The 144,179-nt window shown below is 45.0% G+C and overlaps 2 protein-coding genes across 2 annotated transcripts; both read right to left on the reverse strand.

Moving 5' to 3' along the window:
- Positions 1-1,070: 1,070 nt before the first annotated feature.
- Positions 1,071-21,152, reverse strand: LAMP5 (lysosomal associated membrane protein family member 5). The gene is made up of 6 exons (XM_078784266.1): positions 21,014-21,152; positions 18,296-18,468; positions 15,787-15,930; positions 13,243-13,354; positions 6,349-6,540; positions 1,071-2,149 (listed from the first exon to the last, which is right to left on the reverse strand). Exons 1-6 carry the CDS (start codon positions 21,084-21,086, stop codon positions 1,977-1,979), a joined length of 867 nt encoding a protein of 288 aa, XP_078640392.1. The 5' UTR covers positions 21,087-21,152; the 3' UTR covers positions 1,071-1,976.
- A 7,922-nt stretch (positions 21,153-29,074) lies between these two features.
- Positions 29,075-79,217, reverse strand: LOC137435781 (cyclic nucleotide-gated channel cone photoreceptor subunit alpha-like). The gene is made up of 11 exons (XM_078785090.1): positions 79,161-79,217; positions 78,733-78,827; positions 46,182-46,288; positions 42,862-42,983; positions 42,173-42,355; positions 40,183-40,446; positions 39,570-39,764; positions 36,800-36,932; positions 32,170-32,268; positions 29,683-29,801; positions 29,075-29,502 (listed from the first exon to the last, which is right to left on the reverse strand). Exons 1-11 carry the CDS (start codon positions 79,215-79,217, stop codon positions 29,269-29,271), a joined length of 1,608 nt encoding a protein of 535 aa, XP_078641216.1. The 3' UTR covers positions 29,075-29,268.
- Positions 79,218-144,179: the final 64,962 nt, after the last annotated feature.

Raw genomic sequence — 144,179 nt, forward strand, 5'->3', positions numbered from 1 at the left:
TTTCGTTCTCTTCTGGGCAATATCTCGGGCACCTTTTGAGCTAGGAAGCTGATGTTTGGACACGGCAGTGACCAAGTGATTTGGTTGTAAAGGGTATTTTTTAATTTATTGATTAATCAACCACTCAATTAATTATTTAATTATTCGATTAATTACCTGATTCATTATTTTTCAAAAAGTAATGGATTCCGACGAAACGGTGGTGGTTTACATATGCTATTAGCCAATTGATTCATAATTTAATTATTTTACAATTATTCTTTATTTATTTTATTTATCAATTATTTATTTTCTTTCTCATCTGGTCAATAGCTCAGGCACCTTTCGAGCTAGGAAGCTGATATTTTGACACGACGATGATCAAGTGATTTGGCTATAAAGGATATTTTTGATTTATTGATTAATTCATTATTCAATTAATTATTTATTGATTAATCAATTGCTCAATTAATTTATTTTGATTAATTAATTCAATTCATTTTCAAAAAGTTACAGCTTAGGATGAAACTGGTGGTTTAGGTATGCTATTAGCCAATTTATTAAGAAATTAATTATTTTATGATTATTATTTATTTATTTTAATTACGCAATTAAGCAACCAATTATTGTATACCTCTCCCTCCCAATTCTGTATGTGGGTGCTGCACGGCACCTGGCGATGTGCACTGGATGATATGTTATTTATTTATTTATTTGGCATGGGGGTGGTGTACTTTGAATGTATCTGTACTTGTTCCCCATTTTTCTGAGATGGTTACAAGAAGGTTTGCACAGATGGCCGAATCAAGGTGATGCTTCTTTTGCTGGTACTTAACACTACGTTTTTAATTCAGAAGGTAATGTTAGATCTAGCCAGCTTAATGCCCCTTCTGGAGGGTGGTGTACTCATCAATGCATCACCCCCTTGCAAATTGCTATGTCATACTTGAATTTGGATTCATCAGATGAGGTGGGTTCTGAACTCTGAGGTGAAGGGGGGAGGTGAGACCCTTGGGACACCATCTTGTCCCTTAGGACAGGATTAAACATGTTGAACATTGCTCATGGAGCCAGCACGAGACATGAACATTGTACATTAAGAAACGTTTATTGATATGATTTTCAACAGACATGAAAAAGTATTAAAACGAGAACGATTGGCAAGTCCGTATGCAAAATGAACATGAATTTTCTCAACTACATTTTTATTTTTAGTGAATTGCAGTCAATGCTTGACAAGTATAACCATCAATACAAGTCAGCACGTTGGTTGGAATCTCAACTTGTTTTGGCACAAAGCTTCGGATTCTAACAATTGATCTCAATTGTAATACAATATGGTTCTTTTCTTTTTTTTGTTAATGCTAAGCATGAAACGATCTAAACATTGTGAACTATATGTGGAGAATGAAGGAGAAGAGGAATGTTATCATCCATGGTGGGGATATGTAATACAAGCTCTTTAAGGGCCCCAATTTGTCCCACCTTCTTCTTCTTCTGCAGTCAAATAATGATTTTGGCCCGTACGTTTCATGAGTCATCTGGTCAGGCCTGACATTTCACGGAAGGTGATTTTGGTAAAACATTGTAATTTGTTCAGGGTTCTGGTGATAACAAACCTCTTTACGAAAGACAGAGTGGGACGTTTCACGCCTAACAACTAGCGCTAACAGGTGTGACACCCAGTGTGACGTCTGTCCATGTGCTGACTGTTTATATGGACCCAGGTGAGACGGGTCACAGGTAAGTGCTCTACCTGATGTGCACCATCTTGTCGGACACTGTGCTCTATTTTACAAGAACAGATTTTCTATCAGCTTGGTTGAGCAATGTTTTTTTCCATTTGGGTTGTTTCTCCTAGAATCTACCACTTTGTTGGCACAGTTGCAATCTATTGTTTTTTCAGGAACCTTGAATACATAACGAGTTTGTGGCATTACAATGAAACATCAAAGCATGCAGGGCCATGTCAGGCTCCACACAAACGAGCAAGATTGTTACATTTCTTTATAAGCTGCTCTTTCCTCCTGGGGGATGCTGGTGACTGCATTTCGACGGCGGATGTGGTACGCTCCGATCATCACAACGATCAAGAGGCCTAGCAACAGGCCGAGCACGAGTGGGAGAGCTTCCTCCAAATTTTCTTGTTGATCCATGGCGCACTTCCACTCTACAGGGGCAGGTAGAGAGTTGGTCACACAACCGAAAAATGAAATTGACAGCAAGCAGAGGAAATATATTTTGAAGTGAAACGATGCTGAAGTTTCAAAAGATCTGTTCTTTCTCAAATTGTGCACTTTTGCAACTTTGTGTGCAGAACCATTGAATTAAACAGCAGAATACTACTACCAGTAATTTGCATGCCCAGATAAGGAGTGACCCAATGACCCAAGCACAGTGACCCAATACTCCTTTGGGGGTTGACCCTTTAGCACTTTGTTCCCTTGGGACAGAGGGAGCGTGAGGTTAAGGTAAGTTTTTTTTTTTTTTTTTTTTTTTTTTTTTTTTTTTTTTTTTTGTTGTTGAGGGGTGCTGGAAATTCACTGGCCTACTTTTTGTGAAGGACACCATGGGATCTTTAACATCCACCAACTAATGCCGGCAAAGGGTTAAAAAAAACCCAATGAACTGACATTGAGGCAACAATTGGACACGGACAAGAGATTGAAGGAATAGGAGAAGAGGAGGGGAAGCACAGTAACCTGCAACTAAGGGGGTTGGGATAGGTAGGGGCGTAAAAATGAGTCAAGGTCAGGATGGGGGATGATTGGAGATGTTAGTACACGGTCTGCTTGAAATCTTGGAGGGAAGAGTGGGATAGAACAGACACTGAAAGGTAGTTCCACACATGGGAGAAGCGAGGATTAGAATACAGTTGAGGTGTGCAGTCATCCTGGATTTTGGAAGTTTAACCAGGAGGGTGTTACTGAAAGAACACTGCAAGAACAAATTTGAATATACAATACAGAATTTTTTTTTGGTATATCGTCAAAAGTATCGGCATATCGCCAACCTTTGGCAGCGTACAAGTGATTGCATTTTCCTGTGTCCTCGTACCTGTTTTTAAAGCAATTGTTTATTTTATATGAAATGGGTGTGATTTCGACAGCCTGTGCCGATCACCTATACTGATATGACCCTGTCCCGATTACCGATACGGCAATACCAATTACCGATGCTGTGCATGTCGTCATCTTGTGTGCCAATATTGGGCACCGAGCTAGCTTTTTGTTAAGCTATAATATTGTTACGTTTGTGGGGGGTAGGCAATGGATTACCTTAGTCCAGGTAGAATTGGATAGGGTACCATGCTCCGAATGTTGTGTATCCATCCTGATGTACATGAGTTAGACCGGATGTCGTGTAAGTGTATCTTTGTCCCCATGACAAGGCGTGGGGTTATGTTAATTAGTTAGGGATTAATGGTAAATCCCCTGTATGTAAATCGCCTCTGTACTTTTCCTTTGTGCCTTATAACAATGCACTACACACACATAGCCAAGCCAAGCAATCGGCATGAATTATAACATTAAATAAAAACAACCGGAACAGGACATTGAATGATACTGCTGGTGCCGCCAGCCGCCACATCGCAACATCAAGCAGGCAGGTCCGTGAGGCCACGCCCTGAAGAGCAGTGATTGGTCCGGTACGATAGAGCGATTAGATGGGACTCGCTGATAGTAGCATGGTGCGATGCCGTCGGATGATGTAAGAGCCCTGGGTACAAAAGACTTGGGTCCCGACATTTTCCCTCTCTCCGGGCTGGCCTCCATTTCAAGCAGTTGTATATCCCCCTCGCTTCCTGGTGGGACGCAGTCGCGCATTTTGTCTTCGTGGTCCCTGGCTTTCATCAGTTTGAGTGACCGCATTGTCCTTTCCTTGGCTCGTCGGTGCTGGCTGTGCGTCATCTGGGTGCGCTGAGAGACATTGGTGCTGTGTGAAGCGGACGACAAGGACGAGCGTGGCTGGAGTGAGTGAACGGCACGCTAAGGCCTGGTTCCCATGCACGAACTGCGCACCAAGGCGTGTTTTCCCCGCACAAAGATGGGTTTTCGCAACAGGGTTCAAGAGCCGCTCAAAGCTGAGTGCAAAAACAAACGCATTATTTTCCAGTTATTTTCCCCCTTGTATTGTATATGAGTCGCTGTGGAGTGTACCTCAATTAAGAATTTTAGTTTACCGTGCATTCTTTTGTTACCGGCATTTCTTTCAATGAAGCCGGTATTTTTGCATTATAATTCCGTGTCAGTTTGAATTGATTACCAGGGTCGAGGACGTCCGGTGGGATCCGTGCAGGTAAGAGATTCGCAGCCATCATCCCCCCGCACGTATTCACACCACCATTGGATTGAACGCCTTGGAGTGTAAAGCTCGATCGGCTATCCGTCCTCAGGGGTGTTCACTCCGGGAACGCGACAATATTTACTGAGCTAGCTAGCCGAGTACTCGCCTGCTACCTAAAATTAATGGGCGTCGACTATATTGTCTTTATCAATTATCCTGCAAGAATAAAGTAAGTGAAGGACAAAACTGAACCCCTTTTTACTTTCTTCTATCACCCAAATTCTGTCGTACAAATAAATTTGCCTTCATTTGGAAAAATTGAGTGCATGATGTATACTGTGAATTACCATGTGTCAATGATGTGTACGTCATATATGAATATCTAATGGACCATTACGTATTTTTGGAACCTGCGTAAAAAAAAAAAAAAAAAAATTTGGTGCACCGCTCCTTTCCTATTCCATCTTCAGGCGCTGCATGACATCATCATCGCGCGCTGAAAGGGAGTACAGTACTTAGTTTTCACTCTGGTTTCTTGTTTTCTTTCACAATAATTTGGGCACAATAGTGAGCAAGTACTCTGGCAAAAACTATATATTTTTTGTTTTTTGATTAATCAATTAATTGTTTAATTACTTAATTATTATTGATAATAACTACTTATTTCTTTTCTTTCGAATCTGGGCAATATTTCTTTCTCATCTGGCCAATATCTCAGGCACCTTTTGAGCTAGGAAAACTGATATTTGGACAAGACAATGACCAAATGATTTGGCTGTAAAGTGTATTTTTGATTTATTGATTAATCAATCAATCGATTAATTATTTAAATATTCGATTAATGACCATTGATTAATTTTTCAAAGTTACAGATTTGGTGAAACGGTGGTGGTTTAGGTATTCTATTAGCCAATTGATTAATAATTTAATTATTTTACGATTATTATTTATTTATTTTCATTATTAATCACGTATTTATTTCCTTTCTCATCTGGGCAATATCTCGGGCACCTTTTGAGCTCGGAAGCTGACATTCTGACATGACAGTGACCAAGTGATGTGGCTATAAAGGTTATTTTGATTTATTGATTAATCAATTAATTGATAAATTATTTATTGATTAATCAATTAATAATTAATTTTTTCGATTAATGACTAATTTTCAAAAAGTTACAGCTGTGGATGAAACTGGTGGTTGAGGTATGCTTTTAGCCAATTGATTAAGAAATTATTTTATGATTTTTTTTCGATTAATTTCAATTATGCAATTAATCAATCAATTATTGTATAGCTCTCCCTCCAAATACTGTCTATGTGCTGAACGGTGGTATCACCGGGCACTTCAGGCGCCCCGGCAATGCCGCTCTGGAGGATATTATTTATTTATTTGGCATGGGGGCAGTGTACTTTGAATGTATTTGTACTTGTGTACAATTTTTTTTTAAATACCAACATACCGGTCGGTATGAGCCATCCGCTATATGGAAAAATCGATACCGATGAAGCTTACAAGTTTGTTTTGAGATCACACCTCAGGGTGAGTGGCTTGGTGGTGGAATACACAAAGCTTTATCTCATTGTCTATATTGTTGTGAGTTTCGATTCCCATGCCTGCTTCGATGTAATTTTCTGCATCCTGTGAGTAAGTGGTGACTTGTCCTACACCCTGATACTGTCACGAGTGAGGGGGTCTCCATACCACGGTCACACTTCGAGGTGAGATTGCTGTTCTTGTATATCAAAAGGTCAAAGAGCAGTCTTATTTGGCTAATACTGAAATTTAAAAGGATGGGATTTTGATGAAAGCAACTTACTATCGAGAATGTTCTCAATCGTGCTGATGATTTAATAAACCTGTTTCTAAAATAATTTTACTCGAGTCATCCTGATGCATCTTGATTTATAGAAGCATGCATGGCCCAGCTGAACTCCAGGACAATTGTGCCTATTTTTCCAGAGTATCGTAATCATACAATTAGTTCCTGATTTTTGCTTTTTGACCATCCACTGATTATTGTTGTTAAACTAAATAAAAACATGCTTACAGAGAAAACGTATTGATAAAGAGACGTCAGTGCTTACTTGGACCAAAATTGGAGTCCTGGTCCGTGGTGTAAGGCTGCAACATGCTCTCCGACATCTTGAGTTTAACCAGCTTGTGGTCGTCATTCGAGGCAAGGGAGAAGACTTCCTGAGACGTGCAACTGTAGGAATATCCCAAAGGAGCATGAAACAGAACCGCCTGTGCTCCGGTGGAGGCTGTGAACGTCCCAGCTGGAAAAGGAGAAAAGTATATGTAAGACTAGAACGACACTCGGTAGAGAACATACCTCTCCCAGGCTGAACAGTTTATGTTTTGTATCTCACTGATAGGCCGGATCTGGATTCGGACCTGAACAAAAATCTAATCGGCTGGTTCTTGCCACCTATCCAACTCACCCACCAAGTTTTGCCATAATCTGTCCACAACCTTTTGAAATACACATCGTGCTATATATCGTTTTTGCCCCTATCTCTCAATGGTGAAGAATCACTGGAAATTAAAAAAACATTCTCATATCCAGATCTTCACCAAAATTGAATCGATTCGTCCTTGTTACACACCCAACCTGTCCACCAGGTTTCGTCCGAATTCATCCATAACCTTTTTGAGATATCCTGCTCACAGACAGACTAACAGACAGATAGGAGTGAAAACGTATAACCTGCGCCACCAAAATGATGATCTGAACTGATCATTTTAAAGATTCATTGCAATCCAGTCATTTTATCCCCGGGATTATCAGAGTTCAATTAAAAATCTACAATTCTTCCCGAGACACAGTTTCATTGGTTCCCCACAGAATATTTAAACTGCTCTCGACATTTAACTACAGTGCCATTTTGTGTGGCTTCCCTCGATGAGTTTGTGCTTCTGAATGGCATCTTCTCATTGGTGGAGTCCAAGACTCTTGCACTCACAAGTACCCCTCAGGTGGAGGCTTCTTCTCACATTGAGGTGTTGTCCTCTCTGCCCTTTGCCATCCTGATCCAAATGACCCATCTTCTGGTACCTCTCTGCAGTGCATACTTTCTGCTCACCTCCACTCCTCTGTCCCTTTTTTCTCAGCTATGGCATCGCTTCACCAAATTTGTCATATCGTACTCTCCAGTCCTTCAAGATGTCCATGTCCATCCATGGAAGGGATTTCATCATTCTCCATTTCCATTTTTTTTAAAGGATGTAGGTACAAGGAAGAAGTGAAACAAAAAAAACGAATTGTTTGTGAATCTGATATTACTTGAAGCCTCATGTGAAAATGCTCAAGTGATGTCAACTCAATGTCAGGAAGGTCTCTCACCAATGATGACAACGATAGCCAATAGCTCTCACTATCGATTGCAGTTGTTTTAAACTGAGAATGCAAATATAAAAGATCCCCCGCTTTGGAGCAGACCTTGGGCCGATAGCATTTTGGCCTCCAGTGACATCTGAGATCTGTACTATGCGGACGTCTCCAACGCATCTCAATTTTGAATACTCTATGGCATTGGGACAGGTGTCTGACCTCCCAGATCGACACTCATCCTGACGAAGCCCCCAACAAGTGTGAAGCTGGTAAGTCAGCTTGTGCGGGATATTAGTTGCTTTTAGTCCCAGAGCTCAGGGGGTTTTATTTCCCAAAAGGTCTGAGAGTTGTTTCTGGGGTAGAAATATCTGTAGAATTCAAAAATCCATTTCTGACAAAAATCTACTTGGACGTTTTTCCACAATTTGCTCTTGAAGTGGGGGGTACCCCCTAACTGCAATATTGCGATTTTGCGTCACGTCGTATTTCGGCTTTGTACAGTTTTATCTCGGGAAGCTAAAAATGTACTGATACATAGAAACAAGGTATCATATGAACGAGTGTCATCTCCTGGTTCATTTTCTATGCTGAACTGCCTGCTATTCACAATATAATAGGATTCGATAAGGTTATTTGTGACTATACCCAAATGTTGTTGGTGACGCTCTTGAAAAATGTGTGTTAGCTACTTTTCTATTTGTCTAGATGCATATACTCAACTTAAACGAGGATTATGGTATATTATAATGAACTAGAATCTTTTAGCTATAAACATTTGACACCATCCAAATGTTGTTGTTTTCGTATGCAGCCTGTGGCTGCTGGTTGCATCATTTCTCTGGAAGTGCGTTTGTGCCGCTGATGCAGTGCCCCAATTACCAGTGAGCTGGTACTCAATGAAGGATGACAGGCTGAGTCAATCCCCCTGGTCGTTAATTCATCGATCGACCGGGATTCAAACTCAGGATCGTAGGATCCCAAGCCGGCACCCTAACCGCTAAGCCAACACCAGGCTACCTATATGTTTGTAGCACGACATAGTACTCTGCAATAGCGAGGAAGCATGGTATGTTAGTATGACCACCACCAACCGTCACCAACAACATTCTACTTTCAGCCTTAATTATCTGGTATACTGGAAAGAAAATTTAATATGAAATATGTTAGAAGATCGATACCATCACCTAAGCATTAGTAAGACACACGATTGTAATTATTATGGCGGCACTGTCTGTTATTATCATACAAACAATAAATCTGAAAATTCGGAGGTGAATCTGGTCAAATTTGGTGTCGATGCAGACACCTCCCATCAGTAGAAAGTTCACGATCTTGCTCCCCAAATGTCATACAAACACGTGGATGGTGTCAAATGTTTATAGCTGAAAGATTCTAGTTCATTATAATATACCATAATCATTTAAGTTGAGTATATGCATCTAGACAAATAGAAAAGTAGCTAACACACATTTTTCAAGAGCGTCCCCAACAACATTTGGGTATAGTCACAAATAACCTTATCGAATCCTATTATATTGTGAATAGCAGGCAGTCCAGCATAGAAAATGAACCAGGAGATGACACTCGTTCATATGATACCTTGTTTCTATGTATCAGTACATTTTTAGCTTCCCGAGATAAAACTGTACAAAGCCGAAATACGACGTGACGCAAAATCGCAATATTGCAGTTAGGGGGTACCCCCCCCCACTTCAAGAGCAAATTGTGGAAAAACGTCCAAGTAGATTTTTGTCAGAAATGGATTTTTGAATTCTACAGATATTTCTACCCCAGAAACAACTCTCAGACCTTTTGGTAAATAAAAGTTAAATAAAACCCCCAAGCTCTGGGACTATTTGCTTTTTGTACTGATGCCTTGTGAAATGTATCTTTGGTTGTTTACACTTCCTATGGTAGTGAAGTTTGGACGCTACTCTGCCGTTTAAAATGCTCGGCCTGCTCTAAACTGACTCGGTCACACACACACACACACACACACACACACACACACACACACACACACACACACACACACACACACACACACACACACTGAAAATAGCACTTGATGAACCGCTGTGTTCAAAGGGAATTCGTCTCTTCTTTTGTCTTCTTCTTTGTCTTCTTCTTTGTCTTCTTCTTTGTCTTCTTCTTTCTCTTCTTCTTTGTCTTCTTCTTTGACTTCTTCTTTGTCTTCTTCTTTGTCATTAATTTTCATCTGCGAAGTCGAGTTTGGCACAACATGAAAACAAGAAATACGTCCTGCATAGCACGATATTTGCAAGATCCCTAAAATAAGTTGTTGACCTCTGGCCTATGTTGACCTTTTGGCCTATGTTAACCTAAAAAAATTATCGGTGGTTGAATTTAATGATAAAGTCTTTAAATCTTCAAATTTCAAGTCAATCAGATGAAAATTGACGATGTTAGGAAAAATTGACAGTCATTGACCTTTGTTTGGCCTATATTGACCTTTTGACCTCAATCAATAGGCTTCTTCTTCATGACCAACTCTACCATTTGGTGACGTTTCGTAGAGATCAGTTGAAAATTGTGACCTGTAGGTGATTGACAGACAAACACACAATAACGCACAAGACCAACCAACATACTGTACTTGAAAAACCTTTGATTTTCGCAAGTAATAAATACAATATATATATAATTTATATATTGTGTACCTGAAATATCTACTGGATTTGAATATTGAATGCAGAACCAGATGATTCATAGGTGTACACATTACCAAACAGGCTACCTTCCCATTATGAAGCATATTATGGTAACCATATTTAGCTTGTGATTATGGAGATTATCCCACCATTTATGGCTTCCTTGAAATGGGTAACCATATTATGGTAACCATATTTAGCTAGTGATTATGGAGATTATCCCACCATTTATGGCTTCCTTGAAATGGGTAACCATATTATGGTAACCATATTTAGCTAGTGATTATGGAGATTATCCCACCATTTATGGCTTCCTTGAAATGGGTAACCATATTATGGTAACCATATTTAGCTAGTGATTATGGAAATTATCCCACCATTTATGGCTTCCTTGAAATGGGTAACCATATTATGGTAACCATATTTAGCTAGTGATTATGGAGATTATCCCACCATTTATGGCTTCCTTGAAATGGGTAACCATATTATGGTAACCATATTTAGCTAGTGATTATGGAGATTATCCCACCATTTATGGCTTCCTTGAAATGGGTAACCATATTATGGTAGACATATTTAGCGAGTGATTATGGAGATTATCCCACCATTTATGGCTTCCTTGAAATGGGTAACCATATTATGGTAACCATATTTAGCTAGTGATTATGGAGATTATCCCACCATTTATGGCTTCCTTGAAATGGGTAACCATATTATGGTAACCATATTTAGCTTGTGATTATGGAGATTATCCCACCATTTATGGCTTCCTTGAAATGGGTAACCATATTATGGTAACCATATTTAGCTAGTGATTATGGAGATTATCCCACCATTTATGGCTTCCTTGAAATGGGTAACCATATTATGGTAACCATATTTAGCTAGTGATTATGGAGATTATCCCACCATTTATGGCTTCCTTGAAATGGGTAACCATATTATGGTAACCATATTTAGCTAGTGATTATGGAAATTATCCCACCATTTATGGCTTCCTTGAAATGGGTAACCATATTATGGTAACCATATTTAGCTAGTGATTATGGAGATTATCCCACCATTTATGGCTTCCTTGAAATGGGTAACCATATTATGGTAACCATATTTAGCTAGTGATTATGGAGATTATCCCACCATTTATGGCTTCCTTGAAATGGGTAACCATATTATGGTAGACATATTTAGCGAGTGATTATGGAGATTATCCCACCATTTATGGCTTCCTTGAAATGGGTAACCATATTATGGTAACCATATTTAGCTAGTGATTATGGAGATTATCCCACCATTTATGGCTTCCTTGAAATGGGTAACCATATTATGGTAACCATATTTAGCTAGTGATTATGGAAATTATCCCACCATTTATGGCTTCCTTGAAATGGGTAACCATATTATGGTAACCATATTTAGCTAGTGATTATGGAGATTATCCCACCATTTATGGCTTCCTTGAAATGGGTAACCATATTATGGTAACCATATTTAGCTAGTGATTATGGAGATTATCCCACCATTTATGGCTTCCTTGAAATGGGTAACCATATTATGGTAGACATATTTAGCTAGTGATTATGGAGATTATCCCACCATTTATGGCTTCCTTGAAATGGGTAACCATATTATGGTAACCATATTTAGCTAGTGATTATGGAGATTATCCCACCATTTATGGCTTCCTTGAAATGGGTAACCATATTATGGTAACCATATTTAGCTAGTGATTATGGAGATTATCCCACCATTTATGGCTTCCTTGAAATGGGTAACCATATTATGGTAACCATATTTAGCTAGTGATTATGGAGATTATCCCACCATTTATGGCTTCCTTGAAATGGGTAACCATATTATGGTAACCATATTATGGTAACCATATTTAGCTAGTGATTATGGAGATTATCCCACCATTTATGGCTTCCTTGAAATGGGTAACCATATTATGGTAACCATATTTAGCTAGTGATTATGGAGATTATCCCACCATTTATGGCTTCCTTGAAATGGGTAACCATATTATGGTAACCATATTTAGCTAGTGATTATGGAGATTATCCCACCATTTATGGCTTCCTTGAAATGGGTAACCATATTATGGTAACCATATTTAGCTAGTGATTATGGAGATTATCCCACCATTTATGGCTACCTTGAAATGGGTAACCATATTATGGTAACCATATTTAGCTAGTGATTATGGAGATTATCCCACCATTTATGGCTTCCTTGAAATGGGTAACCATATTATGGTAACCATATTTAGCTAGTGATTATGGAGATTATCCCACCATTTATGGCTTCCTTGAAATGGGTAACCATATTATGGTAACCATATTTAGCTAGTGATTATGGAGATTATCCCACCATTTATGGCTTCCTTGAAATGGGTAACCATATTATGGTAACCATATTTAGCTAGTGATTATGGAGATTATCCCACCATTTATGGCTTCCTTGAAATGGGTAACCATATTATGGTAACCATATTTAGCTAGTGATTATGGAGATTATCCCACCATTTATGGCTTCCTTGAAATGGGTAACCATATTATGGTAACCATATTTAGCTAGTGATTATGGAGATTATCCCACCATTTATGGCTTCCTTGAAATGGGTAACCATATTATGGTAACCATATTTAGCTAGTGATTATGGAGATTATCCCACCATTTATGGCTTCCTTGAAATGGGTAACTATATTATGGTAACCATATTTAGCTAGTGATTATGGAGATTATCCCACCATTTATGGCTTCCTTGAAATGGGTAACCATATTATGGTAACCATATTTAGCTAGTGATTATGGAGATTATCCCACCATTTATGGCTTCCTTGAAATGGGTAACCATATTATGGTAACCATATTTAGCTAGTGATTATGGAGATTATCCCACCATTTATGGCTTCCTTGAAATGGGTAACCATATTATGGTAACCATATTTAGCTAGTGATTATGGAGATTATCCCACCATTTATGGCTTCCTTGAAATGGGTAGTGTCCGACGTGTCATAAGTGAAGGAGATTTTGGTGATTTTCCAGAACTTTTGTTGCTTCTTCTTCTTCTTGTATTGTGAGATTTCCTACGGAAAAAGGTGATAAATGAGAACTGTTTGCATTGGATACCTTTTAATTATGTTTATAATCAGTGGCATTATTAGATCATCACCTCGCCCGTGGCTCCCAGGACGGCAATATACAGTCGTGGCCAAAAATATTGGCAACCTTGCACTTTTTTCAAATAACAATTTTCTCTAAAAACAAGTTGAAATTGACAAAAGTATTTGGTCTCCACAATTCTTTATTTCACTGTTAATATTACGGAACCTTTTTGTTTATTATTCAGAACTTAATATATCATTTTAAATCAGAAAATAAAAAGAAATGGCATTGAAAAAATTATTGACACCCGAGACTAATATTTGGTAGCACGGCCTTTGGACAAAATAACTGCAGTCAAGCACTTCCCATAGCCATTAATGAGCTCCCTACACCTCTCTACTGGCAGTTTGGCCCACTCTACTTGTGCAAACTGCTCCAGTTCTTCCAGATTTGAAGGGTGCCTTCTCCCACCTGCTGTTTTCAGATCTCCCCACAGGTGTTCAATTGGATTTAGATCTGGACTCATTGCTGGCCACTTCAGAACAGTCCAGAGTTTTGTCTTGAACCATTCCTGGGTGCCTTTCGAAGTGTGTTTGGGGCCATTGTCCTGCTGCAAGACCCATGACCTTTGATGGAGACCCAGATTTCTGACACTGGGTTGGACATTGTGCTCCAAAATGCCTTGGTAATCTCCTGATTTCATGACGCCGTGCACACATTCAAGGCACCCAGTGCCAGAGGCAGCACAGCAACCCCAAAACATCACTGAACCTTCTCCATGTTTGACTGTAGGGAAGGTGTTCTTTTCTTTGAAGGCTTCATTTTGTTTTCTGTAATCACAGAGATGATGTGGTTTACCAAAACACTAATTTGGTCTCATCTGTGAACAGGGAATTATCCCAGAAAGATTTTGGCTTGTTCATGTGTGTTTTGGGAAACTCCAGTCGGGCTTTCTTATGTCTCTCTCTCAGCAGTGGGGTCCTCCTGGTTCTACAATAGAACCCCCTTTCATTGAATTGGCGACGGATGGTGCGAGTTGAAACTGTCGTACCTTGTGTCTGAAGGTCAGCTTGAATCTGTTTGGCAGTTGATCGAGGTGCTTTCTCCACCCTTCGAACAATCCTTCGCTGCAATCTTCAATCAGGTTTTTTCTTATGGCCACGTCCAGGGAGGTTGGCTACAGTGCCATGGGCCTTAAACTTCCTGATAACATTGCGTACGGTGGACACAGGAACATCAAGGTCTCTGGAGATGGACTTTTAGCCTTGAGATGGTCCATTCTTGGCTACAATCTTGTGTCTGACCTCCTCAGACAATTCTCTGGTTTTCCTTTCTCCATGCTCATTGCGGGACACGCAGTGACACAAAACAGCAGAATGGCTCCTTTTCTCTATTCAAACTGATTGACTGAGTGATTTTTATATTGCAGGCACCTGCAACTCATCACAGGTGAGTTCAATTCCAAAGTAAAGGAGAATCACCTGCTTAAAATCTAATTATTTCTAACAACTTCTAAAAGGTGCCAATGATATTGTCCAGGCCATTTTAGGTTTTCTTTGTGGAATAAGCTAAGATTTAGTATTTTTTCAGCTTTTTTTGTTTTGTTCCACTGCAAACCAAAAAATACATTTGTGGACACCAAAATATTTTTTAATTTTAACAATTTTTGGGGAAAAATGGTGTATTATTTGAAAAAGGTTTAAGGGTGCCAATATTTTTGGCCATGACTGTACCTCCACTAAATACCAGGTGGGATGCAGCCATATTGAGAGAGTACTCTACATTGAGGAAGCCTTTCTGGATATACGGAGAAAGACTCCTGCTCTTTGTTAAGGACATAAACACTCAGTGGCATGATGTGTGGCTAGCTTGAGGTTCCCAACAAGGAACTTGTTGACGAACCCACGACTGAACTACCTGGCTCCCAGCTACCAAGAAGACTTTTGACTGCATTGAACTGAATCTTCTTCTTCTTCATTTGTTATGCAGTGAAAGGCTGTGGTGTAGCATCATTGGCTGAGGGCATGGCTGTGCCACTCATGCAATGCCCTCTGCCGGTTAGGGCAGGAATTTACAATTTGTTGAGGGTGTGGGTGATAGCTCACCAACTCTGTGAAGGACACCGTGGGATCTTTAACGTCCACCAACAAATGCTAGCAGACGTGACGCCCCTTTAACGCCCATCCGAGGGACGGCACACACATTGATGAATCACTCCGCCAGTGAAACACCAGGATGACAGTTTGTAGGTCGGGATTTGAACCTAGGCTAGACAGCTTATAGGTGAGTGTGCGTTCCTCTAACTCAAGACAGGTGATGGATACATGATAAAAATTGGGAGCATTCTGCTCTCCACATTTCTCCCTGTAATGATGTCTGGGAACATGGGAATGGTGTGGAGGGTTGTACTAACCGTGTCAAACTGAAAGTTGAGGATGTAAGATTCCTTGTGCCAGGATAGTATGAGCTCTGGCTTTTGGGAAGTATTAGATTCTGCACAGTTCCCTCTGATATTCACGTTTTTAGGCATGGTTATGGTTGCTTCCTCTGTCACCAGCTGAAAGAGCATAAAAGGTGAGAGTAATGAGTTGATGCATCGTGGAGTACATACACAAACTCGATGGTATTCATAGAATACTTACCCTGCACAGTCAACTTGGTGTGAGCCAACTCTTCTATTTTTGAACGTTTCTTTTTTTTTGGATCCAATATGGCTGCCAGACCACGTGAGTGATGACATCATACATTTATATTCTCTAATATAATTGTTGCATAGATCATGCTCAATAAATTTCAAACTGATCAGACTAAGCGTTGTCCCTGTCGAATTATGACGTCGTAATTATGGCACCAATGATGTCATCTTTAACAACACCTATTCCCCATATGGAGTTATTTACAATGAGCCACGTTTCAATTTTTAAAATGCTGACACGGCACACTTTACTTTACTGAAATGCATACACAAATGTTATATTTTCGTCAAAAATCGTCGGAATTTCGCCAAATCTGTGTTGGTCGTGTGTTAATATACCTCAGCGATTGACAAATCTGAAATCAGAATTTTATTTGAGGTCAAAATGACCCCGTGAGGTCGCTCCGTACTTTGCCTGCTCGTCATTTGCAGTGAATGATCGTTTTAAGGCCATTTTCCCCGCTAGAGCAGGGGTTAGCCTTGTGGGCCCCATGACAATCATGGTTCCCTGTTTGAGGCAATGTTTTTATGGCCCGATGCCCTTCCTGACACCAACCCTTGGTCACCTCTTACGATGCGCAGGGATACAGTGTACCTATTCTAAGCCGGGGTACACACCGTGATCATTCATCCCAGCAAGCTGGTACTCAATTTGCCGACCTCGGAAGGATGACAGGCTGAGTCAACCCCCCTCGTGTTAATTCAGCGATCGATCAGGATTCGAACCCAGGATCCTAGGATCCCAAGCCAGCACCATAACCGCTAAGCCAACACCAGGCTTGTGTCACACTTTGCAGTGTGATAATTAATTCCATGCCCACTCGGGAAGACTCTTCTTCTTCACGCAATAACAACTTCTAGCTTCCAGACCGTGCATCCAATCATCTTGAAATTTTGCAAACATGTTACACTTCATTACCGCTACTACAATATAAAGTTTCACGTCGATCAATGAAGCAGTTCAAGAGTTAAATTTTTTTTAATTATTTTCGTTTAATTATTTATATCTGTCAAACCACGTGACCTATCGCAAATTCCAAAAGGTGATTTTAGTAGACTGATATGCTGAACACATCTGTGAAGATTCCCCTCGATAGGATCACAAATGAGGGAGGAGCTTGGTTTTAAAAGTTTATGCTTAAAAATGTCATAACTCCGAAACCGTGTGATGCATGATGTCATTCTCGCTGTCTTATTTTGTTCGTCATGGGTATGCGATTCTGCCTGCAAAGTTTGGCCTTGATCTGTTCAGTCGTTTAGGAGAAAATTGGATTTTAGTGGTTTTTCACTCAAAACAATATAGCGTCCGAACCACGTGACCAACGACGTCATTATAATTTTATTTATGCATCAATTTATACTGAGAAGATGCTCAAGAAATTTCATCCTAATCGAATAAAGTTTTTTACTTGTCGAATTATGACATAACGGCGGCACCTATGAGGTCATCATTCACATATGTTATTGCGCATGGAGAGTTCTTTGCATTGAGACCTGTGTCAATTATTCATGCGCAGCGGTTTTTGAGATATAGAGGTGTAAAGTTTTTTGGTTTTTAAAAGATGGCGCCCGTACCACGTGACTTGTGACGTCATAGTATTCACTAACATATTCTACAGGAGGAGTCCCTCCTATGGTGAAAATTTCATGTCAATCGGACCAACCGTTGCCGAGAAAATGAATTTTTAAAATGCAGACACGCACGTACGTACGACGTACGGACGGACGGACCCGAATGCTTAACCCTGCCTTTCGCTTCGCGAGCGCAGGGTAACAAATGCATATTGGCAGAAACATTGTCGATTTTGTAGTGGATATAAAGATATGGGGTATAGACCAGAGATTTTGGTGCTGAGGAAGCAGTTCTGGTTGAAGTTAGGATTACTCAAGATATTTGGATGCCTCGCACACACATTGATGCCTCGCCATTTTGTTTTGGAAGGAAACTACGAGGCCACAACGCATGCTGTCATGTGGTCTTACGAAAGGTCTACTCGACCACTTGACTGACCGAACTGCAAGAATACTTGCCCACATTATTGGTCATCACTACTTGTTGCCTAGGGTGCACAAAATGTCCAACTCCACCTTGGCTCATAAAGCAATTTGTACACGCTGTTGTACTACTTGTGTATATATATATATATATATATATGTCAGCAGCAAGCACGACAGCACAGGTTTTTGGTGTAGTTTTCACCGCCATGTAACACACGTGTACACTCACGTCCACGAAGTTGCTGGCCCACACATCATACGGAACGAGGAATTTAATGGCGAATTTGGCTGTCAGACACGTGGTTCCGTTGTCTTCGAGAGAGATCCCAGCATCCTCGCGAGTGCTTGGACCACTTTCATCAGCAACCGTTGGCGCAAGCACAGCACAGTACGTGCGTGCACCTGAAATACACACAGAAAATGCACACGGCACACACAGAGTCCAACAGGTGTCGCAACACACAATTTGTGTGCACACTCGACTCCCGGCCATATTGGAAAACAAAGGAACGTCCATTCTCGTGTAAGTGTCTCGTGCTTATCTGACCCACCAGTTGGCGGGACAAGAAGTCAATCTGGAGCAGGTCTCCATGCTAGACTTCATCTCCATCACCAAGGAGATGTATGCCCAGCTGCAGGAACAGACCCAGCTAAAGTTGTGACACCTGTTGGACATGATCCACATGGGATGGCCCAGCTCTCGGAGTGAAATGCCCATTGCACTGGGACTCAGAGTAAGTGAGGTGTCTCCGATGGAATTATCTATAAAGGTATGCAGATGGTAGTGCCACCTAGTATACGTCAGCACACTGCTCCTGCTCCATGTGTGTGTTTGGTTCGGTGTTTTGTGAAATACCATTTGCCTTTGTGACGACGAGATCGTGTGAGATCTCGCGAGAGCACGCCACAAACCTCCGTCCTGACGAATGAAGCATTTATCTCACACATAATACGCACGCAAAAGATAGGCCCAGCAGATACACAATAAACATACACAGAAAGCACATTAGCACATGGGGCGTCGGTTGCCTGCTCCAGACACGAGAAACACCTCAGTCAGTATGGACAGTGTACCTTGTGTACGACTCGATGAGGTATGTCGATCGATCCTGCCCAGAGCACACGAACCAATCAATCGATGAACGCCTCTGTGCAGGAATACCACATTGCAGGTCCACCACAGTGTAGGTCTACCACATTGCAGGTCTAACAATGTGCAGGTCTACCATGGTTCAGATCTACCATGGTTCAGATCTGCCAAGGTGCAGATCTTCCATGGTTCAGATCAGCCACGGTTCAGATCTTCCACGGTTCAGATCTACCAAGGTGCAGATCTTCCATTGTTCAGATCTACCATGGTTCAGATCTGCCAAGGTGCAGATCTTCCACGATTCAGATAAGCCAAGGGGCAGATCTTCCACGGTTCAGATAAGCCAAGGTGCAGATCTTCCACGGTTCAGATCAGCCGCAGTTCAGATCTTCCATGGTTCAGATCTTCCACGGTTCAGATCTACCAAGGTGCAGATCTTCCACGGTTCAGATCTACCAAGGTGCAGATCTTCCATGGTTCAGATCTATCATGGTTCAGATCTACCACGTTTGAGATTTACCACGGTGCAGATGTACCCTGTACAGATCTTCCAGGGTTCAGATCTACCATGGTTCAGATCTACCATGGTGCAGATCTTCCACGGTTCAAATCAGCCAAGGTTCAGATCTACCACGTTTGAGATCTACCACGGTGCAGATGTACCCTGTGCAGATCTTCCAGGGTTCAGATCTACCACGGTTCAGATCTACCATGGCGCAGATCTTCCACTGTTCAGATCTACCAAGGTGCAGATATTCCACGGTTCAGATCTACCATGGTGCAGATCTTCCACGGTTTAAATCAGCCAAGGTTCAGATCTTCCACGGTTCAGATCTTCCACGGTTCAGATCTACCAAGGTGCAGATCTTCCATGGTTCAGATCAGCCACAGTTCAGATCAGTCACGGTTCAGATCAGCCAAGGTTCAGATCTTCCACGGTTCAGTTCAGCCAAGGTGCAGATCTTCCATGGTTCAGATCAGCCACAGTTCAGATCAGCTACGGTTCAGATCAGCAACGGTGGAGTTCAACCACGGTTCAAATCTACCACGGTTCAGATCAGCCAAGGTTCAGATCTTCCACGGTTCAGATCTTCCACGGTTCAGATCTACCAAGGTGCAGATCTTCCATGGTTCAGATCAGCCACAGTTCAGATCAGCCACGGTTCAGATCAGCCAAGGTTAAGATCTTCCACGGTTCAGTTCAGCCAAGGTGCAGATCTTCCATGGTTCAGATCAGCCACAGTTCAGATCAGCCACGGTTCAGATCAGCAACCGTGGAGTTCAACCACGGTTCAAATCTACCACGGTTCAGATCAGCCAAGGTTCAGATCTTCCACGGTTCAGATCAGCCAAGGTTCAGATCTTCCACGGTTCAGATCAGCCAAGGTTCAGATCTTCCACGGTTCAGATCAGCCAAGGTTCAGATCTTCCACGGTTCAGATCTTCCACGGTTCAGATCTACCAAGGCGCAGATCTTCCACGGTTCAGATCTTCCACGGTTCAGATGAGATGGAGACCCAAGGACGTCCTTCACATCTTTTGACAGGCTCTTACCACGTGTCCATTCGTGCCTCATAGTTCACCCGTTGGTTCGCGGCGTGCCGTGTACGAATAAAGCAAATAAAAGCATAGAGCATGATTCATGTACGAATGGATGTACATGGTGGGTGCCTTGATCTGCATGCGGAAGCGACCCTCACGTGACCTCGCCATGCGATCGCCTTCCAAAGGCACTGATGCTGATAAATGAACAGGTACGCCTCGTACGTACGAATAAATGAGGGATGCAACGTACGTGATGACGCGGGTTATAATGATCATATGGGGCTATATGGGAATAAAAATCAAATTTCTTACCATATGCCAATAGGATGCAGCAAATGAGGTCCTTGGGCGACCAAAGACCTCCGAGGGCGCTGCGAGCCGCCATTGTGCAGGTAATGAATGTCGCGCTGTTTGTGACCAATCCGTGCTGGTCTCCCTCTCACCCTGTAGTGCCGCAGTGTGTCTGGTCCCTGTTTGGCGACGGACGGTAATTAACCCTTTCCTGTCCTGCGACGTGCTTTGGAATCCCAGGCATTAGCTGTGTTCGGGCAGCCATCAGTGACGTCACACGTGGGATGACAAGCGCAGGTAGAATCAATCAATCGGTGCTCATCGCTGCCAGCAGGCCAGGTATCTAATCTGGAGAATATAATGTATAAACTATCTAAGCACAGTGATTTAATTGTTCAACAGACAAACTTGATACCGAATTGACAGATAGAGGGCAGGAGAGCAATCTGTCGGAGAAGGGCCACAGGTACAAGTTGGGTCAAGGTGAGATGCCAGCTCTGAATCCAACGAATGTGTGACCCCAAAGGAACTATTGGAGCATCCTGCACCACTCCCATCAATGTTGGGAAGTTCAACAGTTTCTCACTTCAAGGGAATGGTCTTCCACGACAGGTATTTACTGCGATGACATCTTCACATTTGACTCCCCGGATAGCCTGGCATTCTGATATTTACCTGTGCCACCGAAGGTGGACGGCGGGTTATGATTTTATCCATGTTTGTTTATCGGTCTGTGAGCAGGATATCTCAAAAGGTTGTGGACGGATTTAGTTGAAACTTGGTTATGTTTGGTGACAAGGAAGACTTGAGATTTTGGTGAAGATTCGAATCCAGGTGAATATTTTTTCACCATTGAGAGATGGGGCCACAAACTATATGTACAGCATCATATTTCAAAAAGTTATGGACGAGTTATGGCAAAACTTGGTGGAGGAGTTGGTTAAGTGACAAGAACAAGCCGATTAGGTTTTGGTTCAGGTCCGAATCCAGATCCGGCCTATCAGTGAGATACAAAATGTAAACTGTTCACCAGGTGGAGGTATGCTCTCTACCGAGTACCGTACTCCATACTAGGGGTTTTGTAAATCACTTTTGTGTGTCTGTCTGTATGTGTGTCTGTATATGTGTCTGTGTGTGTGTTTGTATGTGTGTCTGTGTGTCTGTGTGTCAAATTAAGGCAAATTAATAATTTCATCAAAAGGTCAAAGGTCAGCGTCACTTAAAATCATCAATTTTAGGCTAATTGACCTGAAATTTTAATCATTTGCAAATTGGGTCACATAATTGTTTCACCGATCAAAAGCTAGAAGCTGATTATTTTTTTTTAGATCTAAAGGGCAAAGGTCAAAGATGCAAAAATCATAAATTTTCATTTTGTTTATTTTTAACCGTTTTCGTTGTCTCAACATATGGAAGAAGAAGAAGAAGACGTCTGAATACAAACAAAAGCAAACGGGCTTTCCATTTTCAGATGCTTTCTAGTTTTTATTTCATACATTAACAGGATGCACTCTGGACTGTAGACCCCTCACACTAGGCAGATGTTGCTGTTAGAAAATGCACATTTGATTGGGATTCAATTCTGCAGTCAACCCGCTTGCTTACGTCATCGCCAAATCACGGCTGCGCCGCCGATGCAGGTATTTGTAATAGGTTCAGGGTGCCGGTGATAAGTCGCCTACACTACACTCAGCAAACCGTGGGATATTTAGCGTCCACTTACTAATGCATATCGAGTTGGGATTCGATTCCAAATTCAGTCAGTTGGTTGCATCATCACTGAGGTTTGGCTTTGCCACTGATTTACTGCCCCCTGTAAATTTTGACAGGAGCTTGTAATTTATTCAAGGGTCTGCAGATAACTCGCGTCCTCTTGGTGCTAAGACATCGTGGGATCTTTAGCATCTACCAATCTACCAGCATCTACCGTTAGCATCTACCAAGTAGTGCTAGACCAGGCTGCAGTTACATACGATGACGTAATCAATGAGCTTGCCTCCATGTCTGCGATAAAATTTTGGAAATTTTAACCTCTTCCTGAGTTGGACCTAATGTAAGTAATATTTTGTTCGCCAGCAAAAGCACTTGCAATATCAGTTGCTGTTTGAGTTGCTTCCTCTACCCCTTTTTTGCATAACACACAATGATGTTTCAAGCTTATGGTTGACACACAATGATGTTCCAAGTTGGTAGATGACACACTATGATGTTCCAAGTTGGTAGATGACACACTATGATGTTCCAAGTTGGTAGATGACATACTATGATATTCCAAGTTGGTAGATGACACACTGTGATGTTCCAAGTTGCTAGATGACACACTATGATGTTCCAAGTTGGTATATGACACACTATGATGTTCCAAGTAGGTAGATGACATACTATGATATTCCAAGTTGGTAGATGACACACTATGATGTTCCAAGTTGGTAGATGACACACTATGATGTTCCAAGTTGGTACATGACACACCATGATGTTCCAAGTTGGTAGATGACACACCATAATGTTCCAAGTTGGTAGATGACACACCATGATGTTCCAAGTTTGTCGATGACACACTATGATGTTCCAAGTTGGTAGATGACATACTATGATATTCCAAGTTGGTAGATGACACACTATGATGTTCCAAGTTGGTAGATGACATACTATGATATGTGTGTAGATGACACACTGTGATGTTCCATGTTGCTAGATGACACACTATGATGTTCCAAGTTGGTATATGACACACTATGATGTTCCAAGTAGGTAGATGACATACTATGATATTCCAAGTTGGTAGATGACACACTATGATGTTCCAAGTTGGTAGATGACACACTATGATGTTCCAAGTTGGTACATGACACACCATGATGTTCCAAGTTGGTAGATGACACACCATAATGTTCCAAGTTGGTAGATGACACACCATGATGTTCCAAGTTTGTCGATGACACACTATGATGTTCCAAGTTGGTAGATGACACTGTGATGTTCCAAGTTGGTAGATGACACACTATGATGTTCCAAGTTGGTAGATGACACACTATGATGTTCCAAGTTGGTAGATGACAAACTATGATGTTCCAAGTTGGTAGATGACACAATATGATGTTCCAAGTTGGTAGATGACACACTATGATGTGCCATGTTGGTAGATGACACACTTTGATGTGCCATGTTGGTAGATGACACACTATGATGTGCCATGTTGGTAGATGCCAAACTATGATGTGCCATGTTGGTAGATGACACACTATGATGTTCCAAGTTGGTAGATGACACACTATGATGTTCCAAGTTGGTAGATGACACACTATGATGCGCCAAGTTGGTAGATGACACACTATGATGCACCAAGTTGGTAGATGACACATTATGATGTTCCAAGTTGGTAGATGATACACTGTGATGTTCCAAGTTGGTAGATGACACTCTATGATGTTCCAAGTTGGTAGATGACACACTATGATCTGCCAAGATGGTAGATGACACACTATGATGTTCCAAGTTGGTAGATGACACACTATGATGTTCCAAGTTGGTAGATGACACACTATGATGTTCCAAGTTGGTAGATGACACACTGTGATGTTCCATGTTGGTAGATGACACACTATGATGTTCCGAGTTGGTAGATGACACACTATGATGTTCCGAGTTGGTAGATGACACAATATGATGTGCCAAGTTGGTAGATGACACACTATGATCTGCCAAGTTGGTAGATGACACACTATGATGTTCCAAGTTGGTAGATGACACACTGTGATGTTCCATGTTGGTAGATGACACACTATGATGTTCCAAGTTGGTAGATGACACACAATGATGTTCCAAATTGTTCCATGTTTGTAGATGACACACTGTGATGTTCCAAGTTGGTAGCTAACACACTATGATGTTCCAAGTTGGTAGATGACACACTATGATGTTCCAGGTTGGTAGATGACACACTATGATGTTCCAAGTTGGTAGATGACACACTATGATGTGCCAAGTTGGTAGACGAAACACTATGATGTTCCAAGTTGGTAGATGACACTATGATGTTCCAAGTTGGTAGATGACACACTATGATGTGCCAAGTTGGTAGATGACACATTATGATGTTCCAAGTTGGTAGATGACACACTATGATGTGCCAAGTTGGTAGATGACACATTATGATGTTCCAAGTTGGTATATGACACATTATGATGTGCCAAGTTGGTAGATGACACACTATGATGTTCCAAGTTGGTAGACGAAACACTATGATGTTCCAAGTTGGTAGATGACACATTATGATGTTCCAAGTTGGTAGATGACACATTATGATGTTCCAAGTTGGTAGATGACACACTATGATGTGCCAAGTTGGTAGATGACACAGTGACACACTATGATGTTCCAAGTTGGTAGATGACACACTATGATGTTCCAAGTTGGTAGATGACACACTATGATGTGTCCAAGTTGGTAGATGACACACTATGATGTTCCAAGTTGGTAGATGACACTATGATGTTCCAAGTTGGTAGATGACACACTATGATGTGCCAAGTTGGTAGATGACACAGTGACACACTATGATGTCCCAAGTTGGTAGACGAAACACTATGATGTTCCAAGTTGGTAGATGACACTATGATGTTCCAAGTTGGTAGATGACACACTATGATGTGCCAAGTTGGTAGATGACACACTATGATGTGCCAAGTTGGTAGATGACACACTTGTATACGTTTAGGTTTATTCGGAATAAGATGTAACTTTCACTGGAAATATGACACATATGACACATAATACGTACGTACCACACATAATACGTACCACACATAATAAGTGTGGTACCGGTCCAGGCAGGCAGCAGCGAGGGTGCGGGCACACAACTGCGGGCACCTGCGCACTCCCCCCGGGCCCAAAGGAAACAAATCCATGAGTGGGGGAAGGAGGACAAGCAAGCAGCGGGGAAAGGTCGCAAGGGCACACATTAATACAAGGCAATGCAAGGTGAGGTGCGCATGGGAGCAAGCCGAGAAAGCTCGTCCCTACCGTACGCCCCTCTTCTTCCGAGGTCGGCAAATTGAGTACCAGTTCACTGGTAATTCCCTGCTTGTCGTTAAAGGCGGCAAAAAGGGTTGGCGTCAGGAAGGGCATCCGGCCATAAAACATTGCTTCAAAAAGGGGACCGAAAAACAACAACAACCACGGTTCCCGAAAAAGGTCAACCCCCGCTTGCGGGGAAAAATGGCCTCTAAAGGTGGGTTTTTTTTCACTGGAAATACCCTCTGTGTGTTTTCACACCATTTTGATCCACTCACAAAAAAGTTGTTGGAATTGACACTTTTTGGAGAACCGTTTGTTGAAATAGTCGGTATCAAATCGCAGAAAAAGTAATATAGTGACATTGTAATTGTAATAGCATTGTGATTGATAATATGAAAACATACATTGTGCATGTCCATATTTTTGAGGAATGAAATAAATGTTGGTACAAATACAGCTCATAGTAAGGGAAACATATGAAAATCTGTTAACTAAATTGTTACCAAAAAATTTCTTCACCAATATGTTTTGTAAAGGTGTGTAATAACATGTGTTAAAATGTTGAAGGTCAACTCCCGTGGGAAACCCAGAAAAAAAGCTGTTGAATTCGGGTACCGAAAAATTATTTTCGAGAATTTTTATTTTTTTTAAATCGGCCCTTAAGTAACTTATGAGGGGTCAAATAAGGGTTTTTCATGATTCTGAGTTGATTGTTAACATTTATATTTCACCACAGACACTCCTTTGTGGAAAAGTAATTTCTAAATATATCTCATTTTCTACTTTGCAGGACATGGAGTCTAGCAATATGGATGAAGACGTTACTCCACCTGTGCTCAATTGCTTCATCTGTGCACGCTCGGATACACCAGCTGAAAGGCTCATACAGGCAACTCCAAAGGGATACTCAACTTTATTGAAACAAGCAGAAACTGTCGAAAATGTTACTGTTGTGGAACGTATGAAGGAGGCTCAAAAGGAAGGAAAACTGAGGTACCACCAGAAGTGTAAAAATGATCTGTACAACAACTTTGTTGCAACCACCAAGAAGTCAGCTCAAGCATCAAAGGCAGAGAAAGAGTCATCAAAGTTGAAGAGAAGACGCACTACTTGTGAGTTCAGTTCATCAACTGGCTGCAGTTCTAGAAGATCACAGTCAGTTGACCTCCTGTATAAGGATGTATGCATTCTTTGCAACCAACCAGCCCAGCTCTACAAAAATAATCCAGCACAAGCTAGAAAGAAATACAGAGTGCCAGATAATTTGACTGCAGATACACTGAAGGCAAGCTTGCTGAAGACAGCACGGAGTCGCGGGGATGACTGGGGCACTGAAGTCACTGGACGCCTGGAAGGGATCAACGACTTGGTAGCAGAAGAAACACTGTACCATTTGCGATGCAAACTTATGTTTGCGAGAGGTGACAGTTTGTCCAAGACTGATGAGGAAGGAAAAAGGAAGAGAGGACAGAGGAGTATTGATGAGGAGCGAGAGGCAGTTTTTATTGAATTCTGCGAATGGTTAGACTCAGAATTAGAGCATGGGGTAATGAACATGGACCAAGTCCATGAAAAGCTGCAGGAGTTTGATCAGTCACCAGAGAAGAGCCTTTCTTATTCAAAGCATTGGCTAAAGATAAAACTTCTAGAGAAATACGAAGACACCTTGTATTTCACAACACAGGAAAGAAGGGCAGATGTACTCTGTCTCAAAGATGGCACCGACAATATTCTGCGAGCGCATCATGCTAATCTTGACCATGGAGATGAGAAGACTCAGATCATAAAGACGGCACTCAAGTTCATATCCAATGATATTGCCTTGATTGATTTAGGTCCAAAGTCATACCCCACCACACACAGTATGACTGACATCGATAGTCAGCTGACACTTGTTCCTGCAAGCCTTCAGATGTTCTTGAGACCGATTGTCAAGACAGACGAAAGAGTTGCCGTTTGGGGGCAGAATTTTATTAAGGCCTGTCGACCTCGGTCTGGAGTATTGCCACACCAAATGGGGCTTGCCATACAACTTGATCATAGATTTGGGTCAAAATGGATGCTCAACAAGTTCCACCGGCTGGGATACACTGAGTCTTACACGGAGACACAAAACTACAAATACTGCTTCCTTAATAGTAGGAGTGGAGATGATGTTCCAGATACTTCTGGCACTCTTGACACCATTGTGGAGGAAACCGATGAACAGATCAATGATGAGGTTGCGGTTGATGCTGCGCTTGAGGATCAATCAGTGATGACAGCCAAAGTGCCAGCCAGTGAAAGTGAATTGTCAAGTAATGATCAGGTGGTCTTTATGGAGGTTGGGGAAACAAACAATGCAGTCACTCAGTTTGTTGGAGACAATATAGATTTAAACATTGTCTCTATTCACGGAAACACTCCCTTTCACTCAATGGGTTGGATCGAAGTCACCTCTCCGGCACCACCTTTGCCAGATCCACAGACAACAGCAGCTTTCCCCCGGGTGAAGTTGAAGGCACTCGACAAAGCTAAGATCCTGAGAGGAACTGAAGTAAAGATTATTCCATTTCTACAGAGCATGTCTCTGAACCCCAGTGACTATGGATGGACAATAGGTGTGCATGGGTATGAGCCAGTTCCAACACTGGACCCCACGGCTCCTGAGGAGCTATGCAGTTCACGAGCTGTAATTGTCATGGAGATTGCAGCAACCGGCGATGCAGCTGCAAGAAGAATGGGGTCACGTGCATCTCGGCCTGTGGAGTCTGTAATGGCATTACATGCAGAAACTGCAGTCATGATGTTGTTGAGTCTGAAGAAGACATAGACAATGACTGTTGAAACTTCTGACATTGTGAATGAGAAATAATTCTTGAGTATTATATATGTATGTGAAATAAAAGCTACTTTGTGTGTAAATGTAAAAGTGAAAATATAAATGTTAACAATCAACTCAGAATCATGAAAAACCCTTATTTGACCCCTCATAAGTTACTTAAGGGCCGATTAAAAAAAATAAAAATTCTCGAAAATAATTTTTCGGTACCCGAATTCAACAGCTTTTTTTCTGGGTTTCCCACGGGAGTTGAACTTCAACATTTTAACACATGTTATTACACGCCTTTACAAACATATTGGTGAAGAAATTTTTTGGTAACAATTTAGTTAACAGATTTGTGAAATATCTCATAAAATGCCCTTACTATCATTATAAAGAGATCTAATCTCAAACTTCTTCCACTCTCCATAATCCCAATGCTTCCACACTTCATTCACTCCTCCACCGATTTCATCAGGATCTCAAGTCGTGTGATCCGCTGTTTCAGCACGGAATGTGCGGCAAACGTTTCGGCCAAAAATCTGGCAAGATGGGTCTTCGTGGCCTCCAGATCCGTCGCGAGGTTGTCAAGTCGCTCGGTTGTGTTCTTCGGCTCCTCTACGTCTGCAGCCTCCTCATCTATGAGACCATCCTTCACGAGGATCTGCCTCCCCTTTTCCTCCAGCACCTTATGGTGGTTAGGTTGGAAGGGAATGGTGTGCGGTTGGAAGGATGGGATGGAAAACATTGAAAATATGTCAAACCGTACGGAGGGTTGATCAAATCTATTTGTTTTATTCAGATGGAAAATCTTCCTTACATTTTGAAAGATTCAGCTGAATTTTGGGCTTTTTGACTTTTGATTCACCTTCTTTGCATCTGGATATTCTATTAAAGCTTCCATGAGATCGTCCTTGGAGAGGCAGTAGAGGTCAGAGTATCCGATAGACCGGATGTTCGCTGTTCTTCTGTTTCCGCTCTTGCTGCCTTAAAAGAAACACATAGTTGCACACTTGAGTGGTTAGTGACCCCCCCCCCCCCCCCCGTTAAACCTCCAAGCACACATTTTTCCAACATCCAGGTTCTCCTTCCTGAGTGTTTGCTTCTGTATCCATCTTGTCCAACCGGAGCATATTCCTCGACCCCTCATTCTTCCCCACATCCTGTTTGTCTGTCTCCCTCTATTTTGTCCCTTGGCCCTGTTATTGGTGTTTTCCCTCTCTACTGTTCCCTTTTTCTGTTGTGTCCTGATCTGTTCTGTGTTCCAGCTCTTCCATGAGCCTTGACTTTGTATACAAAATAAATAAATATGTGAGGCTATCGTTATTGCACAATTCATGAGAAGCAGGATAATGTCTCTCATTTATCACATTTGCATGGGGAATGTTGGTCGACTCGCCTATTTCCATCCACTGCAGGATTAAGGCCTCTCTCGATGTAGTCCAGTCTTTTTCTGTATGGTCCAGGGTGGGGCGGGCGCATTTACATCTCAACAGTGGATTTTTTATATATTTTTTATTGTCCTATTTCTGAGGCTTCTTGGAGCTTCTTTCTGTATGTTGCCAGTTTTTGTTAATTCTGTATGTTGCCAGTTTTTTTTTTAGTTGTTCGTTCTTCTTCCTATTTGTCCAGCCCAGTTCAATTTCACTTTTTGTTTGTGACCGATATGTCATATAATTTCATTATTTGTCTGATCTGTGGATTTGTCTTGTTGTTAACTCATGCGAACGAAGCAAAAAGCGTGGTCGAGTAATTGGTTCACTTTGTCTGTCTGTCTGTCTGTCTGTCTACAAAAGTTTCAATTTCAATTGAAAGTTGTATTTTCAACTTGAATCGGAAAACAAACCTGTGGTTTTACCATACTTTGACTGAATTTGTCTCGATCGTGCACACGCAGAGAATGGCGAGATCATATTATTACTCATTCTGCCAGTCTGGCAGTCAAACAAAATAGAAAATAATTTCAAACTGGAAACTTAGTTTTTAAGGATGTCATAAAGGACATAAACAACAGACACGAAAAACGAATGTAACGTATTAAATAATGTGGTGTAAAAGATGCTGCATCAACGGCGGTTAACTTCCCAAAAAATTTTCTCCAACCTTTAAAATCTTTATTTTATTTAAATTGAATTATATACTTGAACACTGTAGAACACAAATCAACTTTTTGGCACTTTCAAAACCCTTCCGTTTAGCAGCGCAGTATGTACTTTGGCAAAATATTACAGAATTTGCCGCCCGTAGACCCGTACGGATTTGCCTGTAGACCGTTTGCCCGTAGACCCGTAGAATTTTCCGCCCATAGCCCCGTACGGATTTGCCCGTAGACCGTATGCCCGTAGACCCGTAGAATTTTCCGCCCGTAGCCCCGTACGGATTTGCCCGTAGACCGTTTGCCCATAGACCCGTAGAATTTGCCACCCGTAGACCCGTACGGATTTGCCCGTAGACTGTTTGCCCGTAGACCCATTTAATTTGCCGCCCGTAGACCCGTACGGATTTGCCCGTAGACCTCGCTGACGTCATTGTTTCTGAAGTCTACGTGCGGTAAGGTGTTCTATGAACTCTCTAGTTTGTTTTTATTTGTCTTACCATGCCTCTTTGCATGGTGTTCAATTTTTGCTGCACATTTGTGTTAAGTTTGAGATTTGTGGAATAACACCTGGAGGCTAGGTCCGCTGTTGTTCTTCTTTGTCTTTGATCTGTTTCTTTCTCTTCTACATTTTTCATTATCCTTTTTTGTAATCGATATTAATTAAACCTGAAGTGTGTCATTAATCTTTACAGGAATGTGACTTTCATTACAAATAGAGGGCTTGTGTATTGATTTGTGTTTTTGGTTAGGTGTGAGTGCATGATTTATTTATTTATTTGTCCTCCATCTCTACTTTCTTCTCGTTTTTTGTCTATAGAGGGGTGAATGTTGCAAATAGTTTTTGTAGGGTTCACCTGACTGCGCCTGGATGGGTTTGAGGATAGAGGAGTAGCAGATGAAAGTCAAATCCTATCCATGTTACTCCCGATGACTCCATCTTTGTCTTTTAGCATACTTCCTGATACTCCAGTGCTGTATTTGGTCCATTAATTGATCCTATATGTCATTGTTGGCATTATTAATTCATGATTCAAGTGTTAACTTTCAGACAAGATGGCAGCTTACTTTTCATGAAGTTTTCTTATAATTTGCAATGTGGAAGACGTGGGTCCAGCAATTGTCCGATAAAGACAAATTTTGAATGTTTTACACTCGTAGGTGAATCTGATTAGAATCATCGTACTGCACAGACCTGAGCGGTTTGGCAATTTGCAAGCAGGACATATTATTGCCATCACAATGTGGTGCAAATCCTACCCTTGATGTTCAGGATGCTGATTTCTCCAAAGTAGTTCCCGTCACCGAGAACCACAAACTGCGTCACCCCATCGTCCGCCACCACTGCCAGACGACCCTCTGGGAAAAAAAACACGAGCAGCGGTACCTGTGCTGACTAGAGTTTGAAATATTTCCCATAATACAACAGGCATTTTAAGGCTATTTTCCCTGCTGGAGCGGGGGTTAGCCTTGCGGTCCTCATGACAATCTTCTCCATTTTGCCCTATTTTCTGCATCTCCCCTTGTTAACCCCCTTGCCCGCATTTCTTCGTCCATCACCTTTAGCCAAGTCTTTCTCGGTCTTCCCCGTCCTCTACTTCCTTATACATTCATTTCCATCACTCTTCTCAACCAGTCACTTTCATCCCTCCTCAACACATGACCAAACCATCTCAACCTGTTCCTCTTCACAGCCTCAATCACAGGCAATATTACCATCATCTTTCGCAATTCATCATTTGTCTTCCTCTCTCCCAACGACACTCCGCACATCCACCGAACCATTCGCATTTCAACCCTTTCCAGCCTTCGTTGCTGCTCTACGTTCATTACCCATGTCTCGCTCCCATAAATCATACCACTTCTCACACATGCAGCATACACCTTTCCCTTCAGCTTCAACGACACTCCCCTCATCATCAGCACACCACTCAGTTCCCGAAACTTCTTCCATGCACATCTCACTCCAGCAACCGTTGCCGAGTCGAATACACATTCTCCATTCAGCATGTCTCCTAGGTAACAAAATGTTTTCACACCTTCCAGCTTCACGCCGTCTCCAAGATCCAACTTAACATTTCCTCCATCTGCAGCTCCCTCTGTGCACACCTTACACTTGAATGTAGCTGCCACACTGGTTAATGACCCTCTCAAACCACTACATTTTTGATGAACCCACTCAGCGCACATTGTGCATTGAATGGAGTTCACTCCGACACCCTTCCTGTACACAGCACATGGCCACTTCCCAGTTCTTTCCACCTCACCACATGCTTTACCACTTGCCATCACCTTCGTTTTTCCGATATTCACCTTCAGACCTTTTGTCTCCATACATTCCTTCCACTTGTTCATCTTCTCCTTCAGTCCATCCATACTTTCTGCAATCAACACCAGATCATCTGCATACAACAACTCCCACGGTAAACCCTCCTTTACGTTCTGAGCCAGCACCTCCATCACAGCTACAAATAGTGGTGAACTTAGTACCGACCCCTTATGCACTCCCACCTTCACCTCAAACTCACCACTGTTCCCGTCCTTCGTCCTTACAGCTGTGCGCGCTCTTTTGTACATTGCCATCACTACTCTGATCAACCATTCCTCCACTCCTAACTTCCTCATTGCCCATGTCAATACTTTGCGTGGAACCCTATCGAATGCTTTGTCCAGATCAACAAACCCAAGAAACAACTTCTTCCTCTTGTCCATGTACTTCTCCTGCAACTGCCTCACAATAAAAAGCGCGTCTGTCGTTCCTCTTCCTGGCATAAATTCCAAACTGCATTTGGTCAATCTTCACTTTCTTCCTTATCCCCCTCTCCAACACCCTTTCGAATACCTTCATTCCTTGCTCCAATAACTTTATCGCTCGATACGAGCCACAGTCCAGAGGGTCACCTTTCCCCTTGTATAGAGGGACGAGGGTACTCAGTTCCCAATCCACTGGAAGTTCCCAATTCCCATAATATGATCAGAAATATAGCCAGGATGGATTGCTCAACACGGTAGACTCCTTAGGGTAACCATACATTCCACAGATCACGGTGGTTCCTCTTCACATTACTGATAACGTTTTCAAGTTGTGTTGTTATTTTGTGTTGTGATGTGGGGATGGAAGTCGTTTGTATCCTTTTTTGATTTGCTCTCCGAGAAACCTCGGCTCTTATATCCACAAAATGGACTCGCATTCCATGATGTGAGCTTGCACACTATGAGATTGTCGGAGAGTACAAACTGTCTTTCCTGAAAACATACATATTGAAAATCGTCAAGCAGTCGGTTTAAGTGTATTGTGACTGTTACCCAGGTGGGCATTACCTTAGATTGACAGAACTGTGGATCTGGTGAGCCAGGTGTGACCACCCCAAAGTAGCAGCACGAAATTCAATTCAGGAATGGATTCTTAACCGATGTCTCAAAACTTCAATAACAACACAAACCTATTAATGTAATTCCACCACCCCGTAGGAAAAATCCCACATCAAAAATAATAGCCTTCGTGCCCGAGTAAGGTAGAAACTGCACAAGATCGGTACACGCATATGTACCACAATGGCAGATGAGTCAGAAAAGATGCAAATGCATTGGCAGTTATAACTCCATTGGTCATGCATTCAGCAGGGATTGGTTGTAATTCAAACAGCATAACACTTAACGAGAAACTATTGTTATTATGTATAAAGGGTGTTTTGTATTTCACACCATATATTCCTTCAGATGATGATGTAAAGACTGTTGTGAATGTTAAAGCTTATGACCAATGACATATGGCAATGTAGAGTGCGTACATTATGGCAATGTAGAGTGCGTACATTATGGCAATGTGGAGCGTGCACATTGTGGCAATGTAGAGAGTGTACATTATGGCAATTAGCAACAGTACCCACCCTATGGTTGGGGCTTCAATTGAGAATCCCAAATGAAAAGGCAAAATATCAGAAATTGAAGGCTTTTTAAATTTTAAACGATTCATATAAACATCCGTTGAATCATATCACACGCAAATCATCAAAATCTAAACAGTACATGGCGCCCATTTTGAAAAAAGATTGAATTCTGCAAAACAGAAGCGGCCGCCATACGTCTTTTGCAGTCGCACGTTTATGTGTGAAGGGGGCGCGCCGAATCTGTAACACGGAAGTGGCCGCTACACCTGTTTCTCAGTCGCTTTGCACACGCTGCAATGTTACTTCGGAGCCGCACGTTTATATAGGAAGAGTTCGTCAGGAGTCGATCTACTCTCTCCTGGTACGTAGAATAAACAGTATTTGTAGAATTTCAACAAAAGCCACATCACTGTTCATATCGGTAAATATTATTCCATCGTGTTTGGAAAAACTGGAAAACTGGAAAATTGGAAAATTGGAAAACTTGGAAAACTTGGAAAAACAATATAGCCTATTTTACTCCCAGGGGTCCCAGGAATACCCACCCAAAATATAGTTGCGATCGGTTGAGTCGTTTTTGCGGTACCTTCGAACGGGCGGACAGACATTTGGTGAATTATAGTAAGATGTAGAGAGTGTACAACATGGGTGGCAATGTAGAGAATGTAGATTATGGCATTGTAGAGAGTGTACATTATGGCATTGTAGAGAGTGTACATTATGGCAATGTGTAGTGTGTGCATTATGGCATTGTAGAGTGTGTACATTGTGGCAATGTGGAGGATGTACATTATGGCAATGTGTAGTGTGTGCATTATGGCAATGTGGCATGTGTGCATTATGGCATTGAAGAGAGTGTTCATTATGGCATTGTAGAGAGTGTACATTATGGCAATGTCGAGTGTGTGCATTATGGCATTGTAGAGAGTGTGCATTATGGCATTGTAGAGAGTGTACATTATGGCAATGTCGAGTGTGTGCATTATGGCATTGTAGAGAGTGTGCATTATGGCATTGTAGAGAGTGTACATTATTGCATTGTAGAGAGTGTACATTATGGCATTGTAGAGAGTGTACATTATGGCATTGTAGAGAGTGTACATTATGGCATTGTAGAGAGTGTACATTAATGCATTGTAGAGAGTGTACATTATGGCATTGTAGAGAGTGTACATTATGGCAATGTGGAGTGTGTACATTATGGCAATGTAGTGAGTGTACATTATAGCATTGTAGAGAGTGTACATTATGGCATTGTAGAGAGTGTACATTATGGCAATGTGGAGTGTGTGCATTATGGCATTGTAGAGAGTGTACATTATGGCATTGTAGACTGTACATTATGGCAATGTAGAGTGTGTACAATATGGCAATGTGGAGTGTGTACAGTGGTTTAGTGTATTACAAGTCCCAGTGGATTACAGTATTATGTAATGGTATCTCTGTCTGAAAACCTTATAGAATTGAAATCTACCTCGCCAATTTACATATGTGCTCTGTATATTAATACTATATTATGTACCCCAAAACCGCTCCACAAAACGATTTGAAAAGTGGTGTTTGTACTCTCGCTGTGAACCAAAAGGTTCTTCTGAGTTGGAATGGCCACCTCCAGTTTGGGTTTTACTTTTTTGTAAAAGGTGGAAAATTATTATAAGAAGTGAGTGAATTATCATTCCAGCTAATGCAGTCCTGCACCGCTGGACAGAATAACTTAAAAACTGGATGTTATCACAAGGAAAAAACAAATCTCCTGGAACAGCACAAAATAGTCTCCCCCCTTGCTGCATCTGTAGGGAGCGTGTGTTTCTGTTTGATAAATTAAGGTAATGGGGTTGTAGATAAAAATGGGGTAATGTAATGGGGTAATGTAAATGGGGTAATGTAAAAAAATAAATTAAGGTAATGGGGTTGTAGATAAAACGCAGACATCATGGGCCAATTGCTCTCCTCCCTATGTCCAAGTTTTCAATGTGAAACCCTTGTACAAATGTCCGCACCTTTGATGATGTACATCTCACGACCAATGTCTCCCTTGCGACAGATATAATCGTTGGGGCTGAAAACCTGTGCCTGGAGTTTCAGCACGAGTTCGATCAATAATCCAGCCTCGCAATCGGCAAAGATGCGCACCTGCACAGATCCCATCACAAAAGAGGTTAGTTGGGCAATTCACCTCCTCTCGTTTCTTCTTCTTCTTCTAAAATTAAGCCAAGCCTCACATACCACAAAAAAGGAAACAAGTTATAATCAAACGGCTTTTATTAAAATGCTAGTGGGGTATGCTTACACCTTGTAAGCAATAGTTACATAATAGAAGCTTTATTATTATAGGTAAGCATCAGCGACCTCCTGCTACATATGGATTGAGGTTGTTTTTTTTTGCGAACGTTTGTTTTTTGATGTAAATTTTCATTGAGGTTTTTATTTCACAATTTGCATTTATATAACATTACAATTTTGAAATGCTAGATATGAATTGAGGTTTTTAATTTTTTTTTTTTTACAGACGCGTTTGTGGTCTTTTACGTAAATTTTCATTTTTTTTTTTTTTTTTTTTCATTAACGGACATTATTTTCATGTTTATTTCACAGTTTACAGTTGCATAAAATACAATTTTCAAATGCTAGATATCGATTGAGTTTTTATGCCTCCGTCCCAGAAGGTGTCCGGAGGCATTGTGTTTTCGGGTTGTCCGTACGTCCGTACGTCCTTCGTACGGGCTAAACCTCGTTTTTCTCAGCATGTCCAATTGAGACGAAACTTTCAGGGTAGGAGTGACACCCATGCAGAATGTTTTTATGATAATTGTGACATCATAGGTCGTGTGGTATGGCAGCCATCTTGGATTAAACGCAAATAATTAAAAAATTATTTCTCGGAAACCGCTAAATGGAAATATTTGAAACTTGGCACATTGTCAAGTACTTCCAATAGGGAGCAAAAGCATGATAATGGTGACATCATAGGTGAAGTGGTATACCAGTCAAAAATGTTTTAATCGAATTCCTTATCCTTAAAAATCTGAAATTGCATGCACATGATCTATGACTCATTTGTATTGAAATATTAAATTTATGACATCATAGGTCACATTATTTGGCAGCCATATTGGATTTAACCTAAAACCTTAAAAAATCATCTTCTCCCAAACCACCAAATCGATTGATTCAAAACTCTGTGTGTCATTGACTAGGCATGGCGATTAAAAGATTATCAAGAAAACATCATTGGTCACATGGTGTGGCAGCCATATTGAATTGAAGGAAAATATTAAATAAATATATCTCTTACCCTATTGGGTAAGGTTACCCTATCGATGCGAATTTTTACAAATATCATAGCACCATTGCTGCATATAGTTTGAAAATGATGTGAGAAGTCACGTGGTTTGGCAGCCATCTTGGATAGAAAAACGAACCTTATTCGATCAACATGAAACTTATCCGATCAACACGAAACTTCACAAACGTGATCCCCTACCCACTCTACAATGCTGATCGATGTGAAACCTGTCATGTCTTGTAAAAATGTGATACTTGAAAACAGCTGAAGGGATTTAAATCAAATTTGTTTATTTTTAGGACAGTGAACGATGGCATCTACCAGTTGTGGAACTATGCGGAGGCATATTGGCAGCACAGTCACGTTGTTCTAGTTTTTTAATGGATGCTTTTACGTTTTTGTTTTTTTTTGTATACAAGATCGAGGCTCGTGAAAGAGCGAACATTAATCACACAGAAAGACAAACAGACACATAAAACAAATAACATCGGGAGCGGTAGACAAGATGGGGAGAGAGGGGGAAGGACACAAACACAACATTTGAGAGCAGGGACCGAGAGACATGGAGACATCGAGAGATCTGTGGGAGGGAGAGGGCTTTGGGGGGGAGGCATGTGAAGGGGGGGGGGGGGGATTTATTACGTTTTTTTTTAACGTAAATTTTCATTTATGGATGCTTCTTTTTTTCATTTACGGACATTATTGTCATGTTTATTTCACAGTTTACAGCTATAGAAATTACAATTTTCAAATGCCAGAAATTGATTGAGGTTTTAAACAATGGACCCTTTTAGGGTTTTTTAAACGTAATTTTTATTTTCAGACGCTTTTTCTTTTTTCCATTTACGGACATTATTCTCATGTTTATTTCACAGTTTACAGTTATAGAAATGACAATTTCCAAATGCTGGATATTGATTGAAGTCTTTTTATGGACGTGGTTACGGTTTTTAACATAAACTTTTATTTATGGACGCTTTCTGATGGTTCTGTGATTTTTTTCTGGTGTACCGGCTTTGATGTCCATTGGCACGCAAAATTTCAGTTTTCTAAGACATCTGGAAGGTATCGATCATGAATATCAGTCAGTCAGTGAGTCAGTGAGTCAGTGAGTCAGTGAGTCAGTGGTTAGAAAGAGCTTCATATATTAGATAACACCCAATCTCCATGCGATGGTAATGATATTACGGGATGGTCTCTGGACCATTTAATAAAGAAATAATCAGGGATTATTTTAAAATAAGGATGGCCTTCCTAGTCCTCAATGCAGTGCACTGCAATGAAACCGTACATTGGCATTTATAAGCCAAGAAAACATTTCTGGGAAACAGCTTTCTTCAGTTTTTAGCTAATTGGGTTTGGGACCTTTTTTTCCTTGTTTAATATGACATCTAATGTCGCTCCCTTTTTATGTCTTTAGAAGGCTGAACCTTTGCTTGGTGCTTGTCCAAGATCTGCATGTTTTATCGCTGACCTTTACGTACCTTTTTCAAGGTGTTGAGATGGACGTTGGCTGCTACCTCAGCTCTGAGCTTCTCCGGAAGAACGCCAAGCACGGCACGTTCATCCACGGCTTTGTTGTTGGTCCACAGGTAGTCAAACCACGTGATGATGCGTGACTCGAGCTCAGGGCTGACTTTCCGAAAATGCATGAACCGCTTTATCGCGTCTATGCGCGCCTGAAAGCAACTCGTCAAAAGAGCATAAAGAAAGGAAAAGTCGTTTAACTGCCATAACTCAATTGCTATTTTTGATTGTATGTTCTAAAATATACGTTTGTGACCTATTGTCGCTACGGAGACCGGTATGGCCTTTGTGGCCTATTCCTACTCCAGAGACCAAAATGGCTTGACTGGGTACTCTGTATTTTTTTTTTTTAATCCCAATTTAGAGAAAGGGTGCTGCACAGCTTGCCATTAATTTCCTGAAATTTGTTTGGTGGTAAACATTCAGCACGTCCAGTCAGCACAGTCAATCCCATGCAATAGAAATGCATCTTTGCTTTAAACAAAAGCAGAACGGTAATTGTCTTTACCAAACGTGCACAGACAGGACATCAACGTCTTTCAAGAAATACCAGTTTGAGTAATTTCACACCTGGAATGTTGCTCTCGCCGCATTCATGTTGGTGATCATGGACCCCACATCGCCCACGATGGTGGCAAATATAAGGACACCGACCAAGAAGTCCACAACCACAAATATGTATTCTGAGTCCTGGCATGGCGTAGGGGTCTCACCAATCGTGGTCAGAGTCAGTGTAGACCAGTAAAGGCTGTATACGTATTTCCTGCTGAGTGTCCCGAACTCTGGGTCTGATACATCCGGATACACCCACGTGTCACTGCCGAACCCGATAGCCTGGGAGACATTTGGGATTCGATTTTAAAGTTTTGTTCCTTTTTAAATGCACTTAATATTTTTTCCACATTGATTAAGTGGACATCATTCTGTGCCTGATAACGAATCATTATGGTATATATATCAATATTGCAGTTTTATTTCTAACGTGCAGATTGAAATCGTAAAAGTAATTATATTGATAGATATAGGTATAGATATAGACAAAGGCAAAAGATAAAGTAAGATATTTAATAAATTTACAGTATATACTTACTGATTAAGGAGTTCCAGAATGTCTCTTTGTATTTTTTGTTTTTCTTATGCTATTTCTATTTACAAGCGGCATTCAAAACATTATCAGAACAAGCTAATAATCCGAGAATCACTAACGTTTATTTTTCAACTAGCAAAAGGTACCCGAAACGCAGGGTCCCTCCTCCCACCCCTTCTCCTCTCATCCCAACCGCTAATTACACCACACCCCATTCCCCTGCCTCTTCCTACCCACCTCTTCCCCCCCCCTTCCTCCCACCTCTTCGCCCCCATCCTTCCACCTCTTCCCCCACTCCTCCCACCTCTTCCCCCACTCCTCCCACCTCTTCCCCCGCTCCTCCCACCTCTTCCCTTTCCCTCCCAACCCACCCTCAACATCCAGACTCCCACCCCTTTCCCTCCCTCCTCCCACCTCCACCTTTTCCCCACCTTCTTCCCACCCCTCCTTTTCCGCTCCCTCCTCCATCCGTCCCCTTCCTCCTCCAATCTCACCTCTTCTCCTTCTTCCTCCCACCCCACCTCTTCCCTTCCATCCTCCCACCACCGACCTTCCCCTCTGTCTTCCCACAAAGGTACCCGTCGTTGCCCGCTATGTAACATACAACTATTGGACAACCACAATTAAGCACATTTTATTTATCAAGCTGCAAAATATTGAACAGAAATATCAACAAAATTGAACAAATATTGCAATGCTTTTGGGTAGCGGTAGACAATACTGAATACTTTTCCATCAAGGGCATGTATACGGATCAAAATCACTTGTTTTAAAATTTTCACAGAGTGTATATATGGAGAAGTTAGCTAAGGTGAGCCGTCGTCATCTAGTCCCCCGAGTCGGGCTGCTAGTCGTCTGATCCACAGAGTAGTCGGAACATGAACCTAAAAAATGATGTGCTTCTTTGCATCCTGGGAGGACCATATTCTTTCCCCTGAAACATGCAAAAAGACATTACAACCAATCTAAAGGAGAAAGGTGGGTGCGAGGAATATACGGAGAAAAGGAAGTGTTGTTGAGTTGAGGAGGAGGCCAGGATTGTAGGAGAGTGAGAATGCTGTTCTTTAGTGAATTCCAAAAGCCATTTGCCTCGTTTGAATTTAGATCGTAAGCGTTGAAGATCCCACTGCAGTTTTGGGAAAAATTTGGCCAAACCCCAAAATTCTCACATTACATTTCTCTGAATTACATGATTGCCTCTTGGTAAGACACCATGTCGTATTATGACTCTTCTTCTTCGTCGAAGGGTAAATCCCAAATGTCAGCACCTTTTAATCTTTCCAAACAGATAAATCAACCATTTTCTTCTTGTTTTTATTCACCCAGTATATGCCCTACCACGAGTCTGCTTCAGCAGAACAGCATGTGCTATAATTAGGGGAAGGTACTCGGATGGGACAGAAAGCGATGCGACAACGCTCCCCATTCCTCTATCTCTTTCAACTGACATTTCTCTGAATTACAATTGTTTACCTTTGATATAGCAAAGTAGATGCATGCATTCCAGTGAATGATCACCACAATGTATAGGATAAGGTTCGATATCCGGAACAAGTTTGGAAAGTTCGTCCTTGTCTCAACTCGTCCAAAAAACTCTGACATTCGGTGAAGACGCAACAGGCGATTGAAGCGAAGTTCCGGCCAATGTAGCCCCAGCTGCACCAAGTTGAAAACAAAGGTAAATGTTTGAACAAATTTTGCAGTAAGCATTTATTACTACTACCAAGCCCTATTAAATAAGCCACTGGAGAACATATATTTAATATTCCTCTTGAGCCTGTTTAGCGGTTAGGGTGCCGGCTTGGGATCCTGAGGTCGAATCCCGGTCGATCGCTAAATTAACACCAGGGAGGTTGACTCAGCCTGACATCCTTCCGAGGTCGGCAAATTTGAGTACCAGCTTGCTTGGGATGAATGATCCCGGTGTGTACCCCGGTTTAGAATAGGTACACCGTATCCCTGCTCATCGTAAGAGGTGACTAAATAAAAGGTTTGGCGTCAGGAAGGGCATCCGGCCATAAAAACATTGCCTCAAAAAGGGAACCATGATGATTGTCATGGGGCCTGCAAGGCTAAACCCCGCTCTAGCGGGGAAAATTGTCCTTAAAAAAAATAATTTTATTCATCTTGAGCCTCAGAAAAAACAAACCCAAAAATCTTACCTTCAAGTATCCCAAATCTGTGGGTAGCACTGATACAACATCGAGTTTGAAATACAAGGTTTTCATGTAATTTTCTTTCAAACGTCGAAGATCGCATACGATGAGTCCATGTTCCAGAAAACCTGGGAGGGAGAGATGGAGAGATTAACTTGATCGATATAATACGGCAATGATCCAAGAGGGAGTCGGAATGTTCTTCAGATTTCAAAAATAGAGGCAAAAGGAAATCTTGTATTTCAAAAGCATCAGGAAAGTCACCTGCTGCTGGGAACAATGCGTGACCACCTGTAAACCCCACAGAGAAAGTTGACTGGACTTGGGGGAAGTGACATAACTTTCCTGAACATTCTCGGTGCAGGTGACGGTATTTTAGGACATTGCTCTCCTCTCAACTCTCAGCGGGTAAATTAAGGAGAAATTTCCTCATCCCCATGGATGCCATCATCTGTGGTTTCTACCATTTCTCCCTGTGGGGAAGCAGGATGTACCATTTTTAGTGTTTGGTATGACTCGGTCAGGGTCAGAATCGAACCGCCGACTTCCTGTATCCTCACTACTTTGGCATTGCATTTGGTAATATTGATTTTGGAGTAATCGGACCGTCATCGGCCAGTCGAAGTTGGACCAACGTTGAGCCCATGGACAAAATGACATTTGGCTAACTGCTGTGAAAATGTTGATCCATTGGTAAACTCAAGTCAGTATGTAGCTGGGCTGTGTTTGACTAAAATCAAGTCCGGTGTTGTCGTGCATTGTCTGTATGTGTGTGAATGATTTGTCTGGCAGTTCCTCTATGAGCCTTGGCTTGTTGAAATAAACAATTGAAAATTGATAGTGACATCATGACTCCACAGCTGCCATTTTGGAATCCTTGAAATTAGATAATTCCTCAAAAACTTCCCTTGGATTCTCCTTTGGAGTGGAATCATCAAGCTTTTGGACATAATTAGCGAACTGCTGAATTGATCCCACCAATTGCGGCATCCTATCAACTTATAAAGCAAAAATATCACCGGCACCCTGAACAAATCCCAGAAATTCTTGAACTTATAGGAGGCACTGCATCGGACGCACAGCCACACTAGCTAGCAATGAAAAAAAAAACTGCAGCCATATGCTGCACATGAGAAACAAGGACTCTGCTTTTCAAATTTGATTTTTATCTCACTTACATAATTAACCCTTGGATACAGTGATTGGGCCTCTGAGGGCCACAAGGTTTTTTTTGTTGCAAAAACCATGCTGTACAATTATTTTTTTTGGGATTGAGCTTCATTTTCACCGTCTTTCATGTTGTTACACAACATTCAGTGACATAAATAAATAAAAATTTCATTCAGGCTCGTGGGAAAATCTTCATTCTTCACTTATAACCCGAAAATCCGACACGAATGCAGGCCTGGGGCCTTAAAGGCCCCGCATAAATGTTGTTGTACTACTATGTTATATCATTATTTTCTTGATATGAGCCTCATTATATGCTCCTATAACTTGGTTTAAAAAAATTCAGTGACAAAAATATGAAAATTAAAAAACTTTACACGAATACATTTGTTGGGCATCCGAGGCCCAATGGCTGCATAGGTGTAGGATTTTTGACAGTTGTGGACATATACATTCTAAATAAAAGGATTAGTGAATCATATTTTTTGAGCAAATACTCCTCCGTGAGCCTCAACTTTTTAGAGAAAAAAAAGTTGAAAAACCAAGAACAAAAAATTTCTTTTTGCAAAAAATAATAAACAATGATTCATTACTTGTATGGGATTCCTCCAACTAATAGGATCAATGATTCACATTTTCTGAGCAAATACACATCCATGAGCATCGACTTGGATTGAAAAAGGATATGAAAGACAAAACAAATCTATTTTAAAAAAAATTTAAAAAAAACATTACACGAATACATCCGTTGTGCCTCCGAGGCCCAATGGCTGCGTTTATGTAGGATTTTTGACGCCTGCATCTAAAAGTTAAAGGTGATGTGTAACCATAAAACAATAAAATTATGATACGTACCTGAAGAACACGATATGCTATTAAGGACACTCGGTACAGTAAAATGAAATGTTGATCGCACATTCCATTACATTGTGTCCGAGAACCGGCTTCAGCATGTCAAGACTGGAATGATGCAACAATGCCCTTGGATCGATTCTTTGTAAAATCTAACCAATGTACTTAGGTTTTCGGCCTCTAGGTGGGGTGTGCGAGGCATTTCACGAATGTTTGTTACCCTGCACACTCAAATCGAAAATCAGGGTTAAGGAATTAGTTCATGCCTGTCTGTCTTATCAGTTTATGATCGAGGAAAAACTTATTTAAATTGAATGTTATATTTCGAACACAAATCGGAAGACTATTCAGAACATGAATAGGCAGACAAGTTTGCCGTTCCACCGTACTTTTGATCTGAATTCGCCCCGACCGTGCATGCGCTGAGGAGTGAGATCATGTTTTTACTTTGTCTGCCTGCCTGGCAGTCAACCAAGATTGAAAATCAGTACAAACAGGAACGTTACTGTTTTTAAGGATGTTATAATGGACACAAACAACAGGCACGAATAACTAACACAACGTGTTAGATGGGGTGGTGTAACACTGGGGAAAACGGTGGTAAAATCTGGAATTAATTTATGTATATACCTTTAAACCTTCATTTAAATTGAATTATATACTTGAACACTGTGGAACACAAATTGCCTTCAGAATACTTCCAAGAACCAAGCTATATATATATATATCGATTATATAGCATGAGATGGTTATGTACGATTCCAATTGACACTGCGTTCCATGGTAATCATTAAAGCCTCCATCTCCTAAACTGCGACTCAACGTCGTTTTACTACAGCGTAAAGGGGAGGTGTATAAGACTGCTTCAGTTGCGCTAAACCTCCAGATTTTAAAGCAATCTTTAAAATAATTTCTTAATTAAAATTTAAATAAAACGATATGAGCTTCTGTATCATATAAACCAAAGGGTATCATTGTATCATTTGTGGTTCTAAACATATTAACAAACAAAGTTGTCCGGGTCTTTTTGGAACACCGTGTATGTACTTGAACACTGCATTGTCGTATTCTATGAACTCTCTCTTTAGTGAGAGTAACAGGAGTTATTTATAATGGTAGAAGTGGCGGAAGCAACTTGCTTATCCGAGGAAAGGCAGTTCATATTACGAATGGCATGTTTTGCATAACTTAAGCTGTGGAGTGGGTTAATTGCACATTGCTCACATCTTTGAATAGGTAACCTTTAACTTGATGCAGTTTTCTCACGTGAGAAAGCCATATTTTGGTGTTGTGGGGTTACATACCTGTGTGAAACCGGACCCAGATGTCAAGCAGGTAAATGGCATCAGACAGGTAATCACAGATCAGCCAGATAGCAATGTATTTTATCTGCAGTTCATCAAAGCAGGCTCTAAGGATGACATAGAACAAAGTCATATGAAAGTAAATAGCAAATTAAGAGTTGAAAAGTCATCAATCCCAGTTATACATGACACTCTTCAACAAATGTAACACTCAGTCATCCTCCTACTTCTCACAATTAAGCAATATATTTGTCCACAGCTCTCATGATCAACCATCATAGGTTATAACACATCATGCCAAATAGGCTGTTGTCATAGCCTTTTAATGTAAATAATTGAAAGCAGCCGTCACCATCAATGGAGTCACGATGAAAAGTCCTCCATTTTGATGTTATTCCTGATATTTGATGTTGTTTGGCTGTTGGTTTAGGCAACAATGCAACCTCATTTTATTCCGAGTTCATCATTTCACCGATAGCTACATACAGTAGAGCTCGTGTTAAAGCTGTGATGGAGTTGAAGCTAATGTTAGAGGAGCTGGACCACGAGCACGAGTTTGTGTTCTTGGAGTGAGAGCGAGTGTCTGTGGAGTTCAAGCGACATCCAGTGTTCTTGGAGTGAGAGCTAGTGTCTGTGGAGCTCGAGCGACCTCCAGTGTTCTTGGAGTGAGAGCTAGTGTCTGTGGAGCTCGAGCGATATTCAGTGTTCTTGGAGTGAGAGCTAGTGTCTGTGGAGCTCGAGGACCTCCAGTGTTCTTGGAGTGAGAGCTAGTGTCTGTGGAGCTCGAGCGACATCCAGTGTTCTTGGAGTGAGAGCTATTGTCTGTGGAGCTCGAGCGATATTCAGTGTTCTTGGAGTGAGAGCTAGTGTCTGTGGAGCTCGAGCGACCTCCAGTGTTCTTGGAGTGAGAGCTAGTGTCTGTGGAGCTCGAGCGATATTCAGTGTTCTTGGAGTGAGAGCTAGTGTCTGTGGAGCTCGAGCGACCTCCAGTGTTCTTGGAGTGAGAGCTAGTGTCTGTGGAGCTCGAGCGACATCCAGTGTTCTTGGAGTGAGAGCTATTGTCTGTGGAGCTCGAGCGATATTCAGTGTTCTTGGAGTGAGAGCTAGTGTCTGTGGAGCTCGAGCGACCTCCAGTGTTCTTGGAGTGAGAGCTAGTGTTTGTGGAGCTCGAGCGACATCCAGTGTTCTTGGAGTGAGAGCTATTGTCTGTGGAGCTCGAGCGATATTCAGTGTTCTTGGAGTGAGAGCTAGTGTCTGTGGAGCTCGAGCGACATCCAGTGTTCTTGGAGTGAGAGCTATTGTCTGTGGAGCTCGAGCGATATTCAGTGTTCTTGGAGTGAGAGCTAGTGTCTGTGGAGCTCGAGCGACCTCCAGTGTTCTTGGAGTGAGAGCTAGTGTTTGTGGAGCTCGAGCGACATCCAGTGTTCTTGGAGTGAGAGCTATTGTCTGTGGAGCTCGAGCGACATCCAGTGTTCTTGGAGTGAGAGCTAGTGTCTGTGGAGCTCGAGCGACATCCAGTGTTCTTGGAGTGAGAGCTATTGTCTGTGGAGCTCGAGCGATATTCAGTGTTCTTGGAGTGAGAGCTAGTGTCTGTGGAGCTCGAGCGACCTCCAGTGTTCTTGGAGTGAGAGCTAGTGTTTGTGGAGCTCGAGCGACATCCAGTGTTCTTGGAGTGAGAGCTATTGTCTGTGGAGCTCGAGCGATATTCAGTGTTCTTGGAGTGAGAGCTAGTGTCTGTGGAGTTCAAGCGACATCCAGTGTTCTTGGAGTGAGAGCTAGTGTCTGTGGAGCTCGAGCGACCTCCAGTGTTCTTGGAGTGAGAGCTAGTGTCTGTGGAGCTCGAGCGACCTCCAGTGTTCTTGGAGTGAGAGCTAGTGTCTGTGGAGCTCGAGCGACCTCCAGTGTTCTTGGAGTGAGAGCTAGTGTCTGTGGAGCTCGAGCGATATTCAGTGTTCTTGGAGTGAGAGCTATTGTCTGTGGAGCTCGAGCGATATTCAGTGTTCTTGGAGTGAGAGCTAGTGTCTGTGGAGTTCAAGCGACATCCAGTGTTCTTGGAGTGAGAGCTAGTGTCTGTGGAGCTCGAGCGATATTCAGTGTTCTTGGAGTGAGAGCTATTGTCTGTGGAGCTCGAGCGATATTCAATGTTCTTGGAGTGAGAGCTAGTGTCTGTGGAGTTCAAGCGACATCCAGTGTTCTTGGAGTGAGAGCTAGTGTTTGTGGAGCTCGAGCGACATCCAGTGTTCTTGGAGTGAGAGCTATTGTCTGTGGAGCTCGAGCGATATTCAGTGTTCTTGGAGTGAGAGCTAGTGTCTGTGGAGTTCAAGCGACATCCAGTGTTCTTGGAGTGAGAGCTAGTGTCTGTGGAGCTCGAGCGACCTCCAGTGTTCTTGGAGTGAGAACTAGTGTCTGTGGAGCTCGAGCGACCTCCAGTGTTCTTGGAGTGAGAGCTAGTGTCTGTGGAGCTCGAGCGACATCCAGTGTTCTTGGAGTGAGAGCTAGTGTCTGTGGAGCTCGAGCGATATTCAGTGTTCTTGGAGTGAGAGCTATTGTCTGTGGAGCTCGAGCGATATTCAGTGTTCTTGGAGTGAGAGCTAGTGTCTGTGGAGTTCAAGCGACATCCAGTGTTCTTGGAGTGAGAGCTAGTGTCTGTGGAGCTCGAGCGACCTCCAGTGTTCTTGGAGTGAGAGCTAGTGTCTGTGGAGCTCGAGCGACCTCCAGTGTTCTTGGAGTGAGAGCTATTGTCTGTGGAGCTCGAGCGATATTCAGTGTTCTTGGAGTGAGAGCTAGTGTCTGTGTAGCTCGAGCGATATTCAATGTTCTTGGAGTGAGAGCTAGTGTCTGTGGAGTTCAAGCGACATCCAGTGTTCTTGGAGTGAGAGCTAGTGTCTGTGGAGCTCGAGCGACCTCCAGTGTTCTTGGAGTGAGAGCTAGTGTCTGTGGAGTTCAAGCGACATCCAGTGTTTTTGGAGTGAGAGCTAGTGTCTGTGGAGCTCGAGCGACCTCCAGTGTTCTTCGAACAAGAATTACAGCTCCGGGTTGTGGAGTGGGAGCAATGGCCCTCCCCCTTTGAACCAGAGCTCACACTGAGACCTAACGCAAATTCTCTCCTGTCTATGGAACTGCCTTCCAGAGACTGTTCTTTCTCACTCTTCCCGCCAGGGCTTCAAGCGAGCAGTGTACCGTCATCTCTTTTCATCCGCAATTCTGCAGCATTATATTTATTCCCCCCTTTAAATTTTGTTATTTTACTTGGTAGTTTCAGAAATCGATGTTTCCTCACATCCTCCCTTTCCTCTTTTCCTGTTTGTTCCCTTGATGTTTGTATCACTCTCAGTTCTACCTTGCTCCTCCATAAGCCTCTCTCCCGTAAAGAAAATAATAAAATAAATATAAAATTGTCCTGTATCCCAAGCAAATCCCCTCAAAAAGCAATGATTTGAATCTACGCCTGTCGCTGCCCAAAATGTGCTGATAGGATGGCCTAGAGGTATGCACACTCACCTCCAAGCTGTCTCGACTGGATTTGAATCCCCACCCAGCTACGAACTATCATCCCGGTGTTTCACAGGCAGGTTGAATCGTCAATGTGTGTGCCGTCCCCCGGATGGAGTCAAACGGGCTCGGTGTCCTTCACGAAGAGTAAGCGAGCCATCACTGACACCCTGAGCAAATTACAAATTTCTGCCCTAACCAGCAGAGGGCATTGCAGCAGCGGCACAGCCACACCCTCAGCCAATGATGCTACTCCGCAGCCTTGTGCCGCATACAAATGAAGAAGCTGGCAGAAATTATATACAGTCACGTGAAAAAGTAAGTACACCCCATGTAGGCTATGAGCCAGACCCCCCAAATTGACCGGTCGGTACCATACAGATGGAGTAAGGCTCATTGTGATTTTTAGGAAGATATATGTCCCTAGATATGAAAAAAAAGTGATAGCGGTGTATAACTCTCGGCCATCTCTGTGTTATCACCCGAAATATTATTATACGCCCGCTTTGCTTTGCTAAAAAATGTGATATTTGCTAAAATTGGAATAAATATGTTTTTAAGGACGACAGAGTGCCGAGATCGAGATCGAGATCGTATTTGTTCGAGAGATCATGATAAACCTAGAGTGTGGAGCAAGTTTGCATGCATTGTGAAATATAATGTAGCTGATGTTACAAACCTACTTTAGGATACTAGCTAATACCAAAAATTACACTGAGATACCAAAAGTAGTCGACGAATAAACCTAAAATGTTCAAAAGCTATGTTTCGTTCCAAAATATCAAAATTAGGGGGTATGGTTGAACATATTTTGAACTTTGCCAAAATATGTGCCCCAAACAACCACCATATTACAAAGTAATGATATTGTTGCGAATATGGAATTTGGCCTCCATATCCGCTTGTAAATATTCCCCTATTTTCTCCAATACTCCCCAACTTTCCCCAGTCCCCCATTCCCTAGTCCCATTGCATGTAAATAACAATCAGTAGAGCCGACCGTCCCCTTATTCCCCCATTAAATGTCGTGCCCAGGTCCACCGCACCACACGTAGACAACTTTCGGACATCTTCCTAGTTATTCTTAATCTATGTCAGTTAAGGCCTCGTTTCCATTAATTATGACTCTTCGTTGCACCAGAATGTGATTATATGGCACCAGTAGTGAGTTTAGGACCTTTCCCATACCTCCTCCCATCTTCTTCCCCAAACAACAACAATAACAACAACTACAACAACAATTACAACAACAACAGAGGGGATGGCGGCGGAGCGGGGGAGGATGCGTCCTCACACCGGCTCGATTAGCTCCAGACCATGCGCTCCACGGGGTTACCCCGAAGGGGCTGGCTGTCAGCTCCTCGTCGGGGGCGGAGCCAGTAACCCCCCCCGCACGCACCCAATGAGAAGCAACGTGCCGATTCCACGAGGCGGAGCTAACGAGCCGAGGGCGTGTCACTCCCCGCCGGATATACGCAGCCGCTTGCCGGACGTGACGTGAGATGCGCCCCCAGCTTGAGACGACAAGACGCCACCTCGAGCGCTGAGAGACCTCCTGCATCTGTTGGGCCGCGCCATCCTGTCCCTGAGCACAAGGTGCACCTTGTGCTGGCCATCGAATACCCGCTTTCCTTGTCATCAATCCCCGTGTGAGTCAGTTTTTGTCCTGTTTCTCTGTGGTCTGTCGGGAATAATATAAGGTTGTGTCTAAGTGCCTGTCTTCCTATGATGTACCTCTCGTCCCTGTAATCTGACCTTCCGCACGAATATAACCTCCTCCGGAGGTCTTGAGAACTGAACCCCTGGTGTCGTATTGTGTCATTATAACCCAGCCGGGTGTCTTCTCTTTCCTATTGAGCCAGCGTAGCGCGGCTTCGTCAACGTCGAGTATAGTCGGGTAATTTGTGCGGACACGACGGCCATTCCGCTCGGCCCACTTTAACATCAAAGTCGTGTCTGTAACAATTGGTGTCGGGAGTGAGATTCGAGGCCCGACCAAATTTTGAAAAAAAAAAAAAACGAATAGAGGAAAAAAAAAAAATTGGTCAAAATTTGGAGCGGCCGAAATTTGTTTTGTTTTACGAAACTCGAATTTTGCAAGTCGCGCTATGGCGGATCAAGACGGCTGGGGTCCGGTAGGGGAGAGTGAAGCAGGGTCGGTCCAGGACCAAATTGAGGGACATGAGGGACAGGAGGAGAGCGAAGCAGTGAGGGCGGCAGGGTCGCAAAATAGCGTTGTCACGCACGAGGTGGCCACGGCGTCCACGCCCGCGGCAGCGCCCCTGGTGGATTCGAACCTTTTCCTCCTGCAAATGAGGGCCCTTATGGAACAAATGGTGGGAATGAGGGCTGATAGTGAGCGGTTGGGAAACCAAATGGGGGTAATGAGGGACGAAGCGAGGGCTCAGAGTGAGCAAATGGGGGTAATGAGGGACGAAGCGAGGGGTACCAGTGAGGGGTTAGACAATAATTTTGAGGAGTTAGACAAGAAATTTGGGAAGATAGACAATAATTTTGAGGGGTTAGACAACGGGATAAAAGAAGTGAAAAATGGGTTAATGGGGGTAGAAAATAGAATGGCTGCCCAGGAGAATCAGATAGAGGGAGTGAAAAATGGGTTAGAGGGGTTAGAAAACACCATGGAAGGCAAATTGAGGGACATGAGGGACCAAGCGGAAAGGGAAGTTAACCAAATGGGGCAGCAGATAGAGGGGGTCAGAATGGGGGTAGAAACCAAACTGGATGCTCACAGGGAGGAAATGGAGCAGATGAGGGTGGCATCTGGGCAGGAGATGCAAGTGATGGGAGAGGAGATCAGAAGAGGAGTGAGTGAGGAGGTCGGAGGAGTGCGCGAGGAGGTGAGGCACTGTAAGGAGCGCATGGAGAAAGAGGTGAGAAAGGGGACTGTAAAATTGCAAGGTGGTATAGAGGAGTTGACGCTGGGAGTAGAACAACTGACAGTGGGACAAAAGGAGTTGGGGGACCAGGTAAAGAAGAACACAGCGGTAATAGAGGGTTTAAAATCGACACAGAAGGAGATGAAAAAGGACGTAGGGGTAATTAAAAAAGAGTGTCAGACGGTACATGAGGACCTGACGAGGAAAATGGACAAGGTGGTAGAGGTAATGGAGGTTAAAGAGCGGGAGGTGCGGGAGCACATAGAAAAAAATAAAGTGGAGTTAGAGGAAGAACTTAAAGGGGCGCACGAAGAGATGAAGGAGATGAAGCAAAAATTAGAAGAAGTGGAAGAAGGGGTGAGCGAAATTAAGAAGCGACGGAGAGAGGATAAGAAAGAGATAAAGGAGGAAGTAAAAGAATTGGTCCAAAGTCTGTGTTCGGATCGTGATGATGTGCTCATTAACCGGATGAGGGATTCGCAGGTGATGGAGGAGAAGCGAAGAGGAAGAGGACCCGGTGTAAGTGGTGACCAATATGGTCGTGCGTATGATGCGCCAGGGGATTTAAGGAGCTTGGGGGTCGAGATGGACCCGGGTGTTCGTGAGAGGCCGTTGGTGAAGTGTGCGACAGGTCTGGTGTGCGAAAGAGGAGGTGTGCGAGAAAGTCCGACTCTGGGGTGTGTGAGGAAAGTGCGTGCCAAGGAGTAGTGAGGGTGCTGGCGAGAGTGAGTCGGTCGTAGCGCGTGTGCGAGGGAGCACATGGAAGCGCGGTGTGGTAAGTGTTACAGAGGGTGTGACGGGAGAGAGTGCGCAGGAGTGTGCGCGAGAAAGGTGTGTGACCGACAGGTGCATGAGGAAAGAGTGCGCTGTCAGAAGTAAGGAAGAGTGTCCACCTGTGGTGAGTGTTACAGAGGGTGTAACGGGAGAGTGTGCGCGAGAAAGGTGTGTGACGGACAGGTGCATGAGGAAAGAGTGCGCTGTCAAGAGTAAGGGTGAGTGCGCTGTCAGGAATGGAGGTGAAAGTAGTGAGAGTGACATGGAGCGTGAGTTAGTTGTGACAGGTGAGCGAGGATGTACACCTGGGATGGAAGGATGCACACCTGGAATGGTAGAGCGTGAGTGGGAATGCACGCTGGAATTGGTGGTGAGGCACGTGGTTGGGTGTGCGAATGAGAGCACACCTGTGATTGTCACAGAGGAGGTGACCGAGGAGGGGGCGCGAAGAGGTGTATTGGTGAGGTGTGCGAGCGACGAATGTGTGCCAAAGTGTTCGGTGGTCAGGTGTGTGACCAAGGCTGTGAGTGGAATGAGTGTACCTGGGTGTGTAAGGAAAGGTACGAGGAGCATGGGCACAGCTGGATGTGTGAGCAAGGAACGGGCTGCGGGGTGTAAGCGTCCAGGTGAAGCATCGACGTTACACGGGTTAGAGGTTAGAGCGACTTATAGCCGAGTCGGGCCCTCGGTGCGTGCTGGGCCTCGCTTTGAACGGCCGCGTCCAGGCTCCACTAGGCGGAGCTGGCAGCCCGATAGAAAGGGTCGTCATGGCGACCACTTTTTGGTGAGACGTGCCGGCAGGTCGAGATCGGGGCATTGGATGGCTCCACGCCGAGGTGGTGCGTGGGATCTCGGCACGGGTAAGCCCCCGTCCCTGCACCGAGTGCCGGACGCATCCAGCCGCTGGCACAAAACAACCAGCATCCATTGCTTGGCTTTACGAAGCCAGGCTTTGGACAGGAATTGGCGCACCGAGAGGCAGTAGTGAGTAGACTGGGTGATGAGGTTAGTGTTTTGGACCCAAAATTAGAGAAAAGCAAAATTTAATGATTGGCAAAGGATTGGCAGTAGTGATTGGCAGATGATGGGCAGTGATTGGCCAAATTTTTGATTTGTTGAAATTTGATGTGCAAAATTGGTAGTGAGAGGCCCCCGATGTGGTGGGATGGCATCCTTGCCACCCTTCCCATGTGGTGGGGCAAAGGAGCACTAGATTATGGGGTGTATGGCAGTGAAAACTAGCCCGGGTGGGTTAGGATATGGTGTGTAGGGATCTAGCGAAGATTGGCATTAGGTGACGTTAAGATTAGTTAGTGACTGATACCTGTAGTGGGGACGCAGGTAGATTAGTGTGGATTATAATGACGAGGGAGCGCAATAGTTAAAGGGACGACTGGGAAGCGCAAGTTTCAGAAGGGAGTAGTTAGCTGAGATGATGCCGTGTGTGTGAGAATTGAACAGGTGTGATTGCACAGGTGTGCAACTGGACAGGTGTGTGGAGCCGTGTATGAGTAGTGAGTGTGTGGATCAGCGCGAATGCGCTTGGGGAGAGAAGGGTGCCGGTGGCACCAGGTGTGAGAGCACAGGTGTGCAAGTACAGGTGTGTGGAGAAAGTTGGAGTAAGTGGTACGGAGTGGTGTGCATGGTGCGAAGGTGTAGATGGGGGAAGAGTGGACCCCCATCACGGATACCCGGGGCGGGTAGTGTAAGTGTTAGGTAGAGGGTGCAGGTAAATTGTGGTTGGATATTGGCATTTGTGGTGCGGTTGCAGAATGGTGTTGTGGATGGGTGCATTAGTGTTGTGGAAATGGCTGGGCGTGTAGCCTGTTAGTGTGTGTAGTTGGTTGGGCACTCCACCACTGTGAGGATGTCGGCCAGGTGAGGCCGCAGGTGGGCTCTGGGAGCCGGTAGTTGTGAGTGGGTGCCTGAGGATCCCGGGTGTGGATCGGGCAGCCCAGTGCCAGAGAGGGCACGGAGTGGGGAGAGAGCCAGAGGGCCTTCCCCAGGTAGTTAGGTTAGGGTGAGGAGCAGGTAAGCTCGGAGGCAACTGCAGTGGTGGAGGTGTGCAGGTGGGTAGACCCACTGGGAGAGGTACACGCCGCAGCCCAGAAATTGTGCGAGGGCACCGGGAGATGAATCGGGGGAGTGAGACCCCAAATTGAAAAGCACCACAGGTTGGCCAATGGGAATTGGTTTTTAGAACCCATAGAGTAAGAGGGCCAATGGTTTGGCCGGAGAAAGACCCCGGGTAGTGTAAAGTTGTTAAAGTCATTTAGGAGATAGTTAGGATTGATGAACCTGTCGCACCATACGCAGCCACTTACCTGTGGTGATGATGATGACTCCACACCTGTGTTTTCTTTGTTTTGTTGCAGGAGATGAATCGCTGTGTGGATTTGTGAGACGCATCACGACGTGGATGAGACATTGGGGTGATTCCATCTCTCCCTCCCTAGGAGGGACTGATGATGAATTGGTAATGGCAAATTATGATGTTGAGTTGGAGATGGCAAATTTTGATGAGAGTTGAAAATGGCAAATTTGATTGGTTAGGAGGGAGAGAAGACGAATTTGGTTTATGGGAGGAACGGGGAAGACAGTAGGGATGTTTTTTGATTTGTAAAGTAGATGTTTATGGGTAGTGTTGTGTTTTGTGGATACAGTAAGGGGTAAGGGAGGGGCCATGTAGGTTACCTGGTGGGGGGGGGGGGCGTACGATAGGAACGTACCTGTCTCACCTGGTTCCCATGTGCCCCCAGTGTGCATTACCTTATATTGCGTGCACTTTTGCGCCCTTACCACCTTACTCACTTGTTTCTTCTTTTGTCTCCCACCTCCGAGGATCTGGCTTTGGGGTAGAGAGAGAGGAGAGAGAGGTGCTGGCTACGCAGTTGTGGGCCTGCACTTTCGCTGTTGGCTGCCTGGATCGATACACCATATGGACCGCAATGTTTGTGGCCACCCACAATGGACCGCAGTTCGTTTGCGGCCAAGCACCACCCGGGGATGGACCTATGGGTCAACGTGGCACCTATGCCATACAGGTGAACCACTTATAGTTAACACCACCAAGTGCACCACAAGAAGAGCAAGAGACACCTGCAGGGTTAGGGGTTGTCGAATTTATTTTTATTCCAATGAACAATGGTGACTGCACCGATTGGTGGTGGGGTGGTGCTTTTGATGCTCGGGAAAGGGTGCTCTGCACGTTATTAAAGGCCGTCGGCCACAGAGCACTCGTGGGTTGGTGTATCGATGCTGGCAAGCGCGCTCTCTCTATGCATAACATCTGCATGTGTTCCTCCAAAAACAGGTCCTGGATCGTAGTGTAAATAGCAGCATAGTCTTGTAAATAATGCTCCCTACCGGCTGTATGTTTAGTTTGAGAATTCTTTCCGGATTCGGTTATCCTGTGGGTGTGTTTCTGTGAGGAGAAGGGTGCAACGTCGCAGGGGGACATATTTACTCATTTGTGAATATCTGTAAAACTGTCGCACTCAGGGTAGAGTTAATAGTAGAGGGAACTACATTGCGTGCCACACTAAAGTAGGTAAAAATTTATCGGGTCGGGACGCCCCGAGGGTAGAGAAGGGTGCAATGTTGCGAATATGGAATTTGGCCTCCATATCCGCTTGTAAATATTCCCCTATTTTCTCCAATACTCCCCAACTTTCCCCAGTCCCCCATTCCCTAGTCCCATTGCATGTAAATAACAATCAGTAGAGCCGACCTTCCCCTTATTCCCCCATTAAATGTCGTGCCCAGGTCCACCGCACCACACGTAGACAACTTTCGGACATCTTCCTAGTTATTCTTAATCTATGTCAGTTAAGGCCTCGTTTCCATTAATTATGACTCTTCGTTGCACCAGAATGTGATTATATGGCACCAGTAGTGAGTTTAGGACCTTTCCCATACCTCCTCCCATCTTCTTCCCCAAACAACAACAATAACAACAACTACAACAACAATTACAACAACAACAGAGGGGATGGCGGCGGAGCGGGGGAGGATGCGTCCTCACACCGGCTCGATTAGCTCCAGACCATGCGCTCCACGGGGTTACCCCGAAGGGGCTGGCTGTCAGCTCCTCGTCGGGGGCGGAGCCAGTAACCCCCCCCGCACGCACCCAATGAGAAGCAACGTGCCGATTCCACGAGGCGGAGCTAACGAGCCGAGGGCGTGTCACTCCCCGCCGGATATACGCAGCCGCTTGCCGGACGTGACGTGAGATGCGCCCCCAGCTTGAGACGACAAGACGCCACCTCGAGCGCTGAGAGACCTCCTGCATCTGTTGGGCCGCGCCATCCTGTCCCTGAGCACAAGGTGCACCTTGTGCTGGCCATCGAATACCCGCTTTCCTTGTCATCAATCCCCGTGTGAGTCAGTTTTTGTCCTGTTTCTCTGTGGTCTGTCGGGAATAATATAAGGTTGTGTCTAAGTGCCTGTCTTCCTATGATGTACCTCTCGTCCCTGTAATCTGACCTTCCGCACGAATATAACCTCCTCCGGAGGTCTTGAGAACTGAACCCCTGGTGTCGTATTGTGTCATTATAACCCAGCCGGGTGTCTTCTCTTTCCTATTGAGCCAGCGTAGCGCGGCTTCGTCAACGTCGAGTATAGTCGGGTAATTTGTGCGGACACGACGGCCATTCCGCTCGGCCCACTTTAACATCAAAGTCGTGTCTGTAACAATATATTCCAATGCAGTGGTTCCTTGCGAAGATTTTGAGGGGTCAAATGTTACTCTGGGAGTTTTCATTTTTGAAATATTGACAAAAATGTACAATGTGAATTCTGAACTCGAAGCGATTTCGACCACTTTTTTACTAAATTTAACATATTTTTTGTCATTATATCAATATTTTGATAAATAACCCCCACAAATATTCTATATTTCTATTACTATATTAGTTGGCATCCAGTATGCAAATTATTGGCACTCTGTGGTCCTTAAAAACATATTTATTCCAATTTTAGCAAATATCTGCGGCCTAGTACTCGTAGGCTTAGACTACCGTACCGTCTCCGACCTTGTGGTTTGTTTTTCTCTCAGCGATTCGTCGAATGCGCTGAAATTATTTTCGTTCTCTGTTTCGTACCAGTCGTTCACCCCGTACCTCCTTGTTTAATATCTGTACTCACAAAAAAAAAAAAAAAAAAAAATTTTTTTTTCCCTTCCCAGGTCTTATTCGTTTATTTGTTGTTCTTTTTGTTCGTTCGTTCTTCGTTCGCGATCACGCGGTTAGAAATGTATAATCTCTCCCCTGAACAACTATTTTCTCTCATATATTATAACACCCTTTTCTTCTTTTCCTACAAAAGGATGCTTTCGTCTTGCTCACCAAATCTATTCATTCCAAAAAATATATATAATACCATCTCTTACAGTTCCTCCTTTCTACATTCCCTAAACTATCCAGAACTCCATCCCTCCTCCAGTGTCCTCAAACGTATTTTTGACTCGAAGGTCTCAAACTCATTTTGCAAAAAATGTTCGTTTCCCATGAATCGTACACTTTTCAAAATCCAATCTCACCCCTCCCCTCCAAATCCTCCCCATCACCCATCCCTTTCAAATCTCCCCCCTTGCCCCTTCCCTCCCCTCCCTCCTAAACTCCTCCCACACCCCTCCCCTCCGAGACTCTCCCTCGCTCCTCCCCTCCGAGACTCCCCTCTCACCCCTCCTCCTCAAAGCATCCTCCCTGCTTCTTCCTCTTTCCAACTTTCACCTTCATCTCCCCAAACCTTCTGCCTTGCTCTTCCCCCTCCTCAAATAACACCTCACTGTGCCTCACCCAATCTCCATCAAACCTTTTATCCACCCCATTCTTCCCTTTCTCCAAGCTATTCTGAAATCTCTGACACACCTTCAACAGCTCTCCCTACGTCTTCCTCCTCTTCCACATCTTACCCTACCCCTCCCCCCCTGTTCTGGACCCGATGCTCCCCCTTCCTCTTCATTAACGGTATGGACCTCAAACATCCGGGGCCTTCGCTCAAACTTGACTGACCTCTCCATACAGGTTGCTTCTGACAAACCAGATGTGATCTGCTTAACAGAAACTTTCCTCCTTCATGATGTCTCTGATGCCTTGGTATCTCTCCAGGTTACTCCCTCCTCCGGTATGATAGACCTGAGCCTCGTCCTGGAGGTGGGGTTGCTATCTTTATAAAAAACTCTCTTCCTCACTCGCCCTCCACTGCCCTCTCTCCACCTCACCCCCAGGAATACCTTTGGCTACGGCTTCCCCTTCGCTCCCACCTTTTTTTCATATGTGTGTTGTACCGTCCACCAATCAGCGATGACTCCATCTACATCTCACTGTCTGATAATATGGACCAACTTCTATCTACCCATCCCAACTCTCTCTTCCTCATATGTGGTGATTTCAATTGTCACCATGCCAGTTGGCTGGGTGTGGGTACCTCTCTCACCAGCCATGGCTCTTCAGCAAAGGACTTCTGCGACTCACTGGGACTGACACAATCTGTCAATTTCCCGACCCGGATCTCAGTCAACGGAGCATCTTCTCTTCTGGATTTGGTTATGACAAACTTCCCTGAAAATGTCTGCTGCTCTTCTTCTGCTCCAATCGGCTCATCTGATCATGTGCTTGTCAAAGTGGACATCTCTCTGACCATTCTCAGAGAGCCTCCTCAGCGTCGACGAGTCTGGCATTTCACTCAGGCCAACTGGCACGGTCTTCAAGCAGCCATCAATCATCTGGACTGGTCTCCCATCTCTACCGCCTCTGACATCAACCCATCCTGGGAATTCTTTCAAAGTAAATTGCTCTCTCTCATGCACAGATTTATACCATCTCGTCTTCAGTTGTCATACCCTTCCTCCCGTCCATGGTACACGGAATCTTGTGGTGAGGCTGTTGCCCTGAAACAACTTGCTTTCGTCTCCTGGAAAGCAAATCCAACGGAAGGAAATCTCATTTCCTTTCACAAAGCCCGAAACAAGTGTGTGTCCACCCTCAGGAGAGCCAGGAAACAATATCTCACCATTCTCAAGACCGAACTCTCTTATCTGTCTCCCTCTTCCAAATCCTGGTGGCGTCTGGTCAAATCTGTTTCTGGTGTTTGTTCCCCCTCCATCCCCTCCCTCACCTCAAACGGCTTAACGGCTGACTCCGCACGTGAAAAAGCTGAATGCCTCAACTCTGTGTTTGCCTCTAAATCTTGTGTCTCAAACCCATCCCTCTCTGTACCCACCGTACCCAGTCGTACCCAGCTGCTCCTGGACTCTGTGTCCTTTCCTCCTGACAAGGTGGAAAAGTTTCTGTCAACCCTCGACTCTGATTCTGCAACTGGTCCTGACGGCATCAGCCCACGGGTCCTAAAATCATGTTTTTCTGCTCTTTCACTCCCTCTTTCTGTTCTCTTCACCCTCTCTTTTGCTCAAGGTCATCTGCCATCTGCTTGGAAATCAGCCAACATCACCGCTTTGCACAAAAAAGGTGCAAAAACAGATCCCAGCAACTACAGACCAATCAGCCTACTCCCAATTATCAGCAAAGTCATGGAATCCATCATTGCTTCAGATATTAAATCTTTCCTCTTCTCCAATGGCTTGATATCTGATCATCAATTTGGTTTCAGACCTGGTCACTCTACTCTGGACATGCTGCTTCTGCTTTCTCAACAATGGATGGCGGTCCTCAATGCCAAACAGGAAATTAGAGCTGTCTCCCTTGACGTTTCACGTGCCTTCGATACGGTCTGGCACCCTGCTCTGCTCTCCAAACTCTCCTCCTTTGGTATCCATGGAAATCTCCACGCATGGCTGGTGGACTTCCTCTCTGGTCGTAGTCAACGTGTGGCCCTGAATGGGTTTCTCTCATCTCCTCTTCCTGTTCAGGCTGGAGTTCCCCAAGGTAGTGTTCTGGGCCCTGTGCTTTTTCTGGTCTTCATCAATGATCTCTCTGACTCTCTTGAAAATCCTCTCTATCTCTTTGCTGACGACTCTACTCTCTGTCGCTCCATTCCTCATCCCTCAGATCGGCAGTCTGCAGCCTCCTCACTCTCTGCAGACCTGGACAAAATCACAGACTGGTCAAATAAGTGGAACATGTCTTTCAATCCTGACAAATCTCACACTCTTACAATGTCTCTCCGAAAGGACCGACTGGACAACCCTCCCATCTACTTTCTCAACAATCCTCTCCAAGAAGTTCTGTCGCTCAAGCTTTTGGGTCTCACTATCTGCCATGATCTTTCTTGGGAAAACTACATTTCCAAGCTGGCCTCCAAAGCCAGTCGCCGACTGGGCATCCTCCGTCGTGCGAAGTCCTTCCTTGGCACACCTGAGCTCCTCACCACATACAAGGCTTTCATCCGCAGCTCAATGGAATACTGTTCCCCCCTCTGGGCTGGTGCTCCTGCCTCACACCTTGCTCGGCTTCACGCTGTTGAAGCCAAAGCTTTCACAATCACTGGAATCTCCTGCGATGTAGTCAACGCCGAGGGCCTTTCACTCACTCACCGCAGGCAGGTTGGTGGTCTTTCTGTCTTCTACCGACTCCTCTCCGGCCTTGCTCCCCCAGCTCTCTCTGTGCTCTGTCCCCCCAATATTCCTTCAGGTCGCACAAGATCTGCCTGCAACCCTCTTATGGTTAAACTGCCAAAGTCTAGGCTCTCTGCTCACCTTCACTCTTTCATTCCCCTTTTCTCCCGCCTCTGGAACAAACTCCCCCACTCCCTTCAATCCCACTCCTCCCTCCAGGTCTTTAAAACAGCTGTTCACCACCATCTCTTATCGTCCCCCATCGAAAACCTTGATCTTTTCTACCCCCGGTAATTCACCCCAGAGTCCTTGCAGTGTTCATATGTTTTAATCCTCTCCCACCTCCCCCCAAGTCCTCCCGATGTCCCTGCTCTCAAATGTTGTGTTTGTGTCCTCTTTTGTCCCCTCTTCCCCCTCTCTTTTGTGTCCTTCCCCCTCTCTCCCCATCTTGTCTGCCACTCCCCTTGTTTTTTGTGTTTTGTGTGTCGGTTTGTCTTTTTGTGTGATTAATGTTAGCTCTTTCACGAGCCTCGATCTTGTATACAAAAAAAAAAAAAAAAAAATCTCTCTTTTTGGCGAAGCGAAGCAGGCGTATAATAATATTTCGGGTGATAACACAGAGATGGCCGAGAGTTATACACTGCTATCACTTTTTTTTCATATCTAGGGACATATATCTTGCTAAAAATCACAATGAGCCTTACTCCATCTGTATGGTACCGACCAACCCCCTTGGCTCATAGCCTAATGTTAAGTTTTGACATTTTCAACATATTTCAACATACAGCTATTTAATCTTCATTTCAACAATATTGATAGATAAAGGTGATATAATATAACAAATATCATGAAACATTTACATTTTGGAGTCCATTGTATAATTTAAATAAACAAAAATGCAAATTTCGCATGTGGAATAAGTAAGTACACCCTTGGCTCTAATAGGTGGTATTGCCCCCTTTGGCAGAAACAACCTCAAGTAGGCGTTTCTTATAACTGTCTACCAGTCTCTGATATCGACTGGGAGAAATTTTTGCCCACTCCTCCATGCAGAATTCTTTCATCTGTGCAATGTTTGAGGGGTTTCCTGCATGCACAGCTCGTTTCAAATCCCCCCACAACAACATCCCTCCCCCTCCCCCCCCTCCCCCTCCACTTCCCCCCCTTCCCCCTCCCCCTCCCCCCCTTCCCCCTCCCCCCTCCCCCCATCCCCCTCCACCTCCCCCCTCCCCCCTCCCCCTCCCCCCTGCCCCTCCCCCCTCTCCTCCCCTCCCCCGCCCGGCAATGCCGGGTACTTCTGCTAGTATATATTGTTGCGAATATGGAATTTGGCCTCCATATCCGCTTGTAAATATTCCCCTATTTTCTCCAATACTCCCCAACTTTCCCCAATCCCCCATTCCCTAGTCCCATTGCATGTAAATAACAATCAGTAGAGCCGACCTTCCCCTTATTCCCCCATTAAATGTCGTGCCCAGGTCCACCGCACCACACGTAGACAACTTTCGGACATCTTCCTAGTTATTCTTAATCTATGTCAGTTAAGGCCTCGTTTCCATTAATTATGACTCTTCGTTGCACCAGAATGTGATTATATGGCATCAGTAGTGAGTTTAGGACCTTTCCCATACCTCCTCCCATCTTCTTCCCCAAACAACAACAATAACAACAACTACAACAACAATTACAACAACAACAGAGGAGATGGCGGCGGAGCGGGGGAGGATGCGTCCTCACACCGGCTCGATTAGCTCCAGACCATGCGCTCCACGGGGTTACCCCGAAGGGGCTGGCTGTCAGCTCCTCGTCAGGGGCGGAGCCAGTAACCCCCCCCGCACGCACCCAATGAGAAGCAGCGGACCGATTCCATCTGGGCGGAGCTAACGAGCCGAGGGCGTGTCACTCCCCGCCGGATATACGCAGCCGCTTGCCGGACGTGACGTCAGATGCGCCCCCAGCTTGAGACGACAAGACGCCACCTCGAGCGCTGAGAGACCTCCTGCATCTTTTGGGCCGCGCCATCCTGTCCCTGAGCACAAGGTGCACCTTGTGCTGGCCATCGAATACCCGCTTTCCTAGCCATCAATCCCCGTGTGAGTCAGTTTTTGTCCTGTTTCTCTGTGGTCTGTCGGGAATAATATAAGGTTGTGTCTAAGTGCCTGTCTTCCTATGATGTACCTCTTGTAGTTGTAATCTGACCTTCCGCCTTAATATAACCTCCTCCGGAGGTCTTGAGAACTGAACCCCTGGTGTCGTATTGTGTCATTATAACCCAGCCGGGTGTCTTCTCTTTCCTATTGAGCCAGCGTAGCGCGGCTTCGTCGACGTTCGAGTACAATCGGGTAATTTGTGCGGACACGACGGCCATTCCGCTCGGCCCACCTTAACATCAAAGTCGTGTCTGTAACAATTGGTGTCGGGAGTGAGATTCGAGGCCCGACCAAATTTTGAAAAAAAAAACGAATAGAGGAAAAAAAAAAATTTGGTCAAAATTTGGAGCGGCCGAAATTTGTATTTGTTTTACGAAACTCGAATTTTGCAAGTCGCGCTATGGCGGATCAAGACAGCTGGGGTCCGGTAGGGGAGAGTGAAGCAGGGTCGATCCAGGACCAAAATGAGGGACAGGAGGAGAGCGAAGCAGTGAGGGCGGCAGGTTCGCAAAATAGCGCCGTCACGCACGAAGAAGCGGGCGCGCAAAATGGCGCCTCGCTGATCACCGCGCCAGCGACCGTGGCAGCGCCCCCGATGGATTGGAACTCGTTTTGTATACAAATGACGGCCCTTGTGGTCCAGTATAATGAAGAAAGGGAAAACAGAATGGGGAATCTGATGGATGCTCATTGTGAGCAAATGAAGGTAATGGGGAACCGGATGGATGCTCAGAGTAACCAACTGGGGGTAATGAGGGACGAAGCGAGGGCTCGGAGTGAGCGATTGGGGGTAATGGGAAGCCAGATGGGGGTAAGGAGGGACGAAGCGAGGGGTACTGGTGAGAAGGTAGACAAAAATTTTGAGGGGTTAGACAACGGGATAAAGGAGGTGAAAAATGGGTTAATGGGGGTAGAAAATAGAATGGCTGCCCAGGAGAATCAGATAGAGGGAGTGAAAAATGGGGTAGAGGGAGAGGAGATTAGAAGAGGTGTGAGTGAGGAGGTCGGAGGAGTGCGCGAGGAGGTGAGGCACTGTAAGGAGCACATGGAGAAGGAGGTGAGAAAGGGGACTGTAAAGTTACAAGGGGGCATAGAGGACCTGACGCAGGAGGTGGAGCAGCTGACGGTGGGACAGACGGAGTTAGTGGAGCAGGTTCAAAGGAACACTGCGGTATTAGGAGGGTTGAAAGCGACACAGAAAGAAGTGGAAGAAGGGATGAGCGAAATTAAAAAGCGACGGAGAGAGGATAACAAAGAGATAAAAGAGGAGATAAAAGAATTGGTCCAAAGTCTGTGTTTGGATCGTGATGTGCTCGTTAACCGGATGAGGGATTCGCAGGTGATGGAGGAGAAGCGAAGAGGAAGAGGACCTGGTGTAAGTGGTGACCAATATGGTCGTGCGTATGATGCGCCAGGGGATTTAAGAAGCTTGGGGGTCGAGATGGACCCGGGTGTTCGTGAGAGGCCGTTGGTGAAGTGTGCGACAGGTCTGGTGTGCGAAAAAGGAGGTGTGCGAGAAAATCCGACTCTGGGGTGTGTGAGGAAAAAGTGCGTGCCAAGGAGTGAGGGTGCTGGCGAGAGTGAGTCGGTCGTAGCGAGTGTGCGAGGGAGCACATGGAAGCGCGGTGTGGTGAGTGTTGCAGAGGGTGTAACGGGAGAGTGTGCGCGAGAAAGGTGTGTGACGGACAGGTGCACGAGGAAAGAGTGCGCTGTCAGAAGTAAGGAAGAGTGTCCACCTGTGGTGAGTGTTACAGAGGGTGTGACGGGAGAGTGTGCGCGAGAAAGGTGTGTGACGGACAGGTGCATGGGGAAAGAGTGCGCTGTCAAGAGTAAGGATGAGTGCGCTGTCAGGAATGGAGGTGAAAGTAGTGAGAGTGACATGGAGCGTGAGTTAGTTGTGACAGGTGAGCGAGGATGTACACCTGGAATAGAAGGATGCACACCTGGAATGGTAGAGCGTGAGTGGGAATGCACGCTGGAGTTGGTGGTGAGGCACGTGGTTGGGTGTGCGAATGAGAGCACACCTGTGATTGTCACAGAGGAGGTGACTGAGGAGGGGGCGCGAAGAGGTGTATTGGTGAGGTGTGCGAGCGACGAATGTGTGCCAAAGTGTTCGGTGGTCAGGTGTGTGACCAAGGCTGTGAGTGGAATGAGTGTGCCTGGGTGTGTAAGGAACGGTACGAGGAGCATGGAAACGGCTGGATGTGTGAGCAAGGAACGGGCTGCAGGGTGTAAGCGTCCAGGTGAAGCATCGACGTTACACGGGTTAGAGGTTAGAGCGACTTTTAGCCGAAGCAGGCCCTCGGTGCGTGCCGGGCCTCGCTTTGAACGGCCGCGTCCAGGCTCCACTAGGCGGAGCTGGCAGCCCGATAGAAAGGGTCGTCATGGCGACCACTTTTTGGTGAGACGTGCCGGCAGGTCGAGATCGGGACATTGGATGGCTCCACGCCGAGGTGATGCGTGGGATCTCGGCCCGGGTAAGCCCCCGTCCCTGCACCGAGTGCCGGACGCATCCAGCCGCTGGCACAAAACAACCAGCATCCATTGCTTGGCTTTACGAAGCCGGGCTTTGGACAGGGATTGGCGCACCGAGAGGTATTAGTGAGTCGACTGGGTGATGAGGTTAGTGTTTTGGACCCAAAATCAGAGAAAAACAAAATTTGATGATTGGCAAGGGATTGGCAGTAGTGATTGGCAGATGATGGGCAGTGATTGGCAAATTTTTAATTTGTTGCAATTTGATGTGCGAAATTGGTAGTGAGAGACCCCCGATGTGGTGGGATGGCAAATCCACCATCCTTCCCATGGGGGGCAAAGGAGCAATAGTTTATGGGGTGTATGGCAGTGAAAACTAGCCCGGGTGGGTTAGGTTATATTGATAGGGATCTAGAGAAGATGACCTCAGGTGACGATAAGGTTAGGTAGTGACTGATACCTGTAGTGGGGACGCAGGTAGATTAGTGTGGATGATAATGACGTGGGAGCGCAATAGTTTAAAGGGACGACTGGGAAGCGCAAGTTTCAGAAGGGAGTAGTTAGCTGAGATGATGCCGTGTGTGTGAGGATTGTACAGGTGTGATTGCACAGGTGTGCAACTGGACAGGTGTGTGGAGCAGTGTGTGAGTAATGAGTGTTGTGGATCAGCGCGAATGCGCCTGGGAGAGAAGGGTGCAGGTGGCACCAGGTGTGAGAGCACAGGTGTGCAGGTACAGGTGTGTGGAGAGAGTTGGAGTGAGTGGTACGGAGTGGTGTGCATGGTGCGAAGGTGTGGATGGGGGAAGAGTGGACCCCTTTCACGAGCACCCGGGGCGGGTAGTGTAAGTGTTAGGTAGAGGGTGCAGGTAAATTGTGGTTGGATATTGGCATTTGTGGTGCGGTTGCAGAATGGTGTTGTGAATGGGTGCATTAGTGTTGTGGAAATGGCTGGGCGTGTAGCCTGTTAGTGTGTGTAGTTGGTTGGGCACTCCACCACTGTGAGGATGTCGGCCAGGTGAGGCCGCAGGTGGGCTCTGGGAGCCGGTAGTTGTGAGTGGGTGCCTGAGGATCCCGGGTGTGGATCGGGCAGCCCAGTGCCAGAGAGGGCACGGAGTGGGGAGAGAGCCAGAGGGCCTTCCCCAGGTAGTTAGGTTAGGGTGAGGAGCAGGTAAGCTCGGAGGCAACTGCAGTGGTGGAGGTGTGCAGGTGGGTAGACCCGCTGGGAGAGGTACACGCCACAGCCCAGAAATTGTGCGAGGGCACCGGGAGATGAATCGGGGGAGTGAGACCCCAAATTGAAAAGCACCACAGGTTGGCCAATGGGAATTGGTTTTTAGAACCCATAGAGTAAGAGGGCCAATGGTTTGGCCGGAGAAAGACCCCGGGTAGTCTAAAGTTGTTAAAGTCATTTAGGAAGTAGTTAGGATTGATGAACCTGTCGCACCATACGCAGCCACTTACCTGTGGTGATGATGATGACTCCACACCTGTGTTTTCTTTGTTTTGTTGCAGGAGATGAATCGCTGTGTGGATTTGTGAGACGCATCACGACGTGGATGAGACATTGGGGTGATTCCATCTCTCCCTCCCTAGGAGGGACTGATGATGAATTGGTGATGGCAAATTTTGATGTGCAGTTGGAGATGGCAAATTTTGATGAGAGTTGAAAATGGCAAATTTGATTGGTTAGGAGGGAGAGAAGACGAATTTGGTTTATGGGAGGAACGGGGAAGACAGTAGGGATGTTTGTCGATTTGTAAAGTAGATGTTTATGGGTAGTGTTGTGTTTTGTGGATGCAGTAAGGGGTAAGGGAGGGGCCATGTAGGTTACCTGGTGGGGGGGGGGGCGTACGATAGGAACGTACCTGTCTCACCTGGTTCCCATGTGCCCCCAGTGTGCATCACCTTACATTGCGTGCACTTTTGCGCCCTTACCACCTTACTCACTTGTTTCTTCTTTTGTCTCCCACCTCCGAGGATCTGGCTTTGGGGTAGAGAGAGAGGAGAGAGAGGTGCTGGCTGCGCAGTTGTGGGCCTGCACTTTCGCTGTTTGCTGCCGGGATCGATACACCATATGGACCGCAATGTTTGTGGCCACCCACAATGGACCGCAGTTCGTTTGCGGCCAAGCACCACCCGGGGATGGACCTATGGATCAACGTGGCACCTATGCCATACAGGTGAACCACTAATAGTTAACACCACCAAGTGCACCACAAGAAGAGCAAGAGACACCTGCAGGGTTAGGGGTTGTCGAATTTATTTTTATTCCAATGAACAATGGTGACTGCACCGATTGGTGGTGGGGTGGTGCTGTTGATGCTCGGGAAGGGTGCTCTGCACGTTATTAAAGGCCGTCGGCCACAGAGCACTCGTGGGTTGGTGTATCGATGTTGGCAAGCGCGCTCTCTCTATGCATAACATCTGCATGTGTTCCTCCAAAAACAGGTCCTGGATCGTAGTGTAAATAGCAGCGTAGTCGTGTAAATAATGCTCCCTACCGGCTGTATGTGTAGTTTGCGAATTCTTTCCGGATTCGGTTATCCTGTGGGTGTGTTTCTGTGAGGAGAAGGGTGCAACGTCGCAGGGGGACATATTTACTCATTTGTGAATATCTGTAAAACTGTCGCACTCAGGGTAGAGTTAATAGTAGAGGGAACTACATTGCGTGCCACACTAAAGTAGGTAAAAATTTATCGGGTCGGGACGCCCCGAGGGTAGAGAAGGGTGCAATGTTGCGAATATGGAATTTGGCCTCCATATCCGCTTGTAAATATTCCCCTATTTTCTCCAATACTCCCCAACTTTCCCCAATCCCCCATTCCCTAGTCCCATTGCATGTAAATAACAATCAGTAGAGCCGACCTTCCCCTTATTCCCCCATTAAATGTCGTGCCCAGGTCCACCGCACCACACGTAGACAACTTTCGGACATCTTCCTAGTTATTCTTAATCTATGTCAGTTAAGGCCTCGTTTCCATTAATTATGACTCTTCGTTGCACCAGAATGTGATTATATGGCATCAGTAGTGAGTTTAGGACCTTTCCCATACCTCCTCCCATCTTCTTCCCCAAACAACAACAATAACAACAACTACAACAACAATTACAACAACAACAGAGGAGATGGCGGCGGAGCGGGGGAGGATGCGTCCTCACACCGGCTCGATTAGCTCCAGACCATGCGCTCCACGGGGTTACCCCGAAGGGGCTGGCTGTCAGCTCCTCGTCAGGGGCGGAGCCAGTAACCCCCCCCGCACGCACCCAATGAGAAGCAGCGGACCGATTCCATCTGGGCAGAGCTAACGAGCCGAGGGCGTGTCACTCCCCGCCGGATATACGCAGCCGCTTGCCGGACGTGACGTCAGATGCGCCCCCAGCTTGAGACGACAAGACGCCACCTCGAGCGCTGAGAGACCTCCTGCATCTTTTGGGCCGCGCCATCCTGTCCCTGAGCACAAGGTGCACCTTGTGCTGGCCATCGAATACCCGCTTTCCTAGCCATCAATCCCCGTGTGAGTCAGTTTTTGTCCTGTTTCTCTGTGGTCTGTCGGGAATAATATAAGGTTGTGTCTAAGTGCCTGTCTTCCTATGATGTACCTCTTGTAGTTGTAATCTAACCTTCCGCCTTAATATAACCTCCTCCGGAGGTCTTGAGAACTGAACCCCTGGTGTCGTATTGTGTCATTATAACCCAGCCGGGTGTCTTCTCTTTCCTATTGAGCCAGCGTAGCGCGGCTTCGTCGACGTTCGAGTACAATCGGGTAATTTGTGCGGACACGACGGCCATTCCGCTCGGCCCACCTTAACATCAAAGTCGTGTCTGTAACAATATATATATATGTTGGAACCCATCTGTGGATCGGTCCCATCGGCCGATGGGTCTGACCCGTTTGCGGATCCGCAGATGGGCGACCCATCTGTGGATCCGCAAACGGGTCAGACCTATCGCTGAGGGCCTCATAGAATCACATAGGGCCTCATAGAATCACACTGAAGGCCTCATAGAATCACATAATGCGTTATTGTGTTTATATAATTGACAATGCCCCGATTACGAAGCCACACCTTCATCTTTAGCTTTGGGGTGATTAAGGCATGCCAGGAATTGCTATATAAACAATGGAGAGCTGAGTCTGCCAGTGCCACCAGCGAAGTAGACCAGCGTTTTTAAATGGAGCGACATTATCTTATTTTTATCTTATCGACAAACGGTTATCGACAAACCACATGTCACGGACTGCTTTATAAACATTTATGACATCAATTGCTTATTTTTAGGTTCAAATAAACATACTCATCCACCATTGATGCATACACATTCCTTCAAGGTGAACAACACATCCGCAGATGGCGCAGACCCATCGGCCGATGGGTCTGCATTGTCATTTCTCGTGCATCCACAGATGGGTCGCCCATCTGCGGATCCGCAAACGGGTCAGACCCATCGGCCGATGGGACCGATCCACAGATGGGTTCCAACATATATATTGTAACGATTTTGAGAAGTGTGTAACGAATTTGAGAAGTGTAACGGTTTTTGAGAAGTGTAACAATTTTGGAGGAAGTGTAACGAATGTGAAAACGTTACAATGTGAACGTTACAAAAGGTACGGTAACACCCTGTTAATGTAAATAATGGTCGCAGTCAGCGTCCTAGTTATTTGCATGAAATGTACACGCAGGTCACGATATATCTTTTAAATAGTGTATTTCCTTATTCCATGTAGGCTAAGTATGTGTTTTCCCACTAGATTGACTTTGCATTGTATCAAACAAAATAAGCGTAGGCCCTTCCAATTTCCCCAAAACCTCCCTTCCAATTGCCTTCCGCATTTTGGCCGGTTTTCTTCAAACCACCATTGGCCACGAGGTAAGGTTGGGGAAGAAAGGCGTGTCTCCACCTCGTCATAAGAGGGAAGGAGTGAACCAGCCCTAACAGCCAATCAACACCGCGGTGAGTGACCCGGTAGGCGTGCCCTCGGAGTCGGCGGCTTGATTTCGCTCGAGGTGATAAAAGCGACTGCAAGGGACTGCTTTTGGAGATGAGCTGGAGATGACTTGAGAGAGGCCTTGGGAGATGAGCAAAGAGACTGCACCAATAGGCGGTGAGATGCGAAACGCTCCAAGCCAAAGAGGAGAGGTACTCGGCAAGGAGACCAGCTTTGGAGAGACGCGCTGAAAGGAGGGAGACGGCCCCACCCCAGAAGAGGAGCAGGTGTGCCGTCGACCACAGCGGATACACGACGGAGGGTTTCCCGCCAAAACCGCGAGGAATTGTGAATGGCGGCCTCCCGACCTTGCCTCCATCTCAAGCCTTACCTGCCTGCATTATCCCCTGTGTAAGTGTGAACGTCCTGTCCTGCTCGTTTGTCTTGGGGCTAAGTAAAAATGAATAGTGTAAGTTAAGGATTCGCTGTGTTACTGCTTCTTCCATCCATTGCTTGTGTGTGTATAATAAAATCTGTTCTTCCGCCGTATTCTTCTTCTTCTTCTTTTTCATTCTCTTTCGGTCGCTTTAGAGATTTCCCGATTGAATATCTGTGGGGCGATCTGGTCAACGTCGGGTGGAATCGGGTTTTAATCGGGGAGTAACTGTTCGGACGCGGTTAAATACACCACCGCTCGGTCAATATAACATCTAAAACCCGCGTCCGCAACATTTGGTAGTCAGGAGTGGGGATTTGGAACCCTGGACCAAATTTTGGACACGAAATTGTACAAATTGTCTAACATTTGGTGTCAGGAGTGTCGGATTCGGACCTGGGACTAAATTTGTTAGGCCCAAATTTTGGAACACCAATTGTACCATTAGGGTAACTTGTTGTTGGGAAGTAGAATTCGATCCGGAGCGCGTTTTACGCGCTCGAAATTATAACGGCGAAATTTGATTTTGTTTTACGAAAAAAAAAAAAAAAAACCCGAATTTTGAGATCGCGCCATGGACAATCAAGGCGATCGGATGTCGGTGGGAGAGATAGACAGGGTGGAATCGACCCAGGACCTCGGGGAAATGTATGTGGAGGAAAGGGAGAAGAAAAATGGCAATGTGGTTGCGGAGGTTTCAGACGCACAAAATGGCGCTCTCGCGCACATGGTTATTGCGGCACCAAAGTTAGCCGCGCTCGTGGTCGCGGCAGCCAAGCCAGAGATGCCAGGGTACATGCGAGCCTTCATGGTCCAATTCATGGTGGAAATGCAGAGAGAAAACGACATTATGGAACGAATAGAAAACAGAATGAGGGCCGATAGGGAGGAAAGGGAGCAGAGGGACAGAGACCGCAAGTTGGGCGAAAGGGTCCCAGGGGTGCACAAGGAAGGAACGCGGGTCGAAAAGCGCTGGTTGAGCGAAGCGGAGGAAAGCACGGGTACAATGACGGGGGTAGAAATCGCGACACGGGGTTTAGAAAAGCCGGCGACCGCTGAGGTAGAGGAGGGTGTTTTATTAAAGCCAGCGGTCGTCGAGGTTAATAAAGAAAAAGCAGTAGCGGGAATAATTAAAATTGAAGAGATGACGGAGGTAGCCCGGGAATTGCAGGGAGAAATGGATTATGTACAAAGTCCCTGCTCACATCACGATGCTGTGCTTAACCCGAATGGAAGTTTGCAGGTTCGCGTGGAGAAAAGGATCCCCCAGGTGAGTCGTGCTGTTGTGTATTGTGCGGGGAGATTTTGTAAGAGGATGTTTGGCGACAAAAGAATTGTCTCGCGATTGGGATCGATATGGCACCCGGGCGTTGGTGAAGGGTCCCGTGTGAGTGGAAATGGCACGCGTGGGAGAAAAAAGTGTGCGTCGGCGAGTGGGTGTGCTATAAAGTGTGGGAGTGAAACCGAGTGCGAGCGAGAATGCACGTCGGGGTGTACGGAGAGTGACACGAATGGTGAGTTGGTGATGGCGCAGGTGCGAGAGGGCACATCGGAGCGCGAGTGTGAAACCGAGTGCGAGCGAGAATGCACGTCGGGGTGTACGGAGAGTGACACGAATAGTGAGTTGGTGATGGCGCAGGTGCGAGAGGGCACATCGGAGCGCGAGTGTGAAACCGAGTGCGAGCGAGAATGCACGTCGGGGTGTACGGAGTGTGACACGAATAGTGAGTTGGTGATGGCGCAGGTGCGAGAGGGCACATCGGAGCGCGAGTGTGAAACCGAGTGCGAGCGAGAATGCACGTCGGGGTGTACGGAGAGTGACACGAATGGTGAGTTGGTGATGGCGCAGGTGCGAGAGGGCACATCGGAGCGCGAGTGTGAAACCGAGTGCGAGCGAGAATGCACGTCGGGGTGTACGGAGTGTGACACGAATAGTGAGTTGGTGGTGGCGCAGGTGTGAGAGGGCACATCGGAGCGCGAGTGTGAAACCGAGTGCGAGCGAGAATGCACGTCGGGGTGTACGGAGTGTGACACGAATAGTGAGTTGGTGGTGGCGCAGGTGCGAGAGGGCACATCGGAGCGCGAGTGTGAAACCGAGTGCGAGCGAGAATGCACGTCGGGGTGTACGAAGTGTGACACGGAGAGTAAGGTGGTGGTGGAACGTGTGCGAGAAAGCACACCTGAATTGGTCATGGCACGGGTGTGGGAGAGCCCATGTGAGCGCGTTAGTGGGTGGATGCAAGAGTGCACGCCCATGGTGAGTGTTACGGAGGACGTAACGGAGGAGAGGTGTGGACCAAAGTGTGCGCGAGAGGTGTGGTGTGTAACAGGGAGAGCGTTGGTGGAATGTACGGACGGCGTTGGAACGCCAGGTTTTGTGAGGGTGAAAGGGGTAGCGTATGCTTGTAAGCATGCAAGTAAAGCATCGATGGTAACCAGGTTAGCGGTTAGGGCGACGGATAGCCGATGCGAGCGCTCGGTGCGAGGGGGGGTGCTTTGTTGGGTGCGAGGCCCGGCGCGGGTCGATGCTGCGTCGTTTCTCTTCGAAGCGTCGTTGCCGATTCGGGCTTGGCCCCGCCCCGCACGGTCGAGTCCGGGCTTTGTCGGGCGAGGCGACCGGTCCGGTTCAAGGGCGAGTGGGAGGAGGCGGAACGGTGCCCCCTCGTGGGGACGGGGTTCCGACCGGGGGAGATTGAGCCATCGGGCCCAAGACCGCAAGGTGCCGTGCCGAGATGGTGCGTGGAGCCTCGGTCCAACCAAACCACCTCCCTTGAACCGAAAGCCGGACGGATTCAACCTGCAGGCAACCAAACCACCCGAATTCATTGCTCGGCTTTACGAAGCCGAGTTTAATGATGTCATGACGCACCGAGGCTAGGATATAGCGGACTGTGATGATGGTGATCGTGATAGTGATAGTGATTTAAAACGAAATTTAGAAAAGTGAATAGAATTGGCAGTAAATGGAAAATTTTTGAATTGGTTGGAATCTGGACGAACAAAATTGATAGTGAAAGACCCCCGATGTGGTGGGATGGCAAATCCACCATCCCTCACAGGTGGGGCAAAGGAGCTATAGTCTATGGGGTGTATGGCAGTGAAAACTAGCCCGGGTGGGTTAGGTTATATTGATAGGGATCTAGCGAAGATGACATTAGGTGACGTTAAGTTTAGTTAGTGACTGATACCTGTAGTGGGGACGCAGGTAGATTAGTGTGGATTATAATGACGTGGGAGCGCAATAGTTTAAAGGGACGACTGGGAAGCGCAAGTTTCAGAGGGGAGTAGTTAGCTGAGATGATGCCGTGTGTGTGAGGATTGAACAGGTGAGAATGGAACAGGTGTGATTGCACAGGTGTGCAACTGAACAGGTGTGTGGAGCAGTGTATGAGGGAGTAGTGGTGATTGCGTGTTGTGTTGACCAAATGGTCCAGGAAGAAAGGAGGGTGCAGGTGGCACCAGGTATGATTGCACAGGTGTGCAACGACAGGTGAATGAAGAACAGGTGTATGTGGCTGTGTGGAATAAATGGTAGTGTGGAATATCTGGAGTATTGGAATGGATGGTCGTGGAGTGAGAATGGTGGAAATTGTGGAGTGGAGTGGATGGTGCGAAGGTGTGAATGGGGGAAGAGTGGACCCCCATCACGGATACCCGGGGCGGGTAGTGTAAGTGTTAGGTAGAGGGTACAGGTAAATTGTGGTTGGATATTGGCATCTGTGGTGCGGGTGACAGAATGGTATGTGGATGGGTGCATTGGTGTTGTGGAAATGGCTGGGCGTGTAGCCTGTTAGTGTGTGTAGTTGGTTTGGGGCACTCCACCACTGTGAGGATGTCGGCCAGGTGAGGCCGCAGGTGGGCTCTGGGAGCCGGTAGTAGTTGTTGTGGATGGGGCCCGAGGATCCGGAGGACGGACCCGGGTAGCCCAGTGCCAGAGGGCACCATGGGGTGACAGAGCCAGGAGAGGGGCTGTCCCCAGGTAGTTAGGTTAGGGTGAGGAGCTAGGTAAGCTCGGGTGGCAACTACAGTGGTGGAGGTGTGCAGGTGGGTAGACCTGTTGGGAGAGGTACACGTCGCAGCCCAGAAATTGTGCTAGAGCACCGGGAGATGAATCGGGGGAGTGAGACCCCAAATTGAAAAGCACCACAGTTTGATCAATGGGAATTGGTTATTAGAACCCATAGTGTAAGTTGGCCAATGGATTGGCAGGGAAAGACCCCGGGTAGTGTAAAGTGTGTTAAAGTCATTTAGAAAATAGTTAGGATGAAGGATCTCCTCGCACCATCTGCATCCACTCACCTGAGGTGACAGGTACTCCACACCATGCCATGTTTTGATTATTTTTTATGATACAAATGTTTGGATTGTGAGACGCATCATGACGTGGGTGTGACATTGTGCGTAATTCCATCTCTCCCTCCTTATGAGGATTGATGATGAATTGGTGATGGCAAATTTTGAAGTAAAGGGATTGTGGAGACGAATTTGGTATAGGGGAAATATGGGGAAGACGTGACAGTAGTGACGAATTTGTAAATGTGTAGATTTTTGTACATATGGGGTGAGAACAAGGGTAGGGTAGGTGACAGGGGGGTGACGTACGGTAGGGACGAGCTTTCTCACTTCGGCCTCCGTTCGCATTTCACCTTGCATTGCCTTATTGACGTGTACCCTTGTGACCTTACCCCTCGCTCAATTGTCTTTCTTTTGTCTCCCACATGACCTGTGCGCCATTGGGTGCCGATGGGAGCGTGCGTGAGGTGGCCATTGTGCGCCCGAGATTCCCAGAACCAGCATGCATTGCGTTGATGTACCACTGTATGGACCGCTGTTCTGCGGCCAAGTACCACTTGATGGACCCCAGGTTCTGGGGCAGGGCACCTCTGTTGGAGACCGGCCATAGTGGCCAGGGAATCTTGCTTGCGGACCTCGGTAAGGTGGCACCTATGCCAAACAGGTGGACCACCCTTAGTTGGCCCCTGAGGCCCTAAATAAAAATGGACACAAGTTGTGCTTTTTATTATTTCCAACTAGGCCGCATGAAGCTAGAAGACGTCGGGAAGAACATCGGCCCAGCAGAGAAAGAGAAGACCACCACCAGTTGTTTTGTTGAGTTTATTATGAACCATGGTGACTGCGCACCGGATGGTGCTTTGTGGTGCTTTGTGGTGTTTGGTGCTTTTGGGTGCTTTGGTGGTATTGGTACTGGTGCATCGATGCAATGCGTGCTGTCTCCTCCCTCCCAACAGGAATTTCTTTTTCTTGTTCCCTAAGAAAAAAGAAAAGAAAAAAAAAAACACAGGTCCTGGGTTGCGTTGTAAATAAGAAATCACGTCATTGTAAATAATGCTCCCCACCGTAAATGTATAGTTTGAGAATAATTCCGTAATTCGGTTAGCTGTGGGCTTGAGTCTGTTAGACAGGATGCAATGCAATAGGGGGACATACTTATTTGTGTTTTAAAATTGTCACACTCAGGGTCAGGTTAATTGCAGAGGGAATTACACCTACGTGTCACACTAAGTTAAAGTTTAATAGGCCCGAGGACGGACCTGAAGAAAGGGGGGTGCAGTGTAACGATTTTGAGAAGTGTGTAACGAATTTGAGAAGTGTAACGGTTTTTGAGAAGTCTAACAATTTTGGAGGAAGTGTAACGAATGTGAAAACGTTACAATGTGAACGTTACAAAAGGTACGGTAACACCCTGTTAATGTAAATAATGGTCGCAGTCAGCGTCCTAGTTATTTGCATGAAATGTACACGCAGGTCACGATATATCTTTTAAATAGTGTATTTCCTTATTCCATGTAGGCTAAGTATGTGTTTTCCCACTAGATTGACTTTGCATTGTATCAAACAAAATAAGCGTAGGCCCTTCCAATTTCCCCAAAACCTCCCTTCCAATTGCCTTCCGCATTTTGGCCGGTTTTCTTCAAACCACCATTGGCCACGAGGTAAGGTTGGGGAAGAAAGGCGTGTCTCCACCTCGTCATAAGAGGGAAGGAGTGAACCAGCCCTAACAGCCAATCAACACCGCGGTGAGTGACCCGGTAGGCGTGCCCTCGGAGTCGGCGGCTTGATTTCGCTCGAGGTGATAAAAGCGACTGCAAGGGACTGCTTTTGGAGATGAGCTGGAGATGACTTGAGAGAGGCCTTGGGAGATGAGCAAAGAGACTGCACCAATAGGCGGTGAGATGCGAAATGCTCCAAGCCAAAGAGGAGAGGTACTCGGCAAGGAGACCAGCTTTGGAGAGACGCGCTGAAAGGAGGGAGACGGCCCCACCCCAGAAGAGGAGCAGGTGTGCCGTCGACCACAGCGGATACACGACGGAGGGTTTCCCGCCAAAACCGCGAGGAATTGCGAACGGCGGCCTCCCGACCTTGCCTCCATCTCAAGCCTTACCTGCCTGCATTATCCCCTGTGTAAGTGTGAACGTCCTGTCCTGCTCGTTTGTCTTGGGGCTAAGTAAAAATGAATAGTGTAAGTTAAGGATTCGCTGTGTTACTGCTTCTTCCATCCATTGCTTGTGTGTGTATAATAAAATCTGTTCTTCCGCCGTATTCTTCTTCTTCTTCTTTTTCATTCTCTTTCGGTCGCTTTAGAGATTTCCCGATTGAATATCTGTGGGGCGATCTGGTCAACGTCGGGTGGAATCGGGTTTTAATCGGGGAGTAACTGTTCGGACGCGGTTAAATACACCACCGCTCGGTCAATATAACATCTAAAACCCGCGTCTGTAACAATATATATATACATACATATATAAAATTTACCGAAATGCACGTCATTCGGTGTTTGCATTGCTTGATGAAGTATTTCTATGTTATGACAATCGTGAATTGATTCTCAATTGTTATGCAAGTTGTTGTGCTCACCATACCTGCAGATGAGAAGGCACAGGTTGTAGAACACTGGCACACTGATTACGAAGAGCCATTTGTAATACAAGTTGCCCGATGGATCCAACACGAATGTCTGCAGAATCCCGCATGGGCTGTAGGTGGGATTCATATGAAGAACGACATCAGCACAGTCAACTGTTTGAATATGGTGAGAACATCTGCATGTTCCAATTTCTGAAAACAACAATAATAACTGTATTGTAAAATTTTTGAATGATTATAGTAAATTCGTACTTATCCTTTTTTTTCTCCTCGTTTTCTGCAGAAATGGAACTACTAGAACGTCCGATCAGTGTTCTCAAAATCCTGTTCCTTATGGTCTGAAACTGTTTCACATAACAGGATCAGTTAAGGTAACGAGAGTTATCATACCCGACACAATAATTTTTAAAAATGATTCGCACACCTGCTGGGTGTTCTGCATGCTCTTGTATAGCGAGTCTTCGATACCTGTTGAGCCCATGATCGGTTAGCATCAGGAACGGTGGAACGATGTGGAATTCCCATGACAATCATGTTCATCTATCTTCAAGAACGCATCCATCCAGGAAATGCAATGCGTGTAAGACGTCACACACAAGCGTGTACCTGTCATACTTACAGTCCTGTTTGTAGTTTCTGATGTACAAACCTCGGTTCGGACCTCACTGTGACCACTGTATATAATGTGCACCGGCAGGTAAAGACCGAGCTGGTACCGCAGGTATTAAAGGACTCTGTGCTGTAACAGGACAATGAGGGATCAGTCATGTGATTATCCTCCGTTTTTCCTTCTGATTTGCTGAACGGCCAGGTGGGATCATCGGTGAGAGGGGGACAGGGAAAGCTGATTACTTTGATAATTCTCACGTCCCTAATTGTTTTCTTTAGATACAGAAGACCGAAAGGATGATGAGGGATTGTCCGTTTACTTGGATTATGTGAGTACATCGCATGAGAACTAACATGGTTATATGGACAAGGTATCATCTCACCACCTGGACATGTCAATCACATGGTACTCGTGGGACAATTCGAGTAATTAACTGGAATATGGCACTTGGTATAGAGCGCATACCTCCGCCAGGCTGAACAGTTTCTTTTGTATTCCCTGATTGGCCGGATCTGGATTCGGACCTGAACCAAAAATCAATTCGGCTTGTTCTTGTCACCTAACCAACTCAACCACCAAGTTTCATCCGAATCAGTCGACAACTTTTTGAGATATCCTGCTACGTATCGTTTTTGGCCTTATCTCGCAATATTTATGAATCACTAAAAATCCTACAATTCGGATCCGGTCAGAATCTTCACCAAAATCGAATCAAGTCGTTCTTGTCACACACCCAACCTTGTCCACCAAATTTAATTTGAATCCGTCCATAACTTATTGAGATATCCTGCTCAAAGCCTTAGCTCTTGTACTGTACGAACCTCGACTAAGTAGGCCTGTGCAAAAAAAAAAAAAGGCAGAAAGACAGACCGAAGGTGGAGATTTGTCTCTCTGTTTGACTGTCTGTGTGATTGTCTATCTGTCTGCTTGTCTGTTTGTTTGTCTGTTTGTTTGTCTGTCTGTCTATCTGTCTGTTTGTCTATCTGTCTGTTTGTCTGTGTCTGTTTGTCTATCTGTTTGTTTGTCTGTTTGTTTGTCTGTTTGTTTGTCTGTCTGTTTGTCTATCTGTCTGTTTGTCTATTTGTCTGTTTGTCTGTGTCTGTTTGTCTATCTGTCTGTCTATCTGTCTGTTTGTCTGTGTCTGTTTGTCTGTCTGTTTGTCTGTCTGTTTGTTTGTATGTCTGCTTGTCTATCTGTCTGTCTGTTTGTCTGTCTGTCTGTCTGTTTGTCTGTCTCTCTGTTTGTCTGTTAATCTGTTTGTCTGTCTGTTTGTCTGTCTGTTTGTCTGTCTGTCTGTTTGTCTGTCTGTTTGTCTGTCTGTCTGTTTGTCTATCTGTTTGTCTGTCTGTTTGTCTATCTGTCTGTTTGTCTGTCTGTCTCTTTGTCGATCTGTTTGTTTTTCTGTAAGCAGGAAGGATGTCAGCGTTGTGAACAAGTTAAGACAACATTTTGCAGAGAGGTTGACTATGTGAAAAGGACGAAATGATTCGATTTTGGTCAAGAGCCGGATCGGGATCCGGAGACCAAAATTTTTAAAGTGATTCTTCACCATTGAGTTATGATAGGACTACAACCATTATATACCACGATATCTCAAAACGTTATGGATGTATTCGGGCGAATCTTGGTGGACAGGTTTTGTGTGTGACAAGGACGAATTTATTAGATTTTGGTGAAGATCCGAATGTGGATCCGGATACGAGATAAAAAAAAAATTTTTTTAAATCTCATTCTTCACCATTGAGTGATTGTACCAAAAACGAAATATAGCAAGATATTTCAAAAAGTTTTGGATGACTTATGACTAAAGTCGGTGAATGAGTTGGTTCGGTGACGAGAACAAGCCGATTCGATTTTGGTTCAGATCTGGCCTATCAGTGGGATACAAAAGGTAAACTGTCAGCCTGTCGGAGGTATGTGGTGTTATACTTTTGTTGTTATAGTTTAACCGAGTGCTGTTATAGTTTTGTTCTGTTATCCCCTGATCCATTCTACATTCTAGTTCCTCCATGAGCCTCGACTTTGTATTTAATTTTTCTTATAAATTATATGATGGAATTGGGATTCCCGAAATTATGATGTCAGTGTATTGCTCGGAGCAGTTCCTTTTGCTCTTATTGTTATGTTTTCTTCGTATGCAGCGCATGGTGCGCATTAGCATCAGTTCTCGCAGGGGTGCCACCATGCAGTGCCCCCTCTATGTTTGAGCAGGAATTTGTAATTTGGTCAGGATGGCAGTGATAACTCGTCTACTCTTCGCAAATGACACTGTGGGATTTTTAACATCCACTGACCAAAGCTCGGTTTATCGTCCATATGAGTTTATAGCTGGGTAGGGATTAAAACCCAGGCCAGACAGCTTTGAGATGAGTGCGGCGTGTTCCTTTATAATCCACGGTTTATGGTAACACCTCTTAATAATGGTTTTACAACCCCTTTATAGTGTAAAACTACATTCTTCCTGCAGGAGGCAATCTCAACCTGAACATTAAACGAAAGCGGTTAAACGAACACTGGTGGGAAACTTGAACTGGTTAGGCTACGTTTGTGGCCTTGTTTAGTGGAGGTAGGAAATGCGTATGATTGAATTACTAGCAGGTTTGTGTAAGGGATCGATAATGGCAGGAGAAGCGTTCAGAAAACAGTAATGGGATGAATACACTGTATATAATACTAATACCGTGTGTACAGTATTCGACAATAACAAACCAGAGGCCTCCCTGCATCTGTTGTGCAAAGGTAAAGTGTTCAAACAAGTATAGATTTTCACACATGTATCGAGGCTCTAGAATAGCTAAATGAATGAATCAGTAGTGGGGTTCACACCTCAATCCTCATTCACTCTTGGAGCAGAGGGATTTTCCGTACAATGGGAGGACGGATAAATGGGAAAGGTATAAGTGTGGACACACAGCGTGGACAAGGGAACCGAGTGGGCTGAGTAGACAAGGAACATGTAGTCAGACAAGAAAAGGTGAAAAACGGGTAAATGCATTTAAGTGTGGATGGACTGGAGAGGATAATTAGTGGGAGGAGAAAAGATCAGGAATCAGAGATAGGGATAACATGAGATGGTGATGTCTGGTCACTTTAAAGGAGTAGATCGTGATTGGACAGACTCACTGAAGCATTTCTACATCATGACGTAAAGACTCAATACAGACGCAGTGAACCAATATAGCAACTTTTGGCAAACGGGACAACTAATTGGTCCATCAGTGAAGCGACAGGTAGGCTCTGCTAGTATTCTAGTGATATAGATAACTACATGAGGACTACCTCTTAGCTTTGATCACATGGGCCTGGCTTCAAATCAACAGGTAACTCACACCCGGTAAGTGACGGTACGGCATCGTGTTTCAGCAATTTCCGAGGCTTGTTTCCCAGGTAGTGATCACCTATTTTTTCTTCTTTTTTTTTCTATACTGAATCGAGGCTCGTGAATACGTGACCTGTTGATCAAATACGAACGCTGACGGCTCCAAGTGGTCTTCACATTCAACATGATATTTTGAATGAACATATGTTTTCATGTTGAATTTGGTTGTTACTAGGTTTTTCAACCACAAAGCACACAATCATTGACAATCTTTTCGTGGGTCAGGGATGCAAAACGAACGACTTCTGAATTCTGTGGGGAAATGTCTCGATGATTCAAACAGTTAAAAGCTTGGTACATCTTGAACACTAGAATAACATGTGATGAAACACAATTACGTACAGATCTGTCAATTGAGTTGTGCAACTTTCACGTGAGGCGAATCGACAGAAGTAGCTCAATTTGCATAACGGAAGTGAAAATAGTCCGATTTTAAAACATGATTATCCGGCTTATTATTCTCCCAAAATTTTATTATTGTGCTAATGAGTCAGGAATATCATCCTCTGAAACATACACTACATGACCAAAAGTATGCGGACACCACTTCAAATTTGTGGATTCGGCTGTTTCAGCCACACCAATTGCTAACAGGTGCATATAATCAAGCACACAGCCATGCAATCTCCACAGACAAACATTGGCAGTAGAATGGGCCGACTGAAGAGCTCAGTGACTTTTAACATGGCACTGTCATAGGATGCCACCTTTCCAACAAGTCAGTTCATCAAATTTCTGCCCTACTAGAGCTTCCTCGGTCAACTGTAAGTGCTGTTATTGTGAAGTGGAAACGTCTAGGAGCAAGAACAATTCAGCCACGAAGTGGTCGGCCACACAAGCTCACAGAACAAGACCGCCGAGTTCTGAAGCGTGTGGCGCGGAAAAATCGTCTGTCCTCGGTTGCAACACTCACTACCAAGCTCCAAACTGCATCTGGAAGCAACGTCAGCACAAGAACTGTTCGTCGGGAACTTCATGAAATGGGTTTCCATGGCCGAGCAGCTGCACACAAGCCTAAGATCACCATTCGCATTGCCAAGAGTCGGCTGGAGTGGTGTAAAGCTCGCCGCCATTGGACTCTGGAGCAGTGGAAACACGTTCTCTGGAGTGATGACTCACGTTTCACCATCTGGCAGTCCGACAGACGAATCTGGGTTTGGCAGATGCCAGGAAAACGCTACCTGCCCGTAAGCATAGTGCCAGCTGTAAAGTTTGGTGGAGGAGGATTAATGGTCTGGGGCTGTTTTCATGGTTTGGGCTGGGCACCTTAGTTCCAGTGAAGGGAAATCTTAATGCTACAGCATACAATGACATTATAGACGATTGTGTGCTTCCACTTTTGTGGCAACAGTTTGGGGAAGGCCATTTTCCTGTTTCAGCATGACAATGACCCCATGCACAAAGCGGGGTCCATAGAGAAGTGGTTTGTCGAGATCGGTGTGTAAGAACTTGACTGGCCTGCATAGAGCCCTGACCTCAACCCTATCGAACACCTTTGGGTGCTGACTGTGAGCCAAGCCTAATCGCCCAACATCAGTGCCCGACCTCACTATTGCTCTTGTGGCTGAATGGAAGCAAATTCCCACAGCAATGTTCCGACATCTAGTCGAAAGCCTTCCCAGAAGAGTGGAAGCTGTTATAGCAGTAAAGGGGGGGGGGGGGGGGGGCAGGGCCAACTCCATATTAATGCCCATGATTTTGGAATGAGATGTTCGATGTTCGGGTGTCCACATACTTTTTGTCATGTAGTTTATCTCTTCAAAAAATGTGTTCGAGTCCCTTTAAGTGCTTGGTATAATATAGTTATTTCTGTGAAGTTGCTCTTGTCACATACATGTGGCAAACCAGGTTAGACCCTAAAATTATGCCTGTATTTAATTTAGTCCATTTTTCATCTTCAGCTTCAGCAAAGATTGTACTCAACACCAAATGTGCCTTCTCGACCCACCCGCAGGGTGGGTAAACAGCGGGTGATTTATATTTATTCCCAAGAAACACTAAGGAAGAGAGGCGTATAATTTGACGTAGAGCAAGGTCAGGCAACATGCCACTTGTCGAGAAAGATGGGATAAGAGCCCCGCCGCATTACCCTCGGCCAGAAGACCCTGTGTTGTCGAATCTCAGGATACTGAACAAATAATGAGGAGCGAGGAGGTCACATGGGGGAGGGTGGACATCTTGCCCAACCGTTACTGCCCGGGCTCCTTGCCCCACGTGACTCGAAATGTTTGATTTCACCAAGCACGTTGTGGATCTGATCTGATGCACAGAATACAGAAGTGAAAGTTTTTGAGGCATAAAGTTCCCCCGCCCCATTTTTCCTCATTAAAAATGAGCTCATTCTTTATTTTACACCAATAATGATGTTTGCAATATAATTGGGTGTCAAACAGCCCTACCTGGAAAGAAAAATCCCACAGCAGCATTAAACTTTCGTACCTATAATAATCCCACCGTATCGACACACCTGTGCACCGTTTATTGTTGTTCGAAGGTACATGTTGAATATTTGCGATTCTGAACCCATAAAGCACAGCAAACACAAAGTTAACAACTGACGTTGCTCAAGTACAATGCAATGGGCGACGTTTTGGAGCAAATACTGCACAGATAATATCTCTCTCTTTGTGTTTTTCATTGGAGCTGAGAAAACATCAGGAAGTGTCCTCCACTTCCACACAAACACCAGAGCTGAATTTGTCTCCAGAGGACCCTGCCAGTAGTCTGAGCGACGTGTGCAGAGGACCCCGTTTGGCTGCCTGTGGAATCTCACCTTCAGGTCAGGTCACTCCTGTTCTTGCCTTTGATCCAACATGTCGATAAGTGATTATAAAACGACAATATCTTAATAAGTCACCTCGCATCACGAGACCCCTGCAATCACGGTAGTTTTGCTACCATTTTATATCTATCAATCTTTTTGTCTGCATATTTCTTCAACACCAAGAGTCGCGCACCCAGGACCGATGCAAACCAACAGCCAGGTATGGCATATGCATTTTATTTTTAGTTATTTTTTGAATACAGAATCGAGGCTCGTGTAAGAGCTCACACATTGAACATGAAAACATACACAGACACATAGAACATGCAATGAAGGGAGCGGGAGACAAGAGAGGGAGAGAGAGGGATGCAAACAAGCACAACAACAGTGGAGAACAGGGACGTCGGTAGATCTGTGGGAGGGGGAGGGCTGGTGGAGGAGGGAGGGGTACACGGTACGAGGAATGTGAAAGAACATATGTCTTCTCTCAACTGCAGGTTTTCTTCCAATTATAAGCAAACCTGTGGAATCCATAATTGTGGATGCCATCACGTATCGGTGGTGTAATGGGTAGAGCGCCCGCTCCGAGTCCAGGAGGTCTGAAGTTCAAACACCAGGCTGAGTCATACCAAACACTTAAAAAACGGTATGTGCTGCTTCCTTGCTTGATATTCAGCATTTAAAACGATACAGCACGGACAATTGCCATTGGTTGGCATCCATGGGGTGGAGGAAATTCCTCCTTAGGAAATGCCCCACTGAGTGCGGTGAGGAGTGCGGTGAGGAAAGCGGTGCCATTGTTATGACAGTCGCTGGTACCCAGAGTACCCAGAGTATCCCAGGAAGTGAAGGTAATTCTCCCAAGATCAGTGGCTGTGTTCAGTGTTTGGTTCGTCAGTATGCCCACGTGTGTGAGTGGCAACTCCATTACGAGCCTTCGGCCTTGCGTTAAAAAAATAGTCTCTCCTCTTCTCAAACAGCCTGATGTCTGCTCATCGGTTTGGATTTGATTCAGCCACTCGACTTTGCATATGATGCTGTTTTTATCTCAACAATAGATGGAGGTCCAGTGTCTCAAACAAGAGGTCAGGCCTGTCTCTCCCGATATATCTCAGGCATTCGCCACAGTCTGGCATCCTGTCTGCTCCGCTTGTCGGGCCTTGCCACTGAACTGAAAATATAGTGAATGACCATTGCCATTCACACCACACAGGTGGAGATGCAGCTACCGGGCGCCATCTTGGTTGGCACTCGATGCTGGGCGATGGTGATTTCCGTCATGCGTTTGCACGTAATTCAGAGCAAAAAGCGATTGCGTTTTTCACCTTTTGTGCGATCGTTTTTCAATAGGAAACCTATCACAGTTACTACAACACTTGCCGCACAAAATGGCATTGTAACAGTTGCCTGGCTTTTAAAATCTGGGACACGTTCAAAACAAACGAGATCTGCGAAGCGAGTCGGTCGAGTCGTGCTAACCAAGATGGCGACACGGCGGCTACACTTTTCACGGAGTATGAGCGTTCTATATATTTTCAATTCAGTGGGCCTTCCACCTGTGGCATGCACAGACAACTTTCCTGGCCTGCTGATTTCTTTTTTTCTACAGGGCTTAAGGACAATTCGGACAATTAAAACATATAACTAACACACACACACACACACACACACACACACACACACACACATAGCTTGTGCCACCTGAAAGTGACATCAGTCTGCGTATCAGAGACACTATCTTTTTATTACGTCACTTTTTACCCTGGGCTCGTGAAGCGAAAACCGTGGTTAAGCATTCATGTACGTACCTACGTGTGCCATGTCTGCATTTTAAAAATTCATTTTCCCGGCAACCGTTGGTCCGATTGACATGAAATTTTCACCTTGGGAGGGCCTCCCCATTTATAATATTTTAATGATTATTATGACGTCATAGGTCACGTGGTACAGGTGCCACCTTGAAAAACTTCACACATCTATATCTCTGAAACGAATCCATGGAAAAAAATTGAGACCCAGCCCATTGTCAACTACTCCCCATGGGGAATAAGATATGTTAATGATGATGTCATCGGTGCCTTTGTTATGACGTCATAATTCGATAAATACAGCACTTATCCATCCGATCATTATTAAATTTTTTTTCAGCAACTGTTGGTCTGATGGACACGAAATTTTCACCATAGGAGCGCCTACTCCTGTAGAATATTTTAATGATAATCATGACGTCATAGGCCATGTGGTACAGGCGCCATCTTGGAAAAACCGAAAAATGTTGCACCTCTATATCTCCAAAACCCCTGCATGGAAAAAATTTAAACGTGGCTCATTGTAAATAACTCCATATGGCGAATAGGTGCTGTTAACGATGACGTCATTGGTGCCATAATTATGACGTCATAATTCGACAGGGATAACGCTTAGTCTGATCAGTTTGAAATGTATTGAGCGTGATCTATGCAACAATTATATTAGAGAATATAAATTTATGATGTCATCGCTCACGTGGTCTGGCAGCCATATTGGATTAAAGAAGAACAATGTTCAAAAACAGAAGAGTTGGCTCGCAACAAGTTGACTGAGCAGGGTAAGTGTTCTATGAATACCATCTAGTTTTTTAATGTCTTGTGAGGCAGAGTGACATCATGATCATGTTGGTGGGGGAGAATTCACAAGAATCAAGTGATGAACACTTTTGAGGCCTGGGACTTGATTCAAGACGCAACCCATGCACAAGGCCCGACTTCAGGTGTGGTGACAAAGTCGTGCAAGAAAATGTCAGAGGAGTACTGTCGATGAAACACCTGGGAATAGGAATGTTAGCGAGTATATATAGTCAAGTTTATTGAGTAACGTTTTCAGCACAGTGCAATTTCCGGTATGAAATCTCATTGGGAAAGTGTTAGCAAATCTTGCTCGTAGGTATGTTCTCCAATTATCCATGAAAAATTTGTCTTGATACACCCATCATTCCCGGAACGGTGTTGTCAGACAGACGTGTCCCCAGGGCAAGCTTGTTTTCTGACCCGTCAAAGCAAGAATAATATAATACGGCAGATGGTGCTCATTGCCTCCACAGGCCATGAGTAACCCTTTCATGCTTGCATTTGATCTTATGGGGTGGGAGTGCGGGGGATATGTCCTTTGCACTCTGGTGACCCAAGGACGGTGGCCTTCCCAGTTAAAATGGATCAGCAATTTTCATTCCTGCTGGCCAGAAAATACGACCAGGTCTCCGTTATCGGGACGAGGATCTGACACAAAGCCTGCAGGACTGCTTTGTTGTTCAAGAAAGCGCTAGGCCTACAGTCCAATCATACATTACCTGCAAGAAAGGAGAAAGAGTGCAGTAATTGCACCTGCATATCAAGGTACAGTCATGGATGTGTGCAAAGCATTCTTTTAAACTCACAAACTACTCATTATTTCATCGCGCACCACTAAATGGCAAACGTTCCCCACCACCTAGAGCCAATGACCTCCAGGTAAGTGATGTCACATGCACATTCAAGAACAAACAAAGACAGTTGTTTTATCCTAAGGCTCCTTCCTGAGCTCAGGAAGAGATGAGTTCTTCATAAAGTAATTTTCAACCAACCCTCATTGATTTTCTGAAACTAGGGTTGCTGAGCTGACAGGATGGCCGAGAGGTTACGCACACTCACCTCTAAAGCTGTCTAACCTGGATTCGAATCCTGACCCAGCTATAAACTGTCAATTCGGTGTTGGTGGACGTTAAAGATCCCATGATGTCCTTCGCAAAGAGTGAGAGAGTATGGCGGCACCATGGCCAAATTCCTGCCATAACTAGGCGAACGTCAGGCCTGACCAGTTGGTTCGTGAAAGACTTGGGCCGAGCTTCCCCCGGGTGATCCCACAAGGTGGGACAATGGTGTCCCGGAAGAGCATCAACAATCACTGCACTGGAAAATGTGGGCACAGGAATACTGTACTGGAAAGAGTGGGACCTGTAATACCATCGGTCACCTAGAGGTGGCGATACACGATACACATTTACATTGAGAATTTGCATTGTCCAGGTAAAAAAGGAAATTGTAATACCCTCTGCCACCACCACCAGGTGGCGGTACACATTTACATCGAGAATTTGCATTGCCCAGGTAAAAAAGGAAATTGTAATATCCTCTGCCACCACCACCAGGTGGCGGTACACATTTACATCGAGAATTTGCATTGCCCAGGTTAAAAAGGAAATTGTAATATCGTCTGCCACCACCACCAGGTGGCGGTACACATTTACATCGAGAATTTGCATTGCCCAGGTAAAAAAAGGAAATTGTAACATGCTCTGCCACCATCACCAAGTGGTGGTACACATTTACATAGAGAATTTGCATTGCTCAGGTAAAAAAGGATACCTGTGGCGGACACGAAAGCTCACTGGCGTGAGAGCATCATTCCACGCACCAAGTGGGCGGCGGCCACGCCCGAGGGGTAGGCGTGGCCACGGGATATACACCGGGCACGCAGCCCGGAGCGCGCCAGTGCTACAGTTGAGCTCGTTTAATAAAGACTCTTAAACTCACCGCGTTGTCCGCTTCCTTCTTGTTGTACAAGCAAGCACGCATAGCACCACGCTTCATTGGTGACTCCGACGTTCTGGTCAGCCGTCGCTGACCACCCGAATACGCCATCGCAATGGCTAACAACGTGGTCCAAATGAAACTCCCCGAGTTCTGGGAGACGCAAGCCGAAGTCTGGTTCCTGCAGGCAGAAGCCCAGTTCCGACTTCGAGGCATCACGGTGGACGAGACCATGTACTGCCATGTGGTCGCTTCCCTCGGGCCCGGCACAGCCGCTCGCGTCCTGTCGGTTCTGAGGAACCCTCCGGCCGACGGCAGGTACGAGGCGATCAAGCGTCTCCTCCTCGTCACGTTCGGCCTCACGGTGGACGCACGGGCCGACCGCCTCCTGGACCTCCCCGAGCTTGGTGACACGCGACCGTCGGTCCGCATGGACCATATGCTGTCGTTGATGGGCGACGAAACCCCGAACGCTCTTTTCCGGGCGTTATTTCGACGCCAGCTGCCGGCATGAGTCCGCCTCGCGTTGGCCGGTTCTGTGACGACGGAACCCCGAGCGCTCGCTGCCGAGGCCGACAAGTTCTTCGCGGCTTTGGACGCGCAGGCGAGTTTTGGCGCAGCCGCCGCGCATCCTGAGGCTGACCCTGATGCTGATGCACCACACCTCGGGGATCCCGAAGACAGCGGTCATCACGCCGTTCGGACTGTTCGAATTTCTTCGGATGCCCATCGGTTTGAAGAATGCGGCTCAGGCGTTCCAGCGACTCATGGACAGCGTCTTGCGCGACTTGGATTTTGTGTACGTCTACCTGGACGACATCTTCGTCGCCAGCGCGTCCCGCGAAGAGCACCTTCACCATCTCCGCACGCTTTTCGAATGTCTGGGCCAGCATGGACTCATCGTGAACCCCGCCATGTGCCGGTTCGGCGTCGCCGACATCGATTTTTTGGGGCACCGCGTCACCAGGCACGGGGCCTTCCCCCTACCGGCCCAGGTGGAGGCGATGAAGGGGTTTTGGCGCCCCCGCACGATCAAGGGGCTCCAGGACTTCCTGGGCATGGTAAACTTTTACCATCGGTTCCTGCCCCGCATCGCCCAGCTCCTGCGCCCCTTGCACGAGGCCCTCCGGGGGAAGCCGGGCAAAGGTGACGTTACCTGGACCGAGCAGATGGACGCGGCGTTTGCAGGCGCGAAGCTCGCCTTGGCCAACGCCACCATGCTCACGCACCCGGCGCCCGATGCACCGATCGCCCTCACCACCGACGCCTCGGACTACGCGGTGGGCGCGGTGCACGAGCAATGGGTGCGTGGTGCTTGGCAACCGCTGGCGTTCTTCAGCAGGCAGCTTCGCCTGCCCGAACGCCGCTATAGTACCTTCGACCGCGAGTTGCTCGGGCTTCACCTGGCTGTCAGGCACTTCCGCCATCTGCTCGAGGGCCGTGCGTTCACGGCCTTCGTCGACCACAAGCCACTGGTCTTCGCGATGGGCAAGGTCGCCGAGCCGTGGTCGGCCCGGCAGCAGCGTCACCTCTCGGCTGTGTCCGAGTACACAATGGACATCCGGCACGTAGCGGGGAAGGACAACCCGGTGGCGGATTGCCTTTCCCGGTCCGTCGCCCACGCAGTCCACCTTGGCATTGACTATGCCCGGATGGCGGCGGACCAGGCCGCCGACCCCAGCGTCCAGGCCTTGCGGACCACCGTCACGGGCCTCCGCGTCACCGAGGTGCCATTCGATGGCGTGGCCCTCTTGTGCGACGTCTCCCTCGGACGGCCTCGCCCCATCGTGCCCGCGGGCTGGCAGCGCCAGATGTTTGACGCCATCCACAGCCTGTCCCACCCGGGCACGAAGGCCTCCCAGAGGTTGGTCGCCGACAAGTTTGTCTGGCATGGCCTCTGGAAGGCCGTCCGCGACTGGACCAGGACGTGCCTCGCATGCCAGCGCGCGAAGGTGCACCGGCACACCCAGGCCCCATTGGCCCCGTTCACGGTGCCGGAACGAAGGTTCGACCACGTACACGTGGACCTGGTGGGACCTCTGCCCCCTTTTTCACCCATGTCCTGACAATGGTGGACCGCACCACCCGGTGGCCGGAGGCTGTGCCTTTGGCGGTGACGACGGCGGCGGACGTCGCACAGGCGTTCATCGCCACCTGGGTCGCCCGGTTCGGCGCCCCCTCGGTCATATCGTCCGACCGCGGCCCCCAGTTCACCTCGGAGCTCTGGGGGGCGGTCGTGCGGGGGCTCGGGGTCCAGCTGCACCGAACCACGGCCTACCACCCCCAGGCCAACGGCCTGTGCGAGCGGTTCCACCGCTCGTTGAAGGCCGCGCTCCGGGCCACCCTCCGCGACGGCGGCTGGGTCGACAGGCTCGCCTGGGTCCTGCTGGGCCTCTGGACGGCGCCCAAGGACGACCTGCGCGCATCCGCGGCGGAGTTGGTCTTCGGACAACCGCTGCGGGTGCCGGGCGAGTTCCTCCCCGACCCCACGGCACCATGGTCCGCGGCGCAGGAGCGCTCCGCGCTGCAGGAGACAGCCCGGAGGTTCGCCCCGGTGCCGACAGCGCACCACGGGCACCCGCCTACGCACGTCGCCCAGGAGCTTCGCACCGCGGAGTACGTCTTCGTCCGGCATGACGCCCACCGGACACCACTGCGGCCCCCGTACGACGGGCCTTTCCGCATGCTGGAGACCGGGGTGAAACACTTCACCTTGGACATCGGCGGTACTCCCGACCGCATCTCGGTGGATCGCCTCAAACCATCCCACCTCGACGTGGACCACCCACCGCCGGTGGCTCGGCCCCCGCGTCGGGGCCGCCCCCCTGCGGGCGGACCCCCAGCACCGCCCAGGCGTGCCGGCACGCCGCCCCCCGGTCCTGCACCCATCCCGGGTGCAGCCGGAAGCATCCCAGCTGGCATCCCTGCACCCCGGACGCCGCCGGTCGTCAGAGGGCGCTTCGGCCGGGTCATCCGTTTGCCCCGCAAACTGGCCCTCCAGGTGCGCGGGAATTCTGGGGGGGAGCGTGTGGCGGACACGAAAGCTCACTGGCGTGAGGGCATCATTCCACGCACCAAGTGGGCTGCGGCCACGCCCGAGGCGTAGCCGTGGCCGCGGGATATACACTGGGCGCGCAGCCCCGGAGCGCGCCAGTGCTACAGTTGAGCTCGTTTAATAAAGACTCTTAAACTCACCGCGTTGTCCGCTTCCTTCTTGTTTTACAAGCAAGCGCGCGTAGCACCGCGCTTCATACCTGTATTTAAAAAGGTTGACTTGATGTTTGTTCAAGGAGGAAAACCCCCTTAAGGAGGTGGGATATTAATGGTGTTAATATTGATTTGTAATAACATTAATATTATGCTATTATCGTTAGCTTTGTTATTCGAAACGGCCTTGGAAAAAGGCCACGATAAAGCTAATTTAACATTGAAATACACCTCAACATGCAACCCCATCGACAGCAATGGCGGGGAAAACCCGCTCGGGGAGAAAACCCCTTTGGGGGGGGGGGGGGGATTAATGCGCTACAACCTTCATTGTGTAACCCTTAGCCATCCTGTCAAGTTTGGTTGAGATTGGATAAGTAATGACAGAATGTACCACGGTCAAAAATTCATCAGACAAACAGACAGCAAATGGCGTATTTTAGTATGATTCACATTTTATCTGCATTTTTTACCTTGATCACTTTGGAGTAGATTGTGAATATTTGACGTTTGATTTGAAAGCATCATGTGACATAAAATGTGAAAACTTTGGAGAGGGGTGAATATTTTGCAGGCCACTGACCACTGTACAAACTGCCATCCTGGTGTTTCACAGGCAGGCTGATTCATCAATGTGTGTGCCGTCCCTCGGATGGACGTTAACATGGGAGTCCTCTCTGCCAGGATGGGTTGGTGGACGTTAAATATCCCGTGGTATCGTTCGCAAAGAGTAGGTGAGCTGTCGCTGGCACTATTGCCAAATTTCAAATTCCTGCCCTAACCAGCAGAGGGCATTGCATCTGCTGCGCCTTCAGCCAATCATGCTGAAGAAAACACGGGTTTCTGTTGTAACTTCTGAGTCTTTCGCTTTAATTATTGTGCAAATCCATCTTTTTAGGTTGGTGATCCAGCTTATGATCCCATCCTGAGGGCGTGTATGCCCAGCACCAGTTCTTTCTTCTGACCTTTCTCACCCAGTGTCTTCTTATTGTCTGTTAAATGAAATATCCATGCATGAAGTCGACTTCTCACACACTTCCATTTATTACTTGCGAAAATCGAAGATTTTTCAATAATATTGGTTGGTTTTGTGCGATATTCTGTCTGTCTGTCTGTTTGTCTGTCGGTCGCCTACAGGTCAAAATTTTCAACCGATCTTCACGAAGCTTCACCAATTGGTAGATTTGGTCATAAGCAAGAAGCCTATTGTTTTGGAGGTCAAAAGATCAATAGGTCAACATAGGCCAAAGGTCACCAACTTTGTCGAATTTCTAAAATCCTCAATTTTCATCCGATTGACTTGAAATTTGAAGAGGATTTGCAAGTCGGATCAGTGAATTCAAGCATCAATTATATATTTAGGTCAACATAGGCCAAAACGTCAACATAGGTCAAAAGATAGGTCGGTGTGCTGTCTTTCCCTCGTGGTCCCCCTGTGCTGTCTTTCCCTCGTGGTCCCCCTATACTGTCTTTCCCTCGCGGTCCCCCTGTGCTGTCTTTCCCTCATGGTCCCCCTGTGCTGTCTTTCCCTCGCGGTCCCCCTGTGCTGTCTTTCCCTCGTGGTCCCCCTGTGCTGTCTTTCCCTCGTGGTCCCCCTGTGCTGTCTTTCCCTCGTGGTCCCCCTGTACTGTCTTTCCCTCGTGGTCCCCCTGTGCTGTCTTTCCCTCGTGGGCCCCCTGTGCTGTCTTTCCCTCGTGGGCCCCCTGTGCTGTCTTTCCCTCGCGGTCCCCCTGTACTGTCTTTCCCTCGTGGTCCCCCTGTGCTGTCTTTCCCTCGCGGTCCCCCTGTACTGTCTTTCCCTCGTGGTCCCCCTGTGCTGTCTTTCCCTCGCGGTCCCCCTGTGCTGTCTTTCCCTCGCGGTCCCCGTGTGCTGGCTTTCCCTCGTGGTCCCCCTGTGCTGTCTTTCCCTCGTGGTCCCCCTGCGCTGTCTTTCCCTCGTGGTCTCCCTGTACTGTCTTTCCCTCGTGGTCCCCCTGTGCTGTCTTTCCCTCATGGTCCCCCTGTGCTGCCTTTCCCTCGCGGTCCCCCTGTGCTGTCTTTCCCTCGTGGTCCCCCTGTACTGTCTTTCCCTCGTGGTCCCCCTGTACTGTCTTTCCTTCGTGGTCCCCCTGTACTGTCTTTCCCTCGTGGTCCCCCTGTGCTATCTTTCCCTCGTGGTCTCCCTGTGCTGTCTTTCCCTCGTGGTCCCCCTGTGCTGTCTTTCCGTCGTGGTCCCCCTGTGCTGTCTTTCCGTCGTGGTCCCCCTGTGCTGTCTTTCCCTCGTGGTCCCCCTGTACTGTCTTTCCGTCGTGGTTCCCCTGTGCTATCTTTCCTTCGTGGTTCCCCTGTGCTATCTTTCCTTCGTGGTCCCCCTGTGCTATCTTTCCTTCGTGGTCCCCCTGTACTGTCTTTCCCTCGTGGTCCCCCTGTGCTATCTTTCCCTCATGGTCCCCCTGTGCTGACTTTCCCTCGTGGTCCCCCTGTGCTGTCTTTCCCTCGTGGTCCCCCTGTGCTGTCTTTCCCTCGCGGTTGTCAGCTCTTTCACGAGCCTCGATTCAGTATACAAAAAAAAAGAAAAAAGGAAAAAAAAAAAGAAGATCAACATCAGGCCAAATTTCTAAAATCCTTAATTTTTATCCGATTAACTTGAAATTTTAAGAGGATTTGCGTTCTGGTCAATTATTCAACCACCAAGTATTTTTGAGGTCATCGTAGGCCAACAACTTATTTTAGGGACTTCACAAGTATCGTGCATTGCACGACATATTTCTTGTTTTGTTTGTTCCTCATCATCTGCTATTTCTGGTTGGTTGTTATCTCCATTTGCGGGTTTCAGAAGGCGGAACAGAGCCCTCCCACGTCTCAAAGTAGGCCTATCCACCTTCATGTGTGGGTGTATATATACATATACACTAGTGGATATGTTTACACATTGTGCAAGCAATAACCAACCGTGCTTCGTACGTAGATACATAATAAATAGAAGCTTTATGATTATAGGCAAGCATCACTGCCCTGCTACTAGATATCAATTGAGTTTTTTATTCCTCAGTTTACAGTTATAGAATTTAGAATTTTGAAATGCTACATATCTATTGAGGTTTAAAATTTTTATTTTCCAGTTTTTTTTTTACTAAAATTTTCATTTACGGACACTTTTCCATGGTGCTATGATTTTTTTCCCGGTGTATTGTCTTCGATGTCCGTCAGCGCAGGAAATTTCAGCTTTCTACATCACCCGGAATTTACTGAACATTAATGTCCGTCAGTGAGTCAGTCAGTGGTTAGAATGAGCTTTATCGGTAATATGAGTGTGCGCACGTACAGGTGTGTATGTCGCTTGCTGTTATCGCCACACGTGGGTGGGTTTCAGGAGATGGATCGGAGACCTGCCAGGTCTCAAAGTATCCACCCCCGTTGTGTTTGTGTGTGTGTGTGTGTGTGTGTGTGTGTGTGTGTGTGTGTGCGTGTGTGTATACATAATATGTAAAATAAAAAAATACGAATGCAATCCCCTCCTTTAAGGCTAATGTTGTGCCCCCTTTCTGAACCAGTGCTTCCCCCTATGGCTAACACTCCTGTGCCCCATGTAATGCTCCTATCTCCATTTTGGTTGAACAATGACATATTTCGTGGTCAATGCACGAGGCGTTGCATTTTTGAAATTTTCAAATATTATTAACATGGAGCAAATCTTTGCAATCTCAACAGAGTTCAACTCCACTTGTCTTTCGATGTGAGGAGCAACTTCGACCTTTTCTTTTTTGGCCTTGACTTGAGGACATTTGTGTTGCTGAGATGTAATTTAATAGGACCTAATTCTCTTATAACCCTCTTTGAGCCTGATGTACCAGAATGCACATGACATGTTCTGTCATGATATGCACTTGGACAACCCGAGAGTGTCCTTGATCTACATATACCTTGATTCCAGAAATTATGTCAATCTTTTTTAATTTGTGAAGTCAGCATCTACAGATGAACAAAGCTACGTCCTCGTAATCTGCAATATTCCTCAAAAGGTCTATAAAAAATAAGTGTTTGAAAGATTATGTTCTGTAGTTTCGCCTCTGCAGTAACCTTCTTCTTCCTCTTCCTCCTCTTCTTCTTCTTTGTCGAGCTGTACTCTCAGCATGTTTTGATGGAAAGTCGAGGCAGGGTGCGGTGCTAGAAATGTCCTGTGTCTAACTGCGCCGCTTTGTGCAGGCACGTCGGGTCATGTCACAGGGCAAGCTTTAAAACCACGAGACAGGAGAGGCCTTTCATGTAAGCACGTTTACTTTGCGAGGCCTGACTCCGGTTGCATACATCACAGATTGTCTACGAGAGCCGCAGCATTGCCTCAATATTCTTGGAACATGGCTTTAAGATAATTAGATCAACCTCTTCTGATAAAGAGGTCATGTCTTTTCATATATTGGACACGAGACAGTTTTCCATCATCTGTTCAACAAACGAAAACTCATTGGTGTCGACAGTTTTGAGGTGTTAGACAAATACGGAGATTAATCATATATGTACATCTTATTGTCGATGACATCAAATGTAACTCAGTAAAACAAAAAGCCAAGAGCCTGATGATAATACACCAGTCAAAAAAGCCACTTGGCCTGAGCTTGTCTGAACATGACTATTATTGATTTAAGGAGGATAGAGACTGATATAATATGTTGTCTATAACATTCTCTTGGGGCTGTGTACAACATTTATTATATACATACTATGCGTCTTGCATACATCATCACACTTTACTGGAACCTCTCTCTCCACCTCCTGAACACCCCCACGCAGCTGCGCGGTCAACCCCCGATACCTTTAATCATTGGCCAATGGTGTTCAGGGCGTTTACCCTCTTGGCCAAAGGCACAGCATGTGGCGGTGAAACAGAAATGTGCAATTTTCCCAAAAAATAAAATAATTTATTTTTTATCGCAAAAGTATTTTTTTTATCTCAAAAGGAAAATTAATTTTCCCAAAAGGAATGGGCAAAAAATTACAGCAGTGAAGTTTATGGAAGAACAAGGAAAAACTGACAATGGGACAAACATCAAGGGAATCAATGAACAAGAAAAGAGGAATGGGATTACCCTCTTGGCCAAATATTACCGTCTTGGCCAAAGGCAGAGCATGTGGCGGTGAAACAGAATTGTGCAATTTTCCCAAAAAATAAAATAATTAATTTTTTTATCACAAAAGTATTTTTTTTATCCCAAAAGGAAAATTAATTTTCCCAAAAGGAATGGGCAAAAAATTACAGGAGTGACGTTTATGGAAGAACAAGGTAAAACTGACAATGGGACAAACATCAAGGGAATGAAAGAACAAGAAAAGAGGAATGGGATTACCCTCTTGGCCAAATATTACCGTCTTGGCCAAAGGCAGAGCATGTGGCGGTGAAACAGAATTGTGCAATTTTCCCAAAAAATAAAATAATTAATTTTTTTATCACAAAAGTATTTTTTTTATCCCAAAAGGAAAATTAATTTTCCCAAAAGGAATGGGCAAAAAATTACAGGAGTGACGTTTATGGAAGAACAAGGTAAAACTGACAATGGGACAAACATCAAGGGAATCAATGAACAAGAAAAGAGGAATGGGAAGAAACTGAAACGAGCAAGTAATATGGTGGAGATAGGAAAGGTTAATGAGGGTAATAAAGATGATGGCTCAGAATTGGGGATGAAAAGAGATGGCGGAACACTGCTTGCTTGAAGCCCTGGAGGGAAGAGTGGGACAGAACAGCCTCTGGAAGGTGGTTTCTTAGACGGGAGAAGCGAGGAATAAAGGAGTCCGCCTGGATTTTGGAAGTTTAGCCATATGAGGGTTACTGGAAGAAAACATGAATCCTGGAGTTTCTGGGGTGGGTTGCAGGCCTGAGAGGGTAGAGGGAGCAATATCGGAGAAGAGGTGGTAAAAAACGGAGATGACATGTCTGCCTGCGATGCGAGAGCGACAGACCTTGTGCTTCGGCTTCATCACAAGAGATTCCAATAGTTTTGAGAGCTTTAGGTTCCACATAATCCAGGAGAGACACATGAGATGCTGGAGTAAAACTGATAATGGGATAATAGCAGAGAGCAGGACTCCATTGAGCTACGGACAAAGGCATATGGTACATGACACATAACATATTGTACTTGACATGTTGGATACACCGGTCATCTTCGTCCCCATGCGATGCAAAATACTTGTTTATGCAACACTTTGGATAAGAGTTGGACAGCGTACGCCCACAATTATATTTAACTGTATAAGGTGATATTCCATCCTTGCAAAAAGAAATATAATATCTGCTGAGATTCTCATCACATTTCATGATAAATAATAGGGTTAAAAATAAATAAGGGTAAGCTTCTGGAAGTTTATGCTGATTCAGGAGAATACATTTTTACTTCCACCACTGAAGGTGGACGGCGTTAAAGTTTTCATCCCTGTTTCTACCTCCGCCACTGAAGGTGGACGGTGGTAAAGTTTTCACTCTGTTTGTTACTTGCAAAATCTAAGATTTCCTTCCCATTCCTCAAAATCGAAGATTTTGCAAGAATATTGGTTGGTCTTGTGCGTTATTCTGTCTGTCTGTCTTCTGTCTGTATGTCAGTCGCCTACAGGTCACAATTTTCAACGAATCTTCACGAAACTTCACCAAATGCTAGATTAGGTCTGAAGCAAGATGCCTATTGTTTTTGGGGGTACAGGTCAATCGGTCAACATAGGGCAAAGGTCACCAACTTTGTCAAGTTTCTAAAATCCTCAATTTTCATCTGATTGACTTCAAATTTGAAGAGGGTTATCATATGTGATCACTGAATTCAACTACCAACTATTTTTGAGGTCAACATAGCCCAAAAGGTCAACATAGGCCAAGTTTCAAAAATCCTCAATTTTCATCAGATTAACTTTTGAAATTTGAAGAGGCTTTGCATATCTGGTCAATAAATTCAACCACCAAGTATTTTCGAGGTCAACATAGGCCAAAAGGTCAACATAGGTCAAATTTCTAAAATACTCAATTTTCATCCGATTAACTTTTGAAATTTGAAGAGGATTTGCATATCTAGTTATTAAAATCACCCACCACGTATTTTTCAGTTCAACGTACAGTCACGTGAAAAAGTAAGTACACCCCACGTAAAGTTTTGACTTTTTCAACATATTTCAACATACAGCTATTTGATCTTCATTTCAACAATATTGACAGATAAAGGTGAAATAATATAACAAATATCATGAAACATTTACATTTTGTAGTCCATTGTATAATTTAAATAAACATAAATGCAAATTTCGCATGTGGAAAAAGTAAGTACACCCCTACATTTATCACTACTTCAAATACGTAAAATTAGAATCAGGTGCACCAGCTCAGGTGCAAATGATTAGAACATCGTTAGAGAGGATCTTGGAGGAACCTGTCTTCTTTAAACCTCAGACATTTAGTTTGGTTTACTCTTTGTTGTTGAAGTGTGTGATGTCACCATGCCCAGATCAAAAGAGCTCTCTGAGACCTTCAGAAAGAAGGTTATAGATGCCTATGAGTCTGTGAAGGGATTTAAAAAGATCTCCAAACAATTTGAAATCAATCATTCGACTGTCCGGAAGCTCATCTACAAGTGGAGAAGATTCCAAACAACTGCCAACTTGTTCAGGCCATTCCGCCCCAGCAAGTTCAGCCTGAGAGCAGACCGCAAGATGCTGAAAGAAGTCTCTAAGAACCCCAGCATGTGATCACGGGACCTACAGGTAGCTCTTGCCACTGTTAATGTCAAAGTGCACGAGTCTACCATTAGAAAGAGGCTGCACAAATTTGATCTACATGGGAGGTGTGCCAGGAGGAAACCTTTGCTGTCCAGAAAGAACATCAGGGCAAGACTAAAGTTAGCCAATGAACACCTAAAAGACCAGCACTTCTGGAACAATGTGCTCTGGACAGATGAGTCAAAGGTAGAGCTATTTGGCCACAGTACCAGAAGACATGTTTGGCGAAAACTAAAGACAGCATTTGACCACAAGAACCTGATACCAACTGTAAAGCAAGGTGGTGGAAATATTATGGTTTGGGGCAGCTTTGCTGCATCAGGGCCTGGGCAGCTCACCATCCTATAATCCACTATTAATTATTCATTGTACCAGAGGGTACTTGAGGATAATGTGAGGCCATCTGTCGGAAAGTTGAAGCTCAACCGAAAGTGGACCTTGCAAAGTGGAGTGGACCTTGCAACATGACAATGACCCTAAACATACCAGTAAATCCACCAAGGAATGGCTGAAAAGAAAGAAATGGAGGGTTCTGGAATGGCTAAGTCAAAGCCCGGATCTAAATCCCATCGAGATGTTGCGCGGGGATTTGAAACGAGCTGTGCATGCAAGAAACCCCTCATACATCGCAAAGCTGAAAGAATTCTGCATGGAGGAGTGGGCAAAAATTTCTCCCAGTCGATGTCAGAGACTGGTAGACAGTTATAAGAAACGCCTACTTGAAGTTGTTTCTGCCAAAGGGGGCAATACCACCTATTAGAGCCAAGGGTGTACTTACTTTTTCCACATGCGAAATTTGCATTTATGTTTATTTAAATTATACAATGGACTACAAAATGTAAATGTTTCATGATATTTGTTATATTATATCACCTTTATCTATCAATATTGTTGTAATGAAGATCAAATAGCTGTATGTTGAAATATGTTGAAAAAGTCAAAACTTTACATGGGGTGTACTTACTTTTTCACGTGACTGTAGGCCAAAACGTCAACATCGGCCAAATTTCTAAAATCCTCAATTTGTATCTAATTGACTTGAATTTTTTTAGAGGATTTGCATACCAGGACACTGAATTCAACCACCAAGTATTTTTTAGGTCATCACTGGCCAACAACTTATTTCAGGGATTTTGCAAGTATCGTGCAATATACGACATATCTCTTGTTTGTTTGTCTGTTTGTTTGTCACCTCGCCTACAGGTCACAATTCTAAACGAATCATTATGAAACTTCACCAAGTTGTGGAGGTCGTCACAATTGAGAAGGCTATTGATTTTGAGGTCAAAGGTCATCTGGAAGTCAAATTACTAAAATTGCCATTTTTTGTCCGATTGACTTGAAAATTGAACAGCACTTGTATATTGAGTCACTAAATTGGGAACCAACTATTTTTGAGGTCAAAAGTTGAAAGGTCATCTCGAGGTTAAACTTCCAAAAATCATCAGTTTTTATCTGAAAAAAACGTCAATTTTCATCTGATTGACTTGAAAATTGAACATTAGCACATTTTGTCAATAAATAGGGAAACAAACTATTTTTGAGGTCAAAATTTCAAAGGTCAACTCAAGGTCAAACTTACAAAATCATAAATTTTCATCTGAAAAATCAGCAATTTTCATCTGATTGAGTTGACAATTGAACAGCATTTGCATTGTGCCTCACTGAATTGGGAAACCAACTATTTTTGAGGTCAAAAGGTTAAAGGTCAACTCTCAGTCAAACATCTAAAATCATCAATTTCCATTTGAAAAATAGTCACTTTTCATCCGATTTGTCCCCGAGCTTTGATCAAGATCGGTAATTTTAATCTTGGTGAAATGGACAATTTGCTGGATCAATGGCAACCTTTTTGGGGGGTGGGGGGGGGGGGTGGATTTTTCAAGTATCGTGCTCTGCATGACCGCTTCCTGTTTGTTTGTCTGTTTGTGAGCAGGATATCACAAAACGTTATGCATGGATTTGACCGAAATTTGGTGGACAGGCTGGGTGTGTAACAAGCTCAAATTGATTAGAATTTGGTGTAGATCCAAATGACAAGATGATTAAAAAAAATTCTTCAAATGATTCTTCATCATTGAGAGATAGAACCAAAAACTATATATGTTATATATGTATATTATGTATATATGTCGATATGTATATATGTATGTATGTATATGTATGTATGCACAGTGCATTCAGAAAGTATTCAGACCCCTTCACTTTTTTCACATTTTGTTATGTTGCAGCCTTATTCTGAAATCGTTTAAATTCATTTTTTCCCTCATCAATCCACACTCAATACCCCATAATGACAAAGAGACACCAGGATTTTAGAAAGTTTTGCAAATTTAACAAAAATAAAACACTGAAATATCACATTGACATAACTATTCAGACCCTTTGCTATGACACTTGAAATTTAGCTCAGGTGCCTCCCATTTCTGTTGATCATCTTTGAGATGTTTCTACACCTTGATTGGAGTCCACCTGTGGTAAATTCAATTGATTGGACATGATTTGGAAAGGCACACGCCTGTTTACATAAGGTCTCACAGCTGACAATGCATATCAGAGCAAAAACCAAACGATGAGGTCGAAGGAACTGCCTGCAGAGCTCAGAGACAGGATTGTGTTGAGGCACAGATCTGGGGAAGCCTACAAAAAAATTTCTGCTGCATTGAAGGTTCCCAAGAGCACAGTGGCCTCCATAATTCTTAAATGGAAGAAGTTTGGAACAACCAGGACTCTTCCTAGAGCTGGCCACCCTGCCAAACTGAGCAATCGTGGGAGGAGGGCCTTGGTAAGAGAGGTGACCAAAAACCCGATGGTCACTCTGTCTGAGCTCCAGAAGTCCTGTGTGGAGATGGGAGAAACTTCCAGAAGGACAACCATCACTCCAACACTCCACCGATCTGGGCTTTATGGCAGAGTGTCCAGACTTTACGGCAGATACTAGTAAATTCGTTAAAAAAGAACCCGGGCAACGCCGGGTGCTTTCGGCTAATATATATATATATATATATATATATATATATATATATATATATACACATATATATGTATATATTCATATATTTAGATATACTAGCAACGGTACCCGCCCTACGGGCGGGGCTCCAATTGGGAAGCCCAAATGAAAAGGCAAAATATCAGAAATTGAAGGTTTTTAAAAAATTTTAAACGATTCATATAAACATCCATTGAATCATATCACACGCAAATCATTAAAATCTAAACAGTATCTTTAGAATTTCAATAAAATCCACATCACTGTTCATATCGGTAAATATTATTCCATCGTGTTTCAAATCGTGATCGATACACTATGATCGTGATGATCGTGATCGTGAATCGTGATCGTGAATCGTGATCGATAATCGTGTTCACAACCGCCATGTCGTATGTACTTGCGATACGTGTACAAAATTCCCGATAGGTGTAACTGTACCAAATCAACAGTTAAAAGGATTTTGAGCCGATAGGTGTTACGGCCTTGGCAAGATCAATGGAGACAGCGATCTGTTAGCGTATTCACAGCCCAAATAGCTATGTGGAATTCTCTCATGTAGAGATTAAACGTTACGGCTGTTACGGCCTTGGCAAAATCGATGGAGACAGCGTTTATTATACTTTTAATGAAGGACACTGTCTCAAGCCCCAGTCCCCATCACGGACGGGGCTCAGCGGTTTACCCGAGCCTGACGGTGAAGGGCAAGGCACACGCTGGCCCGTCCAGTGTAGCGCGTGTGCGGCCCCGGACATCGAAGGGCATTAAACGTTTATTAAACATTAAACGTTCATTAAACATTAAACGTTCATTAAACATTAAACGTTCATTAAAGGATTACGAAACGAAAAACATTACGAAATTATGTCCACACCGTCACGTCAAACACTACCGTGAACACATACATTGTCACAATGAGAACATCGTCACAATGAACGTTACGCGAACGTAAATGTTATGCGGGAGTCCAAACCTGAGAATACTGGAGACCAAAGCTGAAATTGGGAAAACTAAATAGCCGATTTTACTCCCGGAGATCCCAGGATGACCCACCCAAAATATCGTTTCGATCGGTTGAGCCGTTTTTGCGGTACCTTCGAACAGACGGACAGACATTTGGTGAATTATAGTAAGATAAGATATATATATATATATGTGTCAGAATTTTGAACGAGGTACAAATCCCAAAAAACACACATTGATTGCTTTAAACCTATATAACTTTGTCCCAAATGTTCTGAATTAGTACATTTAGGTGTCAACTTGTAGAACACAATCACGGCTTTCAGAAAATGTATAGTTTTATATACTTTTTTTTATCAATTATCTACATGTTATAAGCCTCTGAACCTCAAAAAATGGTGAAAAAGGGCATTTTAAAAAGTATTTCGTTACCCTTCAAAGCCATGCATTTATTATAAAAGCCTTTTTCAGATACTTTTCACAGCTGGAATAAAAGTAGATCTATATAACTACTCTACTGAATGTGTTTTTGTGTTACTCATGTCAGTTCCTGAGTCACAGCTCCTCCTCATATAGGATAAAGCAGATGAACCGTAACGTAAGAGATATTTATATAAGCCCTGTTTTACACATATCAGGGTGTTCCATAGTTCTTCTTTAGGGCGCAACAAACAGCACTTATACGTATGTATTAACTCTGTAAAAATCATTGACCTCCTTTGTTTCTCTGAGACACAACAAGCTTGAGTGTGAATTTAGAAACCATAACGGTCTCTTACGTTACGCACGTCATGCTCCCTGTAAGCCAGGTAAGTGCATATCTAAGTGAAATATACCATCAGACCATCACATTAGCTTGAATTCTATGCCATTTCAAAAGATCGGGACGCTCCTGGTGCGTTAAGTACGCAAAACTAGCCGAAACAGCATCTTCGGGAAGAAGAGGAAGGAATTCATATATCTTATTTTGGTCTCTTACGTTATGCTAACAAGGAAGGGAAACTTTGACCATGAATAAAAACGGAACCTCTGGGCCGATCGGTGTCAGTTTGGCTGCGTTTGATAGCCCAGGCTTAGGGCTTTAAGGATATCAAGGTGATTTTTAGCTATTCCAAAAAAAAAAAATTGACCCCTGGGAGGCCCAAATGTACCTCGTTCAAAATTCTGACCCATATATGTGTGTATATGTGTGTGTATATTATATTTCAAAAAGTTAGGAACGGGTTATGACAAAACATGGTGTATAAGTTGGGGAGGTGACAATATAAAACAAGCCAATTAGATTTTGGTGTATGATATGGATGAATGGTCGGCATGCAGATCCGGCCTATCAGTGGGCTACAAAACACAAACTGTTCAGCCTGGCAAAGGTATGTGCTCCACTGAGTGCCGTTCTAGTTTTTTAAGCAGATCACCTCGTAAAGAAATGCTTACAATTAATGAGGATTTCACCAAGGTAAATACTGTTAAGTAAAACACAACAAACTCTGACTATTAGTTTTAGCTCTTACAAGAGCCTCGATCTTGTATGCAAAAAAAGAAAAAAAGAAAAGAGAAGCCATTACAACTCATCTTTTTATGGGGAATCTATGTTGTATCGCTCAAGAGCAGTTGCTCTGTGACGTCATCATACACACACTCTAAGAACAAACAATTGAACGACCAGGCACAAAAGAGGACAAACGTGCAATACGTTTGAACCGAACTTGTCAGACAAAAACACAAAGGAACCAAACAAATGTAAGGATCACGAGCGTTTCGAAATCTCACCGGCATCTCTCTTGTGAACAGACGCGTCAACAGGTGTTCATTATGCCGGATGACAAATGGGATCAGCTCGGGAAATAATCTATTGATCTCAAACTCATTTTAATCATTTCTGACCTGGGCTACCGCGATATGAAATGGGCAATGCGGTATTTACTGAGGAACATGTTTACAGGCATGAGAATCGATCAGTGATCTCATGGACAAACATTGGTGTACAAGAAGTGTGTTACCAGGGGTGTGTTCCATTACCAACTTGAACGGCACTCGGTAGAGAGCACATACCTCCGCCAGGCTGAACACTTTGCGTTTTGTGTCCCACTAATAGGTCGGATCTGGATTCGGACCTGAACCAAAATGGAATCGGCTTGTTCTTGTCACATATCCAACTCGTCCACCAAGTTTAGTCATGACTCGTCCGCAACCTTTTAAAATACCATGTTATACTTGTATATCATTTTTGGCCCCATTTCTCAATGGTGAACAATCACTTGTAAAAATTAGAAAATTCTCGTATCTGGATCCGAGTTCAGATCTTCGCCAAAATTTAATCAAGTCGTCCTTGTGACACATTAAATCTGTCCACCAATTTTAGTCTGAGCACAAGTCCACAACTTTTTGAGATATCCTGTTCACAGACAGACAGACAAACAGACAGGGGTGAAAACACAATAGTACAGGAGCATTAGCTTAAACCTAGAAAAAAAAGTTGAAAGCTGATTTTTTTTTTTCAGGAAAGTTGCTTTTATGTCCATCTAACACCATTTAGTAAAGTCCCCAAAAATCCCACTGGAGTAAAACTCATAATCCAAGATGGTGGCAGACGCATTTTGCGAATATTAGGAAAACACTAAAAGAGACATATCATTGTTACTATTTGTCGTAGGAAGATTATTTTGGGGTCTAGACCCAGTTTTTATGGAATGAGGAATACAAAGGAACCCTCAGAATTTCACATCGAGGTCATCTTATCAACATAAATCCAAGATGGCAACCTTCGCAATTTGAGAATATTAGGAAAACACTAAAAGATATCTTCAATGAAGCCAGACTCAGAAAATGGAAGGTGTAACATACTAACATAAGGTGCAACATAGTAGCACCACTGGAAGGTGCAACATACTAACACCACTGGAAAGTGTAACACACACCACTGCAAGGTGCAACATACTAACACCACTGGAAAGTGTAACACACACCACTGGAATGTGTAACATAGGAGCACCACTGGAATGTGTAACATAGTAGCACCACTGGAATGTGTAACATAGTAGCACCACTGAAAGGCTTAACATAGTAGCACCACTGAAAGGCTTAACATAGTAGCACCACTGGAAGGTGTAACATAGTAGCACCACTGGAAGGTGCAACATACTAACACCACTGGAAAGTGTAACACACACCACTGCAAGGTGCAACATACTAACACCACTGGAAAGTGTAACACACACCACTGGAATGTGTAACATAGGAGCACCACTGGAATGTGTAACATAGGAGCACCACTGGAAGGTGTAACATAGTAGCACCACTGGAAGGTGTAACATAGTAGCACCACTGGAATGTGTAACATAGTAGCACCACTGAAAGGCTTAACATAGTAGCACCACTGGAAGGTGTAACATAGTAGCACCACTGAAAGGCTTAACATAGTAGCACCACTGGAAGGTGTAACATAGTAGCACCACTGGAATGTGTAACATAGTAGCACCACTGGAATGTGTAACATAGTAGCACCACTGAAAGGCTTAACATAGTAGCACCACTGAAAGGCTTAACATAGTAGCACCACTGGAAGGTGTAACATAGTAGCACCACTGGAATGTGTAACATAGTAGCACCACTGGAATGTGTAACATAGTAGCACCACTGAAAGGCTTAACATAGTAGCACCACTGAAAGGCTTAACATAGTAGCACCACTGGAAGGTGTAACATAGTAGCACCACTGGAATGTGTAACATAGTAGCACCACTGGAATGTGTAACATAGTAGCACCACGGGAAGGTGTAACATAGTAGCACCACTGGAATGTGTAACATAGTAGCACCACTGGAATGTGTAACATAGTAGCACCACTGGAAGGTGTAACATAGTAGCACCACTGGAATGTGTAACATAGTAGCACCACTGGAAGGTGTAACATAGTAGCACCACTGGAATGTGTAACATAGTAGCACCACTGGAAGGTGTAACATAGTAGCACCACTGGAAGGTGTAACATAGTAGCACCACTGGAATGTGTAACATAGTAGCACCACTGGAATGTGTAACATAGTAGCACCACTGGAATGTGTAACATAGTAGCACCACTGGAAGGTGTAACATAGTAGCACCACTGGAATGTGTAACATAGTAGCACCACTGGAAGGTGTAACATAGTAGCACCACTGGAATGTGTAACATAGTAGCACCACTGGAATGTGTAACATAGTAGCACCACTGGAAGGTGTAACATAGTAGCACCACTGGAATGTGTAACATAGTAGCACCACTGGAAGGTGTAACATAGTAGCACCACTGGAATGTGTAACATAGTAGCACCACTGAAAGGCTTAACATAGTAGCACCACTGAAAGGCTTAACATAGTAGCACCACTGGAAGGTGTAACATAGTAGCACCACTGGAAGGTGTAACATAGTAGCACCACTGGAATGTGTAACATAGTAGCACCACTGAAAGGCTTAACATAGTAGCACCACTGAAAGGCTTAACATAGTAGCACCACTGGAAGGTGTAACATAGTAGCACCACTGGAATGTGTAACATAGTAGCACCACTGGAATGTGTAACATACTCATACCAATAGATCATGCAGAATCGTTTTCAGAATCATTAATGGGACAGGCACTGGTGCAGGTTTGCCAAATGCACGTACAGCACACACACATATGCATGTCCTGCCATAATATGGACGGACAACCTTATTGGGTGCATAGACTGTCTCCCAGTGGGACTCCAAACCATTACCACCCATTATGTAACCAATAAACCCCATATATGTCATGAGCAAATAAAACCCTCAAAGCCCGACAATGATGTTGTTGAGATCTGGAGAGGATTGGACAATTTTAGCTGCTTTGTCAATGTACAAAGGCTGATCGAAGGTGACCAGCCACTTTACCAACCCCTGCTACTCAAACAATTTCTGCACAAAAGTGAGTGCAGAGAAAATCGTTACTGGTTGGGAGAGATCCTGATTTATGAAGGGCAAAATCTCCATGAGGGACATTGTGCCACAGAGATACCCAGGGAAAAGCTTGCCAACCAAACATTATCCATTGATTTAGCCAGTTGGAGAAGTGGTGGGTTTGGTTATGGAGGCTAGGGGTGGGCCAATTATGAATCATTTAAGACAGACGACAGTAGATTCTTTTGTAGACTTTGATCAGAACTTGACCAAACTGGCCTGTCTGAACTGCGGATGTGACGGGTGGAACGAGGGAGGACAGGCTGAACTTTGTCTGTCCCTGCAGGGTTCATGCATGTACCACCCATAGCATGCCATGTACCTAGATCTGTAAGTGTACGGACAAGATATCAGCATTGTCAAATATGAAGTTCACTGCATCACCTGACAGATCATATAACTGCCCCTCCCTCGGCATGAGTGCGTCATACAAACGCTGGATCTCCCTGTAGTCATCTGTAAACGTCAAGGTACTCCACAAGACCCAAACTCCGCGTTTGTCTTGATTATCCCATTCAGGAGGCTCTTAAGGGTTAATGGGACTAAGTCACGATCACCTAATTGACACATTTTTAGGATACTGGGAGAAAAATCAACCATTAACGCAACCAATTCTGGGTGGGAGTGCTGCCAATCCTCATTTTTCTCCAGATAGTCACACAATCGCTTGAAAGGTTCATGCTTGTGACTTTCCACTTGCTTGTGATGTATTTTCTCTATCAGTAGACTCTTCTTCCCCCTGTCTCTTACAGCAGGCAATATTTGACAGCCGCATGTAGTCTTGCCGGCATTTGGCATGAATGGGGATTGGCAGGGTCTTTTCTCCAATTTTGCATGCAGACAGTTACTCTGCTCAGCACTGATACTCAAGATGCTCGCCAGACCCTTCTGCCGGATGTGGCAAAGATCCGAAGTAATGGCAAAGCCACAGAAATCACACAATGGCTCCATCATCAGACAATGCCTGAAAATGAAAGGCAAGGCCTGGCCAGCCGATCCTTTTTAACCGTTTCATTGGAATGCTTGCTTGATTGCTTAAGTCACTTGGCGAGTGCTCCACAAGCTGATTGGTAAAGGAACACACTGACTGATTCCATTTTATAACTTCCTGTTTCCTGATTTTTATATATTTACTTCCCGATTCATTTTATAACTTCCTGATTCAAACCTGGGCTAGACAGCTTAGAGGTGAGTGCGTGTCACTCTTGGCCAGGGATTTAAAAACTTTTTTCCACCATTTACCTCCTAGCAAGGGATAAATATAACTTACCTTTCTTATAGTCCTGATTAAAAGATTCCAAAGAACTCACCTAATTTCCACTTAAACAAGAACAAGAGTTACTAGAAGTAGAAGTAGTTGGGTCTACCTGTCACTTCTCTGACAGCTTTACTCAATAGACATGTTGCACTTCACAACCATATTGCATGTCTATCTGGAAGTGTCAATGAGGATGTAAAATTCAGTGAAATATGAAAAATTGATCTTTTATAACACCATACTTGTTGTTGTTGTTGTTGTTGTTGTTGTTGTTGTTGTTGTTTGTGTGCTCATTCTGTGTACTTTTGTACATTTTCCTATTGCTCTAAGAAGTACAGTGCAGTATATAACAAGAAAGAGCAATCGCCGAACCACGTGACCTATGACGTCATCATTTTTTTTTCTCCACCAATTTATGTCTACATGATGCTCAAGAAATTTCATCTTGATCGGATGAAGTTTTGTACTTGTCGAATTATGACGTCATAATGGAGGCACCTATGACATCATCATTAACGTATTTTATTCCCCATGGAGAGTTTTTTACAATGAGCCATTTCTCAAGTTTTTCTATTCAGCGCTTTCGGAGATATAGAGGTGCAAAGTTTTTCGGTTTTTCCAAGATGGCGGCCGAAGCACGTGACCTATGACGTCATAATTATCATTAAAAAATTATACAGGTGGAGTTGCACCTATGGTGAAAATTTCCTGTCGATTGGACCAACGGTTGCAGAGAAAATCATATTTAATCTGTGCGGACAAACAGACAGACAGACAGACAGATGAAAAATCACTCATAGAGCGACACTTGGCAAAAGAGAACAAAGCAGAATGGCAGTCAATAGAGCATCCTTTTGACCTCTTAAATAATTGGTGGTTGAATTCAGTTAGCTGACATGAAAATCCAATTCAAATTTCAAGTGAATCGTATGAAAATTGAGGATTTTAGAAATTTGAAATTGTTGTTGACTTTTGGCCGATGTTGCTCTTTTGGCCTATGGTGATCTCAAAAATAATTGGTGGTTGAATTCAGTTTGCTGATATATAAATCCCATTCAAATTTCAAGTGAATCGGATGAAAATTGAGGATTTTAGAAATTTCAAAAATAGTGGTTGAACTTTCGCCTACGTTGACCTTTTGGCCTACACTGATCTCAAAAATAGTTGGTGGTTGAATTCAGTAAGCCGATATGTAAATCCTATTCAAATTTCAAGTAAATTGGATGAAAATTGAGGATTTTAGAAATTTGAAAAAAGTGGTTGACCTTTGGCCTACGTTTACCTTTTGGCAAACGCTGATCTCAGAAATAGTTGGTGGTTGAATTCAGAAAGCCGATATGTAAATTCTATTCAGATTTCAAGTCAATCGGATGAAAATTGAGGATTTTAGAAATTTGAAATGGTTGTTGACCCTTGGCCTATGTTGATCTCAAGAAATAGTTGGTGGTTGAATTCAATTCGCCGATATGTAAATCCTATTCAAATTTCAAGTCAATCAGATGAAAATTGAGGATTTAAAAATTTGAAAAAAAGTGGTTGACCTTTGGCCTATGTTGACCTTTTGGCCTAAGTTGATCTCAAAAATAGTTGGTGGTTGAATTGAGTTCGCCGATATGTAAATCCTATTTAAATTTCAAGTCAATCGGATGAAAATTGAGGATTTTAGAAATTTGAAATGGTTGTTGACGTTTGGCCTATGTTGACCTTTTGGCCGAAGTTGATCTGAAAAATAGTTGGTGGTTGAATTGAGTTCGCCGATATGTATATCCTATTCAAATTTCAAATCAATTGGATGAAAATTGAGGATTTTAGAAATTTGAAAAAAGTGGTTGACCTTTGGCCTATGTTGACCTTTTGACCCCAAAATTTAAAGGATTTTGTCGAACCACGAACTCTACCGTTTGGTAAAGTTCTGTGAAGATCGGTTTAAAATTGTGACCTGTAGGCAAGTATAAGTGAGCGGACAGACAAACACACACACACACACACACACACACACACACACACACACACACACACACACACACACACACACACACACACACACACACACACACACACACACACACACACACACACACACACACACACACACACACAAACACACACACCGGAGTGATCAACATACTTGCAAATCTTTTTTTTTTTTGCCAAGTAACAAACGGACTCAAATGCAATACCCTCTCCTCTGGCGAGGGTAATAATTTTGTTTCTTCCATGTCCATCACACTTTATTCTCACCTGTTCCTGCTGTCGTACCGTTTGAGCCGCCACATTAAAGCTCCAGGTTCTTCTTCTTCTTCCATTCCCGAAAGATTTGGGTTTTTAAAACAAGCATCCCGAGTGAATTAAACGCACACCAATGTTTGTTCCAAGTAAATCGATTATATTAGCTTTCCAATGGTACCATCATGATTCCACAGCAGCAGGATCCCTTTGTGACAACATGGGTTCGAAATTTTTCATGCAGCAATTCGAGGGATCGAGGGTGGGAAATTATTAATCCATTTTGATGTCAACTTCGACTTATTGGCATCGATGGAAGAGAAGGTTTTCTCGCAAGTGAATGCGCTTCCAAAGAGAGATGATGGGGGCGTCGTTGAATTGCCTGGTATAGTTTGATGGCGAGAGGCTTTTTATCGAACTGTGCCGGGCTAAGCTCACAATGTAATTGCTTTTGCCTCTGCACTGTCCTCCAAGTCAATGAGCTCTAACTGAATTCCTGTTGCAGCAATTTGTGGCTAAATGGATCTTGGAAAAAAAAAAATGGAATGAAATTGATCATGGGAATGAAATCCAAAGATAACTTCCTGCAGGTGTTGCATGACCTGAAAGTATTTTCTGAGCGCAGGGGTCTCAGCAGGTTGTTTCCTCTTCCAGGAGATCTTAATTGCATGCTGGGCTACATTGCATTGCATGCTCCAGGAGATGGGCTACGTTTGCCATCCTTCAGATGCCTCTGCGGTCGTTGAGTTTTCTCTCGAAGAACTTCACCCTGTCAAATAGAGTGGATACAACACTTTCCAAGGCCTTGCAGTTTCATATCCCAGTGAGTCAACTCAGAATGCTGGGTCAAAGCACGTGCATATTATTGCTCAGTTGAGGTATATCTTGCCAAATTCAGCAATTTCTTCGCTCGGAAGAAATAAGAACTTCAGAGTGACACCTCTGTCCAGTTATCCGAGTCGTCAATATCTCCAAAGTTGGCTTCATGTTACCGTATGAAGCCCTCAACTTGGCGGTGATCCAGGGCTCTGGTCATGGAGTTTACACACTTGATTGTGAAAATTAGCAAAACTGCGTGCCCCTTGTGCTGTGATTCATTTTTGTATGTAAGGCATCCCACAGTATATATTTTTTTGCAGAGCACGCGAGTCATCGCCAGCACCCTTAACGAATTCAAAATTCTTGCTCAAATTACCTTCAGTTGAACGTCAGGCCTGGCCAGTTGGTTTGTGAAAGACTTGGGCCAAAAAAACATTCCCCAGCTGACCCCACAAGAAGCTGGGAATAAGTGTTGCTGTTTAGCACGTTTTATAGAGAACTGGTTTCCATTTCCTTGCAGTTTAGTGAGTCACAACATAGATCATGTGGTGGCCACACACATGGGAATGAGCAATCGTACCTGAACACACGTACCAAGCACACGCAGCCAGGTGCACATAATCCCTCAAAACAAATCTTTCTGTTAATCCTATCGATCTATATCCTTCGATTGCCCGATGTGCTTATCTGTTCCCCCCTTTAAACCAGACTCGGTGATGTCATGGTTAGTGTGTCTGATCTGAGTGTGGGAGGTCGGTCGTTCAAACCCTGGTGGAGTCATACCAAAGACTTTAAAAATGGTACGTGCTGCTTCCTTGCTTAATGCTCAAAAATTTAAAAGGACAGATCACAGACAAATACCCATAGGTTGGCAGCCATTGCACAGGCTTGATTGGCCGAATGGCCTCCTTCGCTTGAATTCCTTTTAAGGGAACTCATATTATAAGTATACAGAGTGTTTCAAAAAGATTTATACAACTTTGACTTTTCTTTTGTTTTTTTGACCTACACCATTTTCCTGTTCAGGGTTTGGTGGTGTTATCGTGGTATTTGTTCCCTGTGATTTCTAGCTCCGTAGCTCAACTATGCCATTGACAGTGGAGCAGAAGAAAAAAGTGGTGGCTCTGTGGTATGAGACTAAATTATATGTAGACACCCGCCGGAAGTTCTGCCGGGAATACGACCTCAGAACACGTGATGGACCCATGGATTGTGCCATTCAACGTATTGTGAAACATTTTGAGCACAAGGGTGCAGTGCACAACCAGAGCAAGGGCAACAGTGGCAGGCCAGCATCAGTAACCAAGAGCCAAGCCAACATCGATGTCGTGCGGGATTCTGCAGTGGACAGTCCAAAGACGTCCCACACCACCGGCGCTCCCAGGAGCTGGACAACACACCAACATCAGTTTGGCATATCCTCACTAAGGAACTGAAGCTTTTCCGAAACATCATCTCTATTAGGCATAAACTGAGTCAAGATGACATGAGGAGACTTGATATGTGCAATTGGCTCAGATCAACCTGATGTGGTTCAGTGATGAAGCCCATTTTTCACTTGAACGGTGCCATCCACAACCACAACATTTTCCGGGGGGCACAACCACCTGTGAAGATCATTGAGAGGTACCTGAAAGGGCCTCCAGTCACATGCTTCTGGACCTTCAATGTCAGATGGGGAATGCTAGGGCCCTACTGGTTTGAGAATGACAACAGCAGGATGGTGACGATCGACGGTGAGCTCCCGGGCCGTGCTCCAGAAGTTCCATAATGATCTAGCCCAAAATGTCACCCCAGAATAGCTCAGCATGACCTGGTTTCTGCAGGATGGTGCACCCCTGCATACAGCTGGTGACACCATCACTTTCCTGCAGCAGCGTTTCAGAAACCGCCTCGTTGCCCTGGGTACCTCTCATGACTGGGCACCCCATAGCCCAGACTTGAACCCTCTGGATTGTTGGTTCTGGGGGGCTGCTAAGGGTTCTGTCTACATCAACCTCCCTGCCACACTGGATGATCTGAAGCAGGAGGTGTCAGAGTACCTCCAGACAGTGCCACATGAGACCTACAGGAAAGTTGGACAGAACTTTGGAGTCATGATCATTGCCTGTCTGAACCGCAGAAGGGCACATCGAGAACGTCAATTACAAGGATTTTGTGGAAATGCCAATTTCAGACCTTGGGCTCTCACTAACTCTAGCAGTGACTTACTGCAATAGCAATCAGTGATAGAAAATAACACGTCATAAGCTTTCAAGAAACGTTTGTTTTACAATTCCTGAGGTTTTTGTTTCTTTGTAAATATACGTTTAAAGTTGTATCACTCTTTTTGAAACACCCTGTATTTACTCCCACTACTCTCCCTGGTAAACTGTGTTCATTAACCAACCATGCTCTGTATTAAATAAACACCTGTGTCATCTTTGTTATTGCACTTTTTGTTTTCTTTATCTTAAAGCTGCAGCCAGCTCAAACAACAACAATAAAATATACTTGGATATACAGTCGGACCCCGGCATTCATTGGGGGGATACGTTCCTGGAAAATGCTGAGAATGTCGAATCCGTGAATGTGGGGGCATTGGTTCAATTGGAAAAGGGGGGATAGGTTCCCGGCAGATCCTGGTTCACGGAAAATCTCGCGAAAGTCGAGGAAAATCTGCAAATGATGAAGGAAAACCACGAATACGCCCGAGAAAAACCATAAATACGCCCGTGGAAAACCATAAATACGCCCGCGAAAAACCATGAACACGCCCACCAAAAACGATAAATACGCCCGTGAAAACCATAAATACACCCGTGAAAAACCATGAATACGCCCATGAAAAACCATACATATGCCCGTGAAAAACCATACATACTCCCACGAGGAACCATAAATACGCCCGTGAAAAACCATACATACGCCCGCGAAAAATCATAAATACGCCCGCGAAAAACCATAAATACGCCTGCGAAAAACCATAAATGCGCCCGCAAAAAACCATAAATACGCCTGCGAAAAACCATCAATACGCCTGCGAAAAACCATAAATACGCCCGTGAAAAACCATGAATACGCCCGCGAAAAACTATGAATACGCCCGTGAAAACCCATGCATATGCCCGTGAAAAACCATACATACTCCTGCGAAAAACCATGAATACGCCCGCGAAAAACCATACATACGCCGGCGAAAAACCATAAATACGCCCGCGAAAAACCATAAATACGCCTGCGAAAAACCATGAATATGCCCGTGAAAAACCATACATACGCCCGTGAAAAACCATACATACGCCCGTGAAAGACCATACATATGCCCGCGAAAAACCATAAATATGCCCGCGAAAAACCATAAATACGCCCGCAAAAAACCATGAATACGCCCGCGAAAAACCATAAATACGCGTGCGAAAAGAATGTTGAATCGCGTGGTTGTGCATGTTCAGCGGCTTTATACATGCACGTGGAAGATGCTTTTAGAAGTGTCATGTGCGCGGCTGGTGGGAGATGGGTTTTTTGTTCCTGTGAAAAACCGCGCATAGGCCGGACACAGGGCCATGAATGTAGAAGCAGGTTGCAATTTATCAACCGCGAATATGTGGAACCTGTGAATGTTGGGACCGGGAATGTCGCGGTCCAACTGTATTTTGTCAAACTCTTATAATAACCCACACTTTTGTCATATCCTCTCAGCAACCTCTCTTCGCTTATTTAAATGGCACATTGTTTCCACAGCTAGCCACAACCTGACAGTTCCGTAAATATCCGAGTTGTGACAAAGTAAATCTTCTCGAATACAAATAGTGTCGAATGGGGGTGCCGTGCGGGCTAAATTCAGCTCCTGAAGTATAGCCCGGTGCTAGTCTAACATTTCATGATTTTTTCCAACATCCACTTGGATGTCATCACAACTACTACTGTAGAACATACACTGCAGTGCAACATTGCTTAAGCCAAGAGGAGGCTGCAGAATAAGGAAATATACAAACGTTGTATTGCATGTTGATGAAACAGGTAAATTTCAAGAAAGGTGGAGCTATGCTTCCTTCATTGACCAACAAAGACAAGATGATAAAGCGTTGTTCCTGGTTTATAAACAAAGCATAACTGTGAGAAGCATTACAACTTGAAGGATATCATTATGAGATAAATTGTAACTCGTACGATGCATTTGTTAGCGATCAACGAAAACAAAACCGGAGCACTAGTGTGATTTCATGAACGTTGTCCAACCAAACCACACCACACGTTGTCTAACCAAACCACACCACACGTTGTCCAACCAAATCACACCACACATTGTCCAACCAAACCATGCCGTGCGTTGTCCAACCAAACCACACCACACGTTGTCCAACCAAACCACACCACACGTTGTCCAACCAAACCACACCACACGTTGTCCAACCAAACCACACCACACGTTGTCCAACCAAACCACACCACACGTTGTCCAACCAAACTACACCACACATTGTCCAACCAAACCACGCATTGTTCAACCAAACCACACGTTGTCCAACCAAACCACTTCATGCGTTGTCCAACCAAACCATGGCGTGCGTTGTCCAACTAAACCACACCGCGTATTGTCCAACAAACCATATCGTGCGTTGTCCAACCAAACCACGCTGCATGTTGTCCAACCAAACCATGGCTCGCATTGTCCAACCAAACCATGCTGTGCGTTGTTTAACCAAACCACGCCGCGCGTTGTCCAACCAAACCACGCCGCGCGTTGTCCAACCAAACCATGCCGTGTGTTGTTTAACCAAACCATGCCGCGTGTTGTCCAACCAAACCATGCCGTGTGTTGTTTAACCAAACCACGCCGCTCGTTGTCCAACCAAACCATGCCGTGTGTTGTCCAACCAAACCACGCTGCGCATTGTCCAACCAAACCATGCCGTGTGTTGTCCAACCAAACCTGCTGCATGTTGTCCAACCAAACCATGCCGTGCGTTGTCCAACTAAACCACACCGTGTATTGTCCAACCAAACCACATCGTGCGTTGTCCAACCAAACCACGCTGAGTGTTGTCCAACCAAACCATGGCTCGCATTGTCCAACCAAACCATGCCATGCGTTGTTTAACGAAACAACGCCGCGTGTTGTCCAACCAAACCACGCCGCGCGTTGTCCAACCAAATCATGCCGTGTGTTGTTTAACCAAACCATGCCGCGCGTTGTCCAACCAAACCATGCCGTGTGTTGTTTAACCAAACCATGCCGTGTGTTGTTTAACCAAACCATGCCACGTGTTGTCCAACCACACCATGCGTGTTGTTTAACCAAACCATGCCGTGTGTTGTTAAATCAAACCACGCCGCGCGTTGTCCAACCAAACCATGCCGTGTGTTGTTTAACCAAACCATGCCGTGTGTTGTTTAACCAAACCATGCCGCGCGTTGTCCAACCAAACCATGCCGTGTGTTGTTTAACAAAACCACGCCGCGCGTTGTCCAACCAAACCATGCCATGTGTTGTTTAACCAAACCACGCCGCGCGTTGTCCAACCAAACCATGCCGCGCGTTGTCCAACCAAACCACGCCGCGCGTGTTGTCCAACCAAACCATGGCTCGCATTGTCCAACCAAACCATGCCGTGTGTTGTTTAACCAAACCACGCCGCGCGTTGTCCAACCAAACCATGCCGTGTGTTGTCCAAGCAAATCACGCCTCGAGTTGTCCAACCAAACCATGCCGTGTGTTGTCCAAACAAACCACACCGCGAGTTGTCCAACCAAACCACGCCACGAGTTGTCCAACCAAACCATGCCGTGTGTTGTCCAACCAAACCACGCCGCGAGTTGTCCAACGAAATCACGACGCGAGTTGTCCAACCAAACCATGCCGTGTGTTGTCCAACCAAACCACGCTGCGAGTTGTCCAACCAAACCACGCCGCGAGTTGTCCGAGCAAACCATGCTGTGTGTTGTTTAACCAGACCATGCCGCGCGTTGTCCAACCAAACCACGCCGTGTGTTGTCCAACCAAACCACGCCGTGTGTTGTCCAACCAAACCACGCCGCAAGTTGTCCAACCAAACCACGCCGCAAGTTGTCCAACCAAACCATGCCGTGCATTGTTTAACCAAACCATGCCGGGTGTTGTCCAACCAAACCATGCCGGGTGTTGTCCAACCAAACCATGCCGCAAGTTGTCCAACCAAACCACGCCGCAAGTTGTCCAACCAAACCATGCCGTGCATTGTTTAACCAAACCATGCCGGGTGTTGTCCAACCAAACCATGCCGGGTGTTGTCCAACCAAACCATGCCGTGCATTGTTTAACCAAACCACGCCGCAAATTGTCCAACCAAACCACGCCGCGCATTGTCCAACTAAACCATGTCGTGCATTGTCCAACCAAACCACACCACACATTGTCCAACCAAACCAGACCGCACGTTGTCCAACTAAACCACACGTTGTCCAACCAAACCACGCCGTGCATTGTCCAACGAAACCACACTACCTATTGTCCAACCAAACCACGCTGCGTGTTTTCCAACCAAACCAGACTGCACATTGTCCAACCAAACCATGCCGCACATTGCCCAACTAAACCATGCCATGCATTGTCCAACCAAACCACGCCGCTTTTTGTCCAACCAAACCATGGATCGCATTGTCCAACCAAACCACGCCGCGCATTGTCCAACCAAACCACGCCGTGCGTTGTTTAACCAAACCATGCCGGGCGTTGTCCAACCAAACCATGCCGCGCGTTGTCCAACCAAACCATGCCGTGTGTTGTCCAACCAAACCACGCCGCGAGTTGTCCAACCAAACCATGCCGTGCATTGTTTAACCAAACCACGCCGCTTGTTGTCCAACCAAACCATGGCTCGCATTGTCCAACCAAACCACGCCGCGCATTATCCAACCAAACCACGCCGTGCATTGTTTAACCAAACCATGCCGGGCGTTGTCCAACCAAACCATGCCGTGTGTTGTCCAACCAAACCATGCCGTGTGTTGTCCAACCAAACCACGCCGCGAGTTGTCCAACCAAACCATGCCGTGCGTTGTTTAACCAAACCACGCCGCTTGTTGTCCAAATAAACCACGCTGCGTATTGTCCAACCAAACCACGCCACGTTTTGTCCAATCAAACCATACCACATGTTGTCCAACCAAACCACGTTGTCCAACCAAACCGCACGTTGTCCAACCAAACCGCGTGTTGTTCAACCAAACCACATGTTGTCCAACCAAACCACGTTGTCCAACCAAACCACGCCACACGCTATTTAACCAAACCACTCCGTGCATTGTCCAACCAAACCATTGTCCAACTATGTAAACACTGCTTCTTCTCCTAAACTACACACACAATTTCAATGAAACTTGACCACAACCTTCATGGACTAAAGTTTGTTCACGGCATTAAAAAAATCTGGCCCTAAGAGGGTCTATGGGGGGGGGGGGGGGAGTTGCCCCCCAAAATAGGTATTTGCTTTCTTTTGAGAAGCTACTCACAATTTCGACAAAACTTGACCACAACCTTCATCTTCTACACATGCGTTGCCGTGTCTCCTAGCAACCATTGGCATTGGTTTAAAATACCGCGATGCTGTTTAAAATACCTTTAGTCGGTTAAGTATACTGCTTTATACTACCAGGTGAGCGCCCAGGGATATTGCCCTTATTTTTTAAATATAAATCATGCTGTAGTAGCAAATAAAGTGATACTATTGAAAAAAAATTGGACTTATTTTGTAAGAAATGGGGGAAAAAGAGAACAATGTAACGGAATCTCCAAACACTTACAAATACAGATTCAAAACAAAAAGCAGATATTTTTTACTTCCTCAAAAACCCCGAAACTCTGATCTCTTTTTCTTCACTTTTCATGCAGCTCCTTTATTTACGGCCTATGTAGGACTATGTAGTCCAAGACTGGAGCTTTCAACATAAAATAAATAAATGATAATCTGCAGTTCATGTTTGCTTCATTGCCCCGTTGAGATCTCTTCCTTTTTCTGGTTAAACAATCAATTTATTGATTCAAAACAGATCTTCAAACTGACGCAGCATTATCTATATTCGTTGATCGCTGATCATTTTACATTTAACCTCGTTTAATGGAAAACTTTTTTGGTGCAATTTAAAGGGCCATTCGACTACAACCTCGAAGATGTATCAAGGAGAAGAGTATTGAGATGAAGATCCTGCCATATTGATTGGTACCCTAACTAGGGTGTGCTATCTTATGTACAAGTATCAATTTCAGATCGGTTACCTTCTTCACCCTAACTAGGGTGTGCTATCTCATATGTGCAAGTATCAATTTCAGATCGGTTACCTTCTTCACCCCAACTAGGGTGTGCTATCTCACATGTGCAAGTATCAATTTCAGATCGGTTACCTTCTTCACCCCAACTAGGGTGTGCTATCTCATATGTGCAAGTATCAATTTCAGATCGGTTATCTTCTTCACCCCAACTAGGGTGTGCTATCTCATATGTGCAAGTATCAATTTCAGATCGTTTACCTTCTTCACCCTAACTAGGGTGTGCTATCTCATATGTGCAAGTATCAATTTCAGATCGGTTACCTTCTTCACCCCAACTAGGGTGTGCTATCTCACATGTGCAAGTATCAATTTCAGATCGGTTACCTTCTTCACCCTAACTAGGGTGTGCTATCTCATATGTGCAAGTATCAATTTCAAATCGGTTACCTTCTTCACCCTAACTCGGGTGTGCTATCTCATATGTGCAAGTTTCAATTTCAGATCGGTTACCTTCTTCACCCCAACTAGGGTGTGCTATCTCATATGTGCAAGTATCAATTTCAAATCGGTTACCTTCTTCACCCTAACTAGGGTGTGCTATCTCATATGTGCAAGTATCAATTTCAGATCAGTTACCTTCTTCACCCCAACTAGGGTGTGCTATCTCACATGTGCAAGCATCAATTTCAGATCGGTTACCTTCTTCACCCCAACTAGGGTGTGCTATCTCACATGTGCAAGTATCAATTTCAGATCGGTTACCTTCTTCACCCTAACTAGGGTGTGCTATCTCATATGTGCAAGTATCAATTTCAAATCGGTTACCTTCTTCACCCTAACTCGGGTGTGCTATCTCATATGTGCAAGTTTCAATTTCAGATCGGTTACCTTCTTCACCCCAACTAGGGTGTGCTATCTCATATGTGCAAGTATCAATTTCAAATCGGTTACCTTCTTCACCCTAACTAGGGTGTGCTATCTCATATGTGCAAGTATCAATTTCAGATCAGTTACCTTCTTCACCCCAACTAGGGTGTGCTATCTCACATGTGCAAGCATCAATTTCAGATCGGTTACCTTCTTCACCCTAACTAGGGTGTGCTATATCATATGTGCAAGTATCAATTTCAAATCGGTTACCTTCTTCACCCTAACTAGGGTGTACTATCTCATATGTGCAAGTATCAATTTCAGATCGGTTACCTTCTTCACCCTAACTAGGGTGTGCTATCTCATATGTGCAAGTATCAATTTCAGATCGGTTACCTTCTTCACCCCAACTAGGGTGTGCTATCTCACATGTGCAAGTATCAATTTCAGATCGGTTACCTTCTTCACCCTAACTAGGGTGTGCTATCTCATATGTGCAAGTATCAATTTCAGATCGGTTACCTTCTTCACCCTAACTAGGGTGTGCTATCTTATGTGCAAGTATCAATTTCAGATCGGTTACCTTTTTCACCCTAACTAGGGTGTGCTATCTTATGTACAAGTATCAATTTCAGATCGGTTACCTTCTTCAACCTAACTAGGGTGTGCTATCTTATGTGCAAGTATCAATTTCAGATCGGTTACCTTCTTCACCCTAACTAGGGTGTGCTATCTTATGTGCAAGTATCAATTTCAGATCGGTTACCTTCTTCAACCTAACTAGGGTGTGCTATCTTATGTGCAAGTATCAATTTCAGATCGGTTACCTTTTTCACCCTAACTAGGGTGTGCTATCTTATGTGCAAGTATCAATTTCAGATCGGTTACCTTCTTCAACCTAACTAGGGTGTGCTATCTTATGTGCAAGTATCAATTTCAGATCGGTTACCTTCTTCACCCTAACTAGGGTGTGCTACCTTATGTGCAAGTATCAATTTCAGATCGGTTACCTTCTTCACGCTAACTAGGATGTGCTATCTTATGTACAAGTATCAATTTCAGATCGGTTACCTTCTTCATATAAGTTTCCTGAATTTAAGTCTCCACAAGTCAGTAACAAAACATCAGGCATTTTAAGGCCATTTTCCCTGCTAGAGCGGGGGTTAGCCTTGCGGTCTCCAAGACAATCTTCTCCATTTTGCCCTATTTTCTGCATCTCCTCTTGTTAACCCCCTTGCCCGCATTTCTTCTTCGACCATCTTTAGCCAAGTCTTTCTCGGTCTTCCACGTCCTCTACTTCCTTCTACATTCATTTCCATCACTCTTCTCAACCAGTCACTTTCATCCTTCCTCAACACATGACCAAACCATCTCAACCTGTTCCTCTTCACAGCATCAATCACAGGCTCTATTCCCATCATCTTTCGCAATTCATCATTTGTCTTCCTCTCTCTCAACGATACTCCACACATCCACCGAACCATTCGCATTTCCACCCTTTCCAGCCTTCGTTGCTGCTCTACGTTCATTACCCATGTCTCGCTCCCATAAATCATAACACTTCTCACACATGCAGCAAACACCTTTCCCTTCAGCTTCAACGACACTCCCCTCCTCATCAGCACGCCACTCAGTTCCCGAAACTTCTTCCATGCACATCTCACTCTAGCAACCGTTGCCGAGTCTGATCCACCTTCTCCATTCAGCATGTCTCCTAGGTAACAAAATGTTTTCACACCTTCCAGCTTCACGCCGTCTCCAAGATCCAACTCAACATTTCCTCCATCTGCAGCTCTCTCTGTGCACACCTTACACTTGAATGTAGCTGCCACACTGGTTAATGACACTCTCAAACCAATACATTTTTGATGAACCCACTCAGCGCACATTGTACATTGAATGGAATTCACTCCGACACCCTTCCTGCACACAGCACATGGCCACTTCCCAGTTCTTTCCACCTCACCACATGCTTTACCACTTGCCATCACCTTCTTTTTTCCGATATTCACCTTCAGACCTTTTGTCTCCATACATTCCTTCCACTTGTTCATCTTCTCCTTCAGTCCATCCATACTTTCTGCAATCAACACCAGATCATCTGCATACAACAACTCCCACCGTAAACCCTCCTTTACATTCCAAGCCAGCACCTCCATCACAGCTACAAATAGTAGTGGACTTAGTACCGACCCCTGATGCACTCCCACCTTCACCTCAAACTCACCACTGTTCCCGTCCTTCGGTCTTACAGCTGTGCGCGCTCTTTTGTACATTGCCATCACTAGTCTGACCAACCATTCCTCCACTCCTAGCTTCCTCAATGCTCATGTCACTACGGCACGTGGAACCCTATCGAATGCTTTCTCCAGATCAACAAACCCAAGAAACAACTTCTTCCTCTTCTCTATGTACTTCTCCTGCAACTGCCTCACAATAAAAAGCGCGTCTGTCGTTGCTCTTCCTGGCATAAATCCAAACTGCATTTCATCAATCTTCACCTTCTTCCTTATCCTCCTCTCCAACACCCTTTCCAATACCTTCATTCCATGCTCCAATAACTTTATTGCTCGATACGAGCCACAGTCCAGAGGGTCACCTTTCCCCTTGTATAGAGGGCGAGGGTACTCAGTTCCCAATCCAATGGAATGTGACCTTCTTTCACCACCAGATTACAGATCTCTGTCATTCTCTTCACACCCCAACTTCCTGCTGCCTTCAACATATCTCCGACAACTCCCGTCGGCCCTCCCGCTTTTCTACTCTTCATTGCTTTTATCGCTTCCTCAACTTCCTTCTCAGTTATCTTCACTGCCGGTCCTAAAACTGGGTTACTCTCTATGTTGCCATCCCATTCATTCTCTGTATTCAACAGTATTTCCATATATCTTTTCCATCTTCCTTTAATTCCATCTGGGTCCACAACGATTTGTCCCACTTCATCCTTCAAGCAACTCACCCCCATCACATCACACCTCTCTTTCGCTATGTGCTTTGCAATCCTGAATACCGCTCTCTGACCCTCTTCCGAATCCAAGCGTTCTCCGAACATTTTCCTACATGCCTCCTGCGCCTTTGCTACCTCTTTCTTTGCAGCCTTCTTGGCTGCCTTATAACTTTCATGCTCTGCCTTTTCTGCCCCCATACCCCCCATAGTCTCCACAAGTCAGTGATGCCCATAAATTAATCAATCTGCTTTAAACCAGTAATAGTTCTTGGAATAAACCCATTTAATAATGGTTCCAGTCGGCATTTATTTATTTATCTTAGATGCAAATATTCAATTTCAACAGAACTGTCAGGATGGCCTAGAAGGCCCTGGACCCTAGGCCTGGAGGTACGCACACTCACATCTAAGCTGCCTATCCTGGATTTGAATCCAGACCCAGCTGTGCACTGTGTACATCGATTATTGTCTATATACTGTCTCCTTTGATTGGCTTATTCAATGTAGAGGAAAGTTTCATGCATACTTCCCAAGTATAATCATATGGGTAATAAAAAGACGTTGTCAACATGTGTAACTTCTAGGAATTCGATTCTAAACCTTGTGATTATTCAAACTGATGGGTTTATCATGTTGCAGTTAAATTATGGGGAAAAAGTTGTTTTTGGCAGATTCTGTATTTGTATTGCCTTGTAAATCATTATGAGGGTGAGAAAGTGCTAAGTGGGAGTTGGAGGGAGGGGGGGGGGGAGGGGGGGGGGAGGGAATATATGGGAAAGAGGGGGTAACAGAGACCATCTAAATGCTCAAGAAGATGAACATACAGAGGTTTCAGGATAATCCTGGGAGAGGCATTTTCATGGTTAATAATTCAGAGAGAGAGAGAGAGAGAGAGAGAGAGAGAGAGAGAGAGAGAGAGAGAGAGAGAGAGTTAAGCAAACAGGGAATATTGGATTTCAGTTCCACCGTGTCTTTACAGCCGCATGTCATCGATGAAACTTCTGCTGAATATGGTGTAGGGCTGACAAATTCATGATATACCTTATGAATTCATTCTGCACGGCTTTAAATTTACGGCAAATGGGAGGTGACAGGTGGCGTGGCGAATCTGCCCCGCGCTAGATGGCGCTGTAAGCTCGTTTTGTGGGCGTGTCATGTAAGTCGACTTGAGTGGAGTGAACAGGGAGAATATGGTTTGGATACAGCTAGTTATTACACCGATTGTTGATTCCAGAGGGAGAGAGCGAGAATGATGGAAGAATAAGGAATTCAATTTTATGAAAACAACAAATTGTGGACACATACTTAAAGAGTCATCAACACTCACACGAAAATAACCCAAAACACAAGATAATCTGCAAAAAATTCTCAATTCCTGAATTAACTAAAAGCAGATTTAACTAATTAAGACAAATTAACAAATTATTAAATTTAAGCAGACAAATTAACTAATTAACAAAAACAGTTTAAAAGAAACTAGAACGGCAGTACGGCACTCAGTTGAGAGCATACCTCCGCCAGGTTGGCCATATTACTCAATGGTGAAGAATCACTTAAAAATTAAATAATTCTCATATCAGAATCCATATTCAGATCTTCACCAAAATCGAATCGATTCTTCCTTGTCACACACACAACCTGTTCACCAGGTTTCGTCCAAATCCGTCCATACCTTTTTGAGTTATCCCGCAATATATAGTTTTTGGCCCTGTCTCCCAATGGTGAAGAATCACTTAAAAAATTAAATAATTCTTGTATCCGGATTTATATTCATATCTTCACCAAAATCAAATCGATTAGTTCTTGTCAGACACACAACCTCTCCACCAAGTTTGGTCCAAATCCGTCCATAACCTTTTCAGATACCCTGCTATGTATCGTTTTTGGCCGTATCTCCCAATGGTGAAGAATCACGTAAAAAATTAAATAATTATTGTATCCGAATTCATATTCAGATCTTCACCAAAATTGAATTAATTCTTCCTTGTCAGACACCCAACCGGTCCACCAAGTTTCGTCTAAATCCATCCACAACTTCTTGTGATATCCTGCCATGTACCGTTTTTGGCCCCATCTTCCAATGGTGAAGAATCACTTAAAAAATTCTTGTGGCCGGATCTGGATCCGGATCTTCACCAAAATCTAATCATTTCGTCTGTCACATAAGCTACCTCTCTGCTAAATTTCGTCTGAATCCGTCCACAACTTTTTGAAATATTTTGTTCACAAACAAACAAACAGACAGGGGTCAAAACATAACGTTCATCCACATTTGGTGGCGGAGGTATTTATGTTTAGGTCATCTCATCTCGAAATTCGAAGAAATGAACTTATAAAATGGATCGTGATGTCCGGATGTCCGTCCGTCTGTCTGTAAGTCCGTCCGTACATATGTCCGGTCGTTCATTAACTTTTTCCTATATTTGCTCCTCCTCCCTTATCAGCAGAGGTTGACTCTTTTGGGCCTCGATTTTTCGATCTGGCTCTCTCTGGCTCCCCTGAAACTCCGGATCGCTTCACTTGGTTTTAGATTTTTTTGATTTTGGATCAGGTGCGTTCTCAGGTTCCCCCAAAATTCAACCTCAAGAGACGACCACCAGCCCACTCGAGGCTGTTTATTAGTCCCCTACCGGTGTACACCGGAGGGGACTATAGGTTTGCACTCCGTCCTTCCGTCTGTCCGTCTGTCCGTCCGTCCGTCACGCAAAGAACAGTTTTCCGGACTTTTTTTTCTAAACTCTTAATGCTAATGATTTCAAACTTGGTACATGGTTTCCTCATGATAAGTTACAGATCAAGTTCGAACTTCACGTCGTTTCGATCATTTTTGACAAATTTATGGCACTTTGAACTTTGGTAATTTCCCCAACAGTTTTCCGGACTATAATTTGGAGTGCGGTAAGTCAAAGCTGTTAATATTCCTTGTTTTAACTCCAATTTACATTCTGTTTCCACTTTTAGTGAGAAGTAGGGGTCTGTGCAACCATTCATAAACTTTAATTGGTGCAAATTGGATAATTTTTAGCCGAGTAACCTCAGACCGTGAGTTGGTAATTATATAATTCACACAGTGCAATACGTGTAATTTCCCCAACAGTTTTCCGGACGACAGACTGCCGGTAGGAGACATGTATTGCAGCGCAATACTCAGAATGCTTGTTCGTCCCCTACCAGTGTACACCGGAGGGGACTATAGGTTTGCACTCCGTCCCTCCGTCCGTCAGTCCGTCAGTCAGTCCGTCAGTCCGTCAGTCAGTCCGTCAGTCCGTCAGTCCGTCAGTCCGTCAGTCAGTCCGTCAGTCCGTCAGTCCTCACGCAAAGAACAGCTTTCCGGACTTTTTTTCTAAACCCTTAAAGCTAATGATTTCAAACTTAACACTGGGTTACCTCATGATAACTTACAGATCAAGTTCGAACCTCACGACGTTTCGATCATTTTTGACAAAGTTATGGCACTTTGAACTTTAGGAATTCTGATAATTCTGATGATCCTTAACGCAGTGCCATTTTAAGTTTTAATTTCCTTTAAAAAAGATTTTCTCTGCAATAATTGGACCGATTGAGATAAAATTTTCACCGTAGGGGGGACTTGGTCGGTAGAATATTTTAGTGGTAATTATGACGTCACAGGTCACGTTGTTCGGCCGCCATATTGTTTTTCATGAAAACACGAAAACCCCTTATTCTCTGCAACGGCTGAACAGATCGAGGCCAAACTTTGCAGGCAGAATCGCATACCCATGGCGAACAAAAAAGTCAGCGAGCATGACGTCATGCGTCACATGGTTTCAGAGTTATGACGTTTTTAAGCATGAATCTTTAAAACCGAGCCACTCCCTCATTTTTATCCAATCGAGGGGAAACTTCAGAGATCTGTTCAGCATCTCAGTCTAATAAAATGTCCTTTGGGAATTTGCGATAGGGCACGTGGTTTGGCAGATATCGTTAATTAAACGAAAAAAATATAAAAATGGATATCTCTTGTTTATTCTAGAGTTCTCCTCAAGCCGCACCGCGCGCCCTCAGCCTAGTCTCACGAACGTCAACAGTGCGACAGCGCGCGCTTTACGGAGGGGCGGAGCCAAGCCGAGCAAAATTTATATACACATCGATCATTGATCGTGAACCAGAAAATATAATAAATTACTGATATTTAGCGACTCGAAAGGTTCTTTATCAACAAGGTATTTTCTCGTGCTTCTGCTGACCTGTCTGCAAGGTGTATAAATCGAAGTCCCGAGTGGGATTCACAGGTGAGCCCGTCGTGAGGTAATTAGCGATTGGGAACGATTCAGAACCTGTGGGTAAATAACCCTGGGTAATTTCCCCAACAGTTTTCCGGACGACAGACTGCCGGTAGGGGACATGTATTGCAGCGCAATACTCACAATGCTTGTTCATTTAGAATCACGACAACTGATCGATCAGAATGTTTACTCTTCACATCCTTAGACGAAAACAAATGAACCATTGAACGGAAATTGTAAGGCTATCTTTCATCGAGTCGAATCTGAATCCATGATCCATGAATGTGGATTCAAGCTCGTCATGGACCTGTTAACAGGATTTGATGCCCAAAATTATTAGGATTCAGGTGGTCGCTCCATAGTTGATTTGCCCAATTCATCATTCTCATCAGCCTCTTCATTAGTGCCACCACCACAACATTAGCCACAATAGGCTCTGATAATGGTTCACTAGACCTAAATGAGACATGACCTCAAACCTATGGGCCACTATCACCATTTCAGTGTTTGGAAATAGAACCACCACCACAGTTCAACAATGTTGTTGCATGAATGCTCCCATGGCCACCTCTTATAACCACCACCGCAACCACAGCTGATCATACACGTCAAAGAAAATTGCTTTGAGGATGACTGTGCTCCAATACATTTAGGATGCAGCTACAACCAAAGGAAGAATGTGCTTTGTACTCCAAACGAGATCTAAACCACATCTCCAACACCCAGCCGAGAAACCAGGTAGATAAAAGACCCAGGTGAGCAACCAGGTAGCTCAAAGACCCAGTCGATAAACCAGTCAATAGAGGTGAAGGCCGGGAGAGACAGAGAAGGACAGCACTCCGGCTCGGAGTATTTACTCTCCACTCCCTACCTGGTTCCCCACCACTTCTCTTAAGGCAGACCGCATAGATCAGCCCATGGCCTGCCAGCCACCGATGGCAGCACCAGGCCAGCAATCAAGGCTCTACACATATAGGCCTCACAGACAATCAAGGCTCTACACATATAGGCCTCACAGACAATCAAGGCTCGACACACACATAGGCCTCACAGACAATCATGGCTCTACACACATAGGCCTCACAGACAATCATGGCTCTACACACATAGGCCTCACAGACAATCAAGGCTCTACACACATAGGCCTCACAGACAATCAAGGCTCTACACACATAGGCCTCACAGACAATCAAGGCTCTACACACATAGGCCTCACAGACAATCAAGGCTCTACACACATAGGCCTCATAGACAATCATGGCTCTACACACATAGGCCTCACAGACAATCATGGCTCTACACACATAGGCCTCACAGACAATCAAGGCTCTACACACATAGGCCTCACAGACAATCAAGGCTCTACACACATAGGCCTCACAGACAATCAAGGCTCTACACACATAGGCCTCACAGACAATCATGGCTCTACACACATAGGCCTCACAGACAATCATGGCTCTACACACATAGGCCTCACAGACAATCATGGCTCTACACACATAGGCCTCACAGACAATCATGGCTCTACACACATAGGCCTCACAGACAATCAAGGCTCTACACACATAGGCCTCACAGACAATCAAGGCTCTACACACACAGGCCTCACAGACAATCAAGGCTCTACACACATAGGCCTCACAGACAATCATGGCTCTACACACATAGGCCTCACAGACAATCATGGCTCTACACACATAGGCCTCACAGACAATCAAGGCTCTATACACATAGGCCTCACAGACAATCAAGGCTCTACACACATAGGCCTCACAGACAATCAAGGGTCTGCGTGAAAATCAGTCCCCACCCTTGTTCTCCAGCTCCGAAGAACCACAAAATGGCCTGTACCTGCCCACGCTGTTTTTGCGGTCCGATGTCATGCACACTTACCTGGTCTCACGTGGAGGAACACAAAAACATAAGGCTTACCCACTCCATCCACTTTTTTGGACATCGCTGTCACCGCAGTGATGCAGCAACAGATAACTTACCTCATTCACATACACTTCATACACCTCCAAAAAGTTCTAAGAACTATGTAATTCCCACGAGGTTAAGGCCTAACAAACTAACTACCACTCCCTACTCTGTGGACATTACAATACGAGTATTAACAACCATTTCCGCTTTCGCATGTGGACCATCAATATGGACTTCCTTTGAACTGACTTTTTCAAACTCCAACCAGCAATTATACTTGGCCAATTATCTAATTATGTATATATATATATATCCAATTATCTTTCCCCAAGGCATAAATTAATTTTAAAAAATTCAAGTACAAGTGCTTTCATGTGATTGGTCAACTTGCACCGATATTTAATTGCAAAAAGTAGTTCCCAATTGCGCTCCCTGTCACCATACAATGTAGGGTGGACCATGGACACATTGGCCCTGTGTCCACAATGGCACGGGTGACCTTCCCTTCAATCATGCGGACCAAAGCGACATTCCTACTATTACTAATCAACCTCTTCCCTGTCTCCAGTGAAGCTGACAGTGTGACCGACCTCCGGACTCAGACTCACATAGCGGCTGTCCTGGTTACACCTGAGCCAACCCTGCCTTACTGCACCTGAGCCAAAGTAAATGAGGTACTGCACCACTGTACACTTAAAATTTCCAATGTCAGGCCTATCTATCTCCGAGTGGCCACCAAGCAATCAGAATATGTCTCCACCTCTGACCAATTATTGATCCCTGCGATGCACTGAAATTGAGCCAAATATCGGTTCTAAATTGTCTTTCCCATCAGACGTGCCAGAAGTTACTTCACATGCAAAGGATCAACATGAATAGGCATTCATGACATAGTAGGCCCATGACGAATGTCCCTGAAAGCTCTGTGCTCGAGTGCAGCACCCCTACGCAGTTTATTTTTGTACTCCTTCCCCTCTGATGCTTTTAACCCTTTCCTATACCTGCTCAATTCACCACTTTTCCAGTGTCCTCACTTTATCTTTTTTTTTTTAAATATACTAAATCGAGGCTCGTGAAAGAGCTAACATTTATCACACAAACAAATCAAACAGACAAACAAAATATATAAAAAGAGGGAGCGGTAGACAAGATGGGGAGAGAAGGGGAAGCACACAAACACAACGTTTGAGAGCAGGGACATAGGGAGATGTGTGGGAGGGAGAGGGCTTGGGGTGATCAGGCGTGGGAAGGTGGTTAGGGGGGGGTGGGAGAAGTATAAAACACAAGGACACCAAGGACTTCCAGGAAAGAAGTTGGTATTTCAAAAAAGTGGACCTGGGGTGAAATTAGTGGGGGTAGAAAAGATCAAGGTTTTGGATGGGGGAAGATAAGAGATGGTGGTGAACAGCTGTTTTAAAGACCTGGAGAATGGAGTGGGATTGAAGAGAGTGAGAGAGTTTGTTCCAGAGGCGGGAGAAAATAGGAATGAAGGAGTGAAGGTGAGCAGAGAGTCTAGATTTTGGCAGTTTAACCATAAGAGGGTTGCAGGCAGATCTTGTGCGACCTGTACGAATATTTGGGGGACAGAGCCCAGAGAGAGAGCTGGGGGGGCAAGGCCGGAGAGGAGTCGGTAGAAGACGGAAAGACCACCAACCTGCCTGCGGTGAGTGAGTGAAAGGCCCTCGGAGTTAGCTTCATCGCGGGAGATTCCAATGATTCTGATCGCTTTGGTTTCAACAGCGTGAAGACGAGCTAGGTGTGAGGCGGAAGCACCAGCCCAGAGGGGAGAGCAGTATTCCATTGAGCTGCAGATGAAAGCCTTGTATGTGGTGAGGAAGGCCTCAGGTGTGCCAAGGAAGGACTTCGCACGACGGAGGATGCCCAGTCGGCGACTGGCTTTGGAGGCCAGATTTGAAGTGTGGTTTTCCCAGGAAAGATCATGGCAGATAGTGAGACCAAAAAGCTTGAGTGACAGAACTTCTTGGAGAGGATTATTCAGAAAGTGGATGGGAGGGTTGTCCAGTCGGTCTTTTCGGAGAGACATCGTAAGAGTGTGAGATTTGTCAGGATTGAAAGACATGTTCCACTTGTTTGCCCAGTCTGTGATTTTGTCCAGGTTTGCAGAGAGTGAGGAGGCTGCAGAGTGCCGATCTGAGGGATCAGGATTGGAGCGGCAGAGAGTAGAGTCATCAGCAAAGAGATAGAGAGGATTTTCAAGAGAGTCAGAGAGATCATTGATGAAGACCAGAAAAAGCACAGGACCCAGAACACTGCCTTGGGGAACTCCAGCCTGAACAGGAAGAGGAGATGAGAGAAACCCATTCAGGGCCACACGTTGACTACGACTAGAGAGGAAGTCCGCCAGCCATGCGTGAAGATTTCCATGGATACCAAAGGAGGAGAGTCTGGTGAGCAGAGCGGGGTGCCAGACCGTATCAAAGGCACGTGATATGTCAAGGGAGACAGCTCTAATTTTCTGTTTGGCATTGAGGACCTCCATTCATTGTTGAGAAAGCAGAAGCAGCATGTCTAGAGTAGAGTGACCTGGTCTGAAACCAAATTGATGATCAGGGATCAAGCCATTGGAGAACAGGAAAGATTTCATAACCGAAGCAATGATAGATTCCATGACTTTGCTGATAATTTGGAGAAGGCTGATTGGTCTGTAGTTGCTAGGATCTGTTTTTGCACATTTTTTGCGCAAGGCGGTGATGTTGGCTGATTTCCAAGCAGATGGCAGATGACCTTGAGCAAAAGAGAGGGTGAAGAGAACAGAGAGGGAGTGAAAGAGCAGAAGAACAGGATTTTAGGACCCGTGGGCTGATGCCGTCAGGTCCAGTTGCAGAATCAGATTCGAGGGTTGACAGAAACTTTTCCACCTTGTCAGGAAGAAAGGACACATAGTCCAGGAGCAGCTGGGTACGACTGGGTATGGTGGGTACAGAGAGGGATGGGTTTGGGACACAAGATTTAGAGGCAAACACAGAGTTGAGGCATTCAGCTTTTTCACGTGCGGAGTCACTGTGTTGCCGTTTGAGGTGAGGGAGGGGATGGAAGGGGAACAAACACCAGAAACAGATTTGACCAGACGCCACCAGGATTTGGAAGAGGGAGACAGATAAGAGAGTTCGGTCTTGAGAACGGAGAGATATTGTTTCCTGGCTCTCCTGAGGGTGGACACACACTTGTTTCGGGCTTTGTGAAAGGAAATGAGATTTCCTTCCGTTGGATTTGCTTTCCAGGAGAAGAAGGCAAGTTGTTTCTGGGCAACAACTTCACCACAAGATTCCGTGTACCATGGACGGGAGGAAGGGTATGACAACTGAAGACGAGATGGGATAAATCTGTGCATGAGAGAGATCAACTTACTTTGGAAGAATTCCCAGGATGAGTTGATGTCAGAGGCGGTGGAGATGGGAGACCAGTCCAGATGATTGATGGCTGCTTGAAGACCGTGCCAGTTGGCCTGAGTGAAATGCCAGACTCGTCGACGCTGAGGAGGCTCTCTGAGAATGGTCAGAGAGATGTCCACTTTAACAAGCACATGATCAGATGAGCCGATTGGAGCAGAAGAAGAGCCGCGGACATTTTCAGGGAAGTTAGTCATAACCAAGTCCAGAAGAGAAGATGCTCCGTTGACTGAGATCCGGGTCGGGAAATTGACAGATTGTGTCAGTCCCAGTGAGTCGTAGAAGTCCTTTGCTGAGGAGCCATGGCTGGTGAGAGCGGTACCCACACCCAGCCAACTGGCATGGTGACAATTGAAATCACCACATATGAGGAAGAGAGAGTTTGGATTGGTAGATAGAAGTTGGTCCATATTATCAGACAGCGAGATGTAGATGGAGTCATCACTGTTTGGTGGACGGTACAACACACATATGAACAAAAGGTGTGAGCGAAGGGGAAGCCGTAGCCAGAGGTATTCCTGGGGGTGAGGTGGAGAGAGGGCAGTGCAGGGCGAGTGAGGAAGAGAGGTTTTTAAAAATAAAGATAGTAACCCCACCTCCAGGACGAGGCTCAGGTCTATCATACCGGAGGAGGGAGTAACCTGGGAGAGATACCAAGGAATCAGAGACATCATGAAGGAGGAAAGTTTCTGTTCAGCAGAACACGTCTGGTTTGTCAGAAGCAACCTGTATGGAGAGGTCAGTCAAGTTTGAGCGAAGGCCCCGGATGTTTGAGGTCCATACCGTTAATGAAGAGGAAGGGGGAGCATCGGATACAGAACAGGGGGGGGGGGGGAGGGGTAGGGTAAGTAGGGTAAGATGTGGAAGAGGAGGAAGAGGTAGGCAGGGCTGTTGAAGGTGTGTCAGAGATTTCAAAATAGCTTGGAGAAAGGGAAGGATGGGGTGGACAAAAGGTTTGATGGTGATTGAGTGAGGCACAGTGAGGTGATATTTGAGGAGGGGGAAGAGCGAGGTAGAAGGTTGAGCGAGATGAAGGTGAAAGTTGGAAGGGGGAAGAAGCGGGGAGGACGCTTTGAGGAGGAGGGGTGAGAGGGGAGTCTAGGAGGGGAGGGGCGAGGGAGAGTCTCGGAGGGAAGGGTGTGGGGGGAGTTTAGGAGGGAAGGGGCAAGGGGGGAGATTTGAAAGGAATGGGTGATGGGGAAGATTTGGAGGGGAGGGCAAGGGGGAAGATTTGAAAGTGATGGGTGATGGGGAAGATTTGGAGGGGAGGGGCAAGGGGGTAGATTTGGAGGGGAGGGTGATGGGGAAGTTTTAGAGGGGAGGGGTGATGGGGAAGTTTTGGAGGGGATTTTAGAAAGTTTTAGAAAGATTTTAGAAAGATGGGGAAGATTTGGAGGGGAGGGGTGAGATTGGATTTTAGAAAGTTTACGATTAATGGATTGCAAAATGAGTTTCTTGTGACCTTCGAGTCAAAAATACGTTTGAGGACGCTGGAGGAGGGGTGGAGTGCAGGAGAGTTTCGGGAATGTAGAAAAGAGATTGTGATTTCGGGAAAAACACAATTGTGAAAAGTTACTTAACTTCGAAAGCGTGAGCGCATGGACAGCTTCGAAAAGACGTGACCTCGCCAACCCGCCGCCGAGGTTGAACCATCTTTAGAGGCCTTCTCTAACTTTCCAATATCTTTTTTCACTTATCTCCTCTACTCCCGCTTTATTCTAATTCGAATTCTTTAAATCACCTTCCAACCTCTTTTTCTTTTATTCTAATAAAACCGAATTGATTGATTGATTGATTAAACACGATTTCTGTACAAAAACTATGGCCCAGGACCTGGACTCAAGGAATAAAGAATGGAGGACTTGTTCCTGGAGTCATCTTGTGGCTTCTTGCCTTGGTCGGCTTCCTAATAAAACCGGCTGGCCCTGACCGGTATACAGGCCATTTCAGGATTATAAGGGCCATCTAGTTTTCACCTTTCCACACATGGGCCATTCAATGGAGGTCACTTATCTGTCTTCTCTTTTTGTTTTCTAAAATCCATTTCCAAAATCTTCACTCCTTCATCCTTTTCACGAAATTGCTCTGTAAATGATTCTTCAATTGTCCATTACCTTTATTAATATGATCACCAATTATAGCGCTCAAACAAGCAATCTACGTTTTATTACCTCCATCACCAAAGGTAGATGGAGGTTATGTTTTCACCCCTGTCTGTTTGTCCGTTTTGTCTGTCTATCCGTTTGTGAACAAAATATCTCAAACAGTTATGGATGGATTTGGACGAAACTTGGTGGACCGGCTAGGTGTCTGACAACGACAAATAGATTCGATTTTGGTGAAGATCTGAATATGGATCGGGATCCGGCTAGTAGAATTTTTTAAGTGATTCTTCACCATTGGGAGATAGGGCCAAAAACGGTACATAGCTGGATATCTCAAAAAGTTATGGATGGATTTGGACGAAACTTGGTGGACAGGTTGGGTGTGTGTCAAGGACAAATAGATTAGATTTTTGTGAAGATCCGGATTCGGATCCGGCTAGTAGAATTTTTAAAGTGATTCTTCACCATTGGGAGATGGGGCCAAAAACGATACATAGCGGGATATCTCAAAAAGTTATGGATGGATTTGGACGAACCTTGGTGGACAGGTTGTGTGTGTGTCAAGGACAAATAGATTAGATTTTGGTGAACATCCGGATTCGGAACCGGCTAGTATAATTTTTTAAGTGATTCTTCACCATTGGGAGATGCGGCCAAAAACGGTACATAGCACGATATCTCAAAAAGTTATTGATCGATTTGGGCGAAACTTCGTGGACAGGTTGTGTGTGCGACAAGGAAAAATCGATTCAATTTTGGTGAAGATCTGGATCCGGATCCAGCTAGTGGAATTTTTAAAGTGATTCTTCACCATTGAGTGATATGGCCAACCAGGTGGAGGTATGCTCTCTACTGAGTGCCGTTCTAGTATTAGCTTTTGTATCTCCTGGCGGAGTTCACATCCATGTCAATTTTCACACACTCGATATGTCAGTTTTCACAATCTCTTTCACACTCGTAATCATATCATTCATCTAAGCTCAGGAATCACTACTGCCCGCTTGAAGCCTGCTTACCTATCTACAGACTTGGCATTTAATATGGATTAATTTTTTTGTGGGGGTGAACTTACTTTTCAAGATGTCCGAGAACCAAAAGTTCATTGGAATTATGTTGAAATTATTCTAGATTTTGTTAAGGTGACCTTTAAAAGAAACAAAAACCACATTTGACATTTCGAAACAAATAAATTGATCCTTGAAAGTGATGTAAACTGATATCGAACTAAATTCACGGACAGTACTGTGTTAAACTTCTGTACGTTTTCCAGAAGTATCTCTTTATTTTGCACATTAGCCAAATTTTTTTTCAACAAAAACAAAAGCTAAATTACGACTGGGATTACGGACAGTAAAATTACAGTTCAGTACTTCGTGTAACCCCCACGAGCATTCAGGAGAGCACGTACACGTTGAGGCATGCTGTTCATGAGATTTGCCAAGGTTTGGACAGGAATCGCTTGCCATGCAGTGACAATAGTCTGCTGCAATTCACGCACAGAGGTCGGCTGCTGGTCCAAGTTGTCGATTTGACGCGTTAATTCTGCCCACAAGTTCTCTATCGGATTCATATCCGGGGACATGGCAGGCCACTCCATATGCTCTACACCATGGTCAGCAAGAAAGTGTTGGATCATGCGAGCACGATGAGGCCGTGCATTGTCATCTTGGAAGACAAAGTTTCCTCGCAAGGCTGCACGAGCAAATGGAAGCAATGTTTCTTCCAGAATGACCCTGTACTTGAACTGGTTCAGGTTTCCATTCAGAACAACCAGGTCAGTTTTGCCCCCTGCATGAAAAGCAGCCCAAACGGTCACCCCACCACCTCCAGTTTGGACTCTTGGCACTATACAATCTTCGTTGTGGGCTTCATGCACTTGTCTGTGCACTCGGGCGTGGCCATCTTGATGATAGACCAGAAATCTAGACTTGTCCCTGAAGATCACGTGATTCCAGTGTCCTGGCTGCCATTGACGGTGCTCTCTGGCCCACTGCAATCGGCGCTGGCTGTGTTGTCTGGTCAGGCGTGGCTTTCTCAGGGGATGCCTGGCACGATAGCCTGCTTCAACCAGTCGTTGGTTGACTAGCCTTCTGGATACAGGCACATTTGTCAGTTGCTGCCACTCAGCCCTAAGCCGATTAGCTGACTTGGTACGGCCATTGCAGACTAACCGGTGCAGCTGGCGATCATCTCTCCTTGTGGTTCTGCGTGAACGTCCTGGCCTCGGTATTGGAGTAGGGACACTCCTCTGAGCATTTCGTTTCAGGATCTTTGACACCTGACCTTGAGTGATGCCATACTGCCGAGCAATAGCACGCTGCTTCATGCCAGAATTTCGTAAAGCCACCACTCCATGACAAACAGCATTGTCAAGTTGACGGACCATCTCCAGAGGAAGCGGCAATAACTTTTGTAGATGTGCAGCAGTTGTTTTCCACTAATACAGAACGCAACAACCCTTATATACCTGATTGTGAAGCCAATCGTCAAATGTACCTGTCCTTACATTTTGTCACGCCACCTGTGATATAATCCTGTTATTGACTTCTTGCTGTGAAAGACAATCAGTGACATGGTTCTTTCATCAAAGACATCACCGAAGGGTAAAAGAAACTCACCAGATTGATATACTGAGTTCAGAAAGTAAACCCGAGTCAAGAAAAAAAAAAAATTCCATATTAAATGCCAAGTCTGTATATAGCGGGCATCTCCCACCACTAAAATGACTCATATATCACCACCAGAGTTTAGATTTCCCGATGCTAACACTGATTCTGATGTACCATATTTTGTTTCAGAATGTCGGTGCTGCCGAAGCAGTTTCTTGGCATTGGTTATACTGGGTGGTTTGCCATTGCCATCCCAGGAGTAGTTTGGCAGGAATTTGGAATCTAGCCATGGTGTCATTCATAGCTTGCCAACTCTTCCAGAAGGATGCCGTCCGATCTTCAACATACACCAACGAATGCCGGCAAATGGGACGCTCAGTTTAACGTCCATCCGAGGGACGGAACACACGTTGATAAAACGCCGGGATGACAGTTTATAGCTGGGACGGGATTCGAACACAGGCTAGACGCATACCTGAGTGTGCATGTGGGAAAGGAAGCATAAGAAGGACTTTTAATGCAAAGATTGCACACAATCAAAATTCACTATGTACTGGGACAATTTTTCAGGCAATAAAATTGATGTCTGGAAGGAATTGAACAACGTTTTGAATCCAACAATTGAAAATGCTCCAACACATTTGCGAGACTGTTGACATTTAAGCAAGAAAGACATCATGCAGAGCACGATAGTTGCAAAATCCACAGCCACCTCCCCCAAAAAAGTTGCTATGGATACATCAAATTGTCCATTTCATTAAGATTAAAATTGACCTTAATATTAAAATTGATTCTAAATCAAAACTCGGATCAATCGGATGAAGATTGATGATTTTTCAGATGAAAATTGATTTTAGATTGATTGATCGGACAGCTGACGGACCCCCATTCACACTTGTCGCTTGAATCCTCCCACCATGCACAATGCACATGGCACCCAGACAAAATAATAAGGCTGCCATCTTGGCTTTCTGGTGGGCCTAAGAGATGAGGCATGAAGGCCGTTGCTGATTATAGCAAACATATGAGGTACTGCACCACTTCACCACATGTGAAACATATGAGGTACTGCATGCACAATAGTGAACAAAGCCCGGGTTTGTTGTGTCAGATTTCCATTGGCATTGTTTGAGTTGAGTTTTACTCACAATGAGGTACGGTACCCCAAAAAATCTAATCAATGTCAAATAAAAATTATTAGTAATGTTTAATGAAGCTTGTCGGTGCGCACTGTACAGGGATCCCTAAAACAATAGCATTACGTAATTTTTGAACAGCCCCCGTATTTAGGTTAAACAATCTGTGACCGAGTGTCAAATCAGCTCATTCTGATATAACCGTGGAGGAGGCCATCATGGATGAGAGGTATCGAGTTAATCTTTTAACAGCGCCTTAAATGTGTGTTTCCCAATCACACTGTTCCTCTTTTTAAGAGTCTCTTTAAATGCACATTTCACAATCTGCCCGTTAACGGATCTTGTCACAGAGTGTGACCACAGAGCGCCTGTGCGGTCATTCTTGTTCCACTAAGTTAGTATATGCATTCTGCTCGTTTTATTAAAATGCACAAATATGTACCAGCATGCAGTGGTGTAGTGATAGGGGGGGAGGGGGGAAGGGGGTGGCGACCGTACCAGGCGCGAAGTGGTTGGGGTGCCAAATTACACCCTCAAAAAACCGTTTTCATGCTCTATTTCTTTGTATTGTTGTGATGAAATATAAAGAAGAAGATTCGGTTGTGGGATGACACTGAGGAGTTAATATATAACGGAATACAGGGTAGGAAGGAGGGGGAGTTGGCTTCATTTCTGTAATCTGTGAGCAGACACTTGAGTAAGGTATGATGGGGAATGTTAAATGGTCATTTACGTGCTCATAGATGAGTTGGAAATGCTATTTCGTTCTTTCTATAAGCACGCATTTCAATAGATTTATGCATTAGCATTTCAAATAGATTGACGGAGCCCAGTCTGGCTCTACTACAGCCACGAATATATTTCAATAAAGCCTCATATCTGGGAAAGAGGCCTCGACTTGATTCCATAACAATTTATTGAAATCTTCTTGACACTCAAGTGCCATGGACAAAACTTTTCAAAGCCGAGAGGTCCATCGGAGACCCGAAAGCAAGCAATGCCAGGAACCAATGGACACACTGGATACGGTCTTTAGAACTCAACATGGAAGGCGTACCCAACGTTCTGGACAGACAGAAGTTGAATATACTCACTTGCAACGTGTCCAGCGATATCTTTGACTATTTCTCCCACTGTGACACCTATGAAGATTCTGTAACAATCCTGTGAGCAACAACAACAACAACAACAACAGGCATTTTAAGGCCAGTTTCCCTGCTAGAGTGGGGGTTAGTCTTGCGGGCCCCATGACAATCTTCTCCATTTTGTCCTATTTTCTACATCTCCCATTGTTAACCCCCTTGCCCGCATTTCTTCTTCCACCACCTTTAGCCAAGTCTTTCTTGGTCTTCCACGTCCTCTACTTCCTTCTACATTCATTTCCATCACTCTTCTCAACCAGTCACTGTCATTCTTCCTCAACACGTGACCAAACCATCTCAGCCTGTTTCTCTTCACAGCATCCATCACAGGCTCTATTCCCATCATCTTTCGCAATTCATCATTTGTCCTCCTCTCTCTCAATGATACTCCGCACATCCACTGAACCATACCCATTTCCACCCTTTCCAGCCATCGTTGCTGCTCTACGTTCATTACCGATGTCTCGCTCCCATAAATCGTAAAACTTCTCACACATGCAGCATACACCTTTCCCTTCAGCTTCAATGACACTCCCCTCCTCGTCAGCATGCCACTCAGTTCCCGAACTTCTTCCATGCACATCTCACTCTAGCAACCGTTGCCGGGTCTGATCCACCTTCTCCATTCAGCATGTCTCCTAGGTAGCAAAATGTTTTCACACCTTCCAGCTTCATGCCGTCTCCAAGATCCAACTCAACATTTCCTCCATCTGCAGCTCCCTCTGTGCACACCTTACACTTGAATGTAGCTGCCACACTGGTTAATGACCCTCTCAGACCACTACATTTTTTATGAACCCACTCAGTGCACATTGTACATTGAATGGAGTTCACTCCGACACCCTTCCTGCATACAGCACATGGCCACTTCCCAGTTCTTTCCACCTCATCACATGATTTAACACTTGCCATCACCTTCGTCTTTCCGATATTCACCTACAGACCTTTTGCAATCGATTTATCGATTTACCCAACTTGACACCTACCCACTCCCCAAGATGGACGATATTGTCAGGGTAGTATCTACCTCCACGGTATTTAGCACCTTGGACCTTTGAAGTGCTTATCACCAGATACCTATCAGGGAGACAGATCGCCCTTACACCGCTTTCGAATCCGGTCAGCGGTTGTACCAATTCTGTAGGATTCCCTTTGGGGTCACTAATGGGATAACTTGCTTCCATCGGGCGATTGATGCCATTATATCCAGAGAGCAGCTAAAAGATGTATTCGTATATGTTGACAATGTCACAGTCTGTGGCCGGGATCAGGTGGATCATGATTCTAACCTGCGGCGATTTTTGGATGTAGCTCAGAAATATAACTTAACCTTCAACGAGGTTAAGTGTAGCTATTCAGTCAAAACAG

The sequence above is a fragment of the Myxine glutinosa genome, chromosome 9 (assembly GCF_964187855.1).
Source record: "Myxine glutinosa chromosome 9, kmMyxGlut1.1, whole genome shotgun sequence".
In the NCBI taxonomy this organism is placed as follows: Eukaryota; Metazoa; Chordata; class Myxini; order Myxiniformes; family Myxinidae; genus Myxine; species Myxine glutinosa.

What these genes read in the sequence shown, in the direction of transcription:
- LAMP5 (XM_078784266.1), bottom strand. Translation starts at nt 21,086, where the DNA reads ATGGCGGCTCGCAGCGCCCTCGGAGGTCTTTGGTCGCCCAAGGACCTC. An exon ending in TCAACTTTCAGTTTGACACG is followed by an intron (nt 13,355 to 15,786) that starts GTTAGTACAACC and finishes CTTTTTCCGTAG; the next exon opens with GAAATCTCACAATACAAGAA. An exon ending in GGACTCCAATTTTGGTCCAA is followed by an intron (nt 2,150 to 6,348) that starts GTAAGCACTGAC and finishes CTGCCCCTGTAG; the next exon opens with AGTGGAAGTGCGCCATGGAT.
- LOC137435781 (XM_078785090.1), bottom strand. Translation starts at nt 79,217, where the DNA reads ATGGGCTCAACAGGTATCGAAGACTCGCTATACAAGAGCATGCAGAAC. An exon ending in GCATGCAGAACACCCAGCAG is followed by an intron (nt 78,828 to 79,160) that starts GTGTGCGAATCA and finishes GGGATTCTGCAG; the next exon opens with ACATTCGTGTTGGATCCATC. An exon ending in CTGTGCCTTCTCATCTGCAG is followed by an intron (nt 46,289 to 78,732) that starts GTATGGTGAGCA and finishes TGTCATCCTTAG; the next exon opens with AGCCTGCTTTGATGAACTGC.